Source organism: Peromyscus californicus, unplaced genomic scaffold, assembly GCF_007827085.1.
Source record: "Peromyscus californicus insignis strain IS unplaced genomic scaffold, ASM782708v3 Scaffold_9__1_contigs__length_137607984, whole genome shotgun sequence".
NCBI classification, from domain to species: domain Eukaryota; kingdom Metazoa; phylum Chordata; class Mammalia; order Rodentia; family Cricetidae; genus Peromyscus; species Peromyscus californicus.
In genome coordinates this window covers 42208329-42352507 of record NW_026294617.1, presented here as the reverse complement: position 1 = coordinate 42352507, position 144179 = coordinate 42208329, and the positions used below count along the sequence as shown (strand labels likewise).

At 39.1% G+C, this 144179-nt stretch overlaps 1 protein-coding gene across 3 annotated transcripts; it reads right to left on the bottom strand.

Moving 5' to 3' along the window:
- Window positions 1–54496: 54496 nt before the first annotated feature.
- Mme (membrane metalloendopeptidase) lies at window positions 54497–132753 on the bottom strand. 3 transcript variants are annotated; one of them, XM_052730789.1, is made up of 23 exons: window positions 132319–132753; window positions 127454–127623; window positions 126736–126771; window positions 101110–101271; window positions 100083–100163; window positions 99889–99984; window positions 99670–99788; window positions 98343–98408; window positions 92570–92704; window positions 90687–90788; window positions 89116–89252; window positions 88913–89006; window positions 87494–87622; window positions 86631–86729; window positions 85572–85652; window positions 84324–84427; window positions 77117–77175; window positions 72159–72278; window positions 70473–70606; window positions 70305–70370; window positions 66688–66783; window positions 66299–66375; window positions 54497–58059 (listed from the first exon to the last, which is right to left on the bottom strand). In XM_052730789.1, the coding sequence occupies exons 2-23, from the start codon at window positions 127611–127613 to the stop codon at window positions 57960–57962; spliced, it is 2253 nt and encodes a 750-aa protein (XP_052586749.1). In that variant the 5' UTR covers window positions 127614–127623; window positions 132319–132753; the 3' UTR covers window positions 54497–57959. The 3 variants fall into 3 exon arrangements, with proteins under 3 accessions (XP_052586749.1, XP_052586751.1, XP_052586752.1); XM_052730791.1 differs by lacking the exon at window positions 132319–132753 and adding an exon at window positions 132058–132166; XM_052730792.1 differs by lacking the exon at window positions 132319–132753 and adding an exon at window positions 131630–131739.
- Window positions 132754–144179: the final 11426 nt, after the last annotated feature.

Here is a 144179-nt window from a genome sequence, read left to right as displayed (position 1 = left end):
AAAAAAGAAGACAGTTTTATTTTCTCCCATTGATCTAGCAACTTATAGATTCTTACATTTTCTACTAATCACGTTTAAGACTATAGTTGAGCACATAAGATTCCCTCTTCTTAGATATTACCCGAATTTAGCCTTTAGTTAATTCATTTCCCCATTGGTCACTTCCCTTTGGGGTTGCAAATGATAAGTAACAGTTATTGCCTCCCTATGTGATTCTTGTCACCCCTCCGTTTGACCCTGGAAGCCTGGCTTTATATACCAGGACTTCCATGGCCCGGGGAGATGGAGTCGGAGAAAAGAGAATGGAAGAACAAGACGGGTAAGAACTTGAGAGGAACAAACTGAGATGGGGAAGAATTAGATTGAAGTGCTAGAAGAGAGCACCAGAGGAATGAGATGGAAGATGAGGAAGAGTCAGATGGGGAAGTACTAGCTGGGTAAGAACAAGATGAAAAGGACCTAGATGAGGCAGAGTTAAGACAAGAGAATTAAGATAGAACTTAGAGGAAGCAGTAGATAAATATAGAGAGAAATCAGCCAAGAAAGGAGCTAGATATGAGAACAGAACTGAAGCTGGGTATAAAGGATGTTATGCCAGAGGAATTAAAGCAAGTGGACTATAAAGCTCGGTGTGCTGAGATTCTATTTCCTGAAAATAGTCCTCGCTGTTAGTAGTTCTCTCTCCTGAGCCCCTGGAACATGTGCTCTAATGTTCCAATGTCCTTAATTCTCTGAACTAAAGGCTCTATGATAAATGAAGGCAGATTGAACATTCCTGATTTTCTCACAGGGGAGTCTCCTTTAATCCACATTTTAACCAATAATCCAAAGAATTCCAGCCCCTTTCCTCATGATGTAACATTAAATACAGAATTTCTTCTTGCTAGAACTGTATTAACATGCACATCTCATCCAGTTTTATAGTCTTTCTACCATTATTTCCCATTATTAATATCTTTTGCAATTAATGTCTGAATTTCTGTTCATATAAATTATAACACAAATAGTTTTTTTCTTATCACTACACAAATATGTTCTCAAACCATTAGTTGTATTTCAATTTTAGGGAATCACTGTGTCTTGAAGTCTAGAAATAAAGAATTAGTAGAGAGTGGGCTTGCATAGACAGTCTGTCTTGATTGTCAGCTGTCTCAAGGGAAGCCATTATCATTTCCATAAGTAGTTCCGTATTAATTCCCTTAGACAGAGGTAGGAAGACTGACATCAGCAATATGGAAATCTTTGCATCTATGGGAGGGAGGAAGGGCTGCTTTTATGCTGAGTGAGACCTTGGAAAGAATGTTCATTAGAATGTAGAGCTCAGTATCTAGTGTCCAATGGTCCTACCTGAACCCATCCCTGTAGTAGGTAGCCATTCCAGCTTTGATCTGGAAGTTCCAACCCCCACTGAGGCTTCGGTAACTGTCACGCCTGAGACGGGGCTGAGAGAGGACCCTGAAGACCCGAGATCCAGATGCACCAGCTCTCTTGGTTCCTGGACCCTGGACGCTGGAGGTAGACTGAGCAGAGTTCTCCAGAGAACACCGCCGGACTGTGCAACACCTTTCCCAGATCCTGTTACCTATCCATTCACTTGTAAGTTACCCCATAAAATAAACCTCCCTTTTAACTATGTGGAGTAGCCTTAATAATTTCACCAATACATCCCAATTTGCAGAATTCTACTTTTTTCTGTATTAATGCCCTCAGTGTCGCAGTAGGTACTCTGTGAATATGAGTGTTCAACTTGAATTACAGCTTAGTCAGTTACAGAACAAGAGCTGTTTGGTTTTCAGCAATTTCAGGGAAAAAAAACTTTCTCTTTGGTGCTTTACCCAGTGTTTCGCTTAGAATTTCAGTCCTTGAAATCATCCTATTATTTCTTTACTCAGTGATATTAGAGGTTGACAATTAAAATAAGAAGATGAGTTGTGTGTGTTTACATTCCATAGATTTTTGAAAATGTTCAGAAGTGTCATATGATTTAATTAGTTGCCTGCTTCTTGTAAGTGGTTGCTTAGGTGTATACCATGTTGATATTTTATGTATTTATATAAACATTTCATGCCCTGGACTAATTGAACTCTTTTCTACAATTGAAACTTGAGTCATTACCATTTTATAGTCTGGTCAGATTAAAGCCAATTCCAAAAATCTTAATATTACTTTTCCTTTAGAACTTTAGTACTAAAATCTTTATTGCTCAAGGTTGTCTAGAGAGAATATAAAAAGGATACATAAAAAATGAGTTACACACACAATAAGATAAGTTCCACAAGATTATAGAGGCTGAAGACTCCATGTAGTCCATCTACAGTCTGGCAAAGGTATACTTGAACTCAAGTCCAAAGAAAGAGAATCAGGGGCGCTGGTGGTTTAACTCTCCAAGGCCTACAAACCATAAAGGAAGAGGGAACAACCTGAAAAATAGGGAGAGTGGGCACTGGTTTAAGTCCTAGACTCCCAGGGCCAAAGAACCAGAAATGCTGAAATCTGAAGGTAGAAGAATATGAAACCCTCAACTCAAGATAAGAAAGAGAATTCACTCATCCTCTACCTGTTTGATTTCATTCTGGGCCTTAGTGGATTAGATATTAACTGCTCATGTTGTTAAGGGTGGAACTTCCTAACTCAGTTCAAATGCTAGCTTCTTCTGGGTATGTCTTCACAAACATATCAACAACAACAACAGCAACAACAACAACAAACAACAACAACAACAGCAGCAAGCCATGCCAGATACCCTTCAGCTCAGTTAAGCTGGTACATGAAACCAACCATTAAAGTCAACCAAGTACCTTCCAGTCATTTTTAAGTTTAAGATGTGTGTGTGTGTGTGTGTGTGTGTGTGTGTGTGTGTGTGTGTGTGTGTATGTGTGTAGCATCTGAGTTGTGTGCCCCAGGACCAGGGAAAATACTGCTCCACAGTAAAGAATCAGTATCTTTTGCTGGAACCTACTTGAATTATTATCTAGACACGTGATCTCGTTGAAATTGTCTACCCCTATGTACCTTGTATTCTGTAAAATTAGGACCAGAAAGAAGTGAGCTTCCAGGCCATTTGAAGCTCGAATATAAAAATCTCTACATTATGGAAGGCTATCATTAACCTTGTAGACACCAGCCACAAAACATATATTAAATATCACCAGAATTTCTTGCTGATACATTATGGATCTGACAACCATTATTTTACCTCATTTACTCTCTAAACTACAACTCAGTATTTTTAAATAACCAATACTGACTTTATTTCTACTATTTGGCTCAGAAATGTATGCACTTGAATGTTTTCTAGTTTTTCCCTAAGAGCTAGGTTAAATAAGTGTCACTGTGTTTTTAGTTACCACTATAAACTGTGTACTTTTTCTGCACTAAAATTTGTGAGGTCCTTTCTTATGGTTTCTATTGCTGTGAAGAGACACCATGATCACAGCAACTCTTATAAATGAACACATTTAATCGCAGCTGGCTTACAGTTCAGAAGTTTAGTCCATTATTGTCGTGGTGGGAAGTATGGCGGTACACAGACAGACATGGTGCTGGAGAGGTAGCTGAGAGTTCTACATCTGCATCCACGGGCAGAAAGAAGAGAGAGTGAGCCACTAGGTCTGGCTTGAGCTTCTAAAACCTCAAAGCCCACCCTTAGTCATACACTTCATCCAAGGAGGCCACACCTACTCCACAAGGCCACACCTCCTAATAGTGCCACTCCCTATGAACCTATGGGAGTCATTTTCATTCAAACCACCACAGGTCCCTTGAGACTTTTTGGTCTCTTGAAGTCATTTCTGTTTAGTTCCTTCTATTCCTCAGTTTCCAAGCCAGCCACCCTGCTCAATGTGGATTAGAATTCTTGGGAGATCTCGCCAAATAATTGACTTTCCCTGAGATAACTGGTTTTGGGTAGACCACAGAAGTATCATTCCTTTTGGGAGTCTGAGGTCAAGACAGCATCTGGATTCCTGAAGATGTAGATTATAGTTCTCTCAATGTACAATACTATTTCAGTGCGCATATGACAATTGTATGGGGCATCTGTTTGGACACTCTAGTATAGCTTTCTCGGGTATTTAGTTTTGGCTTTTGTTGACATTCCAAGGGCTCAAACACAAGTGGCATTCTTTTGTTCTTTGTCTTAACCATCTCTTAGAACATTGCTATCTGTGAAACACTTCTTTCTTTATAATTTTTGGAAATAACCACTTAAGATAAAGTAGATATTTTCTTGTCGAATATCTTTCCGAAATGAATGAGATGTTTTTGCTATGAAAAAAATATCTCTAAGACAAAATGACATTTTATTTTACGTGCAGAATGAAACTACCTCAAAAATAAAGTTTAGAAGAATGTCACACAGGAGCTTCAACTTTTTTTTTTAGAAGATTGGAGGAGTGTGGCCGGGAGGCCTGGGAGGGGTGGATGGAGAGGGAACTATAGTTGGGATATACTGAAAATAACAACAAAAACAAAATTAAAATAAAGTAAAAAAGAAGAAGTATTGGACAAAAGTTGAATGATATATCATATCTAATATCTGGTGAAACAACATTTTTAAGGAAATTGTCATGAATTAAACAATAGAATTGGCCTTCTATTTTGGAACATCATCTACTTGTGTATGATTTGTAGAGAAACACATTACAGTAGACCAACAAGCATGGGCATTTGGTGGATGGATGTCTGTGGTATTACTCCAGACTTCTTATTCTTTCTAAGTAGGAGCCAAGGATAGGATCTGGTATATGTCTCCTGCTTTCTTCTTTCAATATCCAACATCCAAAATTGCCTTTTCTAAAAACAACAATGTGTCATCAAGAGCAAACATTTCTTCTGCTCTTTGTTGGGTCAACTCACAGTAATTAGAAAAGAAAACCATATGACTCAAATGCTCCTCTTTTATGTTGGCCATGTACTGATTAAATTGGTCCAGTCTGTGGGATTGTCATGGCTTTCTAGAATTCTCAGAATAGCCCTTGTATGTCTTTGCTCAGAACAATGTTTAATCTGATAGAATGCTGTCTTATCACAGAAGCATATTGGCTTCTCACATGACTTGGTGCGAGGATGCCCTTCCTGTAGGCCATGACCTCAAAAGTGTTATGGGGATGGATGTCTTGTAGCCCATCTGAAAGCTGCAGCTTTTTCTGGGATCAATGTCATTTTTAATTGCTATGTAACTGTAAGTCGCTTCCAGTTTTCTTCTTTCTCTTCTCACTGTTTTCTGGCTGGAGCATCGAATAGCAAATTTGGACTTTGCTCTTTACAGGTTTTCTATAATAGAGTAAGGGTAAGAAGGTATATCAGTTCCAAGAGATCTCAGAAGATGGCTTACCTTTGCAAACTGTGAAGTACTTTGAAAGGGAAGGAAAAAGTTGCTTTTTACAAAGTCATTTTTTAGAATTGCTTCCAGCTAGATTCTCCAACTTCACACACACACACACACACACACACACACACACACACACAGGCAGAGAGAGAGAGAGAGAGAGAGAGAGAGAGAGAGAGAACGCTTTCCTGGCTTTCTCTCTTTGATTCTTCATTGCCTTTCTTAAATCTTCATTTTATCTTCTCCTTTAAATCAGACCCTCCTGAGTGGTTTTCTTTCTTTCTTTTCCTCCTGGATTCCCATTGATAACAACATAGGGGACAATCTTAGCATTTAGATTTGATCAAGACAAGACCAAAAGCCCCCAGAACTTCACATAATCAAAGAATAAAGGTTATAATAGAAGAATTATTAATACCTGAGTCATTAACTTGTAATAACAGGTAATGCTTCTGGCTTTGGAAAGACCAAGAGGCACTATTAAAAGTAGATTGCTTGCTGCATATTGAAGTGGCAACTACACAAATTTACTGCAATAAATTTAATCTAAGATTTTCTGTCTGTGCTGAGCGTTGGATCTGGAAAAAGCCAAAAGATCATTTCATTAGTTAAGGACCTACTAAAAATTTAAATCTATTATTTTCCATACTACATACATGGAAATGACTTTTGGTTGTTGTTGTTGTTTGCCTCGAAGCCTCCCTTTGTTGCCATCTGGATAACGTCAAAACTAAGCATACCATTTTGAGGGCATTTCAATGGGCAATCTTTGACAAGTTTCTTGTTAGTGTTATTTTGAATTTCATGTCCCCCTAGTTGTCATATAGAACTTAAGGATGGCTCAGATTTCAGCAGCTAAGTATGCTTGGTAAGTGGTTGCTACATCTGCTGATAAAATTGCCTGGTTTTATTATCCATACTTGCTAACATGGGTTCCCACAGCAGAAGGGGACTAAGCACTCCCCCTTGGCATTCTTCTTCACTGTTGTGGGCTGTTTGCAGAGAACAGACAGTGCCTGTGGTCATCACAGAATCAGTGTTTCTCCCACGGCTGTGATCCAGAGGACACTGTGCCTCTTTCCAAGGAGAGGCTGAAAAGGGCCCTGGGAAAGGCAAATACAAGATCAAAGGGTTGGGGAGACCTCTAGAAGATGGTCTAAAAGTAAGATTTGGGAAGACAAGGGCAGAGGTGCCTAGAGCACTTGCTATAATGTCAGTTTCTGTATAGAAGCATTGCATGGAGAAGCTAAAGTATGTTCTAAAAACATCATCCTAAAATGAGTCGAGAAAAATGTGAGCCTACATCGCCACACTACATGCCGATGATTCTTTGCACACGATGAAAACATCTCTAAGACACTGTAGCTAGTCCCTGTAGCAGAGGGATGTCTTACATTTGAAGCAGAATATAAATACAATTTAAGATGGACGCATATGGTAAGAATGGAGACCATGTCATTTGATGTAGTCAAGACTTCACACTGGTCAGACATGTCTGCAATCCCAGCATGCGGGAGGTGTAGGTAGAAAGATCAGAAGGTCAAGCCCTTTCCCAGCTACATAGTGAGTCTGGAACCAGTTTGGGCTACATGAGATCCTATCTAAAAAAAGGACTCCATTCCTTGCAAATAGGCACACTTTTTTGGCCAGGCAAAACCTGTGTTATAAGCTGATAAAACGATCCCATTGCATGCTCCATTGCTTTCCCAGGTGACATGAACAGCTGCTGAGAAATCCCAGACCTCAGTTACTGCCAGACCACAGGCTACTGAGGTCAGAAAACAAAACTATGACTCACAGTGATCACTCACTGTCCCCAAGGTGGAGACAGGGACAACCACACATAAACCGGGTGCTGGGAAACAGACCCCATTACCCATATGTCTGTTTCCTGGTACTCACTCTTGGTTGAATTCAAAGCTGTTTGGAACTGTGGGAAGCAGTCTTCACCATGTCAGAAGAATCTTTTCTCTAAAATATCTGGTTCAACTTCATTCCCTGTCTTCTATGCCAGATTTCCCTAGGATTCTTTATTTAAGTAAGGTGTATTGATTCTTCCTTGACTGTATGTCCCTGTGGTTGTTGAGCCTCCTTCAGAGCCCATGGTCATGACAAGGAAAGTGAGCCCATTCCAATTCTGATATGAGACTGGGGCAGATGAGACTCAATTTCAGAATCTGACTGTTCAGACTGGAAAACTTTAAAGTTTGTAAATAAAGTGTCAAATACTTGAAAACAACTCAAATATCTGTTGATTTGGATCAGGATTCGAAAATGCAATGCTTCCCAGAGCTAGGGGGAACCATGGGCCCTGCTCTCTGGGTTGTGCACAGGAAGAGTGGCAAGAACAATGGCGTGCTGCTTGGACCAGGTCTTTTCCAGTCTAAAAACTAAAGATAGGAGCTGAACCCTAACCCTAGTTAGTTGTTGTCACAGGAGAATGTGGAACTGACATTGTTAGTTCTTCCAGTAGGTTTTGTAAATCAAACCTTAAAAATCAAGCTTGTGAAGTGAGCCCCTTACACAGCAATGCTGTCCACTAATTGACATCATCTATGAACAAAAGTTGTGGTTCAGGTAAGATATGTACAGGTTACATGGTCCTACAGTTTTTGACCTATACTTTACCCGAGGCCTAATGTACCCATAGTACACTGCAAGATCCCCATTTGCTTTAAGTAGCATTTCTGGCTTTCTTCACTACCAACAGCTGAGAAGAGTGAACATCTGTCTGAAAGGTTCTGAGAGTGTAGTATGATACCACTGTCAAGGTGAGCATTGTTCAATGTCTCTTTGCCCCTTAAAATGCTAATTTTACCTTTTTCTCCCTAAGACACTTGGGTTTACTTTATTTATTATTTAATTTTATTTTTTTACCTTTGTGCCTTGAATATAATATAATTTCCATGAATAATTGTAAAGCTGAATGATTAAAATGTAACTGGTATATCCAGAAGATATGCCCTGCTTTCTCTGTTCATGTATCTCAGAGTTAGAAATATAAATCGTCCTAGGTTGTAAAGTAAAGTGGTCATTCTAAAGTGTTGGAATTGGTAACATCACCAGGCACCAATGGCGCCATTCACCAAATACATCCTAGTAAAGATTTTAGTGGAGTCCTGGGATTGTCACTCTTATCATCTGGGATCATCTCCCAGATTTCTCTCATTCCTTTTCCTATACACTTTCATGAAACACCTACCACATCTCCCAGACAGGAGACAATGTGAATTAGTGGGCGGCATTGCTGTGTGAGGGTCTCACTTCCTAAGCTGGATTTCTAAGGTTTGATTTAAAAAACTACCGGAAGAACTCACAATGTCAGTTCCACATTCTCATGTGACGACAGCCTACTAGGGTTCAGCTCCCATTTTTAGTCAGGGAAGTGATGACATTATAATTCAATAGAAAGTGAAATCAGAGGTGCCATGGTGGAATCTAGTGACTGGACATAAGAAGTTATGCTCTATTATAAGCTATATATTTCATCTTTTTCCTCACTCAGGATTCATTCAAATGTCTACAGCTGCACAAGCCTACTAGTACAAAACAACCATAACTCATTTTTGCCTGTCGTCTGTTTTATGAGCTGATTACAGGAAGCTAGATGATCCTTGCTCAGCATTGCTCCCTCTGTTGCAATCAGACAGTGACTGAGCCTGGAGCCATCTCAAAGGTTTCCTCCACAATGACTTGACTGGAGTCATCTAGAATACTTCCTCATGGCTGGCCACTAAGTCACAGGGCTCCCAGTGGAGACAGTTTCCTACAACACTTCTGTGCTTCTCACCATGGCTCTTCACCCAGTGACAGTTGAGGATTACAGACAAATAGCCCAGGAGGAACTGATCTAGGTAGGAGCTATACAGCCTTTTCTATACAGAAATCAGGATCTACTTCTTGAAGGGAAGAGTAGGGAAGAATCTGTTTTGAAACCATAAACCTTTTTTATTGCCCTAAAGCATCTTCTGGAGGAAAGAGTTACTTTCTCATCACATTAAATTCTCAGGTAGTTGACAGTGCACAGGGGTCAGGTGGTGACACTAGAGCTGGGGATCTTGAAGGGACCCGAGTTTGGTCCCACAGCTGAGATTCACATGTCATAAATTATGGAAGCCATGGAGTAGCTGGAGCCAGAGTGAAAACCTAGCACACTGTCTTGGAACATTAACTCAAATAGTTGGGAAGAGACGGTAATACCTCTTGTATGATTTTTAAAATATTGTTTTTAGATTAAAACAAATAATTTGAAAATTTTAAGGGTTTTAAAGGATCGTTCTTGTAACCAGCCACATACACACACAAAGCACATTTTCCCACCTTTTTTTAAAATTTGAGAATGTTATATATGTATACAGTGTGTTTTGATCAAATCCGCCCTCAAGTCCCTTCAGCTCTTTCCAGATGCTACCCATCAGCTGTCCCTCTCAACTTCATGTATTCTCTCTCTCTTTAAAAACAGGCAAATGAGGCCAGTTGATGCTGCTGGGTGTAGGGCTGTCCACTGGAGCATGAGCAACCTACCCTGGGATACATTCCTGAAGAAAACTGATATCCACCGAACTTTAATAAAAATAATAAATAAATATTTCCTCCCATGAGGTCCTTTAAGAGCCTCCTCAAGTCTCAGCCTGAGTATTCACTTTCCGTTTCCACATCACTGGGTGTCTTGGAAGGGTTTATGAATCCTTTTACAATCCTTTTACTTCACTATTAAAGTCCAAGAATAAATATTTGTTCTAGTTATGAATTGAGGGTAAGTCCCACTGATTAGAAGACACCTGCTCCTTCCTCCCGGTGCTGCTGTGGGGACATTGCAGTAATGACTGGTTTGTTGTTGCTATTGTGATTCTCCACTCTGTAGGCACGACTGCAAGTCCCAGAATGCTTTCTTTGCTTGTTTGCTTGCTCGCTCGCTCCCTCCCTCCCTCCCTCCCTTCCTTCCTTTTCGCTCTCAGCATTTTTATTTTGAGTAATGCTAGACTACAATAATTAGTGTTTGAATATTCATTTTTATTCATTGACCTGTCTTTTTTAGTGGCTTCTTACAAGAAAATGATTTCACTTTTGGGAAATGTTGTATGCCTTTTTTTTGTGTGGTCTTTGGGAACGCCAGGCAGTCCCTTCCCATTCTCTTGGGTCACCTTCCACTATGGTCCTTAGCTACAGATCAAAGCTATAACTAAATTGAGCCAAATTAAGAGATGAACTGCCATGCATCATAAGTTAGACTTAGTGCCTTGAGATAATAAAACTTGTACTTTCACAGTTCTAGATGCCAGAGTCCAAAATCAGTTTCACTGGGCTCCAGTCTAGATGTCAGCAGAACTGTTGGCTGCTCTGGAAGCAGGAGGAGAGAATCTGTTTCCTTGGCTTTTCCAGATTCCATATGCCATCTGTATTCCTTGGCTTGAAGTGCCTTCTTCCCCCTTGAAGGGACATCACTTTGCTTCCTTTATTACTTCTCTGTCTGACTTCTCCCAGCCTTTTATATGATCTTTGAGATGACATCAACCTGCTTGGATAATCTGGGATTATCTCTCTATCTCCAGATCCTTATTTTAATCACACCTATAAAGTACCATTTGTTATGAAAGTTAGTAAATTCACAGGTTACATTACCAGTGATTTGGGGCATTTGACATGAAGACAACAGGATTGATGCAGAGCCAAGTGTGTGTAAAAACAGGCAAGGCTTTGATTGGGGTTTGAGCTCACAAACAAAAAAGGATTAATCATTGACCATAATAGGAGAGCAAGCTGTTCTCTGAACACGAAAGGGGGTGGGTATTGATTTGGTGGGGTAGGCTCACAGGCAGTCCTCATCTTGCCAGAAGGACTTCAAGTGCTTAAGTTGCTGTAGCTCCATAGAGAGCAATGGGGCAGACAGAAGGAAACATGGCCGTTCTTCTAACAGCACCCACCTTTTTAGCTAAGGGTCTAGAAGTTCGTGGTGATATTTTATTTGTACTCTAACAAATAAATCTTGCCTGGGGATCAGAGGACAAATCCAGTCACTCTATTAAACACAGAGGTCAGGCACTGGTAGCACGTGCCTTTAACCCTAGCATTCAGGAGGCAGAGATTCATCTGGATCTCTGTGAGTTCAAGGCCACACTGGGAACAGAGCCAGGCATGGTGGCACACGCCTTCAATCCCAGCACTAGTTAACCATAGAGGTCTGGAAGTCTGTACAGACAGACAGGAAGTGATTGAGCTGGGCAGAAAGAGGAAGCGATGTAGCTGGGCAGAGAGAGGAAGTAAGATGGCAGAGCACAGAAAGGTGTATAAGGTGTGAGTACACAGGAAATAGCTCTCTCTTGGGCTGAGGATTTCCTAGCGGTAGGAATTTGTGGCTGGCTTGTTCTATTCCTCTGATCTTTCAGCTTTCACCCCAATATCTGGTTAAAGGTTCTTTATTAATAAGACTGTTTTAGCAACTCATGTCACAGGAGTTTGCTTTCTGTACTCCCGTGGTGGTTCTTCAACTGCCTCAGTTACAGAGATCACATGCAGACATTTATTTGGTAGGTAATTGTTTTGTCTGCAAAGGTGGGCATGTAATCTCAGCAGGAAAACCAAAGGCTTCCCTGCTTCTGTTGCTCTTTTTCCAGTGCTGAGGACTGAGCCCAGGGCTCACACATGCTAGGTTCTACCAGAAAGTCATATCCTTAGCCTAGAAGTGTTTTTCCTGAAAGTGGTTGGACTGAAATGATGCTGAAGCTGTGAGCAGCTGTCCTTTTCAGGCCACTAACCACTGTCCTTTCACTTCAATAAGAGGAAGCTCGTTTCAGTGGGGAAGGAATGAAGCCAACTCCCTCCTCGGAATCAGCCATGAGAATGGCAACAAAAGATTAAGGGGACAATATTTGAACACCTAGAATTAGGAGCCAAAAATTCCTTCTTTGCTTGAGCTGCTGTGAGCTGAGTTCCTGTCCTATTGACTCCCTATATTCTTTATTAGGATAGTGAGAGATAGGGAAGGCAGAGAGTCAGTTCAACCATTTTCTACTACTTTTAAGAGGTCGGCTAGATTATGTTTACATACTAATGAGTTTGAAACTATTAAGATAAGACCTTATAAACATTAGATTTTATTTTCCTATGTCTGTGCTCTTCATACACCACACAGACATACACACACAGACATACAGGTAGACACACAGACACACGGACACACACACAAACACACACACACACACACACACACACACACACACACACTACAAACCACAACAAATGACTAGAAGCTAATTATATTAAAAATAAGTGTGACTAACCAGGGAAAATTTTGAGATAATGAATTTCTTCACTTCTTTTGCTAGAGTTTTATCACTTCCAGAAGGAAAGAAAGGGACTTTCTTATCTTCTCCTCCTCCTCTTCTTCCTCCTCCTTCTTGTTCTCCCCCTCCTTTTCTTTTTTTTTTTTTTTTTTAACAAGAAGCTAATGTCTGGGATTGGACAGATGGCTCAAAGGTTATGAACCCTTACCACTTGTCTAGAGGACCCAGTTTTGGTTCCCAGCATTTACATGGAGCTTCACAATTGTTTGTAACTCCAATTTCTGGGCCTCTGAAACCCTCTTCTGATTTCCACAGACTTTCGCATGCATGTGGTGTTCATAAACTCATGTAACCGCATGTGCACACACATATATAATGAATAAGTAAATAAATAAATAAATCTTGGAAACTGGTGATGTAGTGATAGCTCAGTGGTTCAGAGTACTTGCTGCTCCTGTAGAGGACCTGGGTTCAATTTCCAGCCCTCAGATCATAGCTAACAACCATCTATAGCTCCAGTTCCAGCGGAGCTGACACCTTATCTGGAATCTCCAGGCAATGAATGCACTCACAAGGGACACAGACATCCAAGCAGGGGAAACACCCATACACATTAAAAAAAATGTATTTTTAAAGAGAAGCTTGTAGCCATAATTTTAGACTTTCTTGTTTAGAGAGAGTAAAGTGGATTGTGTTCACAACGTCTATTCTTTCAGATCTGAACATCTTTGTAAACTTGGGCTATCATGAAATCATCATGAGATTGTTCTGTGATGATGCAATAATGTGAAGGTTGAGATTTAAAAAGGTGAGTGCCCAACCTCAGAAGAAGGGTTATTTAACCATTTAGTAGATTACAGCAGTCATAGACTCTTTGCCGAGGGGATGCTTATTTCTCTTTCTTTTCCACATTGGCTGTTTTTAGGGCTTGTTTTTACCACAGAATATAGTGGAAATGATAATCTGTGCCTGCTCATTAGCAGACTGCCATCTTCCCATTACTCCTTGGAATACCTCTCTTAGTACCCAGGCACTGTGGGGGAAGATTGGGATGGACAGCTGAGTGATAAACTGTCACATGTACAGGGAGTTTGAAGGAGAGAGACCTTATTAGGACTTTCTCACCTCAGTCACACTCCAAGTGGAGACCTGATGAGTGAGCATTCCCTATGGATACCTCATGGAACACTGGACCTTTGCTACCAAGATCTGCCTAATTGAAGAATGATGACTGCTTCTTAAGTTGTTAAGTTTGAGGTTATTTTCTGCCGAAGATAAGTGAAACAGATATACTTCTGGGGATTGAGAATAAAGGACTGGTGGTTGGTGGCGTAACAACTAAGAACTGCATCTTGTTGGATGTCAATCATACACATTTTAGTTCTAGAAATATGAGCCCCTCTTGTTGGAGAGTGTTGCAAGCTTGCTGGGCGACTGATCATTGAGGAAATGTCAGTGTGGGCTGTGGAGAAAGGTTTCCATGGCTGCATTTGACATGGGGCTGGAGAAATTAAATGAGTTAGACTTTAGAAAATCTCCTTAACCAGGCATGTCCATTCATTCCTCCTTCTTCCTGCCTGTCTGGAATTGATAAATCGTGAATGTAGTTCCAGAAGTCATAGAGCACCATAGGATAATTTTGTGGATAAACACACACACACACACACACACACACACACACACACACACACACACAGAGATATGCAGATATGCAGATATGCAGACACAGATACATACACCACAGACACATACAGACCCACACACAGACACACACAGTGACATAGACACACACACACACAGATATGCAGATACAGATACACAGACCACAGACACATAAGACACACACACACACACACACACACACACACACACACACACACACAAAGATACATAGACACACAGACACACACACAGACACACACACACACACACACACACACACACACACACACGAACACAGGTAAGACAAAATAGGAAGTTGGAAGGATCCTAGAAACTTGATGGTTTGTGGAGCTGTGGTCCTGGACTCCTCCCTCCCAGACTTCTTTTATTTGTTGGGATAATTTTTACCTCCTTAACCTACTTTAAGCCCCAGTTATATAAAACTGCAGGCATTTCCTAACAAATATTTCACAAATTAACTGAAATGATGCTTCTCACAGATCTCAGTGAACTGTGGAATAACCCATTATATAGGTTTGAATAAGAATGGCCCCCATATAAGCTCATATATTTGAATGTTTTGTTCCCAGTTCCCAGTTGTTGGAACTGTTTAGGAAGGATTAGGAGGTGTGGCCTTGTTTAAGGAGGTGTGCCACTGGGGGTGAGCTTTGAGGTTTTTAAAATCCCACACCAGTCTCAGTCTCCCTCTCTCTGCCTGCCACTTGTAGATCAGATATGAACTCTCAGCTACTTCTCCAGCACTATGCCTTCCTGCCTGTCATCATGCTCCCTTCCATGATGACAATGGACTAGCCCTCTGAATCTGCAATCAAGCCCCCAATTAAATGCTTTATCTTATAAGTTGCCTTGGTCATGATGCTTTGTCTCAACAATAGAGCAGTAACTAAGGCAGTCACGTTTAACATGGTTCAGTAAGGAAATCAGGTGTTTCTGCTTTCCATGCATATGCACCATCAAGCAGAGCATTTAGAAAAAGGACTTTGGCAATCAACACCACAAGTGTCCGCAGGACTATTACGGCCAAGAAGGTGTCATTTCTGCATTGAAAACATGCCGAGACAGCTTCTGCTTGGATGGACATAAATGTGAGTTTGAATTGCAGCCTTTCCTCCTTCAATGAGTGACATTTTCTCCATATGTCAGTATTCTTATGTCAAGGAACAGGAATAACACCTCAATGGCTTGGAACATGGTTTCATGGGTGGTTTATAAACTATAATTTATACTCCCTGCTAAAACCACAGTGTTCTGAATCATGTGCATTGGGAATAAAGGAGGATCACACAGAAAAGGAAAATAGTGGAAGCAGGAGGATGCCAGGGAAGAGAAGACTGAAACCTTGCGATAATGATTTCCAAAGCTCTGATTTTGGCAGACTTTTATCTTCTAAGGAGCAGAGCAAGAGCATTTTATCATAGCTGCTTGTTTGTTTGGCAGGTTATTTGTAATCCTAGAAGTTACACACAAGACTTCACATTTACTAGAACTGCTCTACTACTGAGCTAAAACCACATCTCAAGAAGATACTATATTTAAAGTTTTAAAGGTTTAATTATTTTATTTTATATGTTCAAATGTTTTGCCTGCATGTATATATGTATACCACATATGTGCCTGGTGTCCATGGAGGCCAGAAGAAGGCCTCAAATCCCTTTGAACTGGAGTTATGGATGGTCGTGAACCATCATGTGAGTGCTAGGAATTGAACCTGAGTCCTCTGCAGGAACAAATTCTCTAAACCACAGAGCCATCTCTCCAGCTCCTGAAGATAATATATTACTGAACTATACTAGTCTAGCAATTACACTAAGCATATTTAGGATCTACAATAAGAAAATGTCAAACTGAGGCAGTTGTGAAGGTAACAAGTCAGTAAGAATGAAGAGACCACTAATTCAGTAATTCATTCAGCAAACACTTTCTGAAGACTTATAGTGTTGCAAGCTTTGGAGATATGGCTGAGAATAAGACAGGCATCTTTCATTCCAGGGGCAGAGTCAGGCACTACGAGGGAGACAGAAGATGTGGTGTAGGTTCCAAAGTATAAGGAGATGAAGACAGAGATTTGGCTTTGAAATAGCTTCTTCACGTATGTCTAAAGTAATATTTCATGCTATGTAAATTAAAAGTAGGCAGATTCAAGTCATTTGATTACTTTTTCTTTAAACAATCATAGACTTTTTCTAAAGGACAAAGAGGAAGAAGCTGATCCATCTTTATATTCTATATAGAAAGATTTGACTTAATGAATTCTGCGTGCTTTTCCAACACTTACTGAGCACTCTTGGACTGGTTCCACAATCTCTGTACTCTTCCGTTTTCTTAGCTGTCAAGATGACTGCATGGTACTCACTTTCCACGGCCTGTGGGAAGATGATGCTCAATGATCACAGTAGCTAGTTGTACTCTACACACCTGTAATTCAGCTCTCCAGAAGCAGAGGTAGGAGTTCTGCAAAGCCAGCTTGGGCTACGTAGTTAGAACCATCTAGAAACAAGCGTAAAAAGAGCAGGCACACAGGAACAAGATTAAGATATGTGAAGTTCCTGGCATGATTTTCAAGATTCCAGGAGTAGAGTGTTCTCTTTTCTTGGGGTAACATTGGGTAAAAGGGATGGATTCAAACTCCTTGTGGGAAAACAGTCCTGATGGTTGAGGAACTGAGCCGCTGATGACATCTGTGAATTGCTTTGACTTCCCAGACACTGGGCACATTTACACCCTTCAACCACAATGAGAACCATAGGCTGGGCCCAACCACAGCTCTGTGGCTCTGCACTTGGCTGCTCCTCTTTCATTTTTCAGACTAAAAGTCAGAGGTTCCTGGATATGAGTTCATTGACTTTTGCAGGCAGGCCTACATTTCAATAAGCGGAGAACTTGTTATAAAAATAGATCCCCTGCTCCTGTTCTAGATATTCTGACTTCTCAGATGAGGGTAAGGCTGGGAAATGTCACCAAGCCAGAACTGTATCAAATTCCACTGGAGATGCTTAATTCATTCACAATGGAAACAAGTTCCTCTCTTTTGGGTCCTATGTGCAATTTTTTTTAACCAATATTTTCCTTACAATTGTAAAAGGAAAGAAATTAGAAAGAAACAGGTCACGTTTCTCTAACATATTTTAATATTGTTCTTACTTAACTTTTTATATTCATTCCAATCTATAGATACTTATTCAAAGTCAGAATTTATCAAAGAAACTGAAATTTTGTGTTTTCATCTTCCAGTGCTTCTGTTTAAATATGAAAGGTCCCCCACAGGCTCATGTGTTTGAACACTTAACCCCAGCTGGTGGCCTTGTTTGGGAAGGTTAGAGAACCCTCAGGAGGCAGGGCCTTGCTGGACAAAGTATGTCACTGGGGGTGGGCCTTCGGGTTTTATAACTTGGTAGCACTTGGCATTCTCTTTCTGCTCTGAGAGTGAGGGTGTGGTCAGTGTGATCAGCCAGCTCTCTGATCTTGCTGTGTGCCTTCCCTGCCTGCTGGCATGTCCTCCCCACCATGGTGGAGCGCATCTCTCTGGAAATGCAAGCCAAAAATAAACCCTTCTTCCTTACATTGTTTTTGTCAGGGTATTTTATCTCAACAGCAGAATGAGAAACTAATTCAAGTGGGTTGTGAACAAACAAGTAGGTACTTTTCTAACCTCTTTCCTTTTATGAATTTTACTTTAGGAAAAAAAAACAAAAAACAAAACCAAAACCTCACAGTATTTAGTTAGTCATTTAAAGTTGTTTTTAAGAATCCTTTAAAAAATGACTTTTTCAGTATTGTCACAATTAGGTAGCTAACTAGAAACAATAAGGTCGATCTCTCCCACTGTCTATCAATACAGATTCCCAATGGATCCAAGGACAGCTATAAAATCATGAAATCACAAATAATTTAAAAGCATATGGGCAAAATCTTTTTATGACTAAAATAATTCAGGTATTACAAAAGTAAAACTAAGTAAAAATAAAAAAATTCCTGTGTAGCAAAAACATACCATTAGAAATATATATATTTTTTAAAAAATAAGTAGGTAAAAGATCTCCAGCTCGTATTACAAATGAGAGGGACAAAAAGAATGTACTAGTTGGAATGTAAATTGGTACATGACCTATAGAAAGAAATTTGATATTAGCAATCAAAATTACAACTGCATTTACCTTCTGACAAAGCAAGCCCACCATTGTGTATTTATCCCTTCCCTTTGCACGATGATATATGTATGAGGCTATTTGTCATGGTAATGCTTCCTAGTTAACAGTCCAAACATGTGCCAAAGGAGGACTGACTAAATAGCTCATGCATATTTAAGCAACTGAACACTTTGCCACTATAAACATGTGGACACCATGCATGGAGATGGAAAGGTGTACGGTTACACAAAGAAAGCAAGGAACAGAGCAGTGTACGAAGGGCAATGTTTATGTGAGAAGGGGAAAGGAAGACAGGCCACCATTATCTTGCATTTGAATTAAAAATCTAAGATAAGGAACTAGAAAAATAGGAGAAGCAAGTTGGATTCTGCAATGGGTGAGCATGGGATGCTTTTTTTTTTGGTTTTTCAATCATCTTGTGGCTAACACATTTATTACAAGGGAGACTATTTGACGGTAATTTTTAATGCTTGGGCTTAATACGAGGGAAAGTATCTGTCATTGAATTATTGAATTACTTACACCTTTTTTTTGAGACAGGATTTTTCTGTATAGCTCTGGCTGTTCTGGAACTAACTCTGTAGACCAGGCTGGCCTCAAACTCACAGGGCTCTGCCTCTCTCTGCCTCCCAAGGACTGGGAGTAAAGGTGTGAGACACCACCATCTGTCTTTTAAAAAGTTATTTCTTGTATATATTTTGAGATTATAATATAATTACATCATTTTCCCCTTCCCTTTCTTCCCTCCAAGCCCACCCATAGACCCCTCCTTACTCTTTTTCAAATTCATGGCCTCATTTTTTTATTAGTTGTTGATATATATCAACAAATATATATATATATATATATATGTATACACACATGTATATGTATACAGGTGTATACACACACACACATTCCTAAATACATAAGAACAACCTGCTCAGTCTATATAGTATTACTTGTATATATGTTTATACTCTTTCTTTTAATAAGTCATAGAAATATATTTTCTATTTAAAATGTGTTTAAAATGACAAAGCCTCTGAAATACCAGACATCAACTGAATTGCATCCTAAATAAAAATTATGTTTTGGTGAAACAAATATAAAGAGTTTTGTAGACCATCACACATTAAACACAAAAGGAAAAGTTCCCAAAGAATTCTGATGGATGGGCCAAAAGACCTTCAGATCCATTTTCTCAGAGTGTGGACCAGTGCAAATCACACTGCTTCAGCTGGTGTCCTCAAGAAATGAGCTTAAAGATATATATATATATCAGTGTAACACTATTACAAATAGGCTAAGAACTACAAAATAAAGGTGTCTCTTGTCTTTGCCTTTTGACGGCAAGTAACAACAACATTCCCAATGATGCAAATGACGGGAGAATGGGAGCTCTGGGATTGGTTCAGAGACCCAATGATGTCAGAGAATTGCTTCTAAACCCTCAACATATGCACAAGTGTTCAAAAAGGATGCAAGAGAAGTGTTGGACATTGATTTTATAGGAAGAAAAGAAAAAAAGCATTGTGTTGCCCAAACTTTTCAGAACACTACCTATATCCTCCCTGGCCTAAATGGAACTGTAGAATGATCACTGCTGAACACAATGAGGTGGCCTGTGAAAGTGAATCAGGGCACATAGTAGCCTTTCCAGAGCTCTTCTCATTCTTGTGATACACAGACACCAGCAAATCAAGACACTGTATTAATTCCTGTTTTACTGTGTACATTGATCTGCAAGACCTGCTTCAGTTAGGGGATGATGGACATAAAGCAACTTTTCCTGTGCTGTTTGAATCATTTCATTGCACGGCATTGGTGGAGATGAAGAGGTCTCCTCAGTCACTGTTGTTCATGTCCCAGAGGCATAGATGTTAACATCACCTGCAACAGGTCACTACCTTAGCACCAGTGTCTTGTTATCAAAGAGGCAGGATGCAAGTGACTTGAAAAGCATCATGTAGGTACTTTCCAGAATAAATGCTCATATCAGCCTCTCAAACAAAAATGCATAATTCTTACCTATAGAGAGGTCCAGAAGTGAGAGCAGATAGGTGGATTCAGCTCAGTCTGTCTGCTGTAGGTCTTGCTGTCTGAGAACAGAAAGGTAAAGTAGTTAGATGAAGTGATGCTGAGTAATCTAAGGAGACTACAACAATTACATGCCATGACCAAAGGACACATTCTCTCCTCAGCTCCAACTCATTGCTGCAAAGATCTTCACATTTTCCAAGAGAGGCCAGAAATTATGTGATAATAAAACTCACATAAATCCTCCAAACTTTGGGAGCCAAGTGAAATATACCTGTGGGCTGACTGTTGGATCAAAATTCCTGACTTCTGCTCTCCAAGAGTATCTCACTCATTGTCAAGGTTTTTAAAGGGTTTTTATTTTGTATAAATAAGGCTGGTCTTATAGACTGATACACACAAGAAAAGATGAAATAAAAGGTAAATGACAAAAGTATCCAAATACAAATATCCCCTGAGAATGAATTGTTATGGCAATAGTACAATGGAATTATGTTCATGCTGTATCAAACCCTGTTTTACAGTGTTCATTGACCTGCACACAGACTCATTAGCAATGAGAGTGAACACTTCCTATCACCTTTGATAAGTTACTTAAGCTTTTATTATTTCAATTTCCACATCTGTAAATGGGGGATATTAAGATCTAACTTTAAAAGGAGATGTGGTGAATAAATTAGATTACACATGTTAAACATGTAGAATGAATGATACATGCTATTGAGATTTTGAAGGGTAACACAAATTTACACTGTTTACTTCTTAAATTCTGAACCTGCTAAGTATAATAAAGGTATTTCATGGAGAACTACAATATCGACTATCAAAGATAAGGCTGGGTTTTAGCAAGGTTTAGTTTGAGCAGAAAATTCAGCTAGCTAGCTGCCTATACCCGTTTTTTAAGCCTTGGGATAATTTTCTGAGGCACAAACTCTTAACCCAGGTTAGCAGTCTTTGGTGTCTTCCACTTTTGATACTGGGTCTTCTATTTTACTAAGAGACATCACCAGTGTCTGTGAACCAGTAAAAGGGCTCCTCCAAGGGGAGGATGCAGAAGAGGGAAAGAAGACTTTTCCCTCAAGCTCCTGATCCCTCCTGCCTCTACTCTCCCACCTACCACCCACCCCGGTCTGGGATTACAGACATGTACCACCAGCTAACTTTCCCTTACACGTGTTATAACTGCCCACTAAATGATGTCTATTGCTGTTATTATAAGTTTCTTTTTACAACTTCTTTTAAGTCACCCAAGCAAAGGGCCTCATGAAGGCATTTCCAATACACATTTGCCTTTGTGCTTTGTTCTTATTCCTTTCTTTCCTATACTTCCCTCCCCATCCTCCCTGCTCTATCTTGCTGGCCCCTTCCTTGTCTCAAAGAGTGCTCCCTTTTGTTTACATGTCACACATATTCCACATGTGAGAGAAAACATGTGTTTGTCTTATTGAGTCTGGTTTGTGGTCCTTAAACATAGTGGTCTCCAGTACCATCAATGTTCTTGAAAATGTCATGATTTTATTGTTCTGTGTGGCTGAAAAAATAGTCCATTTTGTATATGTATCACATTTCTTTATCCATTTTTCTGTTGATGGGTCTATAGGCTGTTTCCACTCTTTGATATCCTGAATAGTTCAGCAATGGCCATGGAAGTGCAGGCATCCCTATGGTGTGGTGATTTAGAGTCCTCTGGACACATACAGTGAGTGAAATAGTTAGATCACAGAGTGATAGGGGAATTTCTCCCTGTATGCTGCGAATATGTGTTTCTGTGATTGGTTGATAAAGAAAGCTGTTTGGCCTATGGCAAGGCAGACAATTCAAAGGGAGAGACAGGAAAAAGGCAGGAGGAGACAGCATCCAGCCGTCCAAGGAGCAACATGTAATGGGATGCAGGTAAAGCCACAGAACATGTGGTGATACAGAGATTAAGAGTTATGGGCTAATTTAAGATATAAGAGCTAGCAAAAAGCTTGAGTCATGGTCATGCAGTTATAATTAATAAAAGTCTCTGTGTGTTTACTTGGGGGACATGAATGGGAGAGATTTGTCCTGACCAGCAGCAGGCCAGGACACAGGAAATCTTCCAGCTACAAATGGCACCCAATGTGGGGCAAGAGTCTCCACCTAAAACCTGAAAAAGGTTTAAAAAAAATTCTAAAATGGAGCTAAAAACATCTTCCTAGTTGTGTCTCTCAGGCAAGCTGTGAGTTACAGTATGGCAGGTTTGCAGAGGTGTGTGGCCTTGAGTGTAGCATGGCTGCAGATTTTTGCCATGGTACACAGTGGTGTCTCCAAGCTGCACAGAGCACTGCATGGCAGATTTAACTTTTGCTAGTACAAAAACAAAATTTTCTCGGATACACAATGCTGGATGGAGGCATGGACCCATTGCCTCCCAGAGTCAGCAGAGAGCATGGCTCCCCAAGGTGAATTACCTCCACCATGTTGGAAAGCTGAAATTGGTGGAACCAGGAGCCAAAGCTGCCACTTTAGTACTAGTCTCTGCAGTTTAAAGCAATAGATTCACAATAAGACAGATTCAGGTGGAATAAACCCTAAATGGTTTACACTGTGTGTAAAAATGTATGTAGGCCTGAAAAAGAGAGAAAAAGGATTATGGACAGTTATATTAAAGAAATAGAAAGTTTTAAAAAATAAATTCTTTAAAGAGAATGTAAAAGTAATATAAAAAATAAGCCATGTAAATATGGAAATCACACAGAGAGTCTGGATTATATTGTCTTTGGGATTTTTAACTGCAAAAAGACATTTGATTGTAAAGGCTGTTCAGTTAAACCAATATGTATATTTTAAAGGTACCTTGACTTCAAAATTTGGATCTAAGGATATGTTGCTTTAGAAAGGAGGCTCTGCTTTGGTTTACACAGGAAGCAAGAGGCTATGGATTTGTTTCAGGTTAAGATACATCAGGTTTGACCAGCCAAGACCCCTTAAAAGTTCCCTGATCACAGCATGGCCCAGATGATCCAGCATTTGGAACAGTTTCAAGGCAACTGGCTCAGAAAATACAACCTCACAGACTATTCCAGTCAGGACTTGACCATAATTCTTAATTTTCTCAGGATCCCCATAAGAATACAACACCCTTTATCAACAGGAAGTAGCCTAGAAAACTGCAGCCACATTCCCAAAAAGGGATTATAGATGTTTGTCTTTTTTTAGGTTGTTGGTTGCAAATTGTTATTGGTCATAGTCAATCTCTTTCTAAAAGAAGAAAAAGGATTATGGTATAGAAATGTAGAATATAGATATGATAGGATTAAAGGGTAGACTCATAAACCTATTTTTAAAGAGCAACAACTTGTTTAAAAATGTTTTACATTGCTATGAATTTTAGTTTATTGATACAAATTTAGAGTTGATTTTGTTATACTATATATATATATATATATATATATATATATATATATATATATATATATATATATTTCTACTCTCATTCCAGGTATTATGTTTATATAACTCATTTAAATTGTAAAGGATAATTATGAAATACAGATTAATAATTAGTCTTCTATGATAGTCAAATTAATTGTCATGTTAAGTTTTCTAGGTATACACAGATATAATTCAATTAGGTAGATAATCTTCAAACACTTCAAAGACCTACAGAATATGGCATTTAAAATGTTGTAAAAACTTAGACTTTCTAGACAGTGAGACATGTCTGCGCCTGGCAGCACTGATTTACTTCAAGGAGAAAGATGGGCATCAAAGACACTCCATATGGAGTTTATCGTCTTCTTGGTAAAAATAGCCATTTTGGCTAGAAATTGTTCTTGCCTGGACTGCTTGACAAAATGTTGTATCAACTAGACATGCAGGACCCATAGGAAGGTGACCACTGAAATTTATAAGGCAAGATGTTCCTTCAAGTTCCTGCTTCACAGAAGAAACTGCCAGATATTCTATAGGACACAGAGAGAAGTGACTGAGAGACTCTAGACCTGTAGGCTGAAGATGGATGCCCCAACACTGCAGACAAACTTTGGGTGACTGTCCAGGTAGTATGGAATTCTTTGAGGAACATCTATATCATCTTCTATAGTGGCTGCACCAGTTTGTTCTAGCCAGGGTACCACTTTTCCACATCTTTACCAGCATTTGTTGTTTGTTTCTTGTTGCTAGCCTGTAGCTAGAGCTTTCTTGTGTCCCACCTGGCCCACGGTCAGGACAAATCTCTCTCACCTGATGGTCCTGCAGCCGCTAAGACCCAAGTAAACACACAGAGGCTTATATTAATTAAACTGCTCGACCATTAGCTCAGGCTCACTACTGACTAGCTCTTACTACTGACTAGTCTCACTACTGACTCAGCCCATTTCTGTTAATCTATATGTTGCCATGTGTACCATGGCTTTATCTGTGTGCCATTACATGCTGCTCTCTGGGTGGTGGGCTGGTGTCTCCTGACTCAGCCTTCCTCTTCCCAGAATTCTCCTTGTCTGCTTATCCTTCCTATACTTCCTGCCTGGCTACTGGCCAATCAGCATTTTATTTATCAACCAATCAGAGCAACACATTCTGACAGATGAGGGCTTGAAACTCATGCACTTTTAATTTACATCTCCCCATGGGCTACAGACTACAGGCCACGTTTTCAAGTATTTATTGACCATTTGTATCTCTTCTTTTGAGATCTATATGTTCAGTTTGTTAGCTCTGGGATTGACTGGTTGATGTTATAGGGCTGCTTGAATTATGGAGCTCTTCATTGATTCTAGATATTGATATGCTGTCTAAAGTATAGCTGATGAAGATATCTTTTTCCTATTCTGTGCCATCTCTTCATTCTAGTGATTGTTTCCTTTGCTGTTCAAAAGCTTTTTAATTTTATCCAATCCCTTCTGTCAATTCTTAGGATTAGTTCTTGTGCTGCTAGCATTCTGTGCAGAAAATCCTGCTCCTGCCTGTATCTTGAAGCATTCTACAGGTTTATTGTTGAGTCTTCCACTCTGCTCCCTTCATTGCTCTACATGCCATGGTAGTTTTCATTCTGTTAGTTCTAACACGCCAAAGGAGCCTGCCTGAATGTAAATCACGTGTCCCCAGACTGCAGTTCCATGCACTGAACTTCTTAAGATGGTAATATGGTACTAGAAAAACAGATTTCAAGCTTAAAGAATTTTGGAAATGTCTGGGTTAAGGAAATCAAAATAGCTTTCTTCATTATATTTTCAGATGGTGTAGTTTTTCTATGCTAGGATTCATTTGATAAGATAATAAACATACGTAATGAGTTCTGTGTTTCAAATTTATTTGTGTTACACTTTCTCTTGGTATATTAATTAATAACCATAACAATGCTCTGTGGATAGCAATTGCAGAAAGAGATTAATTTTTTAAAAGTTATTTATTTTTATTTTATGTGTGTGATTGCTTTTGCCTGAATATATCTGTGCACCATACATGTACAGTGTCCACAGAGGCCTTCTGGAACTGGAGTTACAGATGATTGCGTGCTGCTATGTGGGTGTTGGAAATTGAGCCTGGGTCTTCTGGAAGAGCAATCAAATGCTTTTAACTCTCTTAATTACTACACCATCTCTCCTGGCCCAATTTCCCAAAATAAATAAAATAATTCACCTACTTATTGTGTGTTTGTGTGTATGAGTGTGTGTGTGAGGGGAGAGGACAACTTTCAGGAGTCAGCTCTCTCCATCCACCATGTAGGGGAACTTGGGTTGACAGACTTGCTGGCAAGTACCTTCAACCCTAGATTAATTTTAAATCAACCCATTTATTCAGTGACTTTGGAAAAACAGCAATGACTTTGATATGTTGACTATATCAACACACCACTGATTTGGACCACAGAAAATGACCCTGTGGATAGTAAAATAAAGTGCATTTTACAAGTATTCCTGTCTGAAAAACACAGTTTGTTTGTTTTGACTTGGAAAGGAAAAATAAAAGTGGTTGAGCTAATCCTCTTGTGGGCTGATGTTTTGGGCAGTTATTTTCACCTGAAGACCTTGTCTTTCCTGGAAAAATGCTGGCTTCTGCATATAGCCTTGAAGCACAAGGACCCATCAAATGAAAGGTTTTGTTTTCAAACCAAAAGTTCCTTTGTAAAAATTAAATTTTATGTAATTTTATTATAAATGTATGTATGTATGTGGGTTGGTCCACATGTGGCACAGCAGGCATGTGGAGGTCAGAGGATCCTCTCCTTCCAACTATGTGGGTCCCAAAGGTCAAACCCGACTTGGTAGGAGTGACAGCAAGTGGTGCTGCCAACTTTGCAGACCCTAAAGACTTGAAAAACTGGTTTGAACTCAAGATTTCCTGACTTTACTCTTAAAGTTGTCTCTATAATAATATATCAGAATCTACAAGCTTCAAATTCCATATAATTCTTGTTTCCCATTTGTATCTGAATAAATGAATAAAATCATTTATTCAGATACAAATTTCAAGTACTTCTAGCTTAATTCGATCAGTTTATTTCAGCAGCATACTTGGCAGTTGTGAAGGTCTAACTAGTTTCTTAAATAATGAGCAATTGTTCCTTTGTGAGTTCATATGATACCAGGCTTTTAACTGTGCTGCTCTTGTTAAGGTGTGCCAAATGGATTATTTCAATTGACCTTTGCAAAAGCCTTCTGGAATAGATGCAATTATTTTGCCCATTTCACAGATGGGGCTTTTATAGCAAAACTAAATATCCCCAAGGGCCCCAGTTTGTATGGAACAGAGGCTAGATGGCTGTCTACACCACTGTCTGCCCCTCAACTTTCATATCAGTTTGGAGAAGTTGGAGCAGAGCTCTTAAAACCCATCTGGTTTTCCAAGATCTTTCCAGCCTCGTAAATTTGTGAGAATCCAAACATAGTTTGTTTACTGTTCATATGAATGAGTCTATATTTGGCAACTCCCAGGGCTCTCTTAATAATTAAAAAACCCACAATGCTCAAATCATCCCGGGAGGGAAAGATTAATAGGAACAAAGAGTTAGCTAATCGTGTTTAATTGGGCCAGCATGGATAGCTGACTAGGGAGAAAGAAAACAGTTCCCTCATGGATGGGGTGCTACAGAGGTAGCGCCTTGGATTGTGTTCCTGGACAGGAATCTGGGTGCCCCGGAACATGAGGGGTACTCTGCAACAGGAGCCATAGTGAACCAAGCACAACTCAGACTTTTGAAAACTGCTCTGACAATTTTTGCCATAAATGATTTATTGTTTGTGGACACCTTAGCAGAAATGCCAAGATGAATGTTTTATCAGGTTTGAGTTCCAAAAGAGCATGTGAGCCAAACGAATGTAAATGCACAAATACTTCCTCTTTCACTTGGCTATGTCATGGTTTCTATTTTCCCTTTTATTTTTGTCCCTGCTTGAGAAACGTTCCATCATGAGAAACAGACGGCAGTCTCTGTAATCATCTGAAAGTCTATTAAAGCCACATTGCAGGACATGGTGCTTTCCTGGAGGGGAAGAGCTATAGTTGATGATTTTTAGCAATCAGATACTCAAAATTTTAGATCTCTGAAGAAGATCAAATTATGTCCTTCCTTCTTGTTTGAACTCCTGTCACTTTAAATGTTGAGGTTTCAATAACAATCTGCCTCAGTTCTTGCCCCCTCAGGGGTATGCATCTTCATAGGGGATTCCACCTACACACCAAAAGTTTGCTACCCCAGGAAGATGGGCAGAGGCCCTGAAGGGGTTGTGAAACTTAATATCCAAGGAGACAGACTTGGGATCCAGCTGTGAGCATCACAGACCACATCCCAGGGGCAGTGACTTCAAACTCATGGTCAAGCAAAAAAGGTTTCACTGGTTTAAACAAAGAGGTAGGGAGGAATTTCAGACCTTTTTTTTTGTATTTTTTAAATTTAATTTAATTTTATTTTACAATATAATTTAGTTCTACATATCAGCCACGGATTCCCTTGTTCTCCCTTATCCCGCCCCCCTCCCCTTTCCCCCAGCCTACCCCCTATTCCCTCCTCCTCCAGGGCAAAGCCTCTCCCAGGATTGAGATCAACCTGGTAGACTCAGTCCAGGCAGGTCCAGTCCCCTCCTCCCAGGCTGAGCCAAGCATCCCCGCATAAGTCTTGTTCAAATCAAAAAGGAGCAGTGGGGTTTGCAGGTAATTAAAAACAACATACCAATTTCAAAGCATCACAGATCCAAAGGAGAAACAAAACAAAACGCAGACACATTCATTGCAGACTCTGCCTGTAAGCTGGCAGTTTTGAATCCTCGAGTTAAGGATCAAAGGGCATGAGATCAGTCAACAAACCCATTGAGCACTCACTTGGCTTCAAATCTCCCCTTTTCTTGCCTTACTACAAAATAGGAGCAAGCAGACCCCGAAGAAAATCTCCAGTCTGAAAGCTAAAGCCGCTCGTAAATAGAGAAACTACACAAACAAGAAAACATGGAGATGAAAACTACCATTTACTGTCCTCAGGGGGAGAGGAGAAGATACTGTGTCTTTGAAGCATGTGCAAGATGTTATTATAGAGGGTGTATTCAGGGAACAAAAGAGGAGTCTTAAAAATATAAAATGCGATAGCAAATATATTTTTTTTAAAAAAAATCTAAGATACTTGTTGGAAAATAAAGTTGAGAAAATCTCCTGTAAAGCAGACTGTGTTCTTTCACCGGGGAGCCAGAATCAAATATCACAGTCTGGGTGGCCCAAGAAACACAAATTTTTCACAAGCCTGGAGCCAGGAAGTCTGCACTTCAGGCTTCAGTGCGACTGGCATATTCTGAAGCCTGTGGGTGGCTATCTTCCTGGTCACATGCTGTCCTCCTCTATGCATTTCTGTTCCCAAATCATTTATTTTTATCAGAAAGCTAGACCTATTGAACCAGTGTGTATCCTTAATGACCCTATTTTATTTGTCACCTTTGGAATGACCCTGTCTTCAAAAATAATCCCCTGCTGGGGCAGCCAGGATTAGGATGGCATTGCTACTTATAAATAGGGTGGGGGAGGTATTCAGCATAAGAACCAAAAAAAAAAAAAAAATGAATGTAGACTAGAAAAAGAGTCCTAAGTTTGGTAAAGAGCACCTGCTACTTAAAATGTATGAGTTTTAGAGTAATAATAATAAAAAATACCCAAATGAAGGAAGCCATTAGTGAGGGCATTTAAGAAAGTTTCTCTGAAATAAAAGACTTAAGTTTTAAGTTTATAAGATTAGAAGATGGATGAGGATAGTTCCAGGCCAAGGAAACCATTAAAAAGTTTCAGAATAGAGAAGCAATTGGAAGATTCTTTTGAGGAAAACAGTTCATAGCAAAAATCACGAAGCAGAATGGCTTCATGCCTCTCTCAAGTAACATTCAGCTAAAAGACAGTGGAGCGATGCTTTCAAAACTTTGGAGAAAAAAGATTTCTCAGTTTGAATTCTGTACTTGGAATGTTCTAAGACAAACAGAAAGCACAGGGCTGCACTTAGAGATGCAAAGGCCTTGACTCCCCTTCTTTTTGCTTGTGTTCTCGAAGCTTCTGGAGTCATCAACCCTGAAGCAAACCAAAGGAGCATGGGCAGGCCATAGTTCTCACCCTCAGCTGCCCATCAATACAGGAACACTAGAGATTTCTGAGTTAAATGGTTTGGGATGATGCGGGGCCCTCAGGAGTTTTTGATGATCTCAGGTGATTTTTAGATATACTCAGGGTAAATAATGGGGCGATAAAAAGGGAGTCTCCATGGTGAAAGAGACTTTGGTAAAGTGTTTTACACTGAGAATGGGCTTACAAGAATTTGTTTTGAATTAGTAAAAGAGATATAACAGCTACTGTAAGACTAGAGTGAGATTTTAGACTACTAGGTTTTCTTAAAAGTGTGGATCAGAGCCTACATGGGGTCATAGAATGAATGTGGGGGTTGTGAAAATTTTAGCATCAGTAAAGGTTTTGGAATACACAATGACCAAAAATTATTTCAAAATCAAATGCATAATGAATCAGGGTATTTGAGCAGTGTACACCCTTGTTACACATGACTTCCCTACAAGCTTGGGGCTAAACACAGCCTTCCCACTTTTAATTGTGCATACCATCACACCATGCCATGAAACAATAGCAAATTTGAAGACAATTGTATGTTATGAACTGCAGTGTTTTACTCTGTTGTACAGGCCAAGTTTTCTGTTCTTAGGGAAATGTAATGTTTTTATTATGGCAACAATGGTTTCATATTTTCATACTACCATTCCTGAGCGTGTAAGTGTCAAATTATTGTATCTGAAATTGTATTGTTATAATTGTTTTTCTTTTTTAAATTGCTGTTTCAGTTGCTAACTTGAGTTTCATAAAATATTGTTAAATGAATTTTGACTTGGGATTAGGTCAGAATTCCCAATATATTTTTTAATGACGCTAAACACGCTTCTGCAATTTTGTGCTTATGCAAAGCAGAATTCTCAGAATTGATGACTATAAAATCAAAATACTGATAATTCTGGAAAATGATGATGCTTGATATCCTAGAACTAATATTAAGCTAATACCCTGTTCTTTATGCATTAATAAACAAGTACATTAATCTCATTAATATGCAATTTTTTCTTTTATAGATTGTGTCTTATTTACTGTTCTATTGCTGTGAACTAAAAAGCATTGCTTCACTGTCTTTTAGCTGACACCATGACCAAGGCAACTCTTATATTAAAAAGAAAGGCATTTGATTGGGGGCTTGCTTACCGTTTTAGAAGGTTAATTCATTATCATCATGGCAGGAACCAGACAGGCATGGCACTGGAGCAGTAACTGAGAGCTCTACATCCTGATCTACAGGCAACAGGCAGACACACACACACACACACACACACACACACACACACACACACACACACACACACGGATGGATGGACAGATAGATGGACAGACAGACAGACAGACAGATATCAGATCTGGGTCGGTCAGGTGCTTTTTAAACCTCAAAGTCCATCCTCAGTGACACACTTCCTTCATCAAGGCCACAGCTTCTAGTCTTTCCTAAAAATTTCACTCCCTAGTGACTAAGTACTCAAATATATGGGATGATTTGTGCCATTCTCTTTCAAATTAACCACAGATGTGAGAATTCTCTCTATATATAAAATATATACCTGTGTATACAAATATATAACTTTCTAATTGAGAGTGACACTTGAGAACATCTATGACAACAGGAATATGGACAAGCCAAGTTGACATTTTTTTGTTCACTCCAGAAAAACTTTGTTTTGAGGAGAAGTATTGAAAAAGAGCAGTAACTTTGCCCTTTGTGCCAGGGAATTCCTATTCATCAATTAATTGGAGACAGAGATTGCTCTCCTGGGAAAAATGCTTGCTTCTTAAATAGTTTGAGTAGCAGGACTTGTTTGGAGACTCTTGCTTTGTTGAGTTCATCAATCCTTAACTACGATGTCATAAACTGCTGAATTCCAGTCCTCCACCATGAGAGACATCTTCAGGCTATGTAACAGCAGATTTGCAAGCCCTATGTTATCTTGCTATCTTTCCTTTTGAGAGTGCCGAGACTGTTGAGTTCATTTTTGGAGGGTGAACAACAGGGGGACGTTATATGCTATAGAGACAGAGCAGAAAATAAATTACAAATTGGAACTTGGCATTGCCTATAAAATCTCACTCCGAGGACCAGGTTCAATCATTCTCAATTTTCAACCTTGGCTCTACTCCTCCGTGATATAAGTTCATGGCATAAGTTTTCCCTCTCTATCCTCCTCTTGTGATGAATCCATTTTTCTCTTTTTCATCCTCACTTCTCTGAAGAACTCAATTACTAACATCTGTTCATTCTCATAAATAGCTCCCAAGTTCATGTGCTTCTTGCCATTGCCACAGCTGTGTTCACACGGCTCATCTGGACTTGTGCAATGTCATTCTCCTCTGAAAGAGCTTCCCAGCATAGTGTCCATGGCATATAATATTTGTTATTGCACACTGATGTCAATGACAAAGTCTGCTGTTGATAGAGATAAACAGAGGTTCCAACTAACCCAGCCTTTCTTCATTCCCACAAAGACTGAAGGGACCATGTTGTCATGCACACTCAGCTGAACATGGTGTATTTCCCTCCATATTCTCAGTAGGAAGCTCTGCTCTAGATTCTTCCAGTATATTACTGTTCTGAACATTTAATTCTTACCAATGTGCCTGTCATACTAAGCTCCTATTATTGTATGTTGAGTCAGTTCAAATTTCTAGAGGTGATTTTTTTCCACAAGACTTTGTTATATATCCCAGGCTGCCCTAAAATTCCTTATTACCCCTGACTGTTAGGATTGCAGGCATGTGCCATAATGCCAGGTTCAGAATTAACACTTGAAAACACAGACTATTTATATGATAAAGGCCAAGCCTTTGGGGTATTCATCTCAAAACCTTACTCCTTTCTCTTATAACCAGGATTCTTTGTTAACTTGACCTGGGACTCTACACAGGGCATCCCTGGACTGTCTTGTTCTGTGTTCTTACATTACTCTGTTCTTTCTTATGTCATCTCCTCTGTTCATGATACACTCACGCTATCATTGCAATGAGCCTGAGGACACTTACTAATCTTTTAAAATCTTGCCAAATGTTGCCTGCTCACTTAAGTCTTCTCAACATGATGATATCCTTTCTGTGTTTTTCCAAGAAACTTGACTAATAGTCTTGTGGATGGGGGAAAAAATCTCATCAATGAGTATCCAAAATCTTCTTTGCTTTTATTTAGGAAAAGGTCTTGATAGTTTCCTGAACAGGAAATAGGTTGGCAAAAGTTCTGGTAATAACAAAAATGGGTCAGGTTCTTTGCATGAAAAATGAACAGAAGGGAGTTCACTAGTAGAGAGAGAGGCTTGGGGAGAGAGTTGAGTAAAAGGGCAGAGTAAAGCAAAGACAGAATAAGCATGCTGATGATTTCAGGTGTTTGTGTCATTATGATAGACATCAGTACCTATTGCTGAAGCTTTCAGTGAAGCATGTCTCATATGTAAGAGATTCAAGAAGGTGTTGTTTTATTTATTTTTGAGGTGCATGTTTGGTTTAAACATGATGGAGGGGAAGTGGAGCACTACACAACAGAGGCGACCTGGGGAGAGAGTTCACCAGTAAAGTGCTCTCCAGAATCCATGGCAAGCATGGTGGTGGGTATTTGCAATCCCAGTGCTGGGAAGGAGGGGACAGGGAGACTCTTGGGGCTTTTAACACAGCAAGTGTAGCTTGGTTGGTGAACCCAAGATTCTAGTGACAAGCACTGTCTCAAAAACAAAAGGCTGATGCCACCTGAAAATGAATACCTGAAGTTGACCTCTGGCCTTTACCTACACCTCCATATAAGTACATCAATACATATTCATGTATCGATACACATGTATATACTGATCCCTCCACATGTATATGACCCAGCATACATTTGCACACTCATACTTCTACATATATGTACACCAGCATACACACATATACTGATATGCACCCACATTCTCTCCTCACCCTCCCCTGCCTAAATTAAAACAGGCACAGAAGGACAACTAAGATCACAGATTAGTAAGTTGAAGTTGAAAATAGACTTAAGTTACAGATAAAAAAATGGGGATGAATATCAATGTTTTCTAGAGTTTAGAGTTTAATGGACAATAAACTTAGTTGCTACCTGACTTTTACTGCAATTATAGTGGTGATAACCCAGGCTAGATTTTAAATATTACTCACAATGTGAATGTTCGGGCATAAGTTCCCTGTGAAGCACAACTGTCTAGGCCATAGTTGTCTCCAACATGGAGACTGGGAAAATCCTCAGAAGAAGGGGTTCTGGGCAAGAAGACAGTGGGTGTCTGTGACAGACAACAGCTTTCCTTACTTCACTCAGATCTGACTGTCAGGTCACAGTTGACTCTGAAGGCTGTGTTGAATCTTTCTTTGTGACTCAAGAGCTCTTGTGTGGGTGTGGCCATTGCCACAGCCATAAACAACATATGGGAACAGTTTACTTCTCAGTGGTTCCTTTGCAACAAAGAAAGTGTGCGTGTGATCTCAAGGTTATTTTTATGAGGACAGAAATTGCACCTGTTCTGTTTACCACCCTGCACTGGGACAGTGTCTGGTCCACACTGGAAGCAAGGTAATATTTGTTGAACAAATAAAAAATTAATAACTGCTTAGTAAATTTTTAAATAGTTTCTTGAATAATACATTCCAATGAGCTGGGGCTAGGAGAAATGCTTTGGTTGGTAGCTAATGAGAGACAGACACAGAAAAATACAGACTAGGGCAGTTCACTTAAATTTGTAGCCCATTATCATGGTTTCTTTTCTTTTCTTGGAGGAGACAGTGGAAGTGAGGCTCTTTCAGTTCTAGCAGATTTTAACTAATTTGCCAATGAATTTTAGTGCTTATCAGGAAACTAAATTAGGTTGATTACAGTGCAATCTTTTCTGGATTTTATAAAGTGTGTGTATGGCTGTTTGTATGTGTTCGTAGCTTACATGTGCATGTGAATTTGGGTCCATGTACTGTGCATGTCCTTGTGGAGGCCGGAGGAGTACATAGGTGTCTTCCTCTATTACTCTCCACCTAGTCTTTGTGTGACAGCATCTCTCATTTACCCTGCATTCTTTCTTTCTATGAGGCTGTCCAGCTAGGGAGTTCCTGGGACCCTCTGGTCTGTCTCCCTGTGCTGCGGTTACAGGCCTGCACAGCCATGCTTGGCTTTTACGTGGATGTTAGGGATTTGTTCTCAGATTTTCTTGCTCCCACAGCAAGATCTCTCACCCATTAAGCCCTATCTCCAGTCTCTAAAATGTAGTATTTTAAAATACTATTTAAATTCTGTTCCTGTTGCACATTTAAGCAATCTGACTATGCATATGAACGCGTGGCCTGGCTGGGCTCACTGGAAGGTACTCCTACAGTGTAAAATTATCTATTGCTTGCCCTTGCATGTCCCTGCCCGTTGCCTGTTTCGTTACTATCACAACCTGTCTGCACTAAGCTGATTTATGGCTGAGTTTCATTAGCTAAGGATCTTTCCATTTTGAGTAATAGCAGTTTCCTGTGTGAATTGAAAATATAATTTTCAATATCCCATGCATGGATCTTGGAGAATAAATGTGGAGATGTCATTAAAATAACTTCTCATACCAAAACCTTTTATATTACGAGCAGCTAATATAATTAAAACAGTTGGTTGTTTCTGGTGGCTTTCATGTTTTGAATACGGTAGAATAAATGCATATTGATCAAATACTGGATTACTTTTCCCCTTTGAGTCTTTGATTTTTCTAAGGACTTTTGTGCTGCATAACTTGCATGGTTTCTTTCATTGCCTGTGTGTTATAAGGGTTAAATGAGTAACAGCTCTTATGGTTTCCCAGGGCTCCTGGAATAAGGCATCACAGATGTAGTAGCTGAACAGCAGGAAAGTGTTGGCTCACAGTGCTGGAAACTGGATGTCCAAGATCAAGAAGGTCAGCGTGCTCCGTGGGCTGTGAGGTAACATATTCTTCATGCCTCTCACCTCCCTGCTTCAGTGGCTTGCTCACAATCTGGCAACCCTCTGCTTATAGACACATCGCGCTCTCTCTGCCTTCATCTTCTTGTGGTATCGATGAAACAAAACGTCTACTAAAAAGTAAAAGTTGCCAAGGAAGACGCTGTACACCTTTAATCTCAGCATTTGGAATATAGGCCAGAGTGTCAGGAGTGCAGTGCCAGCTTTGTTACACGAGTTGGACGTCAATCTGGGACATAGGGCTCTAGTTTTGAAAGAACAATATCTTCATCATCTTCATCATCATCATCATCAGCAGCAGCAGCAGCAGCAGCAGCAGTAGCAGCAGCATCAAAGAGGCTGATGTGCTAGCTAATCACAGCACTCAGAAGGTGAGTGCAAGAAGACCAGGAGTTTCAGGCCAGGCTGAGCTACACCAGACACATTTGTGTACACATGTGTCTCCGTGTCCCTCTTATAAGGACGCCAACTGTACAAAATTAGGGGGCACTCTAATGACCTCATCTTAACTTGAGTGTATGTAAAGGCTTTATTTTCAAGGAAGATTACGTTTGCAGGTGCTGAGGGTTAGGACTTTAGCCGCTTTTGTGGGAGACATAATGCAATGATAATAGCATCATACCATTGTGAAGGAATGATGGGGTGTGGGGTGAATAGTCTTGGGAGTTTTGAGCTGGACCCTGAAGGGGCAGCGTGCAGGGTCTAGTGGAAGAAACTGAACAATTCACCAGCTGTGGAAATAAGAGTGGAATTCTTTTGAATATATGTAATATTTCACCCAACTACAAATATGCTTTTTTTTTTTTTTTTCCGAGATAGGGTTTCTCTGTGTAGCTTTGCGCCTTTCCTGGAACTCACTTGTTATCCCAGGCTTGGCCTCGAACTCACAGAGATCCACCTGGCTCTGTCTCCCGAGTGCTGGGATTAAAGGCATGCGCCACCACCGCCCGGCTCAAATATGCTTCTAAAAGGTGTGTGTATGTGTGTGTGTGTGTGTGTGTGTGTGTGTGTGTGTGTGTGTGTGTGTGTGTGGTGAAAGCACATGTGTGCAGGTAATGAAAGTCAGAGAACCATGTCAAATTTCCTGTTCTCTCATTCTCTGCCTTATTCCTTTGAGATGGGGTCTCTCCCTGAACCTGAAGCCTGTCTTTTGAACTGGGCTAACTGGCCAGTGAGCACTCAGCAGCTGTCTGTATCTAATGCTGGGGTTATAGGCACAGGTAGTCATTCCTAGCTTTTACATGTGTTGTGGGGACTTGAACCAAGGTCCTGATGTTTGTGCAGCTTACCCGCTTACCACTGACCCATCTCTCCAACCCCATGAACAGTTTTTGAAAAGAGATAAACAGAAACTGGATTTAAATCCTGGGCCTGCTATTCTTCCAGCTGAGTAACTATGTTTGAGCAATCCGACATCTGCAAAGCTTGTTTTCCATGTCTGTAAATGGAAGTCTGACAGCTTGTAGCTCCAATGAGACACGCTACTCAACATTCCCAGAACTGCACCTGTAAGTTAGCAACACTTAAAAATAGAAGTGCCCTTCCCTCCAGTTCCCTTTCTTTTATCCCTTTGGCTTTAAAATTGCCCACACTAGTGACCAAAAACAAATGAAAATTATGTAGTGTCATATCACAGTATTTGAGGATAAGTGGTTGAAGGAATGCAGAACGGGGCTACCTGTGCCCTGTGCAAATGGGAGAACTCTGCGTTACTCTCTGTCTTCCTTTCTGAGTCCTAGAATTTAGACTTAAAGCATTTGGTCTTAGTTAATGTTTTGATTCGATCTGGAAGATTGTCACTCGAACATCCAATGACTCTTGGGGGCTAGGACTATTTATTGGAGGACTCAGCGGGGTCCCACAGGCATGTGACATGGCAAGTTTTATTAGGTCTTTGCTTTATGTCACTTACTTAGTGTATTTTAAACTCTTATTCTGTGGGTGAGCAGAGAAAGGTACCTGCTCTTGAAAAGCTTGCCTCTTCCTCCTAGGGAATCCTCTACTGTGTACACAAAAACATCTCTCATGGACACTCCTGGTATATCCGTGGGTAAAGCTGGAACAAAACACTGAGGAAAGAATGTTATTAATGCCATGGATGTAGAGTGTAAGGCTCCAAGGACTGACTTCAGCTACCATGGGACTGGTCCTGATGCAGAGAAAAGTGAACCAGTGACCATTAGCAATAAAATAGGGATGCTTTTGTTACACCTGTACTAGTAAGAATCTATCTCAAAACAAAGCACAGTGAAAAACTACAAGCAATTTTGCACAATGTCTTGTGGGCAATCACATTGTCCTCTAGGTCCAAGGAATAATGTCCTAATGAGGAAATGAGAAGTTTGTATTTAGGTACCACAGGCTAGTCCAACGACCAGAAACAAATCCTCTCTCTCTCTCTCTCTCTCTCTCTCTCTCTCTCTCTCTCTCTCTCTCTCTCTTGCTACAACTTACACTGAGACTTCAAACATGTTTCTTTGAACTACGGTGTGGAGCTTGAGCAGATCTTAGACCTGACCTTGTCCAAGTCTCTCAGGGAAAATCAATGCACACTAAGATGAACTGGCTGCCTCAAGGTCACAGCATCATCGTTCAGGACAGATCTACTTCTTCTGGTCCTAGCGTCTTTCCTTGGGCAGTTGTTAAGAAGCAGCAGGAAGACAATTGAACTTTTTAATTGCCAGTTTCTCTCTGCATACGTACAGGAAGTGAATTTTCTGCTTTTTCTCCCATTCCCATCTAATTCCAATTCAGTGTTTCAGCTGAGGTCCTTTGTGACTTAGTTTTGAGTTGTCTGATTTGGAATTGATTATTTGGGAAGTTTGGGTTCTTTCCTTCTTGCAGGGTTCTTTCTTTTTCTGTAAATAATCTTCATGGAGTTTATTACTATGCGCCCCAACCATTCCTCTAGCTATTTTTACCATTCAATTCGATCTTCATTAACTACCAGGTGTTAGGCATCTGGTCTCCTCATCTTGGGTTCATCCTAATTTTTTTTGGTTTCTTCTTTATTAGCCTGGACTGTTTTGTGTAGACGATCTTAACGGCCTGGCTTAATTCCAAATTACAAAATAGGTTTGTAATTAGTGAGATGTTTGCCAAACCCAGTTGATTTCAGAATGAGCCATGGTTTTTAAATACTTTTCACAGATTTTAAAAACTAGTCTTTCGTGACGACTTTATTTATAACTCTGGATTAAAGAAGAGTTATAGCATAGTGTTCAAGGGTGGGAATGTAATGTCATCCTGTTTGTTTTCCATGGCTCATGAGCCACAGGCATTGGAGCACAGGGCTTGTTACATTAGTTTTGTATTTCTTGATGAAGCTAGTTTATTACAGACATGTATCATATAAACACACAGCTTTATTAGTGTCAGGAAAGAAGAAGCCTTTCTCTTCCCTCTGAAGACCAAAGGATGATGACCTTCTTAGCTACCAGGTCAACCAGGGTGATAGACAATTTGGAAGCTTACGTTGTCAGGAATAGTGATTTATTTTTTATTTTTACATATTAGTAAATCCACTAACAAGAATTTTTGGGGTTGCCACAGTCTTAACTGTTTTAAGTCATCATCTGCAACTCCAGGATGGCATATAAAGAAAGAGTTGGAAGCCAAGGATGTGTGTAGTACAGTGCATACTTGCCTGGCTGTGCTGAGTTAAATTTATTAGCGATGACTTCTTTGCTCTCGGCTTAGGGTCAGGAGACACTTGGAGACACATCTTTAGAAGAAGCACTGTTCCTTTCACAAATGCCTCAGTACTGTCTCTAGCTGGATGCCCTCGTGAGTAATGTGGCAGGTGCACATTTCAGGACAGTTTTTTTTGGATGGGTCATCTGGAGCCAAGACTGAATAAACTGACTAACCTTTTATAGGAAGGGCTCAGTCTAGTGAATCTCTGCTTCTAAGAGACCATTTATTCTGACAACCCTTAGTTGTTTTTAGTTTCTACTTGGCATTTTATAATAGCTTGTCTACTGTAAATAATTTGTCCTATGAAAGTGAAATGCTTTTTCAAATCTTTGTAGTCTCTTAAATATGACTAGTTTGCTCCCATAATCACATTAGGGGAACACCCAAGAGCTATCAAACTGGGGCCCACAGTGCTTGAGGAGATGTAGCACCAATGAGCACTGTGACATGTGTGGACACTGTTGTCAGAGAACAAAGAATTTTAATAATTTTCCATGCCAGAGAATGACGCATATGTCATACTGAAATCTACTTTGTGATGATCTAAGGAGTATTTTATTGAAGGACAAGTACATCACAGTTTTGGAGTAAAATATGTTTTAAACTAAAAATGGTACTAATATATGAAAACATCTATATACTTACACATAACTTATATTCCATATGAAATATGACTGCATTTCAGCACAATTAATATGAAGTAGGGTAGGCCATCTAGATGTAAGCGTGGGCAAGGTCTAGGAAGCTTTTTAGATGCCCTGACTTCTAGGAATATCAATAATGTTAAGAATATAAAATTTTAAATTTGAGAGCCATCGGATATTAGGTATAGCAGACATTTATTTATCTTGGTTACTCTCTCATACTTTGTATTTTGCTTTCTTACTTATTCCCAGAGAAGGTAATAAAACTCCAATTAGCCAGTAGTGAGAGACAGCCTGACTGAGAGCTTGTCTCCTGTCTCCCAGTCTGTCTTCTCCTTGAAGATCATTAACCCTGCACACATGCTTGTGAGTGTATCTTAAAAAGGAAAACTAAATTCTTTGTTGGAACTACAAGAGAATATATTATTATCATTTCTTAAGGATTTTTAATCCAATGAGTAAATTAGATTAATTTTAATCTTTCAATTCTCATAAAATTACGGAAAAATGCTTCCAACTCTAGAACACACTGTAGACTATACTAAGACCTGGAGTTTAATTGATACTAAATTAAAAAGAATGTTTAGATGTTGCCTAGTAGAGTCATTAAAATAGCTTCATAGATGAGACTGTGAGTACTTTATGAGCTACCCATGTTTCCCAGTCCTGCATCTGTTAATTTATTTTTATTGAAAATTTTCCTTATTCTTGAGAATTCTGCTCATACATACAATGAAATACGAGCCTATCCACTTCATACCCCAACTCTCCCAGATCTTCTTCCATGTTTCTCTTCCAACTTCATGTCTCTTCTTCTTCTTCTTCTTCTTCTTCTTCTTCTTCTTCTTCTTCTTCTTCTTCTTCTTCTTCTTCTTCTTCTTGTTTGATAACCCATTCAGTCCAATTAGTGCTTCCCATAAGTGCGTGGTTGTGGGGCCACCCATCTGAGTGTGGGAAATAAACCAGTGAAAGCACTCTCAGAAAAGGATGATTCTCCCTCCTCCAGCAGCTATCAACTACCAAAAATGCCTCGTCAAGGAGTAGACCCCTCTATACAAACAAAATAAAACAAAAACACCAAAAACCAAAACCAAACCAAACCAAACCCAAAACAAATAGCCTGCTTGATCTTGTGCAGGTCTTATTCAGGTGACCACAGCTGCTGTTGGTTCATGACAGCAACGGCCATGTCTTATCCAAAAGACAATCTTTCTCAGTTCACAGCACTCCTCCCTATTCTTACGCTCTCATCTGATTTTTGTTTGTTTCTTTGTTTTGCCTCTTCTATGACATCCCCCAAGTTTGTCAGGGGTGTTGTTGTTAAGGATGTCCCTTTAGGGCTGAACACTTAGTCTCTTATTCGCAACATTCTGACCAGTTATGTATCTTTGTATTGACGCCTGACTGCATCTGATTAGTTCCTGTCAAGTAAAAGTGAAGGAAAAGTCTGGCTCTTGAGGCTCTTTCTTTCGCCACCCATTTATATGGGTGAAATAAAGAATGTTTAACTTGATGGCAAAAATATTAAGAAAAGCTTAGGTAATAGAATCACAGGTTAGAGGAAAATAATTTCAAAAAAACCTGCTCCATGTGCTTATTTTGTATAGGAAAAAAAAAACTTCTGTTGTGTTCTCAGATTTTTGGAGTGTTTGTTAAAATAACCAGTACAATGAAGTGGTTGAATCTGCAGGTTTTATACAAAGAGATATGGCCAGTTACAGATTTAAAACAGTTAAGCACAAAGTTGTATTATTATTATTATTATTATTACTTTGGTTTTTTTTTTTTTTTGAGACAGAGTTTTTCTGTGTAGTTTTGGTGCCTGTCCTGGATCTCGCTCTGTAGATTAGGCTGGCCTCAAACTTACAGAGATCCACCTGGCTCTGCCTCCCGAGTGCTGGGATTAAAGGTGTGTGCCACCACCGCCTGGCAAGCACAAAGTCTTATGTTGTGGATATGAGCGATGTGGTTCAACCTTCAATGGCTGTACCTGTACTGAATCGATTTTACTTATCATCATTCTTTAAATAATATTGGATAACAAGTATTTACATGTTGTTTACATTATGTTAGGTACTGTGAATAATCTAGAAATGATTTAAAGTATATATAAGTATGTGTATGGGACATAGGTAAATACTGTCCATTTTGTAGAAGGGACTTGAACACCCTTGGATTTCAGCATCTAACAGGGGCCTTGACATCTTTCCCACATGGATAAAGAGGGACAAATATGTTAATTACCTGGACAAACATGACTGCTTTTAAACTTTTATTTATTTTTCCATTCTACAGTAAATTTAATTACTTAGATATAATTCCCTTTGTCATATTAAACTCTAAATAGAATTTATTTCTAGCCCAACATGTAGTTTGTAATGTAAATATCTGAGAGTTAATGATATATTTTGTCTTCCTGATGCATATTATCCCCACATTGACTACCAAGTCTTTGAGGTTTTACAGGTGTTTCTCTGGTCATCCTTACATACATGTTTAAACCCTGTTTCTTCTTTCCAGAGATGTAAAGCTTTATAATGCCTTCTGAAGTGCCATAGCAAATGAACCACCAAGGGAAGAACACCAAAACCACAACTTAGAATTATAGATAACTATGTAAGTATATACAACTATATAACTATAGATATAAAACTCTCTATATAACTGTATATAGAGTTTTATATATATAATGTTTTTTCTCTCTCTGTGTGTATATATGTATGTATGTATGTATGTATGTATATATGGAGCTTATTTCTTTCTTATTTAACAACCTGGGGTGAAGTTAACCAGGGGTCTGGTTCCTTTTATGCTTTTGCATTACCTTCTCAGCCTGAAGCTTGCTCACCAGTACAATTTCTGGAAGTTCTAGCCTGCTCCTTGGAGAGGAGACATTCTTGTTTCTAAATACGTGACTCAGAGTTGAAGATGTAAATGCTTTTATATGCTGGCTGAAATAGAATTGCATATTCTTTCCTGGAGGGAAACTGTCACCTCTAGCTAGGTGACTATGTGCTGAGATAAAACTTGTGAGTTATGTAACGGAGAAGGAGAAGAACAGATATTGAGACAGGCTTAGCAGCTTCCAGATGAACCCTTTTGGGACCTCTAGTAGTTATTTTCCCAATTGTTATAACAAAATACTTGACCAGAGTAACTCAAGGAAGGGTTTGATTTGTCGCCCATTTCAGGGGTATGGTCCATCACAGCGAGGAAGGCATGGCAGCGGGGGCTGGAGGCAGCCCTTTAGATTTCGCCTGCAGTTAGGAAGCAGAAACAGGTGAATACTGGTGCTCATCTTTCTTTTTCTATTCAGTCTAGGACTCTATCTAGCCCCAGGAATGGCACCCACACACATGTAAGGTGTAGCTTTCCATTTCAAATCACCCACCTCGATAACTCCTCACAGACATTCCCAAGAAGCTCATGTCTTAAATGGCTCTAGACTGGTCAGGTGGATGGCCAATATCGGCCATCACAGGATCTTTGGTCCATGTTCTAATGTCATAGGAGATTAATTTTGTCATATTCTCTACTATGAACTCCCGTATATTTTCTTGCACATGAGAACCATCCTTAAATAATAATTTAAAAATACCTTTTTAAAACTGTTGTGAGAATTTCTTTTGTGTAGAACATGAACTGTGATCATAACCAACCCTATTTGCCCTCTCCAACTTCTCCCAGGTCTCCCCACTCACACATCCACCTCCTGTCTCATTCTTAAAAATATTATCTACTAAGCCCATTCCATGTTGCCCATATGTGCATGGGTGGGAGGGTATCCAATCGAGCATGAAAATTATGCCAGTGCCTGCACTCACAAAAAAATGTAAATATATTTATTATATTGTCCTGTTTTTGTCTTTCTTAAGAACTAAGGCATGAAAATATTCTTCTTTATGTGTTATTTTCATTTATTTTTGTGTATGAGAGACTATAGGGCATATATGGATGATGCATAAGGACTTCAGAAGATAAACTGTTAGGGGTTGGTTCTTGTCATTCACTTATTTTTTAATTGAAATTTTTAATAGAATATATTCTGAATACAGTTTCCCTCCCCTCATCTCCTCTGAGATCTTACCCACCTCCTCAACTCCATGATCATGCTCTCTCTCCCTCCCTCGCTCACAAAAAACAAAACAAGAAACAGAATAAAAAGTTAAGAAAAAAGAAACCACAATAAAAACACACATACCCCATAAAAATACAAAATTAGAAACCATAATATACAAGCAAAAGAGCAGTAAGACAAAAAAATGTCTGAACAAAGGAATAGGAGACAAAAAAGTCTGCAAAAATACCCTTGAGTTCATTTGTTGTTGTTGTTGTTGCTGCTGACATCTGCTGCTAGCAAGGGACGTGCCCTGAAGTGTGACTTAATATACTTGGTGAATCTCTATCGGAGAAAATTAAGTTTTCCTTTGCAATTGGACGTCAATTGCAGATAGTTTCTTGGTAACCAATGGAATCCCATGTCCACTTCCCGCCTCAGCACTGGGACCCTGTCTGTCCTGACCCTAGTCAGCCCCTGTGTTTGAGGCCACAATCTCTGTAAGTTCATACGTTTGTTGGTCAGTTGTGTCTTGAAGACACTGTTTTCTTGGACTCATCTACCCAACCTCCCTCAGCCCCCAAGCTCTTATAATCTTTCTGTTTCCTCTTCGGCCTAACTTCCTGAGCCCTGAGGTTTGTTGAAGACATCCCGTTTAGGACTGATTGCTCCAAAATCTCCACTCTCTGTACATTGTCCAGCTGTGCGTCTCCTAGTTAGTTTCCATCTACTGCAAGAGGAAACTTCTCTGATAATGGTTGAGTGATTGGTATTCACTTTGTTGATGCACGGTCTCTCTTGTTTCTGCCTCTGTGTCTCTGTCTCCTATCTTACGTTTGTCCTGTGAACAGGATGGCCCAGAGGCAGGAGACTAGCTGTAAAATATATTAGGAGCCTATCAGATGATACTCCCTGTAAACACAGGGCACACTGACATCGGCACCTTCTGATCAGGTTTCATAGCTATTGAAGTACAAGGCATGCCCAATAGAAGTTTTAGGGTGAAGTGAGTTGCTTCATGGGATTCAAAAGTCTGGTTGGGAAGAAGGGAGATTATGAGCTCAGTTAATTCCTACCACTCAGAATATCACCATAGGATAAAAGCCAAATCCAAGTTCAAGGGGGGTCTCAAGAGAGAAAACAAGCAATGCACATTGATAGATTGATAGAGATGTACTTACTACCCCTATAGAAATTTCCATGAAATGTGGGTGGACAAGATTTCAACACTGTCATGGTAGGTGTAATAGTGTCTATGTTGAAATCTTTGGCAGTAACAAGATATCGCACCCCTGGGTCAGACGACAGTGACCTTGCTGTCTGGCAGCAGCTCTTAGAACTGAGTCACGAAGGAGGGAGACTGGTGGCTATTCCTTGGCAGCAGCACTTTTGTGGGCAATGGTACCGCTGTACCAGAAATCAGCATTAATAGGAAAAGTCTGCAGAAAACAAGCCACAGAGGAGGGATGCTTCAGTAGTGAAGCATCCCACGCTTGCTTTGCTATGGACTGTATGTGTGGTCCCTAGGATTCAGGTGTAATGGGAAGGAGTTGAGAGGCTTTGGGACTTGTTTCTGTGTAAGTCTTGTTAAGACAGTAACTGTCTGATACTACTTCCTGGAATACTTTCTTTACCACCACCCCACCTCTTGCCTCTCCTAGCCAATACTTTAAATCTATTCTATATAACTCTTTTGGCCTCATTTGATAGGGCTCCAAGCCAATCACCCTTGATGTGGCACCGTGACACCATTGTTACACTGTCACTGATTTGTTATGACTCTCAGAAGAAGGACGGGCCCCAGTGTAGTGCCCACTCTACTCAGGGCAGATAAGTGTCTTCTATTCATTCAGACCCATGTCTTCCTTTGCACAGCCTTGGACTCCCTGTGAGTAACACCTGTTGCTCCTGACTCAAGACTCTAGGACAGAATAGAAACCACACTCCTTGTCAACTGTCCCTTGTCCTTGTCTTTTGTTAAGACACAAGATTGAATTTTATTTTCTACTTATCATGAACTTTCCTTTTATCCTTTTAGTCTCACAAGATACCATATGAAAAGGAAACAAAAGCCATTTCATACAATGATTCAAAAAAATGGTTTGGAGTAGACTTAGTTGGCATGGACTGAAAATATTTTAACAGGTGTGTTTTCTGATAAGAGGATTAAAGACAATGATATAAGTTTAGCTTCTAATTTCAAACAGGAAAAAAAGTTACAATATACTGGGTGCTGTAAAAAGTCCCAAAGGCACAATAATGCAGATAACATTCTGCTTTGTGGTCGTTTACTGGATCTCCAGTTCATGCTTTGAATCCTCCGATTTTGGCAGAAAATTAGGCTTTAAAATCTCAAATGAGCTTCCAAAATGACAGCTTGTTTACTTTGGAATTCCCAACCCTCATTTTTGGCTTCTAACATCCTTGAGACATGATATTCCTTCAGGTTATTTTGACATAAAACTACTGGCTCTTTGGAGAGTGGTTCTGGGTATCAGTGTCGACTCAGGTTGTATTCTATTTCTTGGGATTCCCATTCTATCATTTCCCTTGGAAATGTCTGTCCAGTTTTTAAAGCCTATCCTAAGGGAGCATCTCTTTAAGCCTTTGCAAATATCCACAAGTAAAGGCAATCTCCGCCTTATTGAACTCTACAGCTTTTGGTGTTAAATACAACGCCATACTCCAGTTATTTTCATGGCACATCAGTACAAGCTACTGCTCCTGTCATCTGGATTGTATAAAAACAACAGGGTTTTCTCATTCTGGAAGCTGGGTCATCCAAAGTACAACAGCAGAAGGGTCCAGGTCTTGTAAGCTCCCATCACCTGGTTGAGAGTTGGCCATTTTCCCACTATATCCTCACAAGGCAATAGGGGCCAGGATTCTTTCCCAGTCTCTTAAATAATGGCACCACCCAATCATGGAGGCTCTGTACTTGAGACCTAATCCTATAAACTCTGTATTTTAGACCTAATCCTATAGGCTCCATCTCCTATTACTACCCAGCGTCATGGTACAAATGGAGGAAAGTATTGATCTGTAGCTCTTACTGGGATTTATGTGTTCAAGTTCATTAATCCACATGCTGCATTGTGTGAAGTGAAAAAAAATAAATATTTTACTTTTATCTTTTAGAAAATTCTTATGTTAATTCTGTTAGTGTAGGAAAATTTTAGCTATCAGCCAGGAAAGTTGCAAATATGTAAAACTGAAGTCTTCCAGATTGTGCGTGACTTAAATGGCATGTTAGTCATTTTTCGTGTTGTTGGAGTGACCAAATGTTTGACAAGGAGAGTCGTAGAAGGAGGTTTATTTTGGCTCAGGTTGGAGGGCACAGCCCAGCTTAGAGGGAAAGACAGGGCAGCGGGAGTATGAGGAGCTGATCACGTGACATTTCACAATCGGAGAAATAGACAAGGTGGCATCCAGTTCACTTTCTCCTGTTCCTTTTTCATTTAGTCTGGGACTCCAACTCTTGGGATAGTGTCATCCATATTCAAGGAGCTTCTCTCTTTGTTAAATACCTTCACAAATGCACCCAGGGGTGTGTCTTCTAGGTGATTCCAAATCTAGTCAATTTGACAATGAAGATTAGCTTGCATAGATGTTGACCCTGGTTTCAAATTCTGGACTGTGGGTGGCCTTTGGTCAGGGTCAGTGTGGACTAGCAAATGCTGAATAGCTAATTATGTGAGAAAAACAGACTAGCCAAACCTGAGTTGTAGTGTTGTCAGATTTCAAGCTGCCGGTATGGTATCGAACAGCTAAAAATGTCTGAAAATTTAACAATCAGTTCTAATGAGCTGTTGAAGGATGGCCCCGGGCTGTCATGGTCTGAGCTTTATTTATTTTGCTATCTACAGAACTTAGCAAATGTTAAAGGAGCTCGGAGCAATGTAAATATATAGTTTATAGGTGTTACATATTAAAAAGCCATCAACATTCTTTGTGTAGTTGCCAAGGACAGCACACAATTCCCAGTGTAGTGGTTCCTTCCTCATTTTTAATGTTTAAGCATTTGGGCAATGTATATATATATTTTTAATGACATCCTTCTTAAAGCTGAGGTACAGAAGTTCCTGAGAAAATAGCAATTCATTATTAGCTTGTCTATGATAAAAATAATATTTATAAACTTTTCAGGAAAACGCAATGTGCCAAGTGGACAAAAAAAAATCTTCAAGGCTGCTATTTGATTAGTTTTTCCATGGCCCTCAGTTTCTATTTTCTTAAAGCACTGACTAAACAATTTATATTTTAGCTATTTAGTGGATGATGCCTTAAATATTTTCCTGACACATTAGTGCTTATACAAGGAAAGTCCTCTGAGTGGTTAATTAGTTTGCATGCTGGGATGAAAAGCTGTGTGCTAGGCAAAGCCCATTAATTATCTAGTATCTGACCTCTGTATGATAACATGTTTATTTTATAAAGGCCAATGGTTTTAGTCTTTGCATAAGTGTATCACTTATTATTTGCTTATTTTGGTTTAGAATAGTATAAACTCCTATTTGTTATCTCCAAGTGATGTGTCCTCATCTATTTAATAATAGGTAAGTAAAAGAATAATAATTCTGATCACATTTCATAGTTTCATATATTTCATTGTTAGGAGATAATATCTAAACTTAGTATAATTTTGGAAATGTTTAAGTAATTATGAATTTTATGCATTGAATATATACTTGCATATTTTCTATAGTTCTATAGAAAATTTCATACACTTAGTAGCATAAATAATGAAAAGTTACTTTGTTCTTTAGGTCAGAAATCCTTTGTGTCACTGGTCAGGACTGTGTTACTTTTAGGGGTGCTAGGAGATGATTTATTTATTTATCTATTTATTTATCTATTTATTTATTTATTTATCTATCTATCTATCTATCTATTTATTTATTTATTTATTTATTTTTGTCTCTTCCATCCAGCTTCTCAAGGCTTATGGCATTTTCTCCCACTTTCAAAATAAGAACCATCAGGTGTGGTATTTTGTGTTCCCCAAATATTGTGCACCCTAATAAACTTATCTGGAGTAGGTAAGAGAACAGAATAGCCACTAGATATAGAGGCCAGAAAATGGTGGTACACACGCCTTTAATCCTCTTACTTGGAGGGCAGAGATCCATCTGGATCTCTGAGTTTAAAGCCACACTAATAGCCAGGCATGGTGACTCTTTAGTCCCAGGAAGTGAGCCTTTAATCCCAGGAAGAGATGGCAGAAAGGTATATAAGACGTGAGGATCAGAACTAGCCTGGTTAAGCTTTCAGGCTTTCAAGAAGCAGTTCAGCTGAGATCCATTTGGATAAGAACACAGAGGCTTCTAGTCTGAGGAAACAGGATCAGCTGAGGAATTGTGAGGTGAGGAAGTTGTGGCTTGTTCTGCTTCTCTGATCTTCCAGCATTCACCCCAATACCTGGCTCAGGTTTGTTTTTATTAATAAGACCTGTTAAGATTCATGCTACAGTCAGGCCCTCACAGCATATCACTCTGACCTTCTCTTCTGTCCCTGGTCTATTTTTTTTTTTTCCGTAAATGAAGACTATTTTATTAAAGTCTTTGTGTGTAGTGTTTCTAACCAATGAGGTTCTCCCAGTACTAAATGGAAAAGGAGGGATTGTTGAACTCAGAGTCCAAGGAGGGGAATATATAATAGGAGTATCATTTAAAGAACAATATCTGGGGATGAATTGGACGAAAAGGAGCCAAGAGAAAGAAGTGGGAAGCCAGGAGTGTGGCCTAGCTGCATAGGAGGAGGTCCTTGTGGTAGAAGGGGCTTTGATGGGAGGAAGCAGACACTGTCTTAGTTTCCTCGCTTAGCTGACCACAGCCAGACTCCTTGCTCCTCAATATGCTAGAAAGTGCTACATAGTGTTAAAATGAACCCAGACAGTGTATTAAATATATGAATATCAATCATAAGACATTACTAAGAATAAAGAAGTCCATGTGACCAGATGGTTGGGTAAGTCATTAGTCAATCACAGGTCATTGACCATTGGCACCAAGCTTTCTGGTAGCTGAGTTGCCCAGTCCCTAGTCTGTGTTTAAAGACTCTTATGATTAGGTCTGCCTGGACAGCCCAGGATCATCTATTTTTATAAAGTCTGGTGATGAACCAATTCAATCCAATCTCTACCCTTTACTTCCCCTTTGCCATATGATCTCCATATTCATAGGTTTGGGAAATTATCCCATGGACATTGCTGGATAAAGGTGGCAAGGAGTGTTGTTCCACACGCCACATATCAAATTGCCTAAACGTTTTTTATAGCTTTAAACTTCACTTCTAAGGAAACAAAGTTTCAGGGCACTACACTGTTTTCCGTGGTTCTCTGGTGCTAAACAGTATTTTCTCAGCAAACTGAAAGAGATGCTATTATAATCAACTGTAAGCCGGGTCCCCCAAATTTCATCTTGCTCTAAGCTTCAATTTTGTTTTGAGTGTGCTCTTAGTTTTGCTCTTTTTCCTTTTGAAGAAATCCCTACTTCAAGGATTGCACTTCTTGTCTTTTCTGTTTCAGAAGCGTCTGGTGAGAAAAATGATTCAAAGTGATCAAGCAAGGGACTCATTTTAGCAACGTGAAAGACAATATAGTAAAAAATTATCTTTTAGACAAAAGCCTCATATTTTTCAAGATTCATAGAACGTAATTAGTGTCTGGGAAATGCTCGAGGTAAGGATCATGGTGTTAAGCTTCAGCATAGTTGAAAATAGTTTCTTAGCAACTGGTATGGTATTCTTCCCCACAGGTGACTGTGATCCTGGCCATTTTGTAGTTGAGGAAATGGAGGCTGAGAGGGGCTGGTGCTTACTGTGTGGCCTTTTGGCCCATCTTTGCTTCAACCCTAAATGTCTCTGAGTCAGTTTGACTCTCTCCAGGCTGAGATTCTTCCTTGACTCCACGTCCTGGTACTCTGCAGCCATTCCCCATTCTGAGGAGTTTGCTTTGAGTAACATCGTCTGCTACCTTCTGGTTTCCAGGAAGCCTTGATCCTGATTTGCTTTTTGAGATAGTGACAATGCAAATAAGTTAGTTATTTGTTCAGTGCAGTAAGTTCGCAACAGGATCTAAAACTGAACAGAGTTCTATATTTTTATCGATGGGGGGGGGGATTTTATCTTTACCATACAACTTCTAGCAAATGCAGGGAATGTATGGGGGTCTTTCAAAGGAGAAAGAAAATGCAACGACTTCCACAACAGCATAAGACATTCAGCCAGTAAATAAGGAAGACTTTTGTTGTTATAATATACATAAAAAATCCAAGTGTGAATAAGGAGTAGCTAGGTAAACAGTGTACACCGCTCTATTACATTCCTCCCCAGTAAGCTCTGCTATCTTGCTGAGCAAATTCTTACTTTTTTGTGCTTAATTTTGCATGTAAAGTACCATTAAATAGGAATATTTCCTTATCTACTGTGTAAAAATTACATCCATATTATCAAATAACAACCTATAAGTTTCTCTAAAATATTTTCCACATGCTAGAAAGAAAATCTCAAATTTGGAATACTCTGTATGTCTTTATAGGTTTGTGTATATTTTTAGTGTCTAGTATATGAAAAGATCATCTGTTTTTACTTAGTTTTATCTTCTACAGACCTAGAAAAACACATCATAGATTTGTAGGTACTTTAATGCCTAGTGTTTGTTCAATAAATAGAAAAAGCTAATGTTGGGCAAGTGCAGTGTTAGTCAAATATTTTACCATTTCTAGGACTTTATTTGTGAAAATAGGAGATAATTGAGCAGTTTCTTGATTACTTTAATGTTCTTTACAAATAATGTAGGTTTACATAATGTAATAAAATTTGGAAAGTACACTATTTTTCATTAATATTTCTTAAAAGATGTATATCTTCAGAATTATTGTCTATAAATAATAAGTATTTTGAGTGACTAAATTCATTTCATAGGGGGATAAATGACTTTGATGGAAATGTGGATTCTCGGCTTCAGGGTAACTTGGTCATGTCAGTATCAGTGATTTTGACAAACCAGTTAACTCTTGCATTTAAATATATCATTTGTAAAATGAGGTTACACATATTATTTCAGTTTAATATATTAAATTGAAACTGTATGTCTGGATCACACTAAATATTGTTCTGACTGCCTACCATCTTTCATTAATTATACCTTTCTTAAGTAGCCCATCTGCAAGGCAGAATACCTTTATTTTGTAAGACAAATTAAGATGCCATTTATTTGAAGTTTAATATGCACAGTAAAATCTAGACAGATATTTGAGAAATTATTTAGTATTATCAGAGTATTGGACATCTCTTTTCCTTTCTTTCTAGAAAGATGTTTTGGGTAAATTGCTCTTGAAGAGACCAAAGGTGCTAATTTTTGTAATGTATTATGGAAGACAACAATTTCTACAGTACCTCCTCCCACATCCTCTATGCCCTTGATAATAGAGATGTGTTCTAGAACAGGACAGTTGCCTTTTCATAAGGTGTGTTGAGTGTGTAGTGCAGTTAGAGGTTTGTCCTTCCCCTGTCCTGCAGGGTGCTGCTGGCTGCTCCAGCTTTTTTTTGAAGGAGATGCCTTGAAAAAGGCTGAGTTATTCACACCTGCCGCACATCAGGTGACACAGAATGACAAAATCTCCAATTTTTGTTAAAGTATCCTGAGTTTGATTTTCACAATTGTAACCAAAGACTTAGAGCTTAAGCACATAAAGGCAACTAGTCAGCTGGATTAGCTACATCCTGCTCTTTTTTCTCTTTTCAAACCTCCAACTTTCAGCCTTTGTCCATCGAGTAAATAACATATCTACCAGGTAAAGCCTTTGGATCTGGACAGTACACAGTCTAACTTCTATGTTGGGGCTGAACTCTGTGTATTGACCCTTTGTCTGGGTTTGACAAGTGCTACAGTTTGACTGTGTGGGAAACTCCAAAGAGGAAGTATGAGTCATTCAGCTCAGTGTTTTCTTGGGGGAAGCCCTCTGCAGCACATGCTTCTTTCTCAGAACCGCTGGGAACAGGAAAGAGGAAGATCAAGTTCTTCTACTCTGTGCTTAAATAGCAACTTAAGAAACTGTGAGAATGTCTATCCCAAGAGAAGAGATACTTGACCAAAAACTTAACCTACCCGAAACACCAAACTGAAGGGTTTGTTGCATACTATGATTTATTACAGGAAAATATATTTTGATTTGTGATCATTTTTCCCATTTCCTGCCGTCTACATTCCCCTTTATGTTCCAAATAATTACTGTTTTCTGTTTGTTTGTTTTGTTGTTGTTGAGGTAATATCTTGCTTTTTAGCCTGTGCTAACTTAAAACACTACATATTCCAGTTTGGCCTCAAACTCAGTAATCCTACTGCCTCTGTCCCTTGAGTTCCAGAATTTCGGTTATGAATCACCCACACCTCTCTCCAAATAACATTTTAAAATTACCTTTTAAATGGCAATATTTTCTTATTTTAGAAAAATATTAAATTCAGAAACCAAAATTTATAAAAATGAATCTCATATAATACTACCATCAGGATTAGTTATGATTAATTTTAGGCATACATTCCAATGCTTTTTCTATGCAACAATACTTTGACACTCAAGTTGAAATGATAATGAATATTCAACATTATGTCCCCATGCTTTCATTGGACAAACCTAAACATTGTCCATTCCAATTTCCTCCATATTGCTCTGGTACCCTATCATTCCATGAACACTGCAGAATTACATCTTTGATGCTGTTTCAGGGGACCCAAAACATTTATTCATACTATGTGTGAAGGCTTTTCCCTAAGGAAAATCATAATCCAGGTCTCAGATGCATTTGTCTTCCCAGATAAGGAAAAACAATCTTAGAATTATTATGTTAGTATTATAACATCAGATGATCAGATTGGAGATGTCATCAAGTGCATTTATATGAGTGTAATAAACTGTTAACATGGCTCACAACTATAAAGTTTGATTGTTTCTTGGTAGAAAAAAAAAAACCCTGGATCATAAACATCAAGCATCAGCACTAGGCTTTCCAGACCTTTTGTTTTCCATGCTGAGATCTCATCATTATTTGTGGTCAGGGACGATGTTTATTTTTCTACCAAACTTCTCCTGTACCACCAAGATCCCTTTTTTTTTTCCAAAGAAAATAAAAGCACATTTTGTCTAAGAGGTTGAAAACAGCAGGGATATTTTTCATTGTTTTAGAAGAAATGAAAAGCACAAAGGAGTTGACACTAAGAAAATATAATTAGACAAAAAGTTAGGATGCAATGAACATGCCGTTTTGACAACAGTCACATGTGGCTCCTGTGTTCACTAAGTCACCTGAATGGCTCAGCTCTTCAGTTAGGGGACAGCGCACAATGAGTTTCAGCCTAAGTCACCCATCTATGACTGTGACCCCTGACAAGGTTTGGTAGCCATATGAAAAGTCCAATCAGCAAACTGGTTATCTTGAAAAGAAAATGTTGGTAAAATAGTTCACATTATTCTTTTTAAAAAAGATTCAGTTTGAAACTATGAAGAAAGTATAAGACTGCATAGACACCAATACTCCATTTAATCTTAAATTTTTTCAAGGCATAAATGGTGTGTGTAGGTTTACATGCGGATGGGGGGGATTGAAACAGAGTCAACTAGGTATAGAAACAACATTATGAAAATATTTGTTGTTATTTTCTATCCTAGAGACTAGGAACTCATTAAAAAAATTCTGATTATGCTTCTCTTGACAGCAGAATCTTATTTTCTTTCCAAAAGAACAGATACCTTCTACTCTAAGAGCTCCACCCATTGCTACAGGAATTATAAACACTTTGAGGAAATTAGCAAGCATTTGCCCTGTCAACATGCCTAGTAGTAACAGTATCACAGCCCCAAGCATGTTAGCATTTTGGTCCTTGTTTCCTGGGTAACAGATTAAAGGGAAGGCAGCATTGGTACGAACTGCTGGAATAGAATTGTCTTCTACTTGAGTAAGAGAAGCAGAGGCCTCAAGGAATATGCATGTGCCCAAGGCCACTTTGGCAGCAGTGGCAGAGTGGATGTAGGACAAGCCCTCACCTTTCCGGGGAGCATCCTTTGGCCCTGCACATAGACACTGTGGTATGGAAGCAGACTCCTTGCCAACATATATGGCCAGGAGCTTTTTCTCATCATTGCTAAGTTACAACAGCTCTCAAACCTTGGTGTTCTACTTCTAAACTCTCCCTGATCAGAACTTAAACACGGTGGGAGTGGATTTATGAGTGAGATTATATATAAAGTCATATAACAGTCTGTTGTTAGGAATTAAGAGAACACAGGGTTCCAAGTACCAGCTACAGCAAGTGATGTTTGGATGTGTGGGGAAGAGGGAAGAAATTGCTCTTCTCAGTTTTGCATGTCCTTTAGCTCAAAGATTTGTTATATGTACAGTAGGGATGTAGGCACCGGAGTTGCTGTTTTACAGGAATGGGAGCTTGCTGCTTTAATGAACTACTAGTGGAGATGCTAGTAGCCATTTATAGTTCGTACTAGTTACTCTTCACTTCTTTAGTTGCTATCACAGACAGGGATAAAAATAACCAAGAGATAACTGTTTCACTGAAATCTAGTACTACCACTACAAATAATACTCAAGTATGTTTAAGTTGATTTAAAAGAAATAGTGATATAAGTGTACTGTAATTATCTATGATAATAGTATTTGTGGTAAAAGGGCAAAGAATAAGGATATTTATGGTTAGTCTGAAACCATTTTCAATATTTATGATAATTTTTTTTTGCAAGATTTGGGAAAGCGATTCCACAGATGGTTCAAGTAAAGATGAATATGTAAGAAGAGTTCACAATGCATAGTTGTATCATTTGTAACAATCCAAAGCAGAAAACCTCTTAAAGAGTCCATCAACAAAAGGATGGAAGATTTGTAGTCTAGTCATACAATAGAATCCCTTTTGACAATGACAGATCCACACACAAACCACCCATACAGCTATATCTTACAAATGTAAGGCAGAGAGAAGTCAGATAAGAAAGAATGCATGATTGACTAAAAGACGAAACAGGGACAAAGCTAGTACATGGCACTGGAGCTCTGGATAATGTATGTGGAGGGCTGAAACGATGATGGCGGAGAGCTAGGACAGTGCCCCATTTCTTACAGGTGGTAGCTGCAGTGCTATGTTCAGAGGGAGACCATTCACTAATTATATAGTTCTCTTCTATACAGTTTTATATATTATATTGTAGTAACATTTTTTACAGACATATGGGCTTTTCCCAAGAAGCATGAAAACCAATATATTGGGTAGAAATATTCTCATTTTCACCTTTTGATAGAAAAATAAGGATTGTAGAAGTGCACCTCTTCTGCAACATCTGAACTGGATAGTGAAATGCACTAAAGTAAGCAGAATGACAAGAAGGGAAGGGAATATGAGCACTTTGGGAGGAATCCACTCAGGATCCACGAGTTGTAGACATCCAGAAACAGGTCTGCTGGAGGCCTCCCATCTCCACTCAGACATGGGCTTTCTAGAACTAGCTGGCTTTCACACAGGCCTGGTAATGGGCTCGCAACTTCGATTTATTATCAAAATATTTCCATTAGATGACAAATCTGAAGAGATAAGGACTCATGGAGCAACATAGATACAGTTAGGCCCTTTTCTAGCCACCCTTGGGGACAGACTTAATCTTGAAAATGTTGTTTATAAACCACAACTATTATATATCTCTAGACAGTGGGTCGATGGTAACCTTCACCCTCACAGTTTGTACTTAAAACTTCTCACCAATATGATTTACAGATTTAAAAAGTCCCAAATTTTCATCTGTACATCACATTACAGATCTTCGTAACTATCCATCTTGGCCATTTAACTTCAATATTCAATGATTACCTATAGTAATGGTTATTCAGTCACAAATGTAGTTAGTAATTAAATATAGAATTATTGTTTATACATTCCTACAAATCCTTTAAAAAGACTAAGTCTGAGAGGCAGAGGGAGCAAGAAATTGCTCAAAAAAATTGCAGGGGCAAAAGAATCTCAAAATCATTAAAGTGGTGAAAATGGGGAAGTTTTAGATATTCATTTTTACCATAACAGTGCTTCACCTAGAATGATAATGAATAACTCATGTATGGTAAAATGAGCTCCGAACTACACAAGCCTTAAGGCCACAGTGCGCATGGGAGTTCTTTGGGAGCATTTTAAAGGAGCATGAGTGTTGCAAACAGAAGTGAGTGCTGAGGCAAACCACCGCTGTGCTCTGGTGCCCAGCTGAATTCAACAACTTCCCCTCTTTGATCAGAAGCTGTAGTCTGCCTCGAGAGTTAACACTGTTCTTTATGGACAGCACTAAACTTGCTGTTTGTGTGAGAAACAGAAATGAACAGTAATACTGCCCTTGAAAGTAAGCATTATTTACACAGTGATGTGATTGATTTGATAGACCTTAGGTTACCTCCCCCTTCCAATCACAGTGGATTCAATAAGATAACTGCATGTATGTCAGCTTGTGCTCATCTCTGTGAATTGCCTCCATTAGCTGCAGAAACTTCCAGGGCCCAGTGTCCCTGAAGGGAGAGTCCTGTTTCTGTGGCTTTAACGAGTCTTGCCATGGATGCTCCGCTTCTCATGAAGATCACCAAACCCGACATTTCCTTTCTGGATTCATGTATGAATTCTTGCGGCAGTGAAAGGCGTCTGCAAACTCAGCAGAGTTCTGCAAAGTCCCAATAATCCTTTGAAACAAACAAAAAAAGTTGCCGTCAGCACTGGACGCTCAGTGTCCATGTCACATTTGGAGACCATAGACATTCTCTTGATCCGCTTGTCCTTGCGGTTGTGAGCCCAGCCTTCAAGGTCTGAGCCATCTCTCCAGTCCCCTCCCCCTGCAGAAGTTCTCTATGCAGCTCAAATGAGTGAATCGAAAGTTGGTATGATGAATTAGATCCTTTGTATTTACAACATTCTTAAATGGATGGAAGGCCATCATGCAGGAGTTAGGAGCACAAACTTTGGAACGTTTTCGAGACTTTTCAGGATTTTTATCTGTAGCATGCATCTAATACGTTCTATCAAAGCTGTTGTTACAATATCACTAGACTGTAAAGAGGATTCACAACGTAAAAGAATGCTACATGTTTGTTTAAGATAGACGGACAATTAATATTTGAAAGTGTGGTGGCTTTTGTGAGAAGAGTTTAGTGAAAAGATTTAAAAAAGCATGATTTTTAACTGTTTCTTAAGAGGGCTCAGATTATTTAAATAATGTTTTAATAGTTCATTTTATAATAATCATAATATAATAATGATCAATAATTTTAGAAAGCTATTTCAATGTTTATATTAAGTATATATTTCTTTTAATGTAACTGATTAACTGTCTTTTGACCATTTCACATTTACATATATGTATATATATATGAGGATACCTAAAATATATTCCGACTACTCTCTCCCCCACTTTCTCTTAGTAGATTTTTTTTTTTTTACCTTTTTAGAGCTTTATTGGGAGAGGTAGGGGAGAGACGGAGAGAGAGGACAGACGGAAGGAAGGAGCAGAAAGGAAAGAGAGCTCTCTTAGTAGATTTTTGTTGACTTGATTTAGTCAGAAAGAGAAGTTATTTTTGTTTTTTGTCCCCAAAGCACTCTTTACATATTGGAAACTGGATTCAGTCTCAGTAACTGGAAAGAGCTGAGAAATACCCATTTCTTCTTATTTGTGGCACCAATGGGCAAAATAAAGCTGTGCAACCCACTATCTGAACTAAGCAGCATTTGAAGGGAGAAGCAGGTCAATACAAGGCAGAGGTGACAGTATCATACCAGCTCTCAAGCAGTTCCTTCCATTTTCCTCCGTCTGGGACCACACTACCCTCTCCTAATGTTGGGAGGTGAAGCTTGGAGGCAAATGCTTTTCAGTGATGGAAGAGAAGGAAAAAGTGATTACATCACTCTCTTCATGGGATGGGTAAGTGCATATACACATCTCAGCACTTGTCTCCCCTCCAGATATTCTACATGTAGAAGTCTGAGTAATCCTAAAAAATTAAATCGTAATTTATAATTCCCAAACCTAATTCCAGCGACACCTGAAGGAAATCCAGACTTAGTCCATGTAGTGCATTTTCCTTCAAATTCCACATCCAGCGCAAACTATGCCAGCCTAATGTATTTTCATAGCGACCACAACCCACTGTTGTGATGAAGCCCACTACCTGGGGAAATCACATCTCAGCCAGAACATGGCTAACACCTTCCAGCGTTCATCATCACCCCCTTGACAGCTGTGCTAGAGTTTTATGTCAACTTGACATAAGCTAAAGTTATCTGAGAAGAGGAAACCTCAATTAAGAAAATACCTTCATAAGATCGGGCTGTAGGCAAGCCCATAGAGCATTTTCTTAATTAATGATTGATGGGGGAGGGCCCAGCCCATTGTGGGTGGTGCCATCTCTGGGCTGATGGTCCTGAGTTCTATAAGAAAGCAGACTGAGCAAGCCACGAGGAGCAAGTCAGTAAATAGCACGCCTCCGTGGCCTCTGCATCAGCTCCTGTCTCCAGGTTTCTGTCTGACTTCCTTTGGTGATGAACAGTGATTTGGAAGCATAAGCCAAATAAACACTTTCCTCCCTAAGTTGCTTTGGTTATGATGCTTCATCACAGCAATGGATAGCAGCGTTTTCTGACTACTATCTAAATTGCCCCCTTCCACTTGTCTTATCCTTATCAAAGCTGTTATAATATCATCAAACTGTCATCTCTGTGAGCAAAATGCTGTGGGTAGCCTGCTCTCTGCTGAATCTTCAAAGCCAACTAAGTGATTTATATGCACCTTCTGATTCAGGACAAGCTGAATGAATGAACCCGTCACTTGATCATGATGACAACCCACACATCAAAGGACAGTATGAAGGAAAAACTGCATAGGTAATTGTTGTTCATTTGTCACTGTAGAACAAGAAATGCAGCATAGAAGAGAAATGCAGCTTTGCTTTCCCTTCTCACTGAAGGAAAGAGAAGAGCAGCATGAGTGATTTCTACACCCGACTTCCCAGTGTCCCATCCCTTAACATTCAGCTGCTGCTTCATCCCACCCCACGGCCTCAATTCTCTATCCTCAGGAAGACATAAATGTTTGAGATGCTTGTTTTGGGGACTATTAAGGGTAGTCTTAAAGATATATCTTTTTGGTTTGAGGGTTTGAGGCTAACTGGGGGTCAATGCTGAAGATTTTAATATCTATAGGTACACTTGGGAGGTAGACACCTAGCTTGCACAGGACTTGGATTCAATTCTGAAGTTTGTGTGAAGGACATAAGCACCTTCCTGGTGTAAACAAACAGAATGGCATGTGGATGTTCCTGAATCTGAATATGGAGAGCGGAGGCTCTGCCAGCAGTGTGCACTCAGGTGTCAAGGATTTGAGTGACCACAGCAGTCTTAAATTGAAGACTACACCCTAATCTCTAGATTCAGGTGATGCCTTTGGGTTCTTTCATCTAGAAAACAGCATAGCACATTGACCAACTCCCATCTTCTAATTGTTCAGCAGCTTAGAGCTAACTTAATTTGACGGCTTTAAAGTGCCTCATACCTGAAATGCTAAAAAACAAATCTACCCTTTCCACCATCAGGTACAGGAGAAGATTGAATCTACAGCTCCAAAAATAACACCAGAACCTGACTATGCTGCCACTTAGGCTTCCAGTCTCTAGAATGGTGAGAAATGGAGGTTTGTTTGTTTATAAGGTAAGAAGAGAAGAAGGAGAAAAGTTGGAGAAATTCAACTGTATAAATGGAGTAAAAGGCATGGTCTAGGTAGAAAAGCATCTTAGATGACAATAATGGCATATAACCCAAATTCTACCTACTCAGGAAACTACAAGAGGTCAGTAAGTTTAAGGTTGGTCTGGGCTACAGAGCAACACCTCATGTTACAGACAAAAACACCTTAGAAGTTAATTGTTTTGATGGTCTTGACTCTTTTAGGGTCCAGGCTTAACCACCCTTTCAATGTGGTGAGGATTGTCATTCATTTAGATCCTGGGGAGGGGATAGTGATGGTGGCTAGGGATATCCTCATTCCGAGGAAGAATTTCCCTGGTTGATATTGTGTGTATGCAAAAAATGGAAGAACCTCAGTGTTTCAATAGTACTTAAATAAAGCCCTTTTCTCAGTAGGTGTTGTAGATACGGAGGAACCATTACATCAGTGAAAATGTCCAAACCTATGCCTTAACTTTGCATTTCTTTCTCTCTTTTTGATTTCTTTCCTCCCTCCCTTCTTTCTTTTTTCCTTTTTCTTTTTTCATTCTTTTTCTTTTTAGACAGGGTCTGACTATATAGTTCAGGCTGGCCTCAAACTCATAAAGATCCACCTGCCTCTGTTGAAATTAAAGTCATGTAACACCCCAAAGAAAGACTAATCTTTGGAAAACACAATTGGGAATTAACAATCCAGATACAGCCAACACATGAACCAGCTCTCCATCTTGTTGTATTTCCTCTTTCCCATTCAAGACTTATAGATAATTTGATTCTGAATCATCAGGGCAACAGCACACCAGGGCTTCTCTTTCTTTCCCAGGTTTGTAGTTCGTGTTTAATGCTATTTATATCATCAAATATTTGGATAGGTGATATGAATAATCACTTTGAAGGTTGGGTACATTTTGAATACAATGAATCTCTTCTCTAAGAGTGAGGTCATATTTGTTAGTATTACATACAATATTTACATGGGTTTCATGCTACATTAAAATTCTGGCACTTGTGTGTTTGCATTTTCATTAACAGAAGATAAAAACTTCTATTGTTTCCTTAACATGGTTCACTCAAAGTTTTTGTTCTATTATGTAAAATAGTCAATTGTGCTGGTTCTATCTATGCCCTGTGAAATAATCATTTCTATTAAAAACATCAAAAACCTAGCAAGTTGAACATCTATGTGACTGAGGATGGACTTTAGACCTACAATATAGTACTCCTGATCAAAAGCAAATGGATTATTTATTTATTTGTTTATTTAATCATTTACCTGATTATTTATTTATTTATTCATTCACTCATTTATTTATTTATTTATTTACTTATTTATTCATCTGAACCAGTATCTCACTTGTAGCGCTACCTGCCTGGAACTCACTGTGTAGACCAGGCTGGCCTTGATCTCACAGAGATCAGCTGGCCTCTGCTTCCCAAGTCCTGGGATCAAAGGCATGCACCACCACACCTGGATAGTAAATGGAATTTTTAAATTATTGAATAACTCCTTTTCACTTGATAGGTCCTCTGACAATCTGTTAATAATTCCTTAAAATTAATGACTTAGACTTAACTGGTTCCATTTATAAAGAGACTATCCAATCATTATAATTTCTTATTATGATCCCTTCATGACAAAGCCATGTTGAGAAGCATATAATCTACCACAGGTAATAATGTGTATATTAATATATACTAACTGGAGTGCTGGACAGCTCATCAAAACCCATCCTGATGGTCATAAAATATCAGGAGTTGTCCTCCCATGGGAGAACTTACCCTATTGAAGGGGGGAATGAAGTTGGGGGGGCATGGAAGGTGGCTGGAGAAAGGGAGAGCAAGAGGAGGGATGAGAGGGGGATCTGTGCTTCGTATGTAAAATCAATAAAAAAAATGCAACAGCAAAAAAAATCAGGAGTTGATGCTAATTTTAAGGCGAATGGAAGAAACAGGATTTCAAAGAGCAGTTAGCTTAAGCGTGCTAACTTATAAAGGGAAACTAAGTGCCAACATTGGTTGAAAGTACCTGCATAAAATGCTGGAAAGATTATACTTATAAACATCCTGGGATTTCATCCTTGAAATAGTCCCTCTTTTGTTTTTGATGGTACAGCTGCTTCAGCATGGGTTTAACAATCTTCCTCTGTTTTGAAAATATTTTTAGATAAACCACCCAGCATCAATTTTGAAGAATAACTCAAGGATTGTTGGTTTTGAAAGTTCTTGTAAAATACGTTTCACTTTGAATTGCCAACAAACAGCCTTTTTCCAAAGCTACAACATAACCTAGCCTTTGCCAAGGAAATCCCTTTAACTCCAGAGAAAACAGTAATTTCCTTGACAAAGGCTGGCCTTCCATTTATTCTTAAAACACACACATACTTCTCTTATTATGAATGGAAAATAGGGATATATTTGGTGTGAGAATCACAGTTGAATATATAAATGACTTCATATGTTTATATGAAAACATGGGGGTGGAATGCAGTCACTCTTACCTGTAGTACTTAGCCAACACTCATTACATCTGTAACTATGCAGAGCAGAAGAAATGAGTGATGATTGGCATGGAAGTACTAGCTTACTGGGAAATGGTGTTAGGTTCATTACAGACTTTTTAAAAAATGATTTCTTTATTTTTATTTTATGTGTATGACTGTTTCGTCTGCATGCATATATGTGTGCCATATACATGCTTGGTGCCAGCAGAAGCCAGAGTAGGCCTTTAGGTCTCCCAGAGATGGAGTCAAATGTGGTCTGAGCCTCCTGACCTGTGTGCTGGGAATCGAATCCACATTCTTTGCAAGAGCAGCACACACTCTTAATCTCTGAGCCATTTCTCTAGTTCTCAAAGTCCATAACTTTACACATAAAATTTTTTATTCTATCCAGGTCTCTTATTTAAAGAAAAAAACAAACAGTAATAATTTTCAAACATGTATAAGTAATAGGCACTTATATCCATTAACATGAATCTTCCAACAACTCTCTCTATAATTTAGTCCTTACACATCAAGAAGCCGAGGCCAGAGATTAAAAATTAGGTAGTACTAGGACTCAGACAAATGTGCAGAAACACCCTAACACAGAGCCCAAATGAGAAATGAAAGGACACTGTCACTCGCACAGCGATGAACAGGCTTAGGCGTGCTAGCTGTGACGATTTCACTAGGTTAAGAGCCTGAAGCATAACTAACAATAGTAACAGCAGCCTGTCTCATCAAAACAGAAGAACATTAATGTGCAACACCTTATTCTCCAAGGATGGCAGCTCATTCAGTAGCTCAACACTACTGAAGGAATCTCTTTATGGAGATCTGCTTATGTCCATAGGAACATACAGAGCAAAGATCTGACACACTGTTTTATATGCATTTATAAATGTTCTCTGCTATCCTCAGAATTAGTTTCTTATATTTTTAGCTCCTGAAAACTTTAGTAAGAACAACAACAACAACAACAACAAAAACCCACTTTTTTTTTAACTTGGCCATGTTGGTAATCAAAGGAATAAACAAAACAAAACAAACAAGAAACACTTAAAATTAAACTAAAAGTCTCTTGGATTAAACCATAGTGGGAATAGATCCACGATGCCTTTCTGTGGAAAGCAGTTAACTAAAAGCATCTAGTATGGATAAGTTAATTAACAGGACTAACTTTAAGTCACGTTACAGGGTGAGCAAAATGCAATAAGCTGTTGTTGCATGAAAGAAATTTTAAGGGACTGCTAAGGCAGAGGCCATATGAGGCTGGTGACAGGGACAGAGGTAACACAGGGACAAACCAAGTGCCCTCACTGAAGTGTAAGGTGTTTAATTGCTACTTGTGACTTTACAATTAAACGTGTTTCTGTCAGTAGTTAGTTTTCTAGGTAATGTATTCACATTCATTTTAGGTAGAGTTTTAAAATTTTGGGGGTAATAACTTTCTTTTTCAAACTCAGTTTTCCAAAGTACAAAATATTTAGTTAAAATTTTTTTTTCCAGTTTCCTTCTTGGAAGGTGGTATTGACAGCAGGGGACATTAAATGTTACAGTGAGAGAGAAAGGAATTGCGTTAGGATGCCAGGCTAAGGGACTCTAGAACTCAACATTCAAAGGTTGTCAGGGATACAGCGATTCTCTTCTAATACATCTAATACATGTTCCCACCTCAAAGAGCACTCCTCTAGTAGCCTTGCTGGGCTGTTCTCTGACCTCTGCTGTAATGTACTCACTCCTGGAGTATTGCGGATAAGGTATTCAGTGCTGGAGAATCTCCAACTAGTAATGCTTCCCTTAATATAGAATTAAAATCTTTCTTTGGAATTTGGAACTCACATTCACAGCCTCTTAGACACATGTTCTACTGGCTGGTGGTTCCATCAAACCACTGCTAGGAGGTGACATCTTTGTTTCAATCTATCAGGCACCAAGCTTAGGACATATGTATTCTGGAGGACAGAACGGCCAAAGCTGTGCTTGTGTAAACATTACTGGTATGGTCTTTTGAGTCCTATCTTTGACATATATTCAGTCACAGACAGAGACACATGCACACACACATACATGCACACATACACATGTGCATGCACACACACACAATCATGCACAAGCACACTCTTACACACACACATATATGCACACATGTGCACTTATACACATGCATGTATGTATTCATACATGCATGTGAATACATACATGCACACATTCACAGTAGTCTTAAATTGTATAGAATAAGCATAAAAAGCCAAATCTGAAATATAGAAGTAGTGGAGTCAACACTGCTGTGGGATGTTCTGTATGGTAAATGTGTTGCTCTGATTGGTTAATAAATAAAACACTGATTGGCCAGTAGCAAGGCAGGAAGTATAGGCGGGACAAGGAGAGAGGAGAATTCTGGGAAGTGGAAGGCTGAGTTAGAGAGACGCTGCCAGCCGGTACCATGACAAGCAACATGTAAAAGATACTGGTAAGCCATGAGCCATGTGGCAACTTATAGACTAATAGACATGGGTTAATTTAAGATAGAAGAATTAGATAGCAAGAAGCCTGCCATGGCTATACAGTTTGTAAGCAATATAAGTCTCTATGTGTTTACTCGGTTGAGTCCGAGAGGCTGTAGGACTGGCAGGTGAGAGAGATTTGTCCTGACCACGGGCCAGGCAGGACTAGAAAACTCTAGCTACACAACACTGGAACAGCCCAGCTGCTATTCATAACTACATACCTGAAATTGCCAGGACTGTGTACGTCTGTTTTAATGGAATTGACTGCGTACTCTGGCCTGTAGGTCCCACACCACACCTGGAAGTATAAATAGACAAAGGAAAACAACATGGAGCATTGTGAGTAGGTTGGGGGAAAAGCACAGTAATTTGGCATTTGCATTCAACTATTTACTCTTCAAATGACGTTCAGTGAAAGGCAACCATAAACATAATCAATCACTCATAATGAACATGATCTGACAATCTTGTTGCAAATAATGGAAGTTAGTTAAGTCAAATGCTCCACCCCAATTAATTAAAAGAAGAAAACATCCTGCAATATCCAACTTGCTATGAAATTACAACTCAAAATGATTTTCACACTTATCAATCATGAAAGATATACTACCTGGGCAAAGTTCAAGAAGAATAGTTGTTTGTGATTTAGGTCAATTCCAGGGAGTAATTTTTCTTCACCATTCTTTTTAACATAATTCTGATAGGCCTAAGTAGTAAAATAAAAACATATAATTTCTAAATTTATATAAAAACCTATCATGAAAGACCATGTAACCAAGTAATTCACCTTCTATATCAAATCAGTATACATTTAACTATGGCAGCCTGCAACTCTTTCATGGATTAGGAAGGAGACTAGAATGCATCTACAAATGTTCAGAAAGAATTAGAGACTAATTAGCAGATGACCAGAGTCTGGCATGTCAGATGATCATACTACATGTCAGTTGGATGAAAAGATGACTTGAATACATGATGAAAATCTTACCTTAATATTGTCTATGGATAGATGGGTAAGTCCAGCTTGCTGGAGGAATGGGTTGCCAAAGGAGTCATCTGCAATTGCTATATTTAGCTTAGTTACTACTCTTGGCAAAATAGAGTTACACCAGATTTAGTCTGAGTGACTCTTGCCAAAAGTTAAGGGATTCTGTTGAGATTCCTTAGGGGCTCTGTTTCCTGTGGTCCTGAGGTGAAGGCGAGGCAACAACTCTGGTCCCCTTGATACAGGACAAAGTAGACTAACTTCCCGTAACATCCGGAGAATGGCATTTTGGTCACCTGATTCTCAGAAAATGTTCTGAAACCTTTAAAAATTTATATTCACTATTGAGAAATTTAGTTTTGCTTTGCTTTATGTTATTTAAAAATGGATAAACAATAAACTTCCTGACACAGGTTATTTGCAATTTATTAAAAAAATAAATTACATTTATTTATTTATTTGTGGGCGCACAGATGAATGTGTGCATACCATGGTGAATGTGTAGAGATCAGAGGACAACTGGCAGGAGTCGGTTCTCTCCTTCTACCAAGTGGATCTCAAGGATTCAGCTCAGGTGGTCAGGTTTGGTGGCAAGTGCCTTAACCTGCTGAGCCAGTCAGCCCTTCCTAACTTATAAAGAACACCCATCAATTATATAAGTTAAGATGTATTTTATTTCTTTCTCTTTACCATCACCATAGACTAGTGAACCTTTACTATCTAAAGATTTTGGAGATAGAGGGGAGGTTTATGCCTCTTCCCACTTAGGGAGTACATGATCTCACAGAGGGCCAAGTCATTACATGCAAAGGGCTCATATAGTGTCACAAATATTTGTACAATTGCGCTTTCCTTTCCTACTTAATTATCAGCCTGGTGTAGGTGAGTAGTAGAGCAGAGTCATCAAAGGTGCTAATTACTAACACGGCCACTTCCAGTCAACACAGAGTGACAGGGACTGTTGCTGAATCAACAAAGAGATGGGCAAAACATATGAGACAATGGCTTGCGTGACATTGGAAACCAGTCTTGAACGTTACACCTGACCAAAGAAGACTGTCCTGAAAGATGGCTAGTAACAAAGAGGAGTTCTAGAGCAGGCTTAGATTACTTCTCCATGAGCATGTATGCCATAGTGAAGGGAGGGGAGAGTCAATGGAAGTTTGGGGAGTTCTGAGTTGAAAAGTAATTGAGGGCTTTGGGTTACACTGGCCAGGATACTAAGAAAGAGAAATCCTGAAAGAAGATTCCAAAATAATAAGAGGGTGCCCTTGAATATTCAGCTTCATGTTAATCTGGAGATCATCCCCAAAGGATTACAGATAGCAGTGTCTGGGCAGAGCAGGACAAGGATAGGAGCACTCAAAATCCACATGGCAGGATTTGGCCTCAGTAGGGGGAATCAGTTTCCTCTAAACTCAGCATTATCCCAGTCCCAACTAACATGTTGTCCAAACAAGTCCAAAAGGGAGCAAACCATTTCCAATTATATCCTATGATAACTCTGAAGAATATTTATAGGAAATTAAAAATTATCCAGCATCTAAAGAGGTAAAATGCACACTATTTGCCACCTAGTGAGAAATAGAAACATTAATTACCCAACATTCAAGGTAGGAGCAATGTACCACCCCCAGTGATGGGCAGGGGCATTTATCTGACTTCATCTCTCAGGCCTCATACTGGGATGACGCTTTGTTTTGGGTACACTGCAGGGTCCATCAGTCATCTCTCTGTTTTGTTGTGATGCTTCAACTTTTCTGACCATCACCAAGGTTCTCTTCCCCTTTACCCTCAACATTCCAGTGATGACCAAAAAATCCTATTCAGTCCTCAAACATTCTACCCATTCCATCTGTGAAAACCTGGTTTCCTCTCATGTATCCTTTGTGTCATTTCAAGTAGACTGCTCATTCTCTCATACATGGGCAGCTTCAGGGTCAAGAGGTACACTCAAATTCATCTTCACTCCCCCTTGTTGCTTCTAAAAACATCATTTCTCCACCCTTTTGTGGAATTCCCTATTTTCTCTTCCACACTGGCATTCATTGAATCATCTTTTAGTTATTTCTCACATCCTCAGTTACTGAAATCTTTTATGGAAGCTGTGTTGCTACATCTCTAGCCCCTAAAATGGTACTACAAACAAAGCCAAGTCCTTAAAAGTACTTAGGTGGAAGGACTGTAAGGGCCAGAGGACCCGGACACCTGCTGTACTATGATGCCTTCTGGACATCACAGGGAAGCTGTATCCATAAAATCTAAACAGCATGGGTCCCTAAATAAGACCTGCATAACGACACTGCCAGCCAACATGCCTGTGGATGGAAAATATTTCATAAGTCTCCACCTCAGATGAAGAGCTACCAGCAGTCAATGGCAGCCTAGAGAGGGAGAATCAATTTCTACAGGGACAAGTCCCCTGATGAGTTATCCAGTTCCAAATGGTCAACCCTAACTAATATACATGTAAGCAGCACTAAAAGGACTCCATAGTTTTTGCATGTGTGTGTGGGTAATAGTAAATAAGAAGGTTATGAATCTGAAGGAGAGTGGGGGGCACAGGAGGAGTTGAGGGGAGAGAAATGTGTGAAAATGATGGAAATACAGTACTCCTATATGGAATCCTCAAAAATAAGTAAATAAAGTACTTGTTGCATGCAAGAATAAGTGGAAAGCTGTGGATCTAATGAATATTCCAACAGTAATAATTTTTGAAGAATAATAGTTGAGCCAACTACATGGCCATATCCTGGAGCCAGATCATGATCGGGTCCCTAACTGTTTCTCAGTGAGCAGACTGTGGCTTAATGTTATATCTTCAGTTTATGCTGGTTAGCATCTCCACAGGCTGCCTCACATGCTGAAAGGAGGGTCTCACTCATACTGATGAGCGATCCTGAAATAATCACTTGCATGGATATATTGACTAAGAAATTTACTTCAGGGATTATTTCTTAGAAATATTTTGTGTCTTCTACAGGTTTGTGCATCCATCTTCTCATATCTTCTGTTGGAATGTTGAGTGCTTCCTTTCTACCCTGGCTCTATCACATCATGTTAACCTTACAGACCCTTATGATGAACATATATACAACCCTCTTTGCTCTTCACATGATTCCCATTTCCCATTCTTCACTTTTTGTTTATATGTGTCTCTTAGAAGAGGCTTTACAGAAATGAGTAAATATAATAAATTAACATTCCTATCACTGAAGTGGGAGTACAGTGTAAATACTCACTCTATATGCTTGGCCAATACCTCCATTATCAGCAATGTTTTCTCCTAGTGTATTAATTCCATTGAGCTGTTTAAAGAAAGATTCTCCATTAGGATTTTTATAGAAAGCACCAATATTTCACTTGTGATTGAATGTCTAAAGCTTTTCTGGGGAATACTGATGACATACATGCTGTCCACCTGCTAGGTCCCACGTAAAGTTTCCATACTGGTACACCATGCACTGGGATTGGTCTTTAAAATTATTTGCAGACTGCTGAGTCCACCAGTCGACGAGGTCTCCATCTTTGTTAAAATTTCTGCCTGTAATATATTCATTTAGTAAAAAAGGAAATTTGTTACAACAAAAATGAGAATAAGATTGGTCTTATGCTCTTTGTTGTAATTGAAATTCTTGAAGTAGATTCACATGCAGTTGTAAGAAACAACACAGAGAGACCTCCTGCTCACTGTTCACACTCCTCAGTGGCATTTTGCAACACTATAAAACCACAGCAAGGATATTGACATGGATACAGTCCCTTCGTCTTGAGGTCTCTAGTTTAATGTGCAAAGGACTAAAATACTACAATGTGAGTGATCGTGGAATGAGGCAGACATTGAGAGAAACTGCTAACTCCCCCAACTCCTGCTTTCTTTGGGAAAGCCCAAAGTTGATCTGCCAATGTGGAATTGATAGGTATTTCATCCACTTGGCTTGTGCTACTGCAGATGAGGCCACCGGATAAACACTCCTGAAAGCACGCCTTGCTATTCTCGATGCTTTCCATCTGAACCAAGACCATTTAATTTGACATTTTTAGACTGTAAAAGGTTAACGCCTTTATTCTGGCACCCATTTTATGTTCCCAGACCCTTTATGAAACTAACTCTGTGTTTCTCTCTACTTTAAACACAAAGAGAAACATCTTTTTTTTTCTCTTGGAGTTTTCTTGCTAGATTGAAATGACATTGATCATTTCTCCAAATGCACTTACATACTTCATGTTTTGACCTTTAATTTTATCATGTTTTAAATATTTATGATACAGTGGATAAGAAAAAGGCAATGAAACAAAATTCGAACTTACATGCTGATTCTACCATTTCAAGGTTTATAACATTGCACAAATATGTTATATGCCTCTGTATGTTTCCATTTTTCAAATGGAAACATTATTAGTCAGTACTGGTTAAGACTGTTGTGCTGACTAATTGAATTAACAGACATCTAGTATGTTCTCTTTAAAGTACTATTCTTCTTGTCTCTCTGTCCTTCTAGAATTCCGTCCAGTTAACATTTTGTGAACTAAAACTTATTACAGTTTTTGTTATGGCCTTTTTACATATCTTCTGTCTTTATTTTAATTTTGTTTGACTTTAATTAAAACTGTAAGTCTTCATGGTTGTTTAGGAATGCATATCAACATTTAAGTGCCTACTGTTTACAAGGTTCTAAATTATGTATTAAATATAAGATTAGAAAAAAAAAAGTTCCCGGCTGCAAGCAGCTTACGAGCCATGGGGTAATGGACAAGTGATGGCTTCTGACTTTCTATCAAAAGACCCTGCTCTCCATGAGCCTGGAAAGCTAAGCAGACACACATAGTAGGACCGAGCATCATTTCTGGTGCACAGCACTACAGGATTTACTAAATGTGGTATTTCCTTTAGTCCCTCAGAGTGTAAAGCACATATTTCTCACCGCCCATTAACATTTTGAGTTTCTGAAGAAACACTTTAGAACACTGACTTTGCAGCGAGACTTAGGTCAGCAACATGCTGATAAACAAATGGAGTTTTGTACTGATACACTGTAACTGTTAAACTTAGGAAGATGTATTTCAGCCAAAGGAAAATGTTACCTATACTTTACCATTGTCATCAAAGCCATGAGTGATTTCGTGTCCGATGACCATGCCGATGCCCCCATAGTTCAGTGAGTTGGACTGCCGGGCACTGAAGAAGGGGGGCTGCAAAATGCCAGCAGGGAAGACTGAAGGAGAGAAGACGGTGGAAGAGTTGTGAAGAGTACCTGTGGCATTGTCAATGATGGCATCGTGCTTGCCAGCCTGTTTCTACTACGTCCACTTCACTTAGGTAGATACCAAAAGTCTTGTGTGATAGAAACCAACACAGTCATTTATCACTGATGGTGGAGAAGTGACCGAGTCAGTGCTGGACACGACCTGTGATTTATTCAGCACAATTCACTTCAAATCAATGTAAGACTTTTTTTTTTTCTGTAAGGAGTTTGGGGCAAGGAAAATTTATAAGCTACACTCAGGAAGTTCTTTTCCTTGTTTAAATATTTGGAAAGAAGAGCTACTCAATAACACACATTTCTGTTCAGTGTTACTTCTGAAATTGTATCCGTCCACAATTCTATCTAAAATAAACTGCCACTCAGTCAAAGGGGTCCCTCCATCATTTAACACTATTTTATTTTTATCAGAGTTCCTGTGACTTTTCTAAATTCTGTTTATTTCCTAGTTTATAGTTGGAGTCCTTCTTTATCTGATTTGTTTATCTCCATCCTGGCACTCCAAAATCTCAGCCCTGTGAGATCAGAGATTTACATGTTCATACACATTTATGTATGTATTCTTTGGTCCATTTGCTTTTAAAGTCATTATCTCTAGAACCCATAGCCAGACAGTGCTTGGAATAGAATTAGCACCCAGAAAAATGCGTTTACTGCATAAATAATCAATTATAAACAAATGAATATGTATTTTTCATAGCCTAAGATGCCTATAAAAAGTTTGGTAGGCATGAAAACCTCAAAGAATAAGATTATTTTATTTAAAAAGTTTGGTAGATAAATGAATAGTACTTTTTATGACTTATCATAACACATGAATTAAGTTGAAAATTTTTTCCATTTTTATGTCTCAAAAACAATTGAGTATATCAAACAGCAAACACTTTCCCTTTCCTAGATACCTGTCTCTTGCCTGTATTTTTTTCCTAACGGCACTTAGTAGGGTAATGTCAACAGAGTGCAACAGCGAACCTCTTCTATTGATCTCAGGTGCCTCTTTTCCTTCACAAAGTTTGCACAGCACATGTAGGCAAAGACCAGGAGGTACACTGTTCTTCCAAAAGCACATTTTGTTGTTTCTTCTGGGAGTTTGACAGTACATTTTACCTCACACTTGTTCCTCATGTCAAGAAGACTAATTTCCTAAGAGATGTTCTCACTTCCTGCCCAACCTGTAATCTATCCTAATCTAATCTACCCTCTTACTGTATTCTGTAGCCAGATTAAAGTACAATCATGGTCATTATTCCTTTCCTGCTAAGAAACTTTGGGGAGTCATCATTGTTCTGCAGTCAAACAGCACCCTTCTCCTGGCCCTGCATGCCATCATTCTTTCCTGCTTCTCCTGGGTACCTAACAGTCACCCCTTGTCTAGTCCTTTGCATTGTCTTCTTACAATAAATGTACCTGCTAAATACTCGTCTGTAAAATGCACTAATGTGTCTCAATCATTTTTCCTTGGGATACATTGCCTCTATTTAATGTAAAGGGACCACTGTTTTGGGTCAATGATGTCTAGAGGAAGTTAACCCCTGACTTTAGACATGAATGAAGATGGATTCTTATAATTCGGTAATTTTACCTTTCCTGTTTTAAAGTTCTAGTATCCATTAGGTAACTGCAGCACTATGTTCTGGAATCAATAAAGAATTGCATGTAGTATGAGCATATATTACATGCAAATTTCTGAGTCTTGCCTTTACAGGATATCAAGAATATAAGTGAAAGGCCTTGACATTCAGTAATTAAAAAAAAAGAAGAGAAATTTAAGGTCTATCTAACACAATGTAGCAAATATTTTTCTTTTAGACATGGTAAATATGACCTAAGCTTTCATGAGCTTCCAGGATAAATATTAGATATTTACAGAGGTGACTTTTAAAACTCTAAGCAATTTTGTTCTTTAGATCTTTCAATATGTTGGAAATGTCTATCATTTTCAAATGATAAAATAATAAAAATAGACCTTTGCCCTGGAGAATTTGGGTAAAAGTAATAGCTCACATGTATCTGCCTGAGCTAAACAGTGCCAAGAGATTATTTTTAGCTGAAAGTTACACAAATTATATGCAGTACTTTATTAACTTAAACTGAGTATTATCTCCCACACTATGTACTTCGATTAAAAGCTACCCATTATATAAAATGCTCTTATGAAATGTGCTATCAAGGCTAAACATTAACCACAGAGATGCAGGTGACTTAATTACAGCCTTAGATGCCATTCTTCAAATAAGTGATATGATTTTTTTATGGCTCATATTAATACTGATCTTCAAGTTCAGCTTGGCAGATTATGAGCTCCTTTAACTTGGTCAGCTCAAATTTTTCTCGGAGGATTTTTCTTCAATAAGCTCATTGCTTTACTAGCAAATATCCCAGTGTTGCTAGTCACTGACAGGTCACTTCATGGCTGCCAGCAAGCTGGCCAATTAAATAAGTCACGGGACCACAAAACAAAAGATCACTACTTTTCTTCCTCCCTGTCTGCGTTCAGACCCCCACGCCGGTAATTGCCCCCTGATCTTTTCAAGATTTCAAGCAACTCAACTTTAAGATATTTCAAGCACAGCTCAAGTTTGCAGTCAGGTACAATCTGAAGGTGAATCAGTACCAGATCTGGCAGTGTCTAGGGTCTTTCCTTCACTTAACTCGAAATGAAGCTGTGCTGTATTCTCCCTAAGGTAGAAATAAATGTCTAGCTGCCTCACTTCATGCTGAAAAGCAATTCTGCTAATAGGGTTTCAATGCAGAATGAACTAGATCTCATACTGACAGAACTATGCATATTAAAAAGAGGGACAGATTTGGGGATTGGGCTGAGAATGCTGCTCACTGGTAGAGTGTACGTTTATGATGTGCAAGGCCCTAGGTTCAGTCTCCAGAAAAATCCATCCATCCATCTATCATCTATCTATCTGTGTGTCTGTCTATCTATCTATCTATCTATCTATCTATCTATCTATCTATCTATCGGTCTATCTTCATCATCATCATATTTTGAGATTCCAAAGTGAAGAACCTCTCTAGATAAAGGCATTCTGAGGAAAGTTGCTGATTGGTTTTAAAAATGCATTATACTATGATGCATGATGATATAGGTGCTAGGGAGTTGATCGTCAAACAAATCTTGTCTAGTTTGAAGTAATCTTTCCTCTTTACATAAAATATTAGGCTAGACTTTGAGCTAATTGATTCTTTTGCTTAGAGGCACATCTTAGTTATTATCTACATGCTATATAAAGATAGCCTTTCCAGATTCCTTATGTAATCTATTTTCATATCATGTACCAAAGTAAATTACAGATAAAGTTTTACTTCAAAAATAGAAGCCATAAAAATACTAAAAGAAAATGTAGACAATGTCTTAATATATTTTTTCTTAGGCTTAAAAGCATGGAGGAGGTTGTACTTAAATTTCAAAATAAAAAGACATGCTTTAAGATTTGTTTTTTAAGTAATGATAAGTATCTTTAAAGGCTTTTAGTAATTTCTATTTCAAATCAGTAACAGATTTCAAAAAGGTGAGGCTTAAAACAGACTTAGAGATATAAAAAGAATAGTTTAAAATAATGCTGAGATTATCATTCCTTAATTCTGGCCACACTTCGATATAAAGGCCTAGACTGAGTCCCTTTGGAGAAGCCTGCTTTATGGCTTTAGTGTACTTCTGTCAGTGTCTGTTTGGTGTCTGTCAACATGGTAAAAACTCTTGGAAAAAAAATGGGTCTGTTTATATGATAAGAAAGACAGACTTCAAATATTCCCAGGTTTACCCAGGAAGAGAGAAAACATATCTTTGCCATGTCAAGTTATTCATTTATTCATCATATTATTCATACATGTATTAATTTTCATCATAGTTTATGATATTACTCTTAGTGCAACAAAAGTTATTTTTCTGTTTTGAACAAAAGCAGCTGGGTAACATAATTTTATATGGTAAAGTCTAATCCAGCTGTTCAGTTTCCTTTCTGCTGCTGTGACGCACACCATGACCCAAAGCAACTTACAGCAAGAATGGATTTATCTGCCCTACACTTCCTGGTTACAGCCTATCACTGAGTGAAGTCATGAAGAATGCTGCCTAATGGCTTGCTCACTCAGACTCAGGCTTTGCTTGCTTCTTACGTAGCCCAGGCTTACCTGTCCAGGGATGGTACTGTCTGTATTACACTGGCCCCACCTACATCAATTAACAATCAAGACAAACTCCCCAAAGTCTTATCTCCAGGCCAAATTCGAGTGAGGTTTTCCACTTGACTCCAGTCTCTGTTAAGTTGGCAACTGAAGCTAAATGGGGCACTGGGTTTTGTTTTGTTTTGTTTGTTTTTTTTAACCCTCTGAATTCCTTGGAAGCTTTGGATAAAGAAGACAAAGAATAGGAGAATCTCTGCTAGACAGGCTGCTTACTGAATTACCAAGAGAACTGGGTCTAGGAAGAGTTGGCTCTTTGAACCTCCAATAACTTTAAAGGGCTGATGCCCAGTAACTCCAAGAGTCAGTATAATTTTAAAAAGGAAATTTCAAAGAGTACATGGGAATAAGATAAATCATTTACATTATAGATTGGATGTTATGCAAGAAACAACTACCTAATGAGATTCACATTAATTTTTATTTTCCTATTACACTGAAAAGAGGTACATGGATACTTCAAGAAGTGAAGCATTAACTCAATATCACCTTTACTTTTACTTTTAGGGGAGTATTAAAAGTTGGCCATACAGCAAACAGAGGCCTAAAAAAAGTTGAGGAATGCTAAAGAATTATTTAGGAATATACCTTACCTATCTGATTTCTGCCTGAAGAGTAAAATGCATTGACTACAGCTGCTCCACTTATCCACCTATGGAAAACATAAGAACTTGTTACAAAAGATACTCCATTACCTCATTCAATCTGCTTACCACAAAAACAAATGTGAAATATGATCAACAAATTAACTTTGGCGTACTAGAATTTAGAGTCATTGGAAAATATTTCTATTCATTGAAAATTCAATATATATCTATGTCTACAATCTATTATTTCATTTGCATGGATTTTTGTGGAGGTATGTGGTGGTACAAAATTTACTACATCTTTTCAGAAACTGTAGTAGGTTCAAATTATATTGAAATGTACTTAGCTTTATGCTTTGATACTAAATTGTCTCAACAATTCTGGAACAGTTGACAATATATGAAACAAAGGTTAGTAAAATTTCAGATTCAAGTAGCTTTTAAGAATTCAATTCTTAGTTCATACTGAGCTTCTTTGGGAGCTCAGAGATCTTATCTTGGAGCAATGAACTTCAAATTATTGCTCTTTAAATCTTGTTTTAAAAATGCAACATTGGGAGAGATGGTGCAGTGATTAAGAGTAGGAATTGCTCTTTCAGAGGAGCAGAGTTCATTTCTCAGCAACCACACTGGGCAGCTCGCAGGTGCCTGTAACTCCAGTTCCAGGAGATCTGATGCTTCTGGCCTCTGAGGGAACCTGCACCTGTGTGTACATACCACACACACACACACACACACACACACACACACACACACACACACACACACGATTAAAAATAAATCAAATCTTTTAAAAAATGTTTATAAAAAGGCAACATTACAGCTAATTGAGGAAAGGTGTATTTTCATTTGATTGTAAAGTAAAATCCAGGTGATCTTTAAATAGAGTTGTCTGTCTGTTAGTCCATTCCATGACTTAGATTCTGCACAGAATCTAGAGTTTATAAAACACAGGCCCTAAATACAGAAGACTAGTTTAGGAAATGAGAACTATTCATAGATAATTGTTACACAAGAGTGCATAAGTAAATTAAAAACAAAACAAAACAAAATACTGGTCTCATGATAATTTGAAGACTGAAAGAGAGGAGGTATTGTTCTCATGTCTTCCTGCTTAGACACTATGGAAGATACCTGTCAATCATCATATACTGAGCACATCTGAGGAACATAAATATTATTCCAATCTTCATAATCTAATATATGTGTCTATTGAAAATGGACACTGCTTGACCTCAGATGACCTCTTAATGTTAGCGTATCTACATACACGTAAGACAATCATGGAGCATTGTCTTAAGGCTTCACTAGTTATTTTTACTTCAGGGCAATCATTATCCTTCTAGTAGCAAATCACAATAGTACAATAATTCCATTTATATCAGAGCTCTCTCTAGTCTCTGCTGTGCCATGTAAGCAGTGCAAAGTCAACATATTAGTCAGAATGTCAGTAACTATTGTGCATGTCAGGCATAACCACTATTTTAGCTTCTTAAAAATAACTGGCCGAGACCAATATGTAACAACCATCTGAAAATTTCTGCTATTTTTTTGAATAACATGATTAAAACTTTACATAAAAGAATGCATGACTTTACAACAATCTCATTTATATTTTTATAAACTTCTGTTTAGGAAAACAATGAGCCTGGAAATGGTGAAGAATAGTTTCCACGTGTGTTTCTGTTAGTCTGTTACTTCTGTTTTTTTAAAACAGCAAAACATTTTAAGCAGGATGGGGCTCACATACCAATCCTCCCTAGCTTCATCAGAGCTGAGTCATGAATATTTTAGCATTTCCTGCAAGTTGATGATTACAAGAATATATCTTGTTTGTTTTAATTAAATGCCACTTGCTTACTACACAATTTGTAAATGACTTACGTGAAAGGCAAGTATTTGTAAGCCCAAGATATTAGATTAAAACAGAGAAACCAGAGCTGCACAGCACAAGTGGGTCTCATTTATGTGACTAACAAAAAAAAAGATGTTTGTATAAATAAGTGTGGTGATGAGGAAAGTGATGTATTTAGATTACATTTGCATAGGTTCATAAAGGTACCATGATGCAGGGTCAAGTGAAGTCCTTTGGAGCCAGTGAAAAGGTCAAGGATGATGTGATCAGATAATTTTAAAAAAACACTGTTGCACAATTTGAAAAAATATTCCTGGTGTATTCTCAACACTTTCATAGCAAATGTGATAATAAAACTTATAAGTAAATGGTTTACAATTATTAAAATTTTTTAACCAAAGTTATTTACGAAATTTTCCTTGTCTCAGGGGCTCTAGAGTAAATTTCTTAGTTGCAAATTCTGAGTTGGTGGCAATAAGTGTGCATTTTGTGGGTAATTACAAATAATCATTATCAATTATTTGGATCTGAACTAATTATTTAAGGTGAAATGTTATACTGAGGAGAAAAAGCAGATATCCTAAGCAAATGCTTCAGACGACACACTTCAGAATGTGACTAGAAGACACAGACATAGAAAGATGGATTTCATAGAATATTGCCTGCTTAGGTTTACTGCTTTTGTGAATGTAAGTGCTATCCCTTTTACTGTAGCGCCTTTCCACCCTTCTGAAACATTACTTTAAGGAGTTTAAGATTGCATTTTGATTAATGTTTTTAACTCTCCAGCAGGGAGAGTTTTACATATTAAAATGTCTACTGTGAGTTACAGCTTCTAGAACATAGGTGGCTATTTATGATCATGGAACACTCTCATAAAATTAGAATTATGGTGGTGGGGTTTCCTGAGCACTAGTGTGTAGTGTTTTTTTTCCCTCCCCCCTCAAAATCTTTTATGATGTGTCCTTAGTTCACTCTGGAGAATCATGCAAATTCAAAAGCCTGGGGCATTTTGTCCCAGGTCATGATCAGAACTTGAAGTTCTAGAATTATACCAAACGTTACATCTTAAGTAGGGTAGTGATAACAGAGACAGATTCAGTGTCTGATACTTGGGGTCAGTTATAAAATACCCCCAAATACCGATGGAAAAGATAAGGAGGCAAATGAAATGTTTTTAAAATTTCATAGTGATGTAATGAAAATTCTAAGTTCTTTTGATTTCAACTCATCTATAAAGATGGAGACGCTTTTATTTGTAAAACTAAGACAACGCTGACCATGACCGCAGCACTTGGGAGAGAAAAGGCACAGAGAAAAGAAAAGTAAAATCAGAAACAAATGGAAGTGATATTGCTCGAAAATAATGGCTACTGTATGCTCCCTGGAGATACCTTCCAAGTGTGCAGACCAGACGCTAGCAGTCTCTCATGTGCAGTATTAGACCTGAGAGAAGAAGCAGAACACTGACTTCTCTTGTTCTCTTCCTGCCTCCAGTGGTCTATGTGTGTGTCAGCATGGGCTGTGTGGTGGGAAGGTAGAGTGGGAATGGAGGAAGTAGCTGAGAACTTTACTTTTATATAATTATTATAATTTTAATTTCTGAAATGTTGTCAGGTAAGCTAATTTGTTTTGAATCATCAACTTGTCATTCTCAAACAGGACGTATACCTGAAATACACTTGTGAGAGGAGCCAGATGTTTGCCATCAACCTCTTTTTACCCTGAGGAAACTAGGTTGTGAAGAAAAGAAGGGACATAGACTTTATGGCAGGTAAGAAAAGCAGACATGAACAACCAAATTCAACAGCCTTAAAGATAAAGTGAATCCAGTGGACTTCAAAAACACTTAGAATAAGCCTCTTTTTAGTCACGGAATTTAAGGCTTAAAATAAAGAACAAGACCATTAATGCCCTTCTCCTTGGAAGTGTTCAATTCTCAGCATCTGTGCTGAAAGCAACTCCTTTGAAATCAGCAGTACAATAAATAGATTTTTGTGTGTGCCTTCTTCAAGTATTCCTGCATGAAAGGAGAATTATCTTGAAATCTCAGATCATTACAGTCTTTTACACTTATTTTTTTTTCTCCAATTCTTCCCACACGCTCTTATTGATCTTCCAGATCGTCCTCACAGTATTGATGGAACCTCCAATCTGTATGTATGGAAACTGAGTCACTGCATGGTTACTAAACTCAGTCCTAATGCATGTATACACTAAGTGATGGAACGGGAAAATATATTTAACTGAAAGGGGAAGATGGCCTGCTTGCCTTCCTATCAAACTCCATCACCAAACTGCTGATCCACATGACATACAAATTTCAGCACAGCAATTAATGTTATTTTATTGCCAATATAAAGAGGACCTTTTTGCTTTCTCTCCTACCTTATCCCTCTCTTTTCATGGCAAAAGCAGATGTTATGAACCAAATTTAGAAAAAAGAAAGAAAAAACAAAAACAAAAACACAACAACAACAGCAAAACACCCACCACCACCACCACCACCACAACAAAAACCAAAGCTCCAAGGCTAAGTTTACAGAGCTAATAAGTAAGTAGAACAATACTAATTTAGGCCTGCCCAGTTCCCACAACCTCGAAGCACCCCTATCACCTCACTCCAGCTCTACAGCTCACACTTTTTTCTTATCCCAGACATAGCCCTTCAAGGCCTAAACAAAAATGCAGGAGAACTAAAGACCTTCTCCGAACTTTGCATTTGAGTAGTGACTGTAACTAGGGTAGTTGGTGATTGAATTTGTCAGAGGATCAAGACCCTCCTGATACTGAATTGGGAGAATGCACTTTCCTGATGTTAGGTAATCCTGAGAACTTCTAGGAAATAACCCAAACCTCTTCTATTCCTTGTAACCCTTTGTACTTCCCTGACTTTACATAAATGAACTGTCTGTCCAGCTGATTAGAAGGTAGCTTCACAGGTAGTGACAGTTCATGTTTTATTTTTAGCTTGAACCACTAGGACTTAGCACACTGTTGGGAACATGATAGGCACTCACCAAATACTTAGGCCTATTAATGGCTGCTCCACAGTGCTTCACCAAGCACTGACCCAGCTTGCCCTGTGACCTGGGAGGATGAAGGGCATTGCCTTTCTGCAGCCATAGAGAGCTGTGGCAACTAGAGCAACACCCCATCTGAGCACGGTCCTCTCAAGAGATTACACAGAGTGAGGGTACCAGAGTTCTTCTGAATTGTCCTCTCCAGCTAAATGGAAATATGGGACATTTGGATCCTATATTGTGGTCTCTAGGTTTCTACTGATTTCAGTCTGCCCTCATCTGATTAGCCCAATCAGAAAAATCCAGCAGACATGAAGTAAGGAAGACATCCCATGAGTCAGTGATTACTGTTTTTTTTTTTTTAGTCACTACTCTGATCTACTCATTAATCTAACTTCTAGCTGTTATTCTCAGAGAATGATTTACTGATTGGTCAAAAACAAAACAAACAAAACAAAAACCCCAACCTTTCACCTCATAAGGAAGCCTTACAGTTTTGTTGTGCATGAACACACAGGCCTTGAGGTTTATTTTTGGGCTGTTACCTCTCAGTGAATAATCATGTTAGTAGAAGTAAATGATTTTAGACATGTTACTAAGTACACATCTTGCCACACTCACACTCCCAGGTCAGTGATACTTTGCTCTGAACTGGACATGTTTGAAATTCCTTTGCAATTGCACCAAACCCTCAGGAGACATCACATTCAGAGCAAAAAAAAAAATTATGCATAGACATCCAGAAACCATATGAAGTTTTAGAATTATTAAAATTCCTGTTCTTTGCAGGTGTGAGCTGTTCACAAGGGTTAGCCAAATGATTAACTTGGACATATCACATATACACTCCTTGAGATTAAGTTTTAAAAATTGTTCAACAGAAAATAGCCACAGTGATGTATGGCTTCACCAGCTGTGGGGGTAAAATGTGGAGATGGAGGCATTTTTATCTTATCTGCTGAATTAACTTTATCAACGAATTGGCTATTCCATTTGCACACTCTATTGCCATGTATGAAGGGCCCACATTCTGTTAATCGATGTTTTTGACCTAAGTACGGAAGTGGTTTCCTTTCTACACAAATTAGTTTCTTAAGCAGCATCAAACTGTACTGGGGCTTTGTCAGTTTTGTACGGGTGAAGAAAAAGTTGCCGAGGTACAATGAATAAAGAGACAACACTTAAGACAAGCCATGCAGAGGTTCCTGTCAGACAAACAAGAAAAGAAAGGCTGCTACAAGCTGGGTGTGGTGGCACACGCCTTTAATCCCAGCACTTGGGAGGCAGAGGCAGGAAGATCTCCGTAAGTTTGAGGCCAGCCTGGTTTACACAACTCCAGGATTCCATAGAGAATCCCTGTCTCAAAAGATAAGCCAAACAAAACAGGATGCTGCAAGTTCAGAAGCAATGAGGGGAGGAGGGCAGAGGGGTGGTTTGGAAGCATGGCACACCCCTGGAGTGTTGGACCGAGGTCAGAATTTGGGTGACTATTAAGGAATTCTGGAGAGCTATGGGAACTTTGGACCTTTTCAAGGGTTCATATTTCTTGAGCTAAGCAACAGGAATCATAAGAAAGGATTTGTCCAGAAAGAACATGACTCAAGCTGTATCATCGAGACCCTGGGGGATAGCAGTGTGAGGATGAGGTGAAAACATGAGATAATTGGTAATAAAAGTTAAAAAAAAAAAATGAAAACCACAGAGAAAAATGTGGTAAGAAAGCAAAGTGGAGATGGGTAAATGGAGCCGTTTGTACATTCCCATATAATATTTAATTAGCAGCAGGTGAATGCAGTCTTTTTTTTCCCCCCCGGGATAGAGCACTTTAGAGGAAATAGATAAGTCCAGAGTGATCAAGACAAGGCCCTGGTTTTGATCTGGGTGGGAATAAGATGGAAGCTTTAAAAAAAAAATAGACAGATATAAGGAACAAGATTAATTTTTGCTTAAATGGAAAATGTTGGGCTTGTGTGGTTAATGATATATTCATATAGAAATGCTTGCTAATCAGCTAGATATTAAGTGTGGAGCTCAGCAAATGAATCTGGGCCAGATTCAAATACTCAGATGTAATAAGGATAATAGACTTCAAGAAGTAAACGCATGTGCTCACTAATTTTAATTGTAACTAAGCTTGGTGTTGGGTGCCCAGAATGGCTCCAGGTCTACAGGGCTAAAAGTCTTGGAAGATCAGTCTAAGAAACTCCGTGGGTTTGAGCACTCAGCACATACGCTGGTCAATCTCAGGGTATTACCCATTGAGTGGAAAAACAAAGGTCAAAAGTAATAGTCGTCACTGCTCCAGAATGGACAATTAGAAAATAGATATACGCACTCATCTTTGTCCACCTTTTCTCGGAGCTTCTTCAGCTGCTTGCTTTGGCTGAATTTCAAATTTTGAATTATGTTCTCAAAGTATTCATCTTCCTTGTAGTTCAACTGCATTAGGTAAAAGATTTGGGGAGAAATATTAATGCCAGCATCATCACAGTATTGCTAGAAAACAAATTATATTATACTCATCTGATCTTTCTGATAATCTTGTAACCTAACAGCTGAGGTCAGCATTTGAAAGTTGAAGAATGTGAGGTGGAGATGTTTCTGGTCATTTGCTAAGGTTTAAAAGATTAATAGAACTGGAATTTAGGGCCCAGGTAGTTAGCTTTGAGTCTAGCTCTGATCTCAGGTAATCCACTCTTGTAGCAAAAATAAACAAACAAAACAACAAAACCCAAGATAACTAATTTCTTCTGTAAATGGAAAACAAGGAGTGAGCATTTTGGTGTGTAAACCTCCACACCCCACTAGTACTTGGTGGATCAGCCATCACTGTCATCTCAGACCTGGTGCATGTCATCTGTTGTGACCAGGGTGTCATGTCATGGTGGTGGTCACAGGACAATAACGAGCATTTCAGCCAAGTCTGATCACAGGTGCAGAGTGTCAGAGTCACCTCTTTTAACAGTTACACTACCAAGGAGAGTTAAAAAAAATGGTTCTCAGTTATTTGGTTTTTAATAGAGGACGCATACTGTGTAAAACACACAGGCATAATGATTAGAAAGTAGAAGGCTTTTTGACTTTTGTAGCCCATGTAAGCAATTGTAAGGACCTGTGAGCAGCCCATTACTCATTACTTAGATGTCTATCCCTGATGCTCTAAAGCAATGGCTCTCAACCTTTATAATGCTATGACCCTTTAATACAGTTTCTCATGTTGTGGTGACTCCCCCTAAAACCGTAAAGTTTCTTCATTGCTACTTCATAACTATAATCTTGCTACTGTTATGAATTGTAATGCAAATATTTTTGGAGACAGAGATTTGCCAAAGGGGTCACAACCCACAGGTTGAGAAACACTACTCTAAAGGCTGCAAGGCTTTTCTCACCACTATTGTAACATATAGAAATCAAACACAGTCTTGCACAATGACAAGAAAGTTTAAATTAAACATAATTTGGGTATTAGTGTTTTAGATATCGATAGTAGGATCTACGGTTTTAGGCTATTTTACACAGTGTTTGGCATTCCTGAGCTACAGTGATATTGCCACCAGCCCCACATATCACTGCTGAGACTTACCTCAAGGTACTCATTATTCAGTTTGTTATCATTGGAAATGATGTCATCAGGATAGCCAATCCTTTCTTTAATTGCTAAGGCCTGTGAAAATTACAACATTGAATGTGGAGGTACAATCATCTCCATAACCACAACCTTCAAATACAAACACCAGATGTCCACAACCAGCAATTAAATAAGCCTGATGTGCCATTTACAAAAGGAATACCTAACAACACTCAACCGGTGTTCTTTGCAGTGGCTCTTTGCTTTAGTTAAAAAAAAAAAAAGTAAAAACAGACATGAAATTTAGTGCCTAATGCCCTGTCCGTCTTTCCAGGCTGCAGCTTTCCCATAGAAACTGACAAAAGCCATTGCTCCACATGTAATGTATTTTTATGAAATTTTTTTTTCTCTCCAGACTTTTCAATTTTATTGAAGGAGTAACATTTAGTGCTCCCAATCTTGCAGGATATAATTATCTTTCCACTTCGTTGGTTCAGCTGAGAAAACAGATAAGGGCTCCACAGGCTTTGTGCTAATGCACTCCTGAATATTGGTGCCTTCAGTCTTTATGTTCCCCTTCTTCCGCAAAGTCAGGGCAGCTCTTCTCAAGGGGAATGAATGGCATTACCAGCATGAGTGGGAAGTGGGTTTCTTTGTTAGCCATCTCATATTTGTCCACTGTTTATTACTAGCTTTCCGTTATCATTTAAGTGTGTTTATGGTAAGTATCCCATTACTTATTTCTGTTTACTGCTCCCCCACCCCACTCTGAGATTGTCCTGGAACTCACTGAGTAGGTTGGCTGGCTAGTGAGCTTCAGGGATACACCCAGTTCCCAGCACTGGAACTCCAGACGTGAGCCACCACACTTACTATTGTTTTTTAACATGGGTTTTAGGAATTGAACTCAGTTCCTCAGGTTTACAAGGCAAACATTTACCAACTGAGCTATTCCCCCAGCCCTAGACCTATATGTAGCTTTTATGGGAATTTGGATTATTTTTTCCTAAATATTTTTCAACTTCATCTTTTCCTGTAAACAGATTTTCTTTGATGGCCCTGGCTGGTCCTTACCTTCTCTTCAGCTTTCTTTTTTGTTTCTGCATCCATCCAGGTGAGCTCATCTAAAGTCTGAATAAAAACTTCCCGGATTTGTGCAATCAAATCTTCAACCTCAAAGCAAAAAGAATATTAGCTTATTAATAGTCTAATATAGAAATACAGTCCATGAGTTCATTCTTCATTGCTACATGATGCCTTTAAGGTCGCAATAGTATGCTAACACCCGTAAATTTACAGATGAATTGTGACCCCAAACAAGTGGATGCAAAAGAGCCTATGGGATTATTATGCTAAAGCAATACTGCTATTGTTAAATTTCTCCGGTTAATAGGTCTTCCCATAGACCCGAAGCTAAAATCACCTTCAGAATGCCCTGGTTCTTGCTATCCATTTAGAGGAATAGAACCTTAGCTGTCACCGTCACCAGTGCTTCAATTAAGCAAGAAGTAGCATTTCAAAAAATTGTTTTACTACGCCACTAAGTCCCATTGTCTTAATTTCAGTAGCAATTAGAAGATAGGATACGGTTCTCATACTTCAAATAAACTGTACTTTTTAAGGAAATGGTCAGTCAGGCAATAGGAGACTGTATAAGACTAAAGTCTTATATATAAAGTCTTTATAAGACATGGCTGTGAACACTAAAGTCACTGCTTCCAGGAAGCAGATAAGCACTTCCAATTAAACAATGTGAAGGCAGAGACATAACCATATATTGAGGGTTATGAGGCAAAATCTGTTGAGAACAGTGGTATTCTATGATACATAGTATCATGCCTAATTAATAAAAATTGGGCAAAGATTCGAACAATTGCAACTGCTAATCAAACGAATGGATGCTACTTAGATGCTGACGCACTGCGTTAAAACATTACCACATGTTTGCTCTCTCCAGCAAATGCTGCTTCCACATAAAGCCTCCCCACAGCATTCTCCATATTCCCATTGACATAGTTAGCACACCGTCTCCATGTTGCTGTTTCTGATGTAGTTCCATAAAGGGCCTATAAAAGAGAAAAGGAAAATGGCGTCTGACTAGGAACCAGGGATGGTGAACAATAAGAGCATGCAGTTTGCAAAGCTAGTCTTTATGTCTGGCTTGAGTTCCTGCGGTCCTCACTGCTTCTTTTCACAGAGTAGAGGTCCCTCAGCTATGATAAAATGTAATCTGACTCGATTGTTTACTTTAAAAAAAAATGGGCTTGTGCAAACAAGGTATCTCTTCAGAGGCATGTCCCAGCAGAACTTTTAGCTATTACAAGTTAATAACCTTCAGGAAAGCTTTGGGAGAAAAAATACAACAGTGTGCCCACTATACAAACATAAACGTGAAGAAATGTTCAATAAAGGAACAGGAAGGAAATCTTAAACACAAGAAAACACATTTCTCCTTCTAATGTTTTAACTGAAGTTCAGGTACTATAGGAAAACTGTGTGTATATAAATTTTAGTACCAATAAGGGGGTTGGCAATTTACTGAAATAACATTTTTTTTTGCTGTCTTTACTTATTTATTTATTTAACATAAAGTCTCATGTAGCCCAGACTAGCCTCAAATTCACCATGAATGATGCTGGCCTTCTGATCCGCTCCACCTCTCACAGGCTGCGATTACAGGCGTGAGCTACCATGCTTGCTGTTTTATTTATTGGATTTTTAGAAAGTGATACTCAAGCATTCTTGCAGTTCAGTCACATCTCAGCCCTGTGTTAAAGTTTATCAATTCATTTTTTAGTGGAGAAACTGGAACTTTCAAGCAGTTACTCCGTTGCCAGAACAAGAACTGGTATATTAGTTTTCCTTTCTCGGCTCCTACTGTCCGCTCTCTTAATACTAGGCTTGAATGATTGTTTAGCTAATGTATCTGCAGCCTAAGAAAAAGCTTTGCGGCTCTAGCTTCAAGTTGGTGTTACTCCCTACAGAATGTTATCACAAAGAAATCTGTCTTTATATACGTCCAGGGTGCTGCTATGAGCTCCTGAAAATCAAATCAATTGAGAAGGGTACCTCTGAGATGGATTTTACCACATTGGCAAAAACAAATCAATGCAGTATTCTTTTGTACAACTACAGGTGACTCCCTGTAGGGCTATGAGCTCATGATACCATAGCAGACCCGCACAGGATGGAAAAGCCCAGAGCAATGACTTCTTACACATGTGCAAAACAAGCAAATCTGGGCATTTTGGTTCTTGGGAATGACCAGCACATTCTAGCAGTGTACATGGCAAGCATTTATAACCATGTATCTCTTTACGCTTTAAGTCTTAAGAAAAGAGAGATTTTGTCTTCACCTTACGGAAAGCATTTCTGGACTCCTTGTAGTTTCGGCTGAGGCTGCTTACAAGATCCATTATGAACCTCCAGGACATTAAATTTTGAAGATCTCTGTATAAAAAAACCCACCACCCAGCAACAGAAAAGATGAGGCTGCAAAGCTTCTAAAGACTGATATGAAATGTAAACTTTGAGTTTATGGGCACTCTGACATACCTACCTGGGAGAATATTTGGTAAGAATAGGCTTAAGTTTGGTTAAATATTCTGGAGCATAAACAACCACTTCTTCCTCATTTTGAATATTAATATTCACAGTTGACATGATTTCATTTGTGAAATTTGACCAGCTGAATGGCTGGGGAAAAAGCAGGCATAAAACATTCAGTAATTATGGCTTTCTCTTCTTGGTTCCAAGAATTATGGTTAGAAAGTCACACACTAAAGGGTGTCAGCTGCATCATAAAATGTTTAATAGAATAGCCAGTTGGTGTTTGAGATATTTTTTTTTGGCCAATTGTTTCAATCAGCTTTTGAATAAATATTAGTTCTCCAATATGATTATTTAGATAGCAGAATTAAACCAGCCATTTAAGAGCAAAAACAAATCCGTTATGCATACTGAGCACACAATTAGAAAAGAGGCTTGTTGTCATCTTTTCTCTAAGAGGTATTTTTTTAAAAAAGAAAAAATACAGTTTTAAAAATAAAGCTTCCTTAGTTTATGGGAATGCAAGCACATACAACTGTCTTTTAACAGTAGATGTTAATAAACAATTCATTTAAACACAGCACTACACTTGAGCAGAGTCAGCTTCAAACAGAACATTATTACCGCAGAGATGCTATGGAGCCAGACAAAGGAACACACATTGAGCTATTCATCTTAGTTCTATAGATAGGCGTGCAGGTTTTAAACTTGTCCAAAGGACAGAATCTTTTCTATTATTCCTTACATGGGAACTGAGTGTCTAAGATCCTCATGATCTTAGATCTTATCTATGTACACCAAGGTCCCTTACTGTGTAGGAAGTGCTGTGCTAAAATACTTGGTTTCCTTTGGTGCTTTGGACCAGTCTTTCAAAACACATTTACTTAATTCATTATATCAAGAAGTGAATGTAAGAAATGACTAGCTTACTAAGAAAGTAGCCAGAATCGGTATTACAGAATTAGTATAAAGAGAATGCTGACTGTGAGAGTTTTTAACATAAATGTGGCTTCATGTCCCAGCCATGTGGCCCAATTACTACACAAGAAAAAAACAAAACCAGAGGAGAGTGTAAGAGACAGGCTAAACAGAAACAAGCAAGTCCTGTTTATTAGTAGATACTGAGACAGATTTCCTTACTAACCGATTCTGTTTGTAATTTGTGTCCTAAATTCCTTCATAGATGGCCTGGATGAGAACATGGGAAGTTCTTATGTGTAGATCATGCTGTATTAAGAACTAAAGAGAAATTTCATGTCTTCTTGCTTGACATCCCACGTCTAATGACAATGTAGTGGTCTCTCAAAAAGAGTCATATCTTCTCCAAACCCTTTTCTGCTATAGCATCTAAAATCTTGCACACGTACCCTAAAAGGAATTTTGCCATTGAACCCTATTCTACTTAAATACAGAAATAGCAGTTTCAAAGTCTCCCTGCCCCAGGACTTTGTAGGAAGTCAGACAGTGAAAGTCATTGAAATTCATTGAAGTTAATTCACTTCAGTAAATAAAATACAATGCTATGATCTCAGAAAATGGTCCCGGAAAGGGGCACATAAAACTTGCAACCTTCCTACTTACCTTCCCATCGACCTCTAGAGAAAAGTTGTTTTGGAGCTCAGCTACTGTCATTTTGTTATAAAGCAGCATGGGGTCATTTCGGTCTTCGGGTTTAGTTGTTGCCTATGGATTTAACATGTGATAGTTCTTTTAGAAAAATATATAGGTTGGAAAATAAAGTATAGGGTAGGTCTAAGATAATTTGATTTTGGTTCCAAATTTGTCATTTTATATACATTCAGTAATAATTAACAGTATTTACCCAGAGCATCTAGCTTAAAATTCTTCAAGAATCTTTTTACATTTTGGTAGCTGCTCAAGCTACCGAATTAATATTTGTGGCTAATAGTCAATTATGTCTGCCACTGTTTCATATTATAACTTTTTCTTTTGATATAGTCATCTCCAATTTATCTCTCAAATACTGGCTTCTACCCTCACTTTATAATAATTCAGTATTCTAGTTAAACTTAAGCCACAGGGTAGGGACATACAAAAGTTTTCACAGCAATTTATAGCATTTGGCACAGTATATTCTTAGTCCATGGCAGGCAGGTGGCAAGCTGGTCAAGAACGGCCGCTCTTTCCACTTTCCTGATCACCCTGCCTTCTGACTAGTTAATGATCGACATTTAATCCAGGTTAATTTTGTTCACTGAGTCTAAAGATAAAGTTATGATAGCAGGTTAGTGCTTGGGATAAATAGTGGGAAGACACAAAAATGAAGGTGTCACATGAGAACTATGTGACAATGTCCCCTTTGGGTAACTTATCTACTCTTTGATGAAGAAAACCAGTACTGAATATCTCCTTCATATGAGGCAATGTGGACACTGTTAGACACACATGAGTGACACAGAGATGCCTGTGATTCTATGTCAACTTCAGAGCCTAAGGCAGGGGGAAGCCTACCTAATACAGTGGCAAGGATATCGGAGGCAATGGAGTGACGACTGTGGAGCCAAGTCTGGCCAAGGAAACACGGCCCGAGAACATGGGAGTGAAAAAATCCCAGGACAAGAAACTGCTCTCTAGCAATGCAGTTTCCCTCTGAGAACCCCAAGTAACCCCATCAAACTGTCCTCCACCAAGCAGTCTGGCTCTGGTTGGGGGCGGGAGGGGGAGAGCTTGGTTTCATGTAGCCCTAGCAAGTCTAAAATCACTCTCCCTTATCTTTGGGTTTCAAGATCCTGATGAGGCCAGAGGAAGTGGTGAGCAGATGGAGACGTAAGAGAACAGAGTTTTGCTTGCACTGTTAAGGAAAGGAGGCCAGGTTCAGTCAGTAATCAGCATATTGCCTAGGGCCAGAGTTCACTTGCTCATGCCTGCATGGCCCCTCTGAAGACTGAGAGAACCGAGTGCCAGCCCACTCTCCAAGAGCTTGCCTGGAAGCAGAGGAAATACAGAGATCCCCTTGGCTCTGTTGCTAAGGTCTGTCTTCCCTGAACTCAGCAATCTCAGAGGCTGAAATCAGTGGCACCACATTGCTCTCTAACCAAGTTCTTAGCAGAAGGAAAGAGATGATCTCTGAAGACACTTTGTATTTCAAAATAACATAAAGTAAAATTGTTTAGAAAAACTACCATGGTTTTGCATGAGTCTTCCTGGGTCCTGAGGGCATCTCACAATCTGAGTATAAGATTTTGATGCAACTCCTTATTATATAGGCAGGTGGTGAAGCACAGCTTGTTTGCTATTTGTCAAATTTAGTGTGTCTTTTGGATTTCAGGAAATTCTATAGTTTCAAAGGTTGTCCTGAAGACAATGATCCATTACTGGCCTATGCATTTCTAATCACTGACTTAAAGAGCTACAGTTTTATCTTTAAAATAGCATAGAGAAGAGAGAATGAAACAAAACATGGTTCACATTATTCAGTATCCCAGAAAAACAATGTGTTTTACATTGGCAATTTCTTTTTCCAAATCCATAACTTTATTCATTTCCAAAGAAAGCTGGTTTTCGTCAATCGGCAATCTTTCTTCCTGACGAATCAGTCTGGCCACAGCAATCATAAAATCCACATATGCCGTGCAAGCCTGCAAGAAATAAGTAATAAGTTGTTGGGGAACCTTCTGATATTCATCATGGTACATAAAGGTTTTTAAAATACTAATTTTTGATAGCAAAAAAAGCACAGTGAAATGGAAATACTTTCTAAGTGCTAAAAGAAATGACTTGTACAGACTCCTTTAATTAGAGCTGAGGCATGGCAATAAAATATCATTTTGAATGGTTTAATTTATGGTCATTTGTCTATGGAGATTATCTTATTTGCAATACATTTACTTGGCCTTTCTAAAAACACAGTTGTAAAGCACTTGTTAAGTAATTACACAATTACTTCTTTTCATTTACTAAGCCATTTTCCTAAGGTTGACTTTTCATATATATATGAAAGTATTTTTTTTAACTATTCATGAAGAGGCAGTTACAAATTCATATAGTATGACCAGGACAACTTCACATCTTGGGCCAAGCTAATATTTTTGAGACTGCTCTCAGGAGTTCCTCCAACGAACAGCCAAAGGTTTTCATTTTTCTCATAATTCTCCTGTTACTGTGAAGTTTCACTATAAGAGACCACAGATTTAGATGCCATCTTTCTTCCACACACTCCATTTCTTTATATTTTATCTTCAGATACATTTTAATTTATAAGCAGAAGCTGTAAACTTGAGTTCACTGACATTAAGACTCTAGAAGACAATCCTACTTTTGCTAAGTTTTAACACCCCGCTACTTATTAGATATTGTCACGCATCAGCAATTAAAAGGAAGTGTGATCATTTAAAATTTACCCAAATTCAAGTTTCTGTCGGGAGCTTTACTCTAGTAAATCTGGTGACTGTCATCAGGGGAAATCTGCCTCACAACTTGGGGAGAAGCAGAGCCTTGGATGCTTCTAAGCCTCGGTATCCAGGTAAATACAAATGAAGGGTCTATATGATGTATGCTAAAAGAGTGTAGCGCTTTCAGTTTCAGGACAGTCCTACATCCTTACTAATGATTTACAAGCGCAAAGGTTACCCTTATATTCAATTTGAACACAGAGGTACATGTGTATTTACAAGTGCTCATCATCAAACATAAAACAAAGAGTAAAGTGAAAGTGTGTTATTAAGCAAGAGCCTTATACAAAATGTGTAACTACAATGAATCTCAAAAACTTAATGTACTGCTACTTGTGACCCTCATTAAAAACTAAATAGACAGTTCCCTGGAGAGAGGGGCTTTCTCTGTTGAGGGATACACTGTGATGTTACAAGTACCTCGGCAGTGCTTCCATCCATGCATTTCAATAGGCGAAAGTATTATTATTATTATTTTTTGACTGTGAATTTGTATTTAAAAACCCAGTCACTAAGGTAGTAGGAATAAAAGATAATTTCATATGAGTTATTCCCAACTTCACTCTTTTCCTATTAAAACTAATCAGACTTCTTGTTTCGCTTTGAAATAAACAAGTATGTCTGGGTTCAAACCTCATGAGACCACTTAGGCCAAAGTAGAAGAATGTAGTGTTTTGAATTAACTATATTTCAAAGCACATAAATCCATCTGCTTTCAGCAGGGAATTACTACTGGCTATGAAGGAGATGATAATTTGAATTTTCTAATATCAATCTTTTGAGATTTCTCTGTTATATGAGATACATTTTTGTTAATGTGGAGAGAAAAGAACAAGAATTCTTCTGTGTACTTTGTTGATTTTGCAATCTAGTTCTTATTCTTTCCAAGTGTACCTGATGGCTGTAGAATCTTGGTGGATGACCTCATAAGACAACCCTCAAGGCCTGCTCATATTGCTAGCTCTGGGCACACTTGCATAGAATGCAGTGTTGATGAATGAGGTCCAGCCTGTTAACCACTTCTCACTAAAACACATATTTTAGCATCTTTTCTTTTCAAATTCCTGTAGTAATTGTCAGAACTCAATCTCACTGCTGCAAGATTCTAACTGAAGGCTGTAACTTTTTCTTATTTTTAAACATGTAACAAGCCAAGTGATAGCAAGTGTACAGATTTGGAGAAACTGAGATATTTTTGAAAGTGAAAATTAGTTTTTCTTTCTTGTGATTTAGAGATTTAGTTTTCAGGGCAAGGATAAGAATGAATTCTCATCTTTTAACAGTTGTGTCTTTGAATAGACAGTAAATCAAGGATCATTTCAGCGGAGAAGAACCTGAAAACATCTAGTAGACCTTCGTTAAAAAAAGATTATAAATCTTAACAATGACAAAAGTAGTTTTAAAGGAACACTTGCTTTTAAAAGGCACCATAAAATCCATATAGAAGCAATTTCGTTTAAAACTACACATTAGCAAAACTAATATTTACTAATCCTAACATCATAGATTATTGCTCTGATTAGAGTGATTTCCATTTTACAATAACAGACGATGGTGTTTATAAACTAGCTCCCCGAGCCCAGGAAAAAAAGCTGATATTTATTAGAATTGTTAAAGAGAAACACAGCCATATCACTGTTAGTAAAGGACATCAAGATCCAGGAAAGAGAAGCAAGCGCTCCAGTCAGATTGACTGATGTCTGGGCACCCTGGTGGTGGTGACCTATAAAGATCAGAAGTTTCATAACCGGAGATTTTGTTTGTGACACTCAGCTCTTGTCAGTTTTTTGACTTTTCCTTCCTCAGAAGAAAATCTACAAAATGTAGACCAGGAAGTAACTGAGAAGTCACAGAACTATGCTCTAGGTAGCCAGCCATTAATGCTCGGTAATGTGCAAGTGTTACTCGGGAAGTTTATTGGTAGACTCCACAACGTGTCCCAAGGACACCAAGCATGAAAGATGCTTTCCATCTAAAGGGCTCAGAAACTTCCTATTAAAGAGTGTGCAACTGCTGTTGCAGAGACTTGTTCTCCATAGAGGGATTGTGTATGGAGAATTGCATACCTATTCCTGGGGACCAGGGATGAGACAAAGCTGAACCTGAAAACAACCGGACAACAGGACTTGAAGAACACAGGACCCAAGAGGATCTAACTTGGCCCAGAGAGGGAACTGAGGCTGTTGGTAGGTTACCAAAAAGGACCTGGAGCTTTAGACAAGCTTTTCAAAGGTTTATTGTTTATGCGGGAAACCAGAGTTTTCACAAACTGCTTTCAATCTCTAAAAATTCTCTTTTCAGATTTATTAAGTGGAAAAAGTATATAAGTATCATTCAATAATAACCAATAGATGTGACACACTATTATTAACAAAATGAAGTACACAACCACATGGTCATCTCAAATGATGGAAAAATTCAACATAATTTTTAAGAAAGCTTTTAAATGCATAAGCGGAACATACTTCAGCACAATAAAGGCCACAATGACAAGTCCACAGCTAACGTAAGACTTAGTGGTGAAAAGTCGAACACTTTCCCTCCAAGACCAGAAACAAGACAAGAATGTCTGTTCAAGATTGTACTAAAAGTCCCAGCCAGAACAATTAAGGTAAGCACAAGAAATAAATGATATCTATATACAGGAAAGGAAACAGTGAAATGGACCATTTGCCAATGGCATGATCTCATACATAGAAAATGCTAAAGGTGTCATCAAAAGTAGTGTTAGAACTGAAGCAGTTCAAAGAAACCTATACACAAAGATCAATAGCAGTTATGCAAACAAAAATTGAATTACTTGACTTAGAAATGAAAAAATCCAATTTACAATAGCATCAAAAACAGGAGTAAATTCAGTTGACATTTTCTAGCCTCCTTTATACTTAGTGGGAACCACATGGCAGCCTGGTCAGCCCTGGCCACAGAGCAAACCCTTTCTCAAAAACCAAAGAAATCTGCTAGTTAAAAAATTAGAGGAAATGGTCCAGCATTTTCCTTCTTTTCTATTTCCCTTTGGCCTTAAACATGAATATGGCACAATGAACCAATTCTGACCAGGCAGACTAGTGTAAATTCCAGAGCAGACTGAGATTAGAAGAGTAAAATTAAAGGCAGCTGAGGCCACAGGGAGTCCCACGTGCCCTACCTCACCTGGACTACATGCTTTGAGATCAGAAAGGGAAATAGAAATATTGTCTTTTGCTGCAGGTACTGTAATTTTGAGTATTTTTGTTATTGCAGCTCAGACAAAACCCAATCCAGTACCAACTTACATGCCTAAAGAGACAAGAAAGTCAGTGTAAATCAGTGAATCTCCTAGATGATGGCTACACAGAGGCAGAAAATGATGCTCTGTCTCCATGGAGTGACTGGGACGGCTCTGGCTGCACAGCCCTTTGAAAATGCAAACTTAGGGTTTCTAATTCTACAGACATAGGAAGAAATGTGTATTACTAAGTGAAGGGCCCAATTCTGCAACGGATGCACAACAATTCAAAATTTAAAATAAAGCAAGTCTTAAAGCTTATGTAAAAATGCTTCTGTATCAGATGCAAACCCCAAATGGCCAATTTGTCACCTGTCTGACATTATGAACTAACATGGAAAATGAAATTCACAAAATATTCTATCATCTTCATAAAATCTTATCAAAGGAAAAAAAGGAAGAAACTTCACCACCTTGACTATCAGTTATAGTTTGATATCTGAAATGTTAAACTATGAAATAAAAACTATCTAAGATTGGAAAATGCCAACAGTTTCTAAGAGTACAATTGTAAATATGAACAGTTCTTGGGCTGAAAATGACAAGAAATGAGCTGACAATCTTCCCTCATTTTTAACTCTGCAACAGGAAACAGCTGGACACTTCTTAAAGCCAACAGCTGCAGCCCACACAGAAACTAGATCACTCAGATATTCTATATAAGTTCAATTACCTGTGCTATTAACAATGGCCTTTGATATTATAATGTATGTACTTTTCTTAATTTCAGTGTTGTGTATCCATTCAAACAGATACTTATATACCATGTTATTTGAACTTAACATGAATGCAAAACACAACCATGTCTACCTAATGATGTTAGCCAAGCAGTGGTTCCAGTCATACTACCACAATGTGACTCTTTAGGATCATGAAAAGCAACCATAATTTTCTTCTGTGTTTCAAAAGAGTTATGAGAAAAGCATCTATAAGACAAACTCCTTCCTTCTGATATCTAATCACACTCAACATTGCTGGTTTGGTCTGCTGGGGCTCCTTACATCAGTAAGAAAGAACACGTTCACAATAGTCTAAGACAGGTAAGCTTGTGAGATACTAAGAAGACAATCCAGGTCAACAACAGCTGTGTGGGATGTGATGTCCATGGCTTAGGTGCTATGGGAAAGGGGGTAGATGGCCCTATCTGCATAGTTCTCTGAAAAAGTTCTGGAGGGTACTTTTCACTGTACCAGTCAATCCCCAGTCCTTACTGATAATGTTCTACTATGATTAATCTGACACTTTTCGTTTTTTGTTAAATGATCCAAGTTAGACATGAATGGAAACATTTACAACTGATTTTTAAAAAATGTATCATATGACTTAAAAACTAAGAATCAAAATTCATGAGAGGAATTCCAAGCTTCCTTATTTGACTTCCATTAGTCTAGTGGGAATGTTCATTCTATCAAAGGAACTTCAGCACTGTGTGGCTTTGGTATTTCCCCAGCAAAGAATGGAAGGAGTTTTACATTAGAGTCCTTTTCGTTATTAAAGGTTTGCACAGATGGAGCTGCAGGCTGTGTCTGATTCTTCTCTCCCTCTGCTTTTATTTACCTCTTTATATATTCCAGTACACTCATAGTAGTCTCTGGAAGGGAGGCCAAGTCGAGGCTGGTCAAACTGTAAAACATATACATCGAAGAAAACAAATTACTCAGCAAGTAAAACATTTGGATAAAATACAACTAGGCCCACTCTCGCTGCTGTTTGTAAGTGCAACAATCAGAAATGAAGTAAATAAACATCTAGGAAAGGTTTCTACACTTCTTGCAAGTAACAATAATTCGGGGGATTCCATTGTGCATATGTGAATGAGAGTAAAGAAAACTTGAACTAAAAGTACCATAGGAATGATTTTAAATTCAGAGCAGAAGATAAAAGCAAACTAAAGAATATGAGGCTCCTGGTCGAGTGAGCTACCAGATTACACACTTACAGGATTTCCCAGTTTCTGGACATTCTAATGTGGTCCCTTGGGGCCATGTTTGTCTGCACCACCCTTAACTGGGATGTATTATAACTGGTAGAAAGAAGTAAGTCATGTCCTTTGTTTATTTGGGTGTGTGGTAGTGGAGACATGCAAAACCACTATAGTCACTCGACAACCTATTTGCCAATGTAAATCTTGCCAGAAATCTTGAGATTGTCTACCAAAGAGGCAGGGAGAGGACTACCCCACCCCACCCCTAAGATGTCCCCAGAGGTGTGTGTTCGGAAGGATTTTAGCAGGTGCGGACAGTAGCGTATGTGAGAAAAGGGTCTGCGGTTCTCGTGTATGTGGTTCAGCTTGGGCACCAATGTGAAGGACAAGTGGGCCCACTGAGCGCTCTGGGAGACTGCTTCCTATGCGGTACATGGCGGAATAGGATGCATTAGTAACCTAGAGCACTGATAGATAAAGGTGGGATTCCTTGAAGTTTGGAGGAGTCCAACACATCTCTGCATGAAGGACCCTTAAAAGGATGGTATTTTATTTACCTTCACTCAGATTTAGGGGAAACCAAAACTGTGTTCAAAATCCCCTTTGGGGTATTTTATTTTAAATCAAAGAGGAATTTTTGGTTTCCAGGCCTACATTACTTTATGTAAAACAAAGCATGATACATACAAAGAAACTGGGAGTTATTTTCATAACAAGAGGATCCTAGGAAGCTCTCTAAAATAGAGACAAGAGTGAGAGGTGAGTGTCTAAAACATATCACCAAGAAACCCTTTTAAGATGGCGCCCCAGGGCTGAGAGCCAGGGCATGGATTTATTACCCCCTAGTTCATGAAATGAAAGGGAGAATTGGCATTACTCAAATATCAATGAAAACAATGTACATGGGAATTTCACTACAAGTTAAAGATAGCCTTGGCTGCCTGACACACACACACTTACATGAATTATATGGTGGGTAGAATTCTTATCATCGGTGCCAACAAAAAAATTAATGAGGACTTTTTTCCCATATTTAGAATTCAGTTGTGCAATAGCTTTCTCAGCTGTCCAAGAAGTACCTGAAGGAAGAGAAGGGGAAGCACATTTTCTGAAGTGGTGTTTCATTAGCAATACTATATTGTGGAAATTATTAATTTCAAAAGAAGGAAATGGTCTTACCATATGTTTGTTCCCAATTTTCTGAGGCTACTGGCCACCCATATATATCTGGTAGCAGTCTGAGTAGAGGCTGCCCGCCTCTGCTATCAATAGCAGCTTTTCGGAACAAGGAAAATAAATACAAAGTGGGGTTACGCATATTCTATTCCTATTTTGTTACTAATATACACACATTTCAAATAAAGAACACTTACACTCATTTATACAGGACCTGTACAAGGTTTTCGCCTTCTGCACTGCTACTATGTCCTCAGTTCTGGGTTCTTCAAGGACATCTGAAATAAGGCATTTAGTAAAATGGGTCAATAGAATTGCTGATTTGGAGTTGTTATTAACATTTTCAACATAGGTCTAACTAAAAATAAATGTTTTCTCCCTCCCCATTCTTAAATCCTGAGAAAAACCAAGCCATCACTCCTAGAACAGAAGTGAGGTTTGTGTAAGTCTTTTTGAGTAGACTGTGAAGGTGTGTGCATATGAGTGTGCATGTGTGCATGTATGTGTATGTGTGTATGAGTGTGTGTGAGTGTGTGTGTGTGTGTGTGTGTGTGTGTGTGTGTGTGTGTGTGTGTGTGTGTGTTTCTCAGCCTCAGGTACCAGTTACTTTTGAATTTTAGATTTGTACAAAACAAATAACACAAAGGAATTTGGGACTTAGTGTAGATAATCCTCTGATGACTAGAAAGTAATTATCTTTGTGTGAATGTGCAATGCATGATCCAAATAAATTGTTCTTCCTGCTTAGATTGTAAAACAGGAAACTCCCATTTTTCCTACAAAGCAACTTCTAGAAGATAACGGGATGGATGGAGATGGTAGAGATGAGTCTAAACATTCTCCACTTTTCAGGGAAGACAAAGCCTGGTAAAATCTTCAGCAACTTTAACACAGCACGGGGCTGAGTAGGGGCATCTGTGGAAATGGTTCAGTAGCAACCATTAAACGTTTCCCTTCTATAAAATGACATGAAGACACCATCAATGGGGATGAAGAGCTTTAGAACTTGTGTATTTAAAATTAAATCAGGGAACGTTAAGAGATGACAATACATCCATTTTGGTGTCTACTACCCTCAGAGTGGCTCAATGGATGTCTGCAAATCCTGAAGGAAATAAAAACTGTAATCTTTTGCCAAATTTCCTGTAATGGCCAGAAGTTACACCTCTAAAAAATGGATGTCAGAGGAAAAATTTTCAATTCACAGACACTGTCAACACTAACCTTTCAAAATGACTTCCAGCTCATCTCTTAAAATGTCAAAATTACTGTATCGGGAACTGGTCTCTGGAATGACGTTGCGTTTCAACCAGCCTCCACAAGCATATTTGAAGAAGTCTGTACAGGGCTCAGCAGAGGCATCCATGTTCTGGATCAGTCGAGACGCTGCAAGACCAGAGAGAGGATCAGATGAATTGAAAGATGTATTGCTTAAGTAGGCTGGAAAGAGAAAAGGAAGCTCTTCTTCACATCAGCTGCACAGAGGCTCTTTTCTGTATTTACATAATAGTCCACTCTGATGGCATCATGACTAGTTTGTGTCTGTAGTCCCCTGGCCCTTTACTACTATAGTGGGTTTGTTTTATTTCTGAGTGGCTTGAGTTCTCCGTCCTAAGTCCTCACTGTTTCCTAATGTGTCTCCTTGCACCTGGCTCCAAATAACTGAACTTTCTACAGTTTACGACTTCAAGGAAAAAGAATTATAGGTCTACTTTGTGGTGGCCATCTTGGCCTATGGTTAACATAGTGTCATTCTGCACTCTGGTAACTTTCAGGAGCTACTTGTTTTTCCGGGTGCTGCGTCCTTCAAATTATCTCTGAAACTCCGAAGGATGAAGAGCTATTGCTAGTGGATTTTTATTAGCTCAGTAGGGATCTGAAGCCAGTCATTAGTTTTTGTATCTTGCTTACAGTTCTTTAAATTTTTATTACATTTTTATTTATTTATGTGTGTGTACACAGGTGTGTCACAGCATGAATCTAAGGTCAGAGGACAACTCATGGGAGTTGGTGCTCTCCTTGAACCGTGTGAGTCCCGAGATCAAATTCAAATTGCCGGATTTGGTGGCAGGAGCCTTTACCCACTGAGCTATTTCTCCAGTCCCACTCACAGAATTTCGCAATTAAAATTCATGCCCAATTTGCATTTGTTTATGGAGAGTATGTTATAAAATTGGTTGTAAGCTTGCAAGATTTTCTGAGGTCCACTCTTAGGTGTTTGAAAAATCGTGATGAAAACACAACACTGAGTATTTACACTGCATAAGACATGTACTTGTAGGTGCTATAACTGATAAAATATGAATTATTACATTCTGAAGATTAGAATAAGGCACAAGGCTCACACACTTACACTTGGAGTAGAGCAGACCCACCCCCTACAATCCTCCCAGCGTCCTTTCTCACAGTAAGTTCAACTGTTTTGTAGTGAAAACAAAGGAGCAATTGAGAATTCACTGGTATCAGCAGAGTATATATATTCAAGTGAGCTTCTGAAAGTACTTCACTTTCTGAACCAATTAATTAATTAACTAAAAACTTGAAACAATTGCTGAGCTGTGTCGATTTTTTTTTTTAACTTGGTATGGTAAGTTTTGCAGCTGAGCTTCAAGCCCCTAATTCTATGCACGTTTAGGATGTGTTTACTTGCCAACCACCTCAAGTCTAATTTTTATCCCTCCTCCAAATCAGTCATCTTTAAACTTCCATGCTATGGTACACAGCATATCGTTAGAACAGACTCTTAGGATTGAGCTCTTGGGAAAGACTCTGTATTACTTCCATCCCTTTGCTAACTTTTAATTCCTTAGCCTGTTGTCCATGTTCAATATCAACCCAGTTTACATCTTCATTTTCTGCTGATTAATTCATCCCACTGGCTCTCTCTTTCATATATTCTGCTCATGTGTCAGATTAAACTCCCTAAAGACCCTTTTGCACTGGCCACAACATTACTCAAAAATGTCAGTGGCCTGTCATTTTCCAGGTTATATGACAAAGTCTTTAACTTGGTCTTGAAGCCATCCTCTTCCCATTCTCCTATCTACATTTTTATTCACCTCTGTTCCCACAAGACAGGCCTACTGGGAGTGCCAAAATACTCCAATGTTTCTTAGCCCTGAGCCTTTGCTTCTGACCTCCTCAGCCCATATTCTGGATCCCTTCTCTGCTTCTTTTCAATTTCTACCTACCCTTCAAGGTTTGGCCCATGGCCCACTTTCCTAAAATTCTGTGACTCCGAGCCATAAGGAAAATGTCTCTCTCTAGACTCCTTTGAGTTCACTGCCTCACTCAATCTTTGGTGTTCGGATGAAGCTTCTTTGAGCTTTTCATTGTGGACACTTTCTCTGTCTGCCTCACCAATTTGTTGATGCCATTAATCGTTTTGTGTGCCCATCAACTGACATCTATGTCACCCCATTAATGGGGTGCAGTTATATGCCTGAGCTGTGTCCTCTTCTCTTCCCACGAGTCAGCTCAGTTCCTGTTTTACTGGACTCTATCTATACCAGTCCAACCCTTCTGCATTTTTTTTTCACCTTATGAAATTGCAGGCATTTTTAAAACCCAGCTTAAATCCTCCACCTTGATAAACACCATCCCCACAATACCCACATCAGCATGTATCATCCTCAGCACACAGGAACAAATTCGGTTTCTCCCCAACCTAAACTTTAGCTCCATGAAGGTAATTCTTTCTTCTGTTCTCACAGGGTCAAACGCCACTCGCTCGCTCAAGACCCAACAGGAAGAATTCTAGCCTGAACACAACAGGACAAGAGAAGAAAACCTAAAAAATTGCTGGGAAGTGGTGATGGTGCACACCTTTAATCCCAGCACCTGGGAGGCAGAGGCAGGTGGATCTCTGTGAGTTCAAGTCCAGCCTGGTCTACAGAGTGAGTTCCAGGACAGCCAGGGCTACACAGAAAAACCCTGTCTCAAAAAAGGAGGAGAAGAAGAAGAGGAGGAGGAGGAGGAGGAGGAAGGAAGGAAGGAAGGAAGGAAGGAAGGAAGGAAGGAAGGAAGGAAGGAAGGAAGGAAGAAAACCTAAAAAATAGAGAAGAAAAGATCCAATGGCAGGAGAAAGTGAAATCAACACCCCCAATTAAGAAGATTGTCATGTGAAGTGAAAACCCCTCAAAAATGGAGCCTGAACACACTAAAGACCTTCTAGAACTACACTCTGCACATATTTTTCTTTTGAACTTTTCTGTTTGAAAAGTTGAAGGTAGATGTTGTAAAAGTCACTGGCATTTGGGGACCAAGTCCACTCGTCCTCTCTCCTGGGAAGTGGGTGGCTTATTCGAACACCCTAGGATAGCACAATCTACTGAAAAGTCATAAAGAAGCAATGAGCTTGCACAACGAACAGTGGGAGTCGACGGTAAATGCTACAGCCCATTTGGAATCCTACATACCCCATCAAACACTTCGTATAAAAATAATGGTGTTGGTTGAAATTCCGTGCTCATGAGTATAAAAATCAGTCCCTTGAGTGCATGTGAACTTCCCAAACCCCCCACAATGGGGAAATGGATTAATATTCCCTCTCAGGCCAGCTTTCCTTGCCAGATCCCAGCATCTGTACTAGTCCAGAGAAACAACATTTCTCTTATAAATCCCATTGACCAGAGAAGGCTCTGAGTGTCAGTGCTTCATATCACTTCAAAGAAAGTTCTGTTCTGATGAATATTTGGGGGCCATAGGCTAAGGCAGGTCACAGGCTAGCACTTTTAAGCTGAGTCTTTGATGAACCTTCCTTTAATCTCTTATCATGGACTGATTCTCATCTTGCACCTTATCCTCTGGACCTCCACTGTGTTGACTTTTCTTTGAAGTCAGCAGTAGACGTGGGTAGAAGAACTGTAGGAAACATGCATGACTGTCAAATTGGTTGTAACTGTCTTTCTGTTTTGTGCTGTCCTTTGAATTGCTGGACATCCACACACAGCCACACCCCTGCTCTTCAGATGTTTCTGACTTCTGAATAAATGACTGTGTTTTAAAGTCAAGCAAAATTATTTACTTCAATAAGTAAACATGAAAAGGCAAATGTATTGATATGGAATGTTGTTTAGCAGGTAGGTGTAGAGTGGAGAAAAAAAATGCTACAATGTTAAAAAGCTCTATGTAAAAGCCCAAAAATTCCAGAAGGGTAGATGTTGAGGTACTTAGTATAGTTATATCTATGGGGAGGGGGTATGGGTGTGTTTAATTTTGTAATATTTGCTTATCTTTATTTCCCAATTTGTATTAGATGAATATGCATTCATTACCCTTGCTATAAAGAAAAAGTTAATTTTTAAAATTTAGTCACATAAAGACAAGCGAAGTAATCTCCCATTAATAATGAGCTTATTTCTTATAGACGACAATTCTGAATGTTCTGGGCTGATAAATGGCGCACCATTTTTTCCCTAACTAATCTCCTCGTAACATTCTCCCAACTTATTTGACTCTGGGAATTTAAAAACAAGCTCAGCCAGTATCTGGGGAAGTCATTAATTACTGTATTCATTACCGAGGGTGTATTGTGTGGGTATGACTTGGAAATGGAATACAAGCTGGGGAAACATTTTAGTCTTTTAAGTCAGAGAGACTTGCTTTGAATTCCAAAGTTCTGTTGCTGCTTAGTTGCACGTGATTGAGTAATTTTCACAAGACCAGCAGCTAGTAAATGTTAGAAGTATAACACCTGCTCCTTGGTGCATGTGTTTGCAGAGTTTCCTCATGTGATGGCCCGGAAGGTTGGACCATGGGACTAGTGGAGCCTCCCACGGGCTTCTCTCTTCTACTGCAACCCAACTATGTTTTCTTCTGTCCTTGCTAGTCCTCCTCTTCACTTTTCCATGCCACTCTCCAGTCACAGACTCCCTCCTCGCAGGAGAAAGGCAGGGCAGACCACCAGGGACTAGAGCATCGGGATGGAGTAAGCATTTCTCGTAAGCAGCACTGGGACAAGCAGGAATGGAATGTGAGCCAATGGAACACACAGGAGCCGAGATCTGTCTGACCAATATTCAAAGTACGCTGGATAAAGGATCCCAAAAAAATCTCAGCAAAAAGCTTGGGGAGCAGTAGTTTCCAACCCTGACAAAAAGACTTTGAAACAAACAAATGTGTAAGATCTATTTTTGCTCAATTATATCAGTTTTGGGGGTGATTCGGAATATTTAAGGTTTCTTTACTGGTTCTACTATGCACCAGATTAAACAAGCAATAAACAGAGAAATGGGCCAGAAGACTGACTATCAGAAACTAAAGATGTCTTGTAATTTTCAACTCAGAGATGTTTCCTCTGCAAGTGCAAAACCACTCGTACGGCAACAGTATTAAGTGGTAACTTCTGCTGAGTTCCTAGGAACCTCACCTGTGTGTCACGCCCATGGCCTCTCCTACAGGCTTCACACACTTACTCCACTGACTTCAGCCTCCACCTCTTCCTGCCCAGACTCTACCTATGATGCAATTTCCCCTGGGTGTTCAGGATGGATGGCAAGAAAACTGCCTTTTTCCTGTCCTCCATCATCTCTCCTTGTTCTGAGCCCTAAGCAGGGATGTAGCTCAATGGCCAAGCACTTGTCTAGAGAGTGCAACGATCAGGGCTGTAACTCCAATATCACATAAAAGCCGGGGGCAATCATCGGTCTATCTTTGAATGCCCATAGGTCCATGTCACATGATCTCCTCTTTCCTATCTGTTCCCTTCTTTCCAACAATACTGATAGTGTGCTAATTGAAGATAGGATTTGGGGCACCACAAATAACAACTATTTTAATGTTTCTATAAGAATGTTTCCCAGATGCCAGTTTTCTGGTCCTGTAGCTACATGAACTTTAAAAGCAACCTCCGCATTTGTCCCATGCTCCTGGGACAAGTGTCAGGGACACAAAGGAAGCCGGAAATCAGCTTGTCAGAGCAGTGAAAGAACAAAGTTCGCAACTGCAGTACTTCCTCATTGACTTCATTTTTAAACTTGATTCCTACTTAGCAGGTCATTGATGCTTCTCAAAAGAATGAGGAATAAATTCTTGGTCATTTCAAAGCAAATATGGGTGATTCTTGTTATTGACGGCCTTTCTGATGTATAAAGCCAATACGAATTTGCGTATAGTGAATCATAAGGCTTAGAGAAAATAGTCAGCTGAGCCTCTGGTAGTCACTGACCCAAAGCTAAACTTGTTGTGTGTTTCTGTTGAAGGACCTCACTGAGTATGTACCATCGATCTCTGGCATGGCACTAACAACCTGCACAAATTACCCTTGGTAATCTTGTTTGGCTCAATGAGTGGAGGTGTGAATGGACATTCAAACACTCTTCTTTTTTTCCACATGTCTAGGAATCTCTGCAAAAGAGCCCAGGCTGCTGGTTTTAGGATTAAAAGTAAATTTCAGTGCCAAGGCAAATTACCAAACACAGGATTAACAAATAGTGAGGCTATTTGGATTTTTTTGAGACATCTATGAAAATCAACAAAATGAGCAAAACAAAAACAAATATTAGAATATACAATATTTATTTCTCAACTACTATTCCATTTAAGAAGCTTTCTGTCAGGGCTGGAGAGATGATTCAGCGGTTAAGAGAACCGACTGCTCTTCCAGAGGACCTGGGTTCAATTCCTAGCACCTACATGGCAGCTCACAGCTGTCTGTAACTCCAGTTCTAGTGAATTCAGTATCCTCACACAGACATACATGCAAGCAAACACCAATACACATAATATAAAAATAAATAAACAAATAAAAAATTTCTGTGAATTAGATTAAATAGATCAGGTATCTGTTTATAACACATGCACCAAATAGACACCCTTCCCTAGTCTTTGGCAAAACTTCTCCATTGACCATTCTTGTTCTGCACTAAAGAAGGGTGTAAAAAATTACACAGGAGCAAAAATGTGTTCAGCCTGTTCTTTCCAAATTGCTCTAAGCTTTCTGATGCCGGGCTCCAAACAACATTCTAATTTTAGTATCTTAAAATAACTGAATACTCTAAAAGTATCCAAACGAGGTCAGAGAAATGTTAGGGCAGCCAGTAGCAGATGCTTCCTGTAAAGACCTTAGGCCACTCATTTATGACTAGACCTTTGTTATAAATATGGGCTATATTAACAGACACTAAGCCTGATATTACTTATCAGGCAACTTCAGCAAATTAAAAAACATCTCCTTTGACAACAATTCTGAAGGTAACTTCTTTGCTCCTTTTTTGCCCTCCGCCCTTAGCCCTCAACTAATGTGGAGGCATAGCTGTAACATTTAGAAAGAACAAGGAGAACACAGGGAAAAGCAAAGTGATCAGCATTCAGAAGGCAGCAATATGCAAACTAGAATCTGGGGGACCATTCCTGAAAAGAAAATGACCCTAATGCTAATAAAAATCAAACAGCTTTTATTGCAAACATTCTGGATTCCTTCACAATCCACTCTTCATTTTTAATGAAGAAAATCCCTGCTCCAAATTGCTCTCCTGTTGTGTTAGCTGAAGAAAGATGGGGTGTGGTGGGACTGAATTAATCTGTACACTGGTTTATCACTTAATTCAAACACTCCTCTGAACCACCATTTATGCTCCAGCCCAAGCAATCTAATGCAAAGACTTACAGTTACTTAATTGGTCAGCACTGAGAAAAGTCATCACTGGGGCTAGAGATGGTGTGGATTTTTGTTGATATAGTGCTTACCCAGCATGCCCAAAGCCCTGGTTCAATCCTCAGCACCAGTGTGCTGGCCCATGCCTGTAATCTCAGAACACACAGGCAAAGCATGAGGACCAGAAGTTCAAGTTCACCCTTAGCTGCACAGCAAGTTCAAGGACAGCCTGGGATGCACAAGACTCTGAGAAGGAAAGACCAACCATATCCACACACCTCTTCAAACTCCATAGACGATCTGTGGAAAGCCTTTGTACACAGTGGAATTACTCAGCACATCTGTGCTCTCAATAAGGAGATCTATTTTTGGTCTCCTAGCTTGAAGAGTAATTAGTTCAAAACTGTATTTCACATACAGATGTTCCCTGACTTACAATAGGAGTACATCCCGATAAACTCATCAGACACGAAAAATACAATTAAGTAGCAAACACATTTAATACACTCAGCCTACATGACATCGTAGCTGAGTAACCCTCAAACTTAAGAGTGTCAGAGCCACAATCACATGGCTGACTGGGAAGCTCACTATTGATGGCCAGCATTTTGGGAAAGTGTCATTCAGACTATCACTAGCCTGAGAATAGACCAAAATTCAAAGTATAATTTCTAAAGAATGCTTATTCCTTTTCCATCACCATAAAGGAAAGAGAAAAGACAAGGAAATCAAATGGTCACAAGTTAGAACTTGTCTGAAGACACTGGCTAATTCACCACCAGTGCGTAGGCAGGTTGTTAGTCACCTTTTCATTGCTGTGACCAAAGTAGCTGACAGAAATGACTAAGTGGATAGGATTTGTTTTGACTCAGTTTTGAAAGGCTTAGGCTGGTGTGGTGGAGAAAGCATGGCAGAGCAGCCCAGTTGGCACCATGGTGGAGCAGAATCCAAGAGAAGGGCATGCACACTCTGGTTTTCTTCTTTTTCCACCTTTATTGTGTCTGGGAACCTAGCCCATGTGATGGAGCAGTCCACATTCTAGGCAGGTCTTCTGATTCAGTTACTCCTCACTGGAAGTACCTTCCGACATATCCCCAGAGGTGTGCCTCAACCTCCCTGGTGATTCTAAACACAGTGAAGTTGAAAACAAAGACTAATGACATCAGTGTGGATATGAACACATATACATGCTCACATGAACATACACACAGACACAAGCTTACTCACAGTCAACCTGGATTCGATTCACTGTCAGACTTACTACAGAAGAGAAATTAGAGGGACTTCAAAGACATTTAAATGTAATCAGCCTAATAATAACGACAGAAGCCCACGTTCACTAAGCATTTCATTTCATGCTAAGCACTTTTGTACACACTTTGAAGTTTGTTTTCATTTAAATTTTTATGGTAAATATATTTTGTTGTCGTTTTGAGGTATAATCATTCTGGATAAATTAGTTGTATGCCAGATCACACCACTGGTAAATGGGAAAGTGGATGAGACTCATCCAGGACCCACAGTCTGTATTCAGACAACGGACATTACTCTAATTGAAAAGTAGTCCTGCACAGAAGGGTTATGTGGCCAAGGCCACTAAGATGAATTGAGATGGACTGCTGGTTTATGAAGCTAGTGTTTTCCGTATGCCACCATTCCGCTCTTAAATCCAGATAACACTAGAGAATCTCAACAGCCTTATCAAGGGAGGAAGAAAATCCAAACTATGTTGCCTAGCAAGCATTGTCTTCTTAGGCATTCAAGTGAGTTTAATTTCTCCTAATATGCACACAGTTAGATGTAGTTTTTCACCTCACTTGCCCCTGGATTTCAGAATCTTCTATTTTAATGGTCCTACAATGGTAATCTGCAGTTGGTTGTCCCCAAATAAGTGAAATTCTTCAGGCTTATCTCATAGTCCATTTCAATGAATGGCTCACAGCCAAGAGAGGGTCAACAGTAATTTCCCTCTAGGGATTCCTGCAAAACTCACAACCAAAACATACGCTGATAATAAAGGATAGCAGTGTAAAGGTGTAACAGTTAAAGTGCCATGAGTCTAAAAATAGGATTTTTTTCTTTTTTCAGGTGTAATTTGCATTTTGAATGCTAAAAGACTACTGGCAAAAAGCTATTAGGGATAATACTGTGATTTAAATAATGTATCACTTAAAATAAGTTATCAAGTTTGCTGTTGCTTATAATGCTAATGAATAATAATGTTCCTTTTAAAAAACTAAAGCTGTGAAAGGTCATGCAAAGGCTGCACTGTTCCCTTGGTAACACTTGGGGTAGATCCCAAGCTCCTAGACCCACCCATGCTCCTCCTGTTTAAACAGGTAATTTTGAATCATGTGTTGGTCAAAGATGACCAACAGACTTCAATCACATGCAATTACTGAGAGGAGCTCAAAGCAGTCTGCCCTTGTGTAAGTTTTTACTAGGGAGTGGCACAAAAAGAGGTCAAGCCAGGTCAGGACACTTCTGGAATGCTGTCAAATGGTAAAACAGCTCTTCCCTAGTGAGCACTATTAAACTGAGTGTCTATTAATAAGCCAAGAACTGGGGTGATAGAAGACTGTTTAGTGCCACACATTCGTATTTTTAGTAAAGTAAATAGTCCTTTTCTATTATGGAAGACCCAGAGGATTATGCTACATGATTTGCTTTTTCCAAAAGGTTTTGTCCTCAAGAATAATGGACAATCTCTGAAACTTTTTTCATTTTATTTCAGCAACATTTTTGAGTACCACCATTGACCCAATACTATTTGGCGCTGAGTAAACCTTAGTGGGTACACAGATGCAATCTCCAAACTCAGAGAACTGTCGACTTCCATCCTAAATAAGACTATTTCCTTTATATTGCATGTGAAGTGAACTCCTCCAATACACTGTCATCTAGCTATGAAGGGCTCTTTTGTAATTCTCTAACTTTACCCAGTGCTCAAGTGACATGAACATTCCTACTTCATATGTCACTTAAGGTTAGTTGCTTGCAATGTGCTCCTAGAAACTAGAGAGATATTTATGTATGTGAACAAGGAATGTGAACTGGCATTTTATGAGGGAGGCAGACAGGGACAGAGCTCTGTGGCTGGTGAAAGTAGCCATGCTTAGCTACATAAGGGTATCCCAAACCAGAACTCAGGGGCTTAATCAAAAGAGAGCAGAAACAACTTTGAGAATTATAGGGCAGGGCAAATTAGTGCTGAAGAGGGAAAACTAGGCTGGTTGAGACTAGGTGAAGTGTCCAGACTCAGTGGCTCAGGACAGAAAAGCAGCAGAAACTCACTGGTCAGAACTGGGGATGAGCCAGGAGTGAAATGCTCAAGGGACCAGGCTGGAACTCGAAGATGGGAGCAGGGGTCAAAGGCAGATCAGCAGCCCAGGGCTGACTGGATGTGGAGGCACCACATCACTGACCTTGGTCCCAGTGAGTGTCAGGCTGGGACAAGGCTGAGCCTGCCCTTAGGTCCCATATGGAATACTGCCACAATGTCAGCTTTCCAAATCTCCCCACTTCTTTTAGATGTCTTTGTGTTACTACCCTCACTGCTGTGTAGTATACAGGGTCTCACAATAGTTACTTTGAAAATGGATACGTTTATTAAGCTGACTTTCAAGATTTAGCGTGTGTCATTTCTTTTCAACACATTAGCAGAGCCTTGTTCCAGCATATTCTGTACACTGTTTCCCAAAATTTACAGCTGTGTTCATGACTATGTGTATATTACATTATTAGAGTCAATGAAATATGACTAAAATGAATTTCTCAGTGACATATATTGCTGGCATTTTGATTCTTGGATTTCAGTTAGCAGAATTGTTAATTGCTCTATACATATGTTTTGGGAATAATGAGTTCATTTAGCTTCAGAATAACAAAGGTATCAAAAGCATCCAAATTTCATCTAAATAAATTCATTATACCAGAAAATTAAGTCAAAGAACTTAACAGGTCTTGAGGGAAATGTTTGTAAGTAATGACTTGATCATCAATCTGATTATAAGTTTTTGGCAATTTAAGAGTTCTGTAAGAATTCCTTTTGCTCTAGCTAGAGGGAAACTTTTGGAACCAGAGCTGTGCAATATTCTATGGAGTGGAAATCTTGTCTGAGGAGTAAGACTCACTAGCTCCTTGGAAGGGGGACAAAGTGCTTAGTGCTTAGAGGTACCAAGGAGTGAGACACCCAAGTGGGGAGTTTGCTGGCAGTTGCACATGGGACCTTGGGAATTAAAGGCACCAAGGGATATAATCTTCTCTGACCAGCCCATGGCGCAAACACTCTGCTGTAGGTCCAACACCACAAAGATCAACAGAGGCAGCAAAGCATTGCAAAGGTTCTTCTCTCAGTGGAAGACACACATCTAGCTAGCCAGGGAAGGAAAAGTAAGATGGCACAGAGATGGATTCTGGACCCCTAGAGTAGCCAGAAAGATTGCATCCCCTCCCAGACCAGGGAGAGCATGTGTATACCGGGTTCTGTACCCCTACCCTGGTGAGTGACACCTCTAAGGGAAAGGACATCAATCCTCTTCATCTTCTTTTTTTTTTTTTTTTTTTTTTTTGGTTTTTCGAGACAGGGTTTCTCTGTGTAGCTTTGCGCCTTTCCTGGAACTCACTTGGTAGCCCAGGCTGGCCTCAAACTCACAGAGATCCGCCTGCCTCTGCCTCCCAAGTGCTGGGATTAAAGGCGTGCGCCACCACCGCCCGGCTCTTCATCTTCTTTTTATCTGTTTTATTTTTGGCTACTTTTATTTTTAATTAAAAATTTTTATTTCTATCTTACTCTTTCCTTCCCCATGTATGTGTACATGTGTGATATAAAATTTTAGTCTCTCTCTCCTTTTCTCTTTCTTTCACTCTTATGGTTCATTTATTTATTTATTTATTTATTTATTTATTTATTTATTTTTTGTTTTTTGAGACAGGGTTTCTCTGTGTAGCTTTGCGCCTCTCCTGGAACTCACTTGGTAGCACAGGCTGGCCTCGAACTCACAGAGATCCGCCTGGCTCTGCCTCCCGAGTGCTGGGATTAAAGGCGTGCGCCACCACTGCCCGGCTAGATGGTTCATTTATTTAACACCTAATTTTGTAGACCAACTTTGTCCTGCGCTGTTTTCTCTTCCCTTTTACTTTCTCTTCTTGAGACAGGCTCTCCCATGTGGTACAGACGGGCGTGGGTTTGCCGTCTCTCTGCCTCAGCCTACTGAGTGCAAGGATTGCTTTAGGTTGTCTGGTGTGTTTCTTCCTCCTTCTCTTCTTATTCTGCCTTCAGCTGGAGCTGCCCCACTTCTTCCTTTCTTTACCGTTCCCCTCCTTATTGACTTTTGTCTCTTCTATTTTTCTTTATTGCCCTAAAACCAATCGCTAGTCTCACTATGCTTTCTTAGTCTTTGAGGGCTGGCCCTTCGAAATGAGAGTCTTGGTATGGGCTGTGCTCACATTGTTCTTTTGTTCCCTCAAAAGTTTTGGAGTTAAATGGAATGATTGACTTCAGTTGACTATTACCAGGCTATCCATTACTTGTGGTTACTCTGTGGTTAATATTCTATTCTCATGGGTTAGCAGAATTAACTTGTGAAGATGGCTATATTACCAAAAGAGTTACAGATTTACAGATTCAACGTAACCCCCATCAAAATTAATGGTACTCATCATAGAAACAGAAAAAAAAAACCAAAAAAAAATTCAAATAGCCAAAGCAATCCTGAGCAAAAGGAACAATGACACAGGTTTTACAGTGTCACCAAAACCTATCTTCATTGTAGTGCTAGCAGAGGGACAGACATACAGACTAATGGAACGGAACAGACCACCTGGAAACAAACCCGCAGAACTGCAATCACCTGGTTGTTGACAAAGGTGCCAAAAATAGACGCTGGGGGAAAAAGGCACTTCCACAAATAGTTCTAGGAACACTGGACATCCACACGTAAAAGAATGAGAACATCTACACACACCCTGTCTCTCACACTGCGCAAGCTAGCTCACAGTGGGCCAAAGACCTTCATGGAAAATCGGCAATTCCGAAGCTGTTAGAGGAAAATACTATAGGATAAGGCACAGACAATGGCTTTCTAGAAAGAACTGTAGTAGCTCAAGAAATAATTCCAAGGAGTTACAAAGGGGATTGTGTGAAATCAAGAAAGTGTCTGCCAAACAAGGGAAATGAGTGAGTGGAGACACTTTATAGCATAGGGGAAGAACTTTCGCCAAGTACACATCTGACAGAGATTGATACCTTAAAATATAAAGAATTCAACCAAACAATAACAAAACGAAACACTTTAAAAAACAACAGACATAGGAAAGAATCAGACAGTTCTCACAAAGTAAAGCACCAATAGCCAATGAACATATAAAATGCTTATATCACTGGCATCCAGGAGATCCCACTCAAAATGACTTTGAGATTCCATCTCCTCCCCTCAGGGTGGCTATTGTTTAGAAAATCAATGACAACAGATGCTGGTGAAGATGCAGGAGAAAGAGAATTCTTATCCATGCTGGCAGGGATGTAAATCAGCACAGACACAACGGCAATCATCACGGATGTTCCTCACAACACTGAAAACAGAAGTACCACCGACTACAGCTGTGCCAGTCCTGGAAATGCATCCTGGGGAATCTCAATTAGCACTCAAAAGGCATGGATGCCTGCACACCCACGTTTGCTTCAGCGCCATTTACAGTGGCCGATACAGAATCAGACTCGGTTTCCAGCAACAGATGACTGGATAGAGAAACACAATGGGGTTTTATTCAGCCACAAAGAAGGAGGAACTGATGGTGTTTGCTAGGGGTTACCTGATAGTTCATTTCAGTTGGGCTTCCTGATCGTCTAGCCAGCACAGTGACTCTCACCCCTTCATTACCGTCACAGCTAAGATACTGTAATCAGGCTCCTGAGTTGAGAAGTTGGGGGATGGAGAGGCAACCTGACTTCTGATATGTGATAGTTGTTTGTTTTCTTTAAATTCTGAAGAATTATCATACATCTGAGAAATGTATAAACAAATACTTGAATAACTTTCTGATTAATTTTGAGCTTTTGTCTAGAGTATAGAAAGATAAATTTAAATGAATCGTTAATAATTCTATTGTCACAGAGTCCCATAACAATATGCCAGGTGGGAGGCCTGCCAGCATCCCCCCTGGACATGCTGTTTATGCTTGTGAGTGATATAATCACCTATGGCAGCCCATGAACCAAACCCCTAATCTGTATGAACAGATCATGTGGCATGTCCTGTTTCTCATACCTTAATCAGCAATGCTCCTCTCCCTTCAGAAAGGGGGCTCCCACAAACCCACCACTAGATGGAAGAGGGATTTGGCTCGTGACAGAAAATACAATCAGAAAAGCATTTCTGAAGTCAGTTTCTCCAAGAAAGTGTGAGGGTATAAAGTCCTAAGCCTGCTCCCAGAAAGCTCTTTCCAGCTCTCTGGCGTAAGCAAAATGGCTTTCTTTGGAGCTCTCTCTCTCCTCTGCTTTCTTGGAGATCTCTCTCCTGTGCTCTCTCTGTGCAACAGTACTCAGCGTCACCAGACCAAACTAGCCTTCTATTATCACTGTGCCAAATCCACATCAGCACTCTCCACAGCACTTATTGAGGCTCCTGCCATTCAGTCACTCCAGCCTCACCTACTTTACCTGTCATCCCCGGGACTCCCGAGACAGGCATTTCTGCTTATTAAAGGCTTTGGCACCCCCCTCGAAGTCTGCTGCTCCACACCTGTCTTTGCAGGTGGCATCAGAGATGTGTGAACAACTGCTACGATTCAGCTAAGAATTTCTTGACTTTCTGAACATGCCTGAGTATCACCTTTACTATACATTAGTGTGTTTTCACGGCACGTTGATGCGATTGTTGGCCTTTTCCAGGGTTCTACTCATTTTACATTCACTACAGCTCACTCCTGGGGGTAGATTTGTCCTCTTCATGTACAAAACTGCGAAGTAGTGACTACTTGGTTTCTACTCCACAAGTTCTAACCATCGTTGATTCATGCCCAGTAACAGAGGAAGAACAGAGGAAGAGGAGGGCCCTCTGTCTAAGGGGACTGCTGGCTGCATTCCCCCACGATCTTTTTCTTGCCTGTAGAGATGATCATTTCTCCATCTTCCACCAGAACCCCCGACCTTGCTCTCTTTGCTTTAGTAGTGTCTTACTCTGGCTTTCAGCTGTTTTCAGTTCCAATGGCCACTCTAACTTTGGCATCTGCTTTTTCACTTGCTTGGGTGACCTCTCATCTTGATGGCTGTCTTTCAACCTTTTTGATTACCCAATTCTCAGTCTCTTTTGAAATAGCTTTTTTTTTTCCCTTCCCATTTCCGAATATGTGGCTTTATACAATGCCATTTTGGGCTCTCTTCTCTATCTCCTTCCTGAGAATCTCAACCATATTTACATGGGCTAATGACTTTATATTCAGTCCCAGCTTCCTTGAACTCTACTACACAAACCAATTACAAGTACCTCAAATTTAACTGGCCTCAAGGTGAATTCCTGCCTATAATCTGCCCCACCTAGTAAGTAGCTCTTCCTTCGGTAACCTGGCTTGGTGGGTGGCTTCCCCTGTCACCCAGTTTTCCAAGCCAAAAGCTTGCATGAAGTTTTCTTCACTTCTTTTTTACCACCTGTTCATCTGAGCACTGTATCTAATGAATTCTACCAAACATTCCACAAACATACTCAACTTGCTGCACCTCGAATATTGTAACCTCGTAACAGGCAACCATAAGCCTCATCCAGATAAGTATGGGAGGCTTAGTTCCTGCCCTCAGCTGTTCTTCTTTTGTAACAAAATATACAGTGATCCCTCAGAAACTAAGACCAGGCACATGTATCCTATAAAACTTAGCATTCTCTGATTTCCTATCGTAGTAGACAAGAGTCCCAAATACGTTAACATGGACTACATGGTACAGCTGATGGTCATTCACCAGCCGATGCCAACATTCAACACTTCCCATTTGTCCCCATATCACATCTACATACACATCCTTTATAACTTAGCCCTACATGTATCCTATCGGTGTCTCAGTCTTGCCAAGTTCTCCCTCACACTCTTCTGTGAGATACCCCTCCAAATAGCCTTTGAGTTCATTGGTCTTACTAAGTTCTCGCTCATTGAAAAGTTATCCCCTCCTCTGGGAAATCTTTGCCTTCATCTTATTGTGATGTGTCTTCTTTGAAAAATACAAATGTCTAGGCAATTCCTATGCACACTATTAACTTAAGTTGCTTTCCTCCCTCATATAAAGAACACTAAACTGAAAAGACTTTGTGTGTGTGTGTGTGTGTGTGTGTGTGTGTGTGTGTGTGTGTGTGTGTGTATCAGCATGTTTTAAAGGCTTTTTAAATTATTCCACAAAGCTGCCATAGTTGGAAATCATGATTGCCTTTTGCTTTTCAGATTTCTTTGCACAGACTGGCATCCTAGGAATTTGCTAAAATCACAACTGCAAATTCAGTATGACTGGGGTAGATCCTGGGAATGAGCATTTTTGAAAGTTCCCAGCTGATGGCGATGTACCCTGTCCAAGCACCTAACTCTGAAGAAAGGATATGGTCATTTCCTTCCACCTCAGCCCTCTAGACTCTTACTTCTAGAATTTAATCAGAGGTGGGCAAGCACAGAATAGCATATCGAGGTATTCTGATGAGGATTTTTTTTGTTGTTGTTATTTTGTTTTTTTTCTTTTACAAGAAGTGGATTTAAGTGCTCACTTCTGGTTGAACTCATTTTTAACCTGGTCAAAAGCCTAAACTGTCACCCCCCTATGTAAGATAGGGTACAACAACCAAAGAAAATGACAAGAAAGGATAAAACATTTTTAATATTAGAATATCCAAAATCAGTCTCTCTTGTTTTGCTCTGTGGTTTTATGTGTGTTTGTTGCTGTGTATGTGTTTCGACTGTCACAACTTTTCTTTAAAAATAGTTTTGTTTGATTTTCAATAAAAATATTTAAATGCTGCATTTGTAATTTTTCTGAAATGAAATATTAAATGAAATACACCTTAGCTTATATTCATGGTTCATCTCCCTGAAAGACGAGCAGTACGGAATGGGCTGTCATTTGTCTTTGCTTTTTGGCTGTAAAATGAGGTCTTTTTAATTTCAGTTTTGTAGATAAGGAAAATGAAATGCAGCAAGCCTAAAATGACTTAATTAAGATCACATACAATAACACAGGATGTGGCCAAAACTTACATCCCAGCTCTCTGATGCTAGAAGTTTCTGAGTGGAAAAGGAAGGCAGGAAGCTTTCAAATGACTGGGCGTTAATTATTCACGACACTGACGTCTCTTTTAAAACGAAATTTTCAACTTCTCCTGCACCTATCTCTTACTGAAATTGATCCTTCTCATTTGATTGTTAATCGGTATTGTTCCTAAACTACGTATCAGCAAATAATCAAAGTGCGTGTTCCAGTTTGCTTTCCCTTGCTGTACTAAAATGCCATGACCAAAACTAACTTGGGGGAGAAAGGGCTTATTTGGCTTCCAGGTTACAGCCCATCATGGAGGGAAGCCAGGACAGGAGCTCAAAGTAGGAACTTAGAGGCAAGAACTGAAGCAGATGCTATGAGGGAATGCTGTTTGCTGGCTTGTTTCCCTGGACATCCTCAGCTATCTTTCCTCAACAGCCCAGACCCACCTGCCCACAGTGGGCTAGACCTTCCCACAGCAATCAGCCATCAAGAAAATACCCCACAGCCATGCCCACAGGCCAATCTGAGGGAGGAAGGTCCTCAACTAAGATTCCTTCTTCCTATGAATATCTAGGTTTGTATCAAATTGACAGAAACCGTGACAGTAGCATTTCAGAGATATGTGAAATAAATTCCTATTTGCTTGATGAGAAAGAAAAGTTAGGATAGGAAAGGTACTAAAGATTCCAGTTAATACAAAGAAACTTATAATTACAGGTTAAAACACATCTGGCTGATTTCTACCAATCAAGCTGAAAATGGACCTTTTGAATCATGTTTTTATCTTCAGAGAATGCTCTTTGGTGGCTGGATCCAGTGTGTCAGGTCACTGGAACAGATGGTCACATATCTCTGTAAGTCAAATCTCAGGAGATGGCACCCATGCTTCCAGTACCCAACCCTGAAATAATTTTAACTTTCTAGTCGAGTTTCCAGAGGCTTCTCGTCAATACAATCCTAATGCAGCCAGACACTTAATGATGGACTTATTCCAAGGTGATTTCTGAAGACACTGTACAGCATATTCCCACAAACTAAGATGGGTATGAGGTTACAAAGCAATGAAGTCCTATAGCATGGACATGTACTTACGTTGCATAGGTGCTCCATCATTGATCAAAGCACCACTATTCTGCACTCGGCTCTTTAAGCAGTGGGTGTCACTCCAACTATACTTTCTAGTGAACCTTTTGTAGTGGAAACTTGGTAGTTAATCTTGGGAGCCAATTCTCACAATAAATCCTTCTTAAATATGCATTTTGCTCTCACATTTGGAAAAAACATTTATTCTCTTTCTGGAGAATTCTTCTAGCAGGTATGGCAAAAGGATATCTTAAAAAAGAGAGAATATGAGAGTCCAGATTTCAATCAGTCTAAGAACAGAATAAAAATACCAGCACCCCTTTCTTCTCCTTTGCTAAATGGTCTTAAAGAATGACAATTTTCAGGACTTAAGGAGTTGGGCAGCTTTTTAATGCTTTGTTTTCAACTTCTCTCAAATAATATATATTCATTCCATGACCTTGAGTTGCACATCAGACAAAATGGTTGATAAAGAGCACCAGACTACCTTTTGATACGCAAGACAAAGTAGGACCCTTCCTTCCACAGCATATGGATCTTTCCATGTCTCTCACTCTTTCTCTGCAATTGTAAAACCAGGACTCTCATAATATTATTGACTAGAGTTTACATTCAGCATCTTTACAAATATGTATTTTTTCAGCTTTAAAGCTGACATTTGAAGTCTAAAGAAGCCTATTAGGCACCATTACCCCTCACACACCAAATGATTAATTTAACTCACCTATATTTTCCAATCCTTGATCACATATAAAAAATTATGGAACGCTAGTGTTTAACTTTTTCACAGAAGCTAAGAAGTGTGTGTATGTGTGTGTGTATATGTGGTTTTTGTGTGTGTGTATGAGAGAGAAAGAGAGAGAGAGAGAGAGAGAGAGAAAGAGAGAGAGAGAGAGAGAGAGAGAGAGAGAGAGAGAGAGAGAGAGAGAGATTGGGGGAGGGGGTTAAGTTACTCCCTTTCTTGGAAAGGAGTTAATTGATGTGTGGTGGTATTGTGTTCCCCAAAATATTGCACAGGCTAACAGGCTAACAAACTTATCTGGGGTCAGAGACAGAACTGCCACAATATTAAACATAGAGGATAGGCAGTGGTAGCACACGCCTGTCATCCTAGCATTTCAGAGGCAGAAATCCCTCTGGATCTCTGTGAGTTCAAGGCCACATTGGAAACAGCCAGGCATGGTGACACACACCTTTAATCCCAAGAAGTGAGCCTTTAATCCCAGGGAGTGATAGTAGAAGGCAGAAAGATATATAAGACGTGAAGACCAGAAAGTAGAAGCATTTGCCTGGTTAAGCTTTCAGGCTTACGAACAGCAGTTCGGCTGAGATTCATTCTGGATGAGGACTCAGAGGCATCCAGTCTGAGGAAACAGGACCAGCTGAGAAATTGGCAAGGTGAGGTAGCTGTGGCTTGTTCTGCTTCTCTGATCTTCCAGCATTCACCCCAATAACTGGTCTTGGGTTTGATTTTATTAGTAAGACCATTTAAGATTCATGCTACATTGATGGATGCTAGTTTTGACTGGAGATATTTTAAGGAATCCTAACTACAAAACTGCCTTCAGTACTGTATCAAGGAAATCCCTGGAAGTAAGTTTCTGCATGCTACATCGAAACCAGCAGAGGCTTGCTTTGGTGGGTGTTTTTCTCCAAGATACCTTACTTCTGCACTCTTACTGCCTGCAGGACTTTTTCAAATTCATAATAAAACAGCTTCATTGTCTGCCCTAAAAGTTGGTACAGGGCTTGCAAATCTTCAGGGTCAGCCTGCAGTCCTTCCTGTATTGATGCACTCCTTCTAATTCTCTACATGGAGTCTTCATTGTGTTAACGGACAGATGACAGAGACTAAGGTCTTCAGGGAACAGAGATGCCCTGTTGCTGCCAGAAAGCCAGGTGGTGCTAAGATACTTCATCTGGGGCATCACCACCATCTGGCATTTATAGAAATGCCCACACACTGGAAGATTCATTTTGCTTCAGGGTTATAGGTCAAGCCATACAAAAATGATAATTAAATCAGAATGTGAATTCATTATCTCACTGTGTTAGATATTTCAAGTGGACAGAATATCCCCTTTCCTAGTGTTGGTAATTAAATACTCATCAAAATTTGCTTGGTAAGTACAAAAATAAAGTAAAAGAAAGTTCTAGATTATAGTCTATCTTTCCTTGTGTTTCATCTGGGTCTTCATGCTCCCCAGGCTTTTTGTTCCTGGTTCCTTAGCAACTGAGAAGTGTATAACCTGTACAAGAGAACAGTTCTTTCTTCTGAACTCCACTGCACAGATGTCTTAACCTGGATTCTCTAGAACCTGTATAGTTTAGGATCACACTGCCAACAATTGCCTCTTTGGATATTGCCTGTTTGTTCAAGATATGGCCTTTGTATTTGTCCTCCAGAGTTGCATTACTGAAATTTAATCCCCTTAAATTGATTTTGGCATCTAGAAGTGAGACCTTTATAAGCAAGGGGTTGGGATGTGATCTGACCAAGAGGATGAAGCCTCCATGATGGCTTTATAAGAAAAGGAAAGATGCCAGAGTACACATGTATGTGCCCCCTTTATCCCCTCAGATGCCTTAGTACTTTGCATGCATGAAGGTGATCAGCGGATGCTCCTTGAGCAGCAAGAACTGTGAGACGAATAAACTTCTGTTCTTTATAAACTTACTCAACCTCAGATATTTCATTATAGTGATGCAAAACAGGCTAATCCAGACAACCGTATTAGAGAAGAAACATCTATGTCTCTTAAACTGTTATACAAGCATAGTTATACACTCCTGATCTCCTTGGAAACAACATAGAGAAGGGTTATGCTGCCTCGGTTGAAGTCCTAGCCCAAGTCTGTTCACCTGTACGAAGGAGATATAATAGTACACACTTCAGATGTATTATCTTAGAGCTCTAGACATCAGACAGAAGTCTACAAAGGACCAGAGGAGTTAAATTTGTTCTGCATGCTCCCAGGACAACCCTTCACTCTGCTTTCCAGCTTCCAGAAGCACATCCTGTGGCTGTGACACTGAGGTCTCTGCTTCTGCTGCTTTCGTGGTGGTTCTGATGCTCCCTTTGTCTTATAGGGACTCTTGCAACTACACAACAGCAACCACATCATACTGTGTCATCTTTCCATTTCAAACTCCACCACCCGACTCTTCTTAAAGGCTCTGTTAGCATATAAAGTGATGTAGAAGGAATCAGGTGTGGGCATCTTTGGAGGGACATTATTTTGCCTCACAAGATGAAAAAAAACTGGTGACTTCAGGTTGTTTAAAGCAGTGCTACACCATCAAAGTGACTCTGCCTTTAAAGGCCATTTGATAACATATGAAGACATTTTTTGGTTGTTGCAATGGGATGGTGGAACTTGCTGCTGAGCATCTAGTGACTGGGGATGCTGCTAAGTATTTTATAATGCCAGCATCCTCTGTGAAGAGTTATCCATCCCAAAATGTCAGCAATGATGAGGTTGAGAAACTTTGATTTAAAGCATATGATTTGGAGGAATCTCTTGAGTTTGGAAGGTTACAATACAAAAAAAAAAGTCAGTTTCAGAATTTAGAATTATATAAGCAGTCTAGTGAACCACACACAAGCTCTTTTTCTCTAAGTTTTTGACACTGTTAAATGTCTAATAAATGATAAATGACATACTTTTATACTAAAATGTCCAGCCTTGCCTTAACTTGTTACTTGTTGATAAATGTTTGTTTTATTGAGGTCTGGCCAACCCCATGAAATCAGATATAGGCAAGACAAAGGATGCATTGTAAACATGACTTTATATGTATTATAAAATCACAGATGCTCAAACTCAAAATATGTAAGACCCATAGACGCCAGGTATCAGCTTTCGCCTCAGTGTGGCTTCCCTTCTGTTTCTTGACGTACATTTGCCAGGAAGTTCCTGTGTACTGGCATGAAGTTGGAATCCACTTTCAATTAAAGTAAGCATCATACCTACTTCTCCAATTCTCAAGAAAGTCTGTGCTCAGGTCTGAACTTTCCCGGTCATTCAAAGTGACTGCAGAATTGTTACTTTACTTGTTTCAATGTATTTCTTCCCATCTTCCCTCTCTCCACCTACTCGGCTCTCCTCATCTTTCTGTACTACTTTCTCCAGTCTAAGGTTTTCTGTATTTGAAACGACTTCTAAAGGAATTTGTCTTTTCAGTGACAGGAATGATTTCTAAGCCGACATGGACTGTCTCTCCTCTGTGTGTGTGTGTGTGTGTGTGTGTGTGTGTGTGTGTGTGTGTGTGTGTGTGTCTGTCTGTCTGTCTGTCTGTCTGTCTGTCTGTGCATGTATAACAGCATAGGAGAGAAGAGTGCAAACATACGTGTCTGTGAGGTGAGGATCATGCCATCTTCATCTTACTATTTTTTTTTTCAGGAAAAAATAGTAGCTTGGAATCTGAAAGTGTCCTTACAGCTTGTGGACCAACCGAGCCAAGTGATGGGAAGTCCAGCTGTGCCATAGAGGCTGTGTCTGCTGCACACATGTCTATACCAAGGTAATGCTCTTGGGACACTTTATATTTACCATGATTTTTAGGTTATAATGAAAGAGTGAAAGTTAAATAAATTTTGGCAAATTGGTACTTGCCAAACATTATTTAAAAGCCATATTCCTAAATATCAAGTCACATGTAAGATTTCAGACACCAAATGTCACTCCATGTGGTGGGTACTACTACAGGAATCTGCCAGATCCCTGGGGTGACATCATCTATACAAGCTTGTAAACATCTGCCTATGTAGTCAAAGAATCCCAAATAATCCAATTTCTTAAAAAGCAAAACACATGAAAAAGAATGATAGGAGAGAACAGAAAACCTAGAGATTAAGAGATTTAAAGGACATGTGAAATGTGCTGAGGACAGAGGAACTAACCATTACAGGTCAGGGTGTAATTATAAGTTTCTCAAAACAGGAGCAAATGCCAGGACAACTTGGCAGAGAGAGAGAGAGAGAGACAGAGAGAGACAGAGAGAGACAGAGAGAGACAGAGAGAGAGAGAGAGAGAGAGAGAGAGAGAGAGAGAGAGAGAGAGAGAGAGAGAGAGAGGAGTAAGGGGACCCGGAAAGAGGAAATGGTAACTTCAGCAACCTCAGCTCATATTAACTTTACTGCAGTGACCCTAGATATCACTTAACCAGTGTGTCTGTATAGTCATTTTCCTGGGGAATAAAGACATCTTTTTGTTTCTAATTAAAATCACTAGCCAGGAAAGTACACACTGTTAAGTTGAAGAGCAAATGGCTACAATCCAATCTATAACCAGGTCTTCCTTAAACTCCCTGCATCAAAAGCATCATGATGGAGGGTGCATGACTATCACAATGGAGACCCAGAGCAAAATACCTATTTAAAAAGCCACGCGGATAGCCAAAGGGCACACACTCAGCACATTAGAGCACAGCCTGGAATCCCAAGGTAATTTCCCATCATTATCTTCAAGGTTTAAAGGATAACAGAAAATCAGATAGGAAAAAAATCATCTGTCAAAGGTTAAAGAGCGTATTCCAGGTTGCTGTACTCTACCTCCTTGTAGAAAGGTCAAGAATCCTCCTTGTTTTCTCACAACACAATAATTGCTGTGACATCAATGGCTGCGCATGTTTCTGCTCTTTCTCTTTTATTTTCCTTCTACTCTAATTATTTATGTCTTCTTAAATCCAGCCTCTATTCTCCTTCTTTTCTTCTTTTGGGAACTCAAATAGTTGCAAGGTTTCTACTGCTACCTATAAACTGAGAGGTTCCAAACTCCTGCTTCCTAGGCCCCCTCTCTGCCACCTCACCTGGAGGCTATGCCGGGCTTACAACGCACACCTCAGAATTCATCTCCTTGCTTCTGTACTTCGGTGACAGTGGGCAGCATCCTCCTCAAAAAATTCAAAGTCTTTTTGGATTTTACAGCTTGATATCACGTTAATGCATTCATAACCCTCATTTCATTAAACAACTCATTGGCCTCACCCAGTTGACCCTCACTGTTGTCTCAGGACCACTGGGTTCCACGACAGGTCAAAATTCTGCAGTTCATGCCTGTCTTATTGGGGCATCTTTTACTTGGTCTCCCCTCTCACATGATCGCTTCTCGCTCAATCCATTCAGAATCATCCCTCAACTGTTGCCCAACCACTTCACTGTTCAAGGAAGTTCTTATTTCTCCTTTATCACCACTAAACACTACCCATGGATTTTCAAAGCTGTGTATAAAGTGCTCCTGTCTATCATGTTACATTTTTTACTGCTTTTTAAGAACATGATTTTTCCTTTCTTTCCATTTTTAAGGTGTTAATCCCATATGATTTATTCTTTTTTTCTTTCTTCTTGCTCATGTTTCCCTCTTCTATACTTTTTTTCCCCCAAACCCAACTCACTCCAAGGTCCTTCTCACATCTTTACTTCTCTCTCTCTCTCTCTCTCTCTCTCTCTCTCTCTCTCTCTCTCTCTCTTTCTGTCTCTCTGCCTCTCTCTCTCTCTTTCTGTCTCTCTGCCTCTCTCTCTCTCCCTCTCTCTCTCTCTCTCTCTCTCTCTCTCTCTCTCTCTCTCTCTCACACACACACACACACACACACACACACAGACACACACACACGTGCACGTGAATGACATGTCATTCTTTCGTTTTCACACCCTGCTAATGATTTATACTTACTCAAAGCACACCATTAATGTGTTCATTGTCTTTCTTTAACTACCTAGTACACCCCATAAAAACATATAATTTGGTATCATCTTAGAGTAGTGATGGTTTTTCTCAAAGTATTTCAGTTGACTAATTAACTACTAAATACATTTGGACTTTGTTAAGGTAAGTTTAATGAGCATGCACATGAGCAGAGCAAAAGTATACATCTCCATAACATTTGGTTTTAAATGTTATATATTAACTGTAAACTAGTAAATGAAAAGACAGTTTGTTACCTGACTTTATGCAGTCTGATGATTTGCAAATACCATCTAGAAAAAGGAGATAGATATATAAACATTGGTAATAAAATATTCCAGTTTATGTTTACCTTTTGTTATTAAAAAATTCTGCCAATTAAATAGATGGACCATTAAGTATTATATACTATTTTTACTAGCTAAAAACTAATGGAAGAATAAAAGGAAAATGCTAAATTTAAGGGTGATTACAAAGAAAGAGTGTGCTATTATACCATATTCACCAACTAAACTCTGGGAATACTAAATTAAAATAGTTGAATGCTTCATTCATCATTCTGTAACCATGTTTTTTCCATTAAAGAGCCAATCATTACTAATCCCTATTGTGAAAAACTTCCAAGACTCAAATTAGACTTCTTAGACTCCTGTGAAGCCTTTTGGAATTTCAATGACACAACAGAAATTGATTAATGGCTATTACTGAAGTTTGACATAAAATTGTGTATATCTTAATTAAATAAAATTATTCAGGTCTCAAACACACGAAAATACTAGATGTGCTTGGCAATTAATAACTTAGCTCAAACATAAGGACACTGTACTTTACTCTAAGTTCATTGACATCCGAGTGCTGTATCTTCTAAGTGAATCTGTGCATCATCCAAGTGTATCTAGGTAAACGGTGAAAGCATATGAGGAAGGCTTCCTTCCCTTTTGCATTGGTTTCCGTGGAGCTGGGGGAGACACTCACCATCATAGGTTGCATAGAGAGCGATCATTGTCACAGCTATGATAGTCAGGAGCAAGACAAGGACGGAGAGGCTGATCTCCAGAGGAGTCCATCGCTGTTTCTTCTTTGGCTTTGGAGTATTGATATCAGTTATATCCATCTGACTTTCTGATCTTCCCATCACCTAAAATCTGTAAAATATATATATAGATACAAAAGCACCATAAGCAGATACAAAGAAAAAGCATATGTATGTATGTGTGTGTGTGTGTGTGTGTGTGTGTGTGTGTGTGTGTGTGTATGTGTATGTGTATAGTTAATGTGGCTAAATAAAAGTAAAAGGTCAACTTATTTTAGATTAGAAAAAAATCTGTTTTCTGAAAGTCATATTAAAGCTGAAAGCAAAGAAATATAAAGAATATACATACATATGAATCTGGTCCCAAACCCAACCAATTTTTTTATATTCTTTTCTTTTTACACACACACACACACACACACACACACACACACACACACACACACACACATACACACACACACAGGCACCTACATATGCCTTTAAAAAAAAAGAATGTACATATGTATCTATTACTGAAGATCCAAGAAAGAGAGTTGATTAAATACTTACATTACTTCTGAGGTTTGTGAGCAAATAATTGCTGTATCATAATTAAGAAAGCTTTAAAGTCATCCTTGTGAACTTTAGCCTGTCAAAGGTTAACTCCGTATCTTTCTCCAATGGTTTCTTTTATAAGTTAAAAAAAACCAAACAAACAAACCAATGACTAATACCTTGAGGTTTTGACTAACCAGTAATATAAAAGTGCAAATACAGCTAAAATCAAAAGGAATAAGCACTCGGAGTAGTTTATTTTACTTTGAAAACAACTTGTATTTTTAAAGTTCAAAATATCTTCCCCTGCAGATAAGGGTGTCTATTAACTGGCTAGATGGAATTCTGAAAATGGTCACTCAATGGATAAAAAAGTGGCTTACATTTCAGGAAGAAAGATAATTATCCTATCAGTATTTTTTTTTTGTACAACTGAAAGAGAAAAAACAAACATGATTAAATAAATTCTCCTTTGTAGGTCAGGGTATCACTTGTTAAATATATAGTTAACTTGTAATTAAGTTAAAAATATCAGCACTTCTAACTATAGGTGGGGTTTCTGGAGTTTTTTCCAGGTGTTAGGTACAATTCTTAGTGTCTTATTCATTTCCTTTGTTAATCCCCACAGAGTGGATGTTAGTACTCCAGGTCTCCCACTTCAGGAAGCTAGGATACAGAGAAGTCAGATAACTCGCTCAAGCTGACACAGCTAATCAATGTTCTACATCAACATCTGGCCACTGCTTCAAATGTAATAGTGCCATTTAAAGTAGAAGCTACTTTAGACATTGTTTATGGTGAAAAACTAAGGGTATGTAAGGCCAAGTGTTAGATTCCCTGGTTTCTTTAGAGACTTGGTGATTCTTTAAAAAAACAAAAACAAAAACAAAATCAAAAACAAAAAACACTGAGCAAAGCTTTCAATAGAGTCAACCTTCCTGTGTGACTTCAGGAAAGAATGCTTTAAACAACAGGCTAGCTGTTCATGGCTCAATACAAACTAACCATAGAATGTGGCTCTTAGAGGAAATAATTGCTCAGAGACTTTCTGATCAGTAAAGACTTTATGTGAATAGATACAAATCCTCAGGCGTGCATTTTCTAGAAACTGAGGCACTCAAAGTAGAGTGACACAGGGAGCAAGTGACTCTAAATCTGTGGTGTCACTGAGGAGACTCAGCAGACAAGTAGGGATGTGTTCTCTTGAGTGACTTATCAATAATATACCACACATGGACATTAAGAGACTGGATACAAAGTCTTGAGCAGTTTGTCCTCCTGGTTACATGGCGTTATAAGCAAGGACTATGAAATAAAAATACTTTACTGGACAATGAAAACCTTGTCTGTTCAATAAAAGTGGAATGTAAGGTACCTGAGTGTTGAAATGTCTTATTTAATGGTTATGTAACTCATGTTAGCTTAGCCTCGAGGCTCCTGGAGTGATGATATAGAATTGCATTGATCGTATCACTATTTTAATAGTAGTGGTGGCTGGGCAAAGAAAAGACAGGTACAAATTTAATACTTTGACTCTGAACAGAGAAGTAAACATGAAGAGCAGCTTCCCCTGAACCCCTAGAACATTTGAATACTAATCACATCTGTTTGCGGATTTCTCTTAAACATATCTCCACTGCCCTTAAATGTTCTGTTGACAAAAAAAAACTGCCTTTTAAAATTTTCTTGCTGTCTTTTTTGTTGTTATTGCTGTTGTTTATTTTTGTTTTTGTCCTTTCTAGAAGCCTCAATCAGCGCCAGTGAGTTATTAAAGTCCAGCTCGGAGCCCGGCAAGCACTTGGTTACAGTCAAAGTGCTCTCTGGCACCACCAAGCTTCCTGGTGAGGGAAAGCCAGGAGGCGGGCATTTCTTTCACAGTTCTGGGTTACTGCTCTCTGGCCCCCCCTCTTACCCTAGACCAGGGTAAAAAGGTAGCTGGGTGCTGAAGAGCTAGGCACCCAAGGCTACAGGAATATTTGCAGGGAAATTAATAGTGTAATGTACACAAGCTATTTAGTCCTTTTACCTGCATCAAGGGAAAACTATCTTGGAATTAAACTTTGATCAACCAGAGAGGTTGATGTAAATATTTTGCAAATTCTTCAGAGAAGTCCCGTTTTTGTCTCTTAGTAGTGCTTTTCAACGTTGGTCAAAAGCAAAAATGCCGCAACTTTAACCTTCTAATTAACTTTGTCATCCATTTCCAATTAATTCTCGATGACTTACTATCTTTTTTAAGGAAAACGTGGGCCAGAATACCTCAAGGTGGAATGCATCACAAATCTTCAGTTACCTAAAGATCCAATCTAACCACACCCAAACACCTTTGAAAGATAGGGAGACAGGGAGGCAGGCAGACCAGAACACAAACACAGTGCAAAGTCAATGCTTGCAGTAGAATATGCAAAAGCATGCCTAGGTCCTTAAAATATTTCACCTGAACTGGAATTACATTAAAGCCCTTAAATTAAAAAGCAAATACCAGCACAGACAAAAAGAGAACAGAGAATCCGGAGTTCAGACTCAACAGAAACCCCACAAATTTCAGCGTGGCAACATCGGCAAAAGAATACAATATTATTTTTGCTCGAGTATGAGATGCATTTCAAAGCATCAACAAACCATCAAATCATGAAACATAAATGACCGGTTAAAGAGAAAGGTGGAGCGAAGTAATTTTCATCCTCAGGGCATATTGTGATACCATTACAATACTTATGTTTGTAAGTCCCTGTGATGGTGCGTTGGAATTACAGTTTGCGTTAATGGAAACTGAGGCCGAGTAAGAAGAAGCTGGTTTCATGTTTAGCTTGCATCTGTGGAAGCTGAAGACCAAAGGAGTATTCAGAAGAAAGTGTGTTTCCCAGGACATTAACTAGGAGGTGTTTCCCCGGCCTTAAGTGAGTTATGAAAAGTCCCATCCACAATGCTCTCCTGTACAGTGTAGCCCTACAACCGAAGACACACAACATCGAGTCCAAAATATAGCCACACATTTCTGAGAACCTGAAAGAAAGAAAGAAAGAAAGAAAGGAAGGAAGGAAGGAAGGAAGGAAGGAAGGAAGAAAGAAAGAAAGAAAGAAAGAAAGAAAGAAAGAAAGAAAGAAAGAAAGAAAGAAAAAGAAAGAAAGAAAAAACAATCCAAGGGAGTGCAACTACATTCCCTCATGGCCAGTCTGCCGCCGATAGGCAGCTTCACAACACTGACACCGCAAGTCAGTTACTAGTTTTCAGTTTAATAAAATCCATGTGAACCGCTTATGGACAAGGAATAGACTTGACCGAGAGGCTCAGAGGAATACCCGGTTAGAGTTACTCTTATTTTTAAAGACTATAAATAGCTCGGGATAGGTTAAGTAAGAAGGGGTCTTTAAAAACTTCCATCTACAAAACAACACCCCCCACCCCGCGCCAGCCAACCTTCTGGGAGATTTAAGCATGAATTATATAATAGGAAGCCAAGGTTCAAAGCGCGATGAAGAGATGGGATCGTGAACAGACATTTAGGTTAAGAAAATTGAAAACTAGAAAAGTGAGTTAATTGAGGAGAGAATCCGATAGAAACTAAAATGAAAACAAACCTTGCTTTTAAAAAAATCAGTGTCTGTACAGCGGAATGGCCAATTCCCAGCCCCCAAATCAACCCCGGTGCAATTTGGTAGCGCTGCTCTCGGTCACCAAACATAACTCCCAGGCGGAGGCTGCAGGGAGCTATGAAAATGAACCTGGAGGTGACCTGACATCACTCGCAGGGCCCTCCTCCAGGTCGCCCTCTCGGTCCCTTCCCCTCCCCACATTCTCAGGTCCCAGTGGCGGCTCCCGCCCAGGACACGCCTCCTCCGCCCGCGGCGGCCCGGCTCCGGGCGTCCGCTCGCGCGCGGGACCTCGGCCTCGGTCCCTGCCCCGCGCGCCCTGGCCCCCACCCGCTCCGTCCTCCTGTTGCCCGTCCCACGGGCTCCCGGCGCCCTGGGGACCCCGGTGCCGGGTTGCTCGCTCTCCGGTGACTCACCAGTGGGATTGGGGAGAAGTTGGAGGCTGCTGAGCAGACACATCCCGACCAATGAGAGCGCCGGCCGGGGCGGCGGTGGGCAGGCTGGCCCCCAGCCCGGGAGAGCACCCACCGCTCGGTGCGTCCCCAGGGTGCGCCGGAGCGCCGCGCGCGCAGAGGAGCGGAGGCCGGAGTCACGGGAGGTTCCAGGCCCCGCTAGGGCTCGGGGAGGGAGGGCGCCGGGGAAGCCCGCATCCCTCGGACCCTCACCCCGAGACTCACCCCTCGCCGTGGCCGCTCTGCAGCTTACGCCTGCACTCGGTCCAGCTTCGCCACTTGCACATCTCCGCGCCCCGCGCGCCTCGCGCTCACCCCCCGCCTCGCCGCACAGGACCAGCCGCGAGAGCAGTTCCTTGGGTGACCTGAAGGTTTCCGCCAGGTCTCCCAAATCCTATCACACCGTGTAAAGGGGCGGAGGGGGCTCCCCCTCCCAGTTAGTCCCCCACCTTGCCCTTCCCAAAAGGGCTTTGCCAGACATTCTTGGAATTGTTTAGCTTTGTGGCTTTCAAGACAACAATACACTGTCTCTCTGGGTCTGAGAGCTGATGCAGACTCTCATTCTCCAACCGACCAAGACCATGGGGCTTCTCTCTCACACACACTCTTGCTCTTTCTATGTTTTCCCTCTTACTTCTTTCTCCTTCCTTCATTCCTTTCTTCCTTTTCAATGTCTTATTTTCTCTCTTTCCTTCTCTCCTCTCCTCTCTCCTCACCTCTCTCCTCCCCTCCCTCCCTCACCGCCCCCCCACGTGTGTGTGTGTGTGTGTGTGTGTGTGTGTGTTTGTGTTTCTCTCTGTCTCCCTGTCTCTCTGTCTCTCTCTCTGTCTCTCTCTGTCTCTGTCTCTCTCGTCTGTTGTCTGTGTGGTCTGTGTGTCTGTGCTTTTTATTCACTTAAGACATTGAAATCCTTCTTGAAGTTTATTTATCAAAGAAAGACTAACTTTGGCAGAAGCAAATATTTTATGGAAACTGCCTGTAGCAGCTATTAAAACCAAAAGCTCAGAGATGCTAAACTTTTCCGGTTTTTCTTTCTTTCTTTTCTTTCTTTCTTTCTTTCTTTCTTTCTTTCTTTCTTTCTTTCTTTCTTCCTTCCTTCCTTCCTTCCTTCCTTCCTTCCTTCCTTCCTTCCTTCCTTCCTTTCTTTCTTTCTTTCTTTCTTTCTTTCTTTCTTTCTTCCGAGATTTCAGTTTAGTTATTCAACGCCAAGTACATACATAGTTGGAAGACTGATCCTCTTTGGAATCACAAATTTTAAATAACACACATGCACCGTAGTTTTAAATAACACAGAAACACCGTTTTCTGAACTTGAAATGATCTTTAAACTTCAAAATGTCTTACTCTTTTCCCTAACCAACTTTATGTTTTTTTTTTCAAGATAAAAAAAAAAAGCTAAAAACAAGAACAGGTAATGCATGTTAATGAAATAAATAGTAAGTGGAATACTATGAAAAGACATCTCAAGAAAAGGTGAACAGATCTTTCAGTAATTCAGTTGATGTGAGTAAGTTCAATGTGTGGCCTTTAAACAGAAGTCTCCATGCCTCACTCTCCGAGGCTATTACACAACTTAGTCCTCGTGGCTCAGCTAACACTGATGTGTAATTTCTCAGAGATAAGCAGGCAGCTTGGCTAACACTCTGGGAAGCATCTCAAATGGAATTTGAACCCAGGTTGTCTTGATTCAGATTGTTTAGTTTTGTAGAGGATCAATGCATGGAAGAGAGACTTAATCAAATTCATTTGGGGAGAAATCTACATTTTCTAGCATCCTTGTGCTTAGTTTTTATTATATTCAGTTAAATTATCAAACGTCTAAATTTTACATAACATCGAATTAAAACAAGTTGGGAAAATATGTGTGTGTGTGTGTGTGTGTGTGTGTGTGTGTGTGTGTGTGTGTGTGTATATATATATATATATATATATATATATATATATATTTAGAGAGTGTATGTATATGTATAGATCTATATCATCTATCTATAGAGAGAATGAGTACACTAGTTCTCAGTTTCTTCATATGGATCCATGAGCATTAAAAGTTTAACTCATTTCTGATTAGCATAGTAATGAATTGGGTAGAGAAGGAAGTTTGGTTAGAATATTACAAAAAAAATCATGTTTCAACTAGAAATGAAAATTAAGCTCATATATTTGGTCATAACCTAGATGAACGTTTCTAGTTAGATTTCGTTTTTCAATTTGCATTAAAGTTTTAAACATAATATTCTTTTGTAAGGTTATCTAGCATATCCAAGATTCAGGAATACCTCTTTTAACCTATGGGAGGTGCTTGAACTCCGGGCCTTAACGTGGTAAGTATCTGAGCAGCCATTGAGCAACTCTCCTAGCCCTGGAGAATGTTTTGATAACAGTGGAAACTAGGTTATACTTATTTATTACAGTTATAAACTTTGAGCTGAAAATTGAAAGGCAATTGATTTTTTCTTAATTAAGGAGTCATTAATGAAGCCTTTTCAGACTTGTTAAGAACAATGTCATAGTTTTATTTCAGTCTTGTTACAAGAAAAAAAAAATTCTTTGGGGACTCGATTAAAATATTCGCTACTGGTAAGAACATTTTTGCTAGAAAAGTAATGGATTTAGTTAGAATGCACCTCAAAGGAAATAACCTGAAGTTATTATTAGATTTTGATTTGCAACTTACATGCAACAGTACGGGCCAATACCTCGTTTAATACAAGTCTTAATCTCATTAAGTTCATTAGAAACTTAAAGGTTTTGTTAAGAATGCTAAATCTTTTCCCTAAGGTGGTTACGCAAGTTTGAAGTCATTTCTCTTTTAAGGGTCTTTAAAGGAGCCCTCAGGTGCTTCTAGCAAGTAAACAAAATCCAAAGGCTGACTGAAGTGTCCAGGGTCCCTCAGTTTGGTGGATTATCAGAGCCAGGGACAGAGTATTGCTCTTGAGGCCTTCTGTAAGTCATCAGTAGTGTGGTGTATCAGTTTTGGCAACACGAAGCACAAACCTTGAGAACAGCCCCTGAATGTAGCATACATACTTCATAAGCAATATTTGAAGATGCTCTAATTGCACCACCAAGCTAATGAGAAAGTGAACGGAAACTTCAGAAGCCAAAAGATCCAGGGAAGCCAGAAATCCAGAAACGTGTGTAAGTGCTGGAAGGGTGCTCTATCTATCTACCTATCTCAGAAGGCTTGCCAAACCTAAGTGACCTGGAGTTTGGTTTTCACAGGACTGGCAAGACCCAAGGGCCTCATCCAGAGCATCATCATGAGCAAGGTGAAACCCCACATCAAGCATTCCTATATAAAGCTGGATAGGAGAAGAAACATCCTGAATGTAAAGGTGAGCTACAAACAAAATCCTCACTCCATTCCCTGCCCCACCCCCACTGAGCACAGAATTGAGTTGTGAGTCATGCACTTCTTCAACATTTCCAGAGAATGTAAATCTTTTCAAACAATTGCCAAAGTGTAGGGTTTTTTCAAAACTGTAGTTTACAACAAAATTTTTAGGGACTATTTATGATCAGGTCAAACTGAATACTCCTGAGTTAAAAGTTTGTAATACAGTGATCTCAGCTAGACTGTTGGAGCTAAAGACTGAATTACCATCACTTGATTTTTCCTATAGGAAATGCTTAGAATAAATTTGTTCTGAAACAAAATGATAGCTTATGGAAGATGTGATCCATGAGATGGAACAGTAAAGCTGAGAAAAGAAAAGAGATAAATCAGTATAAGCATTTTAAAGTCACCTATAAAAAGTATGGTTGTTAAAAAGGACAGTTGCAAGACAGGGAAGGGATGGTGTTTGAGACACAATATTCTAAAGTCCTTATGTCCTTGGAATGGAAGAGAATGATGATAATTTTAGACTTTATTAGTTATACATGTAGAGATTACTAATGTAGCATCAAAAGGTAAAAATGACTACATAATGAAATGCCTTGCAGAAATAGAAAACTAGAATTAAATAAAAGTCAATCTAAAAGAGCATGGTGAGAAAAAATTTAATATTAGAGAAGAATGCACAAAAAGTGTATGAAAAGTGGTAAAAATAATTTAAATACATCAATTACAAAAACTATAATTGGACAACATTTCCAGTTGGAAGACAAGGACTAGACTAAAATAAATTTAGCTGTCTTTTCTTAAAAGAGATCTATACCTTGTGGGGAGTCATGATTCATACCTTTGATCTCAGCACTCTAAGAGGCAGGCAGATCGCTATGAGCTCAAGGCTAACCTGATCTACGTAGAAGCCAGGGATATATAATGAGAGCCTGTCTCAAAAAAAAAATTAATTAAAAGGAGAGATACTTTAAAATAAAGCTATAGCAAAATGATAGAAATACATAAATCAACTATATGTAACTAAGGATTGTAATTGGATATTCTAATGAGACAAAAATAAACTAAAATTCACCCTTACCTGATTGTGTTTATTTCAGCAGCATTGTACAATTCTAGACTGTATCCAGTAGCATACATTTTAAGTAGGTATTTTTTTATAATTACATAAGAACTAAATAGAGACATTAATAATTCATGATGATAATGGGTATTTTCAATGTACTTTTCTCAATATTTGATGAACCAGGTTCACAGAGCAGTAATGATATAGAGAATATCTAAAAATCACTATTAAAAGACTCTCCTGTGGAAATATATAGAACATTTCCTCAAGTATCCATAGAATATTTATAAATATTGATCATATGTTTATGTTAAACTATGATGCCTCAATGAGTTTCTAAGACTTCCATTATAAATAATGTATTATTGGGCCAGGCGTGGTGGCACATGCCTTCAATCCCAGCACTTGGGAGGTAGAGGCAGGCGGATCTCTGTGAGTTTGAGGCCAGCCTGGTCTACAGAGTGAGTTCCAGAATAGGCTCCAAAGCTACACAGAGAAAACCTGTCTGGAAAAACCAAAAAAAAAAGGATAAATGATAAATAATGTTTAAGTGATCCAAAACAGATAAATTAAAACTACATGTAGACTTAAAAAGTTTTGTTTTTTGAGCTTATTAGATTTTTAGGTAGGAACTTTAGAAGGAGACACAGAGAAGGCAGAACTCCTGTATAGCATGAGAGGGTTCCCCAAGGCAAGGGTTTATTTGGCTTACACTTCCACATCATAATCCATCACTGAAGGAAATCAGGACGGGATCTCAAACTGGGTGGGAACCTGGAGGCAGGAGCTGATACAGAGGCCATGGAGGAGTGCTGCTTACTGGCTTGCCCCTCATAGCTTGCTCAGTCTGCTTTTTTATAGAACCCAGGACCGCCAGCTCAGGGATATCCCCACTCACAATAGGCTGGGCCTGCCCATATCAATGACTAATTAAAAAACCCTCTACAGGCTTTCCTATAGCCTGATCTTATGGAGTCATTTTTTTCAATTGAGGCTCCTTTCTCTCCGATGACTCTAGCTGTGTCAAGTTGACATAAAACTAGCCAGCACAACTATATCTCAATATGTATGTCAATTGAGGCATATAAAAAAGTATTAAAATCTTAAATGCTTTTGCTTTAATGGGGAAGGCTGAAATTTGTTGAAACACGACTTAAGAAATTAGAAAAGAAGAGGAGCTAGGGATACAGCTCAGTGTTAGAGCTCTTGCCTAGTTTTATCAGGACTCACCATTTAATACCCAGCACTATAAATAAATAAACATGGAAAATTAGATATTAGAAAAGAAGTTAGGAATATAAAGAGAGAAAAGACCCAAATACGTAAGTAACAACAGATTCCATTGAAATCCAGATGGTCATTAGACAATAATATGAAGAAAACCTAGACAAATGAATACATTTCTGAACACATATGACTTACCTAAATTAAATCCAGGAGATATAAATAATTTAAATAGGCCTGTATTGAGCAATGAGATTGAAGCAGTAATTAAAAGTTTCCCCACAAAGAAAAACCTAGGACCAGATGGAGTTACTACTGAATTCTATCAAACAATTTTTTTTTATAAAAATAACATAATTGTAATTAACTTGAAAAAGAAAAAAACAGTTTGTAGTTAGATTAATGCAGCCCCTAAAACAAGCACCTTCTCAGACCCAAACTCCATACATCTCAGTGGACATCAGTGGAGTTAGAATGACCATTCTGAAGCCATGAAGATTCAGTCAGGATTTTATACTTTAAAATCAATTACAGGGGCTTGAAAGATGGCTCAGTGGTTAAGAGTACTGGCTGCTATTCCAGAGGTCCTGAGTTCAAGTCCCAGCTCACAACCATCTGTAATGAGATCTGGTGCCCTCTTCTGGCATGCAGGCATATATGCAGACAGAACAATGTAGGAGAGATGGCTCACTTCTACCAGAGGTCCTGAGTTCAATTCCCAGCAACCACATGGTGGCTCACAACCATCTATAATGAGATCTTGTGCCCTCTTCTGGCCTGCAGGCATACATGCAGACAGAGCACTGTATATGTAATAACTAAATAAATCGTTAAATAAAAAAAATAAAACTGTTATAAATAAAAGAGTTTAAAAAAATAAAAAATAAAAATCAATTATATTTCAATGCACTTATCCACCATAGCAAATGAAAAACCAAACATATTTAAAACTAGGAAAGCAATGAATTTTATAGCCCCTTCCACAGCTCATGTGCCTGTATGTGCATCTGTTTCCTCATCGTCTGCACCATTTCCTGTCCTCCTTCTTATATGTTCCCCATAAGTCACTCAAGGAAGATGAAATACTAACACTTCCCAACTTTTTCCACAAAACAGGAAGAGTAAAAGCAGCAACAAATTCATTCTGTAAAGCCGATATTGTCTTGATAACAAAGCCAGATAAAGACACGTTGTCAACAAAATACTTGCAAACAGAATTCAAGAGTAAAGTAAGAAGACCATACATTATAATAGGTGTCATCCCAAGTCCCAAGGAGGCAAAGGTGGGCTCAATATACATAAATCAATAAATGTGATCCAATATATAAGCAACCTTAAGGACAAAAATCAGTCATCTTGATAGATGCGGAAGACGCATTTGACAAAGTTCAAGATAAAAGTTCTAAGGAAATTAGGAATAGAAAGAACATACCTCAAAATAATAAAAGTTTATCTATCTGTAAACATGTAAAACATACCTATAGCAGCCCTTATATTAATAGGAAAAAACTGAAAATATTTCATCTAAAATCTATAATGCAACAGTGTAGCCCCTACCCACTTTTATTCACATAATGCCTGATGTCTTACTGAGGCAATAAAACAAGAGAAAGATGTGAAAAAGATAAAAATCGGAAATGAAGAAGGATTCCTATTCTCAGATGGCATAATTCTATACCACAGGGTCTCTTATCCTACAGACTCTACCAGAAAAGTCTTAGATTTAATAAATACTTTCGGTAAAGTTCAGGATGCTAAGCCAGCATATAAAAATCAGTAGTTTGACATATGTTGATAATACACTTGCTTAGAAAATGTAGGGACTGTGTCCTATTCACAATAGCACCTCCAGGATAAAGTACTTAGAAACAAACCCACTAAAGGAAGTACAATAAACATTTAAGATAGTGAAAAATAGGAATTAAAAAAGATGCTAGATGATGGAGAGAACAGCCATGCTTCTAGACTGACAGAACAAATATTGAGAAACTGACTAGACAATGAAAGGATATCTGTATAATCTATGCAACCCCCACCAAAATTCCAATGACATTCTTCAAAGAACTGGGGGGAGGGAGGGGATCCAGTACTTTATATGGAGACACAAAAGAATAAAAATAAAGTACTCCTAAGCAGAAAGAATGTTGCTGAAGTACCATAATCCCTGATCTCAAACTGTACTCCAGAGCTAGAGTGACCAGGACAGCATGGTACTGCCACAAAACAGACACGTAGACCCATAGGATGGAATAGAGGACCCAGGAAGAAGCACACATAGTTATGGCCACCTAATTTTTGACAAATACATACACTTGGGTTGGGGGGAAGCCTGTTCAACCAACGGTGCTAGTAAAAACTGAAATCGTCTGGCAGAATAATAAAATCACTTCCAACTTTATACAGAAATTATTCAAAATGGGTCATAGACCTCAACCTCAATCTGAAATGCTGAAAGCTCTAGAGGAAAACACAGGGAATGTACTTAAGTTATTGGTATGAGCAAGAACTTTCTGAACAGGACAGAAAACAGAGCCAACCAATGGGGCTACATGAGATTAAAATGTTTCTGTACAGCAAAAGACAAAACACCCGCCCCCAACACACACACACACACTTTCATTAACAGAGTGAATAAGCAACCTACAGAATGAGAACAAATCCTTGCCAGTTATACCCCAGACAGAAGGTTCATGTCTATAATATATAAAGAACTAAAAAAATTAAACATTATAAAGGAAAATTGCCAATCAATAAATAAGGTAATGAAGTGGACAGTTCTCAGAAGAAGAGACACATGACTAGTAATACTTTTTAAAGTGTTTACAATCCTTAACTCTCAGGAAGATGAAAATTAAAACAACTTTGAGATTTCATTTTACCCCAGTTAGAATGGCTGTAGTCAAGAAATAAGTGATAATCCCAGCACTTGGGAGGCAGAGGTAGGAGGACCTCTTTGAGTTTGAGGCCAGTTTGGTCTATTTATCGAGTTCCAAGCAAGTGAGGGCTACATAGTGCGACTCTGTCTCAAAAATAACAACAACAAAAATAAACAAACAAACAAAAGATAAACAAACACATGACAACATATGCTGGTACGGTTGCAAACTAGTACAGCCATTATTTTCTCACAAAATTAAAAATAGAACTACCACATGACAAAGCTATATCACTCCTGTGCATCTGTCTTACCACTTAGATATGTGCATAGCTATCCTTGCATCCGCATTATTCATCACAACACCATGGGAGTGAAAACCATCTTAATGGTCATCAACAAAAGAACAGATAACAAAAATGTCACATATAAACACAACACATTTTACTCAGCTAAAAAGAAAAAAATGAAATTTCCAGAAAAATGGATGGCTATGGAAAGTACTAAATTAAGTGACCCAGACCCAGACAAAACTCAGGTGGTCTCTGCCATATGCAGACACTTTTAATAAGGGGATATCAGAGAAGGTATAGGTTATGAAAGAAGATAAAAGAGGGGGACAAAAGTTGTTGAGAAAGGTGGGTAGGGACAAATGGGCCATGTGATATGAAAATGAAAAGGAGGCTACAGAGGGTATGAATGGAGATAAGGATGGGAGGGTGTTGTGGAATATTAGTGTAAGATGTGTTCCGTTCATTTACACTGTAGAATATTGGTTTAATGATGCAAAGATGTGCTACATTCTTTTATATTGCATTTGTTTAACTCTGCAAAGCTGTGTTTACTTTGCCTGCCTAAGACACCTGATTGACCTAATAAAGAACTGAATGGCTAATAGCTTGGCAGAGAAAGGATAGACAGGGCTGGAAGGCAGAGATAAAAAAATAGAAGAAATCTAATCTTGAGGGCGAAGAGAAGAGTGAGGAGCAGGAAAGGGAGAAGGAGAGGAGGATGCCAGGGGCCAGGCACACAACCACACAGCCAGCCATGGAGTAAGAAGGAAAGAAAGATACATAGAATAAAGAAAGGTAAAAAGCCCAGAGGCAAAACCTAGTTAAAGAGAAACAGGTTAATTTAAGTTAGAAAAGCTGGCTAGAAACAAGTCAAGCTAAGGCTGGGCATTCATAAGAGTAAGTCTCTAAGTTTCTGTGTATTTATTTGGGAGCTGGGTGTTGGGTCCCCAGAGAGAAAAAAAAAAAACAAAACAACAACAACATAACTACAGGAGGGAGAATGGAGGAGAAGATGGAAAAAGAAAAGAAACAGCAAAAAATTTTCTTTGAAAAGTGCCATAATGAAAATTATTTGTAATGTATGCTAATAAAAGAGAGTAAGCTCTAAAAAGGCAAGTGAAATGACCTAGTATATAAAAAAAATGACTCTAAAATCTCTAGAAATACAATTGTTTACATTAAGCATCCTGCTAGAGTATCTAGGTAGTACCTCAGAGAAGAGAAAAGAGGAGAAAGAGGATGGAGGAGGAAAAAACAGGAAGGCAGAAAGAATAGTAACAAAGCTAAATAATGACAAAATCGTAAAAGTGTCTTTATACATAGTGATATAAATACAAATGTAGATTCTTTCTGGCAAGTTAAAAGTCTTCTGAGAAAGATACTGATGACCATGTAATTGAAAGACAAGCCAGGCAGTTGAAACTGCATATTTAATACAAGGACTTCAATGCAATAAAAATGCAAATTTTCTTCAAATTGATCTAAAAACTAAATTATGTATCAGTCACATGCTCAATAAAATTGTCTTAGAAATATAACAGGAAGATTATGAAAAGTTTGGAAGAACAAAGAGAAAATTATAGCCAGGGTAATCCTGAAGTCAAGCTTAGAAAGCCTCTACCTGACAGCAAAATTTTATTTTAAAACAATATTATTAATAGTAATACCATAATTTACTAGTTAGAAATACTTAATTGATTCAGGAAAAATGGGCTAGTAAAACACAATAAGGATTCAAATAATAGACAGATATCTACAAGAAAAACTATTGTCCCTCCTGCCTATTCAAGGGGGTCATGGCAGACATCCACCACAAAAGGAGAGATAATCAAGCAAATTTTAACAGCCAGCCTCATATGAAATTCTTGAGCATGTACAGAAATACAAAGACTCAAGGTGACCTACCCTTTTTTAAAAAATACTATTTGGGGGTGTGTGGGTGGTATACACAAATTGGATGTTTTGTTGTCAGTAGGCAACTCGTGGGAGTCAGTTCTCTCCTTCGCCTATGTGGGTTCTGGGAATTGAACTCAAGTCTTCAGGTTGGCAGCAAAAGTCCTTACCAGCTGAGCCATCTCAGCCACGTGACTTCCCTGTTTTTATGCTCAGGTTTTGCAAAGCAGAGGGAGTCTTGAGGAAACTGATCGAACACAACAGTCACTGTCTAATGATAGCAGACTGAGAGCCGAAAGGTAGCAGGCCTGTCTGTGCAGATTCTCTGGCCGCCAGTTCCCACATTCCTCCCCACACTCCTCGCTGTGGAGCAAGGCCTTTCCAGAATGGGCTGGAATAAAAGGACTTCTGGTTTTTATGGCTGAACATGGAAAAGGATGCAGAGCAAGAGACGGGAAGGCACAGGAAATCAGAAAGGGCATTTACTTCTGAAGCTGTTTCTGAGGGTTCTTGGGAATATCTTTTAATGAACCCCAGTATTTCATATATGCAGAATTGACACTAGATAGCAACATTTTGTTGTTGAGAAAAGGAGGCTTATTGTTTCTGACAATCTGGCAAGTTTTGGTTAATAAATTATTTCTTGGAAATCCAGATTTGAATTTCCTCAGATAATCTCTGCTCTCTAAATAGAAAAAAAAAAAGTTGCATTCCTACATCATTAAAGAGAAAAGATTTAGTTCCACACAAATTCTAATGCAATAAGCATATATATAATAAAATAAATGTATATAATTTATTATTTTACATGTTTTGCCTGCCTGTATGTCTGTGTATCACATGCAAGTGATACCTGAAGAGGCCACAAGAAGGTATTGGATCTTCTGGAACTGAAGTTCCAGACAGTTGTGAGCTGTATTGTGTGTGGTGGGAATCAAACCCAGTCTTCTGAAAGATCAACCAGTGCTTTTAATGGCTAAGCCATCTCTAGCTTCCAAAACTTTGTATTTATAAAAAGTGCTGAAAAATATTAGAAATAAATGTAAGAAGGCCTGGGACTGGGGCTCAGTGGTAAGGCTCCTACTTAGCTGGAGAAGGTCCTGGGTTCAATCCCCAGCATCAAAACCCTGATCAAATATTCAAAAGTTACACTTCAGCAAACCATGTTGGGAAACATTTTCATTACCTAGAAAGCATGGGAAAGATAAGTCCAACATTTTACCTTTAGATACGCACATGCTGTGGGAGACATAGCAGCGGTGTTTGTAGTAAGTTTTTAACAAGTGAACACAAACATTTATTTATGGTAGAAGTGACAAAATATTGTGTATACACCTAAAATAGAATACTACATAGAATGTAAAGTACCAATAGTAAAACATATTGATATGT

Coding starts and splice junctions, on each gene's coding strand:
- Mme (XM_052730789.1), bottom strand. CDS start 127,613: ATGGGAAGATCAGAAAGTCAGATGGATATAACTGATATCAATACTCCA. Junction 101,272..126,735: donor ATCAGACTGCATAAAGTCAG/GTAACAAACTGT, acceptor CTGGTCTTGCAG/CGTCTCGACTGATCCAGAAC. Junction 70,607..72,158: donor TCATGGCTTTGATGACAATG/GTAAAGTATAGG, acceptor AATATATTACAG/GCAGAAATTTTAACAAAGAT.